The 121,896-nt window shown below is 39.0% G+C and overlaps 2 protein-coding genes across 5 annotated transcripts; one reads left to right on the top strand and one right to left on the bottom strand.

The window, feature by feature from the left end:
* The first annotated feature begins 8,140 nt into the window (after window positions 1–8,140).
* Window positions 8,141–20,866, top strand: IDNK (IDNK gluconokinase). Its single transcript, XM_036738668.1, has 5 exons — window positions 8,141–8,206; window positions 10,893–10,923; window positions 11,981–12,067; window positions 16,995–17,038; window positions 19,998–20,866. The coding sequence occupies exons 1-5, from the start codon at window positions 8,157–8,159 to the stop codon at window positions 20,344–20,346; spliced, it is 561 nt and encodes a 186-aa protein (XP_036594563.1). The 5' UTR covers window positions 8,141–8,156; the 3' UTR covers window positions 20,347–20,866.
* A 9,658-nt stretch (window positions 20,867–30,524) lies between these two features.
* On the bottom strand, window positions 30,525–87,491 carry UBQLN1 (ubiquilin 1). Of its 4 annotated transcripts, none has more exons than XM_036737810.1 (11): window positions 86,985–87,481; window positions 54,925–55,076; window positions 45,153–45,268; window positions 43,118–43,380; window positions 42,277–42,435; window positions 41,841–42,087; window positions 39,482–39,624; window positions 36,749–36,832; window positions 34,871–34,986; window positions 33,924–34,092; window positions 30,525–32,496 (listed from the first exon to the last, which is right to left on the bottom strand). In XM_036737810.1, exons 1-11 carry the CDS (start codon window positions 87,138–87,140, stop codon window positions 32,341–32,343), a joined length of 1,761 nt encoding a protein of 586 aa, XP_036593705.1. In that variant the 5' UTR covers window positions 87,141–87,481; the 3' UTR covers window positions 30,525–32,340. The 4 variants fall into 4 exon arrangements, with proteins under 4 accessions (XP_036593705.1, XP_036593707.1, XP_036593706.1 ...); XM_036737811.1 differs by having other exon boundaries at window positions 30,532–32,493; window positions 86,985–87,447; XM_036737812.1 differs by lacking the exon at window positions 36,749–36,832 and having other exon boundaries at window positions 86,985–87,491.
* Window positions 87,492–121,896: the final 34,405 nt, after the last annotated feature.

The raw sequence follows: 121,896 nt of genomic DNA, 5'->3' as shown, positions 1-121,896 counted from the left end.
TGTTTGTGAAGGGCTTTAAAAGCCAAACAGATCATTTGTTTTAGTCTGGAATAAGGATCCTTTGCATGATGAGTAGGGAATTGGCATGTTTGGTGACTTAGGAAGCTCACCCGCAGGAGCAGGATGGATTAGAGGAGAAACTTGGGGGCATTGTAATAACTCAGGCAAGGGGTTACTAATTATTCCTTTAGGGTAGTGGCTGAGTCCTAAAAGGAGGAAAGATGTGAGACATTGTCAAAGTAGAATTGAAAAGATTTGAGAAGTGATTAGATATACAGGGTGAGAGTGAGGTATCTAGAAAGACAGTATCACCTTTGAAAGAAACAAGGATGTTCAGAAGAAGGTTGCTTTGGGAGAAAAATAAGTTCTATTTTAGACACGTGTTTGAGACATCCAGGAGACAGCCAATTCAAAATGCCCAATAAGTAGTTGCTGACGTGGGACTGGAGCTCCAGAGAAAGACTGGAGCAGGATATATGATCAATCTGGGAGTCAGATACATAGAGTAAATGAAACTCATGGGAACTGGTGAGGCCATCAAGTAGTATTACACAGAGAAGTGGTCCCAATTACATTTGGAACCAATACAGTGAGAGAGTGGGTTATAGATGTGAAGGCAGAGAACAAGCCACAACAGGTAGAACTAGAAAAGGATAGTAACATGAAAACTCAGGAGAAAGTAGTCAAGAGTGACGAATGGTACCGTGAAGCCAAGAATAAGGATTAAGATCATGAAATTTGTCAAACGAGATTGCTAATTTTGAAGCAGCAGTTATAGCTGGATTGTCAATTTGGGGTTGAAAAGTGGGGGACAGAGAGAGGAAGCAGAGGAAAGTGTAGACCACTTTAATTTAGGAGTTTTAATTGAGTATGGAAGGAGAGATTTAGGACCATAGTTTGAAGGACTAGTGAAGGGTTTAGTGTTTGTTTCCATTTTTAAAGATGGGAAAGACTAGAGTGTAGGTAGGCAGAGACTGAAAAGTTGAGAGAGGTAGAAAGACTGGGGGAAATATGCTGGGAAAGATTGGGATGGGAGCAAGGACATGAAGAAGAATTGGCAATTAGCAAGGTTATTCATTAAGACTGAAGAAAAGAGGATGATGTCAAAAGGCATTGACAGAAAGATACTGGAAGAGGGAACTTCAGGTAAATGGTAGGAGGCAAGGTCTCCAGGTGAAACAATAAGAAATGTGAGAAGATATAAAATAGCCTGAGAGAGAGAGATTTTCAACTAGGGATAGGGGAAGATATGAAAAAACAAGGAATAGAGAGGATCATGGAAGATAGTTTTGATCATGTAAAATTGTTTTGTTTTGTTTTTCATAAACAAAACCCATGAAGGGAAAGCTTTGACTGGAAGGGGAAATCTTTGCACTGAGTTTCTCAAAGTTTTTGTTTCCAGGATCCATAAGAAACTGGTCCAAATTTATGAGATTCATTCCCCCAATAAATAAATGGTCAGGGTATACAAATAAACAGTTCTCAAAGAAATACCAGGTATCAACCAGCCATGTTAAAAAAAAAAAACTAAAGCAATTCTAAAGTTCATTTCCCCAAGATTGGCAAACATGATAAAAAGGAAAGCATGTCAAAGGAGCTGCAGAAAAACAGATGCCAGTGCATTGTTAGTCTTTCTGGAAAGCAATTTGGCACTATATATCTGAAATATTTTTGCCCCAGAGATACCAATAGGCCTAGAGTCCAAATGAATCAGAGGGAGGAAAAAAGTATATAGCAAAACAAAACCCCAAGCCCTGGAAACCAAGGGTTCCTTATTTCTTGGGAGGGAACAGCTGAGCAAATCCTGGTGTATGAATAGAACTGTACCATATAAAATCTTTTTAAAATGAGGAATATACATACGGCAAAGGCTAAAATTTATTCGTCCAACCTCAATACATATAATAAAGAATTCTAATTTTGTGCTTAATTTACATTAACAATAGGAGAAAAAAAGTAACAGTGAATGAAATGGGAGATTTTGAAGTACTGTGATAAGGCAACTGTAGAAAAATAAGGCTGTCCACAAGGGAAGGGAAGGAAAGTGTCTGAACAAGACACAGGTAAACTGTTACCCAGCATTTACAAACCAAAAGAAAAGCCCCCAAGCCTCTTCCCATGATTCATTTTTAATACTGCCTTTTCTGAGAAGGCTTATGTGACGTGAGTGGAAACAAAATAATGTATGCAATTTTAAAAAAAAATTGTAAAAACAAACCACTTTGAGGGCCTTTAGAACTCTGACCATTGAATGCAGAGGCCCCATGGTGAAGTCGGACGGTCAAGCAGCATTTATTAAGTGCCTACTATGAACATGCCAGGCACCTTGCTAACCACGTGCAATCCGAATGCAAAAAGACAGTTCCCTCCCTCAAGAAGCTTGCAGTCTAACAGGAAAAAGAAAATAAAAACAACTACATAGAAACAAGATAGAAAAGCTGGGGGTAGTCTCAGAAGGAAAACACCAGCAAGAATTCTTAGAGTAGGATTTTAGCTACAACTTGAAAGAAGCCAGGAAAGAGGATTCCAAGCATAAGGATGGGCCAGCTGGGGGTGGAAGCCTAGAGTCAGAGATGGAGTGTGACATTCAAGGAGCAACTAGGAAGCTGGTGTCCATGATCATGGAATACATGGAAAGAAGTAAAGTGTAAGAAGATTGGAAAGGTGGATGTTACGAAAGACTTCAAATGCCAAACAAAGGATTTTACATTTGACGTTGGATGTGATTGGGAGCCACTGAAGCTGGTTAAATGGAGGTGGAGGTGACACGGTCAGACCCGTGCTTTAGGAAAATCACCTTGTCATCTGAGGATGGCTTGGAGGAGAGACCCGAGTCAGGGAGATGGACCAGCAGGGTATTTCAATAGTCCGTGTGTGAGGTGATGGCCTCCTACACCAGGGTGGTAGCAGTATTGGAGAAGAGGAGGAGGATATATGAGAGAAGTGTTATGAAGTTGACAATTGGATGTGGAGAGTGAGAGAGAGGGGGAGAAGCAAAGAATGACACTTAGACTGTAAGACTGGGAAGATGGTGGCACCCTAGATAGCAATAGAGAAGTTTGGAAGGGGGGAGGTATTGGAAGGCAAAGATAGATCAATTCTGGACACATTTAAGCCATCTATGGATGTTTCAGTTCAAGCAGTGAAAGATTTGAGACTACCAATCAGCAGAAAGCAAACTTGCCCAGGGCATGAAGATAGGCTATAAGTTACATGTTAATTCACAGTCTAAGGAGAGCCCAGGCTTTTTGACTTGAGGCCCATCAAGTACAGAGGAAGGCTAAGTTAGGAATGGATCTATTTTAGGTAGATGAGCCAGAATGGATGGAGTCCCAGAGCCAGAGTGTGCACTCTTTAGGTGAGGGGTGCTTAAGACAAGAGCTTAAGGAAGAAAAAAACTAAAAGACTTCCTTTATGTTATTAGGAAGAGCCAGTTAATTTATAGAGTTAAAGGCTTTGTTCTGACTTTGAAGCTACCTCTCAGTGTGGATAATTCCATTAATAGCACATTTGGACCTCCGATGATGACTCCTGGGTACTGGTTATCCCATTAATATACGCTGAAGGGAAGAGATTGAATCATGACCAGTGCTGGTATTCTTGGGCCTGGTATTTAGTATTAGAAGTCTTTTAGCATTAGAAGGCCTTCACAACATGACCCAGTCCTACTTTTCCAGCCTTATTATACCTTATTACCTCTCAATACATACAGCAGTACAGACAGACTAGCCTTCTTCTTAATTGATCTCTCCTGTCTCTATGCCATTCCACTGGACCCAGCATTTCTTATGAAATCACTGATGAAAATCAGCAGAAACTGATAGACAGAAAAATGCTATTTGCTGTTTTGCTATTTGTTTCTCTTTTTTTGGCCAGAAACCTTAAGGGTCTTCCCCTCCCAGTTTGATTTTTTTTTTTGAGTTTTGATTAATCCCTTGATGAACTTCTTAAAAAGGCTTATTCATTGAATGGGCATTACCTCACTCAAAACGAGAATCTGAAAAGACCTTAGCCCAAAAGGTCCAGGTCTCCCAATGCATCCTGGGCCATCTCCAGTCGTCCTGGTGAATATCAGGTCCCTGGATCCAGACAACTCTGGAGGAGAAAGTGAGGCTGGTGACCTTGCACAGCCCTCCCTCACTCAAATCAAAGTCAACTGCAAGTCATGTCATTTCCCTGATGTCATGGTCCTCTTTGAGAACGAAGGACAGATACAACAACAACAACACAATTTGCTGTATATCTCGTTGAGGGTTTTTAAGGTTTGAGAGATGCCAAAATCCAGCATAAGGAAACACAGAGCACACAGTAAGCCTGTATAGCAAGCCTACTTAAAATACTGTAATGATAAAATGTATCAAATATTTGGGCATTACTATATCAAGACATACAAGAAATCCATACAAAACCAGTGGTCCCAAGATCTTGCAAGAGTTTGAGGACTTAGAAGGGGCTGCCCTTAGACCTGGCATACCCAGCTTCTCCAGGTTTACATCATTCCTTCTAGTTATTATATAAGACAGGTAGGATGCCCTCCATGCCAAAGCAGCTCAATGACATAGGTGAAGGCCCATGGTTTCTAATCAGTGAGTCAAGTCTTGCTCAGGTGTATCTGATTGATTTTCTATCCCAGTTGTCAAAAGCAGGAGGATGTTAGGTATTGACTGAGGAAGACTATTAGTTAAGTTGTACTAGTTAAGTCAAGCTGGAAATTCCCCCAAAAAAGGGCAAAGGAGGGGCTGTAATTGGCTAGACTAGAGGATGGGGCAGGTGTATAGCAAATGCAGCCTGCCATAAGTAAGTTCAAAGAGCTCCCCCCAAAATAGAAAAGTCTTTTAGACTGTAACAGATAACTTCACCATGATTTCAACAGAAATTAAGGAAGAAATAAACAAATGGATACATCACTTGCAATCAATGTGTGCATGGTTAGGCTAGCATATATAGTGTCACTATTTCCAAAAATTAATTTATAGATGTAATACAATTCAAAATACCAATAGGCTACTACATAGAATTAAAGTCATAACAAAGTGTATGTGGAAAAAAATCATTATAAGGATATTAAGAAAAACTATCAAAAAGCCTTCAGATAATGAGAGACTTATTCTACCATATTTAAGATGCATTTCAAAGCACTAATTTTAAAAATGTTCTGGTGCTGCAAAAATACAGAAATAGAAATAATATAATTTATAATATAATAATTTTTGTATATAATATAATTTTTAATATAACATAATATAGAATAATATAATACAGAAACAAAAAAATAGAAAATACAGTGAAATCAATTGATAGAACAATATAGAGAACTGAGAAATAGAACCTAAAGCATTTACATAGCACTTAATGGTTTTCAAAGTGGTATACATATGGGATCTCATTTGATCCCCACAACAACCCTATGAGGTAGGTGCTATTATCCCTGTTTTCAGATGAGAAAACTGAGGCACAAAGACATCAAGTGACCTGCTCAAGATTATACAGCTAGTAAGTATCTGGGGGAGGATTTGAATTCAGGTCTTTCTGATTCCAAGTCCAGTGATCTTGTCCACTGCACAGTATCTGATAATTTCCAAGTTTTAGTAACAGTTTGTCATTATATAATCAAAATGTTTGGGGAAAGTAAAATGCATAGTAAAAAGTGAGTTTGGACCTGTACATCATACCATATGATAAATTTTAGATAAGTCATCTAAATATGAAAACTGGAAGAAAATGTTTTTGTCTCAGTTGCGGAAAACTTTTTAACCGAACAAATGTTAGAAATTATTGGAAACAAAAATCCATGGGTTTGAGTATGCAAGTATAAAAAGACTTTGCAAAAAAAAAACCCAGTATTTCTAAAATTTAAAAAAATTGGGAAAAATAATTGTAATAAATTTATCAGATAATGATATGACATTGAATATGTAGGAATTGTCCTATATCTATAAGTTGTTGACATTCCCCAGTAGAAACCAAAAGACATGAGCAAAAAAAACTTTGAAAAAAAGGAAGTACAAGTTATTAACAACATGAACAGATGTTAATTTCACTAATAATCAGAGAAAAGCTAATCAAGAGAACCTTAAAATACCATCTTACATATCTTCTCAGCAATATATCTCTTAATGGTCCCTATAATATCTCCTGAGATCACTGTAGGGCAGCAGTTCTCAAACGTTTTGATCTCAGGACCAACATTATTAAAAATTATTGAAAGACAGCCCCCCCCAAGAGTTTATTTATGAGGGTTATGTCTATCAATATTATCATATTAGAAATTAACACTGATAAAATTTTTAAAATATCTATTCATTAAAAACCACCCATTACATGTTAACATAGATAACATTTTAAAGAAAAAAAATAACAAAACAAAAATTTAGTGAGTAGATTGGCATTGCTTCACATATTTTTGCAAATCTCTTTAATGTCTGCTTTAATAGACAACAAACTGATTCTCTTATCTGCCTATGTATTTACCCTAAATGCATGTGATTTTTTTTGTTTGACATGCATGAAGAAAATATGGTCTCAAACAGATACGTAGTTGGAAGAGGGAGGATCGTTATAGTAGGCAAATATTGTTATGAAAATAGTTTTAATTTCATGGACTCCCTTAAAGGATCTTAGGGACTCCAGGAATCCTTAGGACCCCTGCCCCCTTCAAGAACTGCTGCTCTAGGTTATTAATTTCTTATTTTGTCAATTTGGGGATTTTATGTTTTTTTGTAAATAACCCTCCATTTGCTGTACATTCTCAGATATACTTGCATATAATTGTATGCAATACCTGGATAGTTCAAAAGATCTATACTGTCATCCTTGTGGACACTCGTTTCACTCCAGTGCATTGCAGCCCATCCATGCCTTCTCTTCCCCTGACACTCAAGTCCAAATACTGTCATAAGTCTTAGAGAAAGGGGGAATTCGTGTTCTACCCCGGACCCTCCTCCAGTTCTCTTCTCATTGGGCTATCCATTTGTTATCCTTTGCTATCTATAGCGCATCTCCTTTTTTTTTTAACAATGTTTCATGCACATTTTTTTTAAGTCACTATTCCTTTCCATGGTTTCCTCCCATTGGTCTCAATTCTGCCCTACCCTTTGAACTGAATAAATTTTCATTGCTCTTCCACAGGACAACTTTTCCAATACTAGAAGGCAGTTGTCACTGGAAGAATCTGAAGGTAAATTCCTTGAGAACAGGATTTTTCTTTGCTGTTTTTGCAAACCCAAGCCCTAGCACTGAACGGTCAACATTCCTGGACAGTGTAGTCAGGAGATAGGAAGGGGTGGGGCTTTTTGTGACCTCATCAGTTTTGATAACTACCTTTGCCCTTCCCAGTCATCTTCCCTCCTTTCTGGAACATGCTGGAAATACCTTTCTGCAGCACCTGGGCCTCACTCTGGATCATCCTTCCTACCTACTATCTATCTATCTTCCTATATTCATACCTACTAGCCAGCCCGGTTCAGTTTCGGGGGGAGAAAGTGAGGCTGGTGACTTTGCACAGCCTTCCCTCACTTAAATCCAATTCACTTGCATGTCATAGCGTCACCTCCCTGATGTCATGGTCCTCTTCTAGAAGGAAGGACAAACAGCAGCAGCAATTGGGTAGGGCACTGAGAGGTGTCCGTAGTTACCAGCTAGCCATGCACGAAGCTGGTTCTCCTCTATTCCACTCTACCCGCCTGTTTCTGCCTTTCACACAGTAGGTGTTTAAATAAAAGCGTGTTGAATGGCACGAGGTCACATCTCTTTAGTAGTTCAAAGAAGGGATTCCTTTGGCCACCCAGCTTCCCTAAGAAGCCCTCGGTAAATGCTCTTGAATAGTGATGAAAAATAAGGAAGTCCCGGACCCAGCTCTCCACAGTCAAGAATATCTAAATACCAAGAGGTGGGGGGGAGAACCTAAACGTTCCCAACTATTTGGAGGCGAAGCCAGACTCTTGGGCTAGAACCCTGCGGGCTGAGCGAAGGCTTCGAGTGGAACCGCCACCTCCAAGGGTCCAAAAGCCGCCGTCCCTCCCAAGCGTCTTAAAGGAGGAGGGACTAGAGCGCAGGTGGCTTAGGACGCCAGCAAAAGCGGGCAGGGCTGAGCCGCTGCCCCAGGGCTGGGGAGGGAGAGCCGGGGGCGGAGCCACCCGAGGTCGGGAGTCAGAACCATGGAGCCTCCCCGGGTGGTGCTGGTGATGGGAGTGAGCGGCTCGGGAAAGTAGGTATTTGGGTTGGGGTCGCCCGCGTCCCCACGCAAGGGCGGGAGGAAGCAGGAGGTCGGGGATGAGCCTGCTTGGCCCAGGCGCTGAGCGGACACTGACAGCCAAGGAGGGGAGGACGGGCGGGACCGCGGGGCAGCTGCGGGGTCCACGGAGCCTGCTCTCCCCGGCTCACCTGCAGACTTCAGCCGCTGCATGAGCAAGCTGCAAGGGGCACTGGAGAACGGCTCGCCCCGCAAGCCCGGGGAAGCCGCGGGGCCCCGGAACCAGGTTCTGGCCCCGCCCAGGCCAAGGCCACGCACTCGCACGTCATGCGTGGCCGCCCCATTCATGCATCGGATTCGCCCACTGCACCGCGTGGGCACGCCTTGGACTGGGAAAGGGTCCAAAATGTTAAGAGCCACAATGTCCCCCTGTACCGGGACACCCCACCCACCCACTCATACACACCCCTCCAATCTAGAAACCTCACTGACAGGCAGTCCAAGACGACAGACATTAGTTATGGCACTCGAGACTGTGGTGCAGAGCAGCACCCACCCCCACCCTACCCCTTCCAGCGCCCCCACCCACGTGCTGAGTGAGCCACATTTTTAAACCAGACTTTAGCACCCCAAAGAGATGACTTGGCTCTAGCTTCTGCCAGTCTCCGCCCCCCACCCCCCCTTAGTTAATGTTTAACGATTCCAAGTCTGAGTTTTAAAAGTCTTAGAAGCTGGAAAGGATGGTCTGAGGGAGTGTAATTTAAGTACAATTTTAGGAGCAAACCGGTGCAGCTGGCGGCTGGCACACGGTAGGTGTTTAATGTATGCTTGCTGATAGATTTATAAAGTGACAGCGAAAAAGACATTTTACCTCAAAACTGAAACTTCCTTATCAACAAATAAATAGTACCACCCTCATTTTTAATTTTTTTATTAAAATATTTATTTAAACTGTTTTGACTTGAGATCAAGGGCTGTCTTTTGTCTTTGTAACACCAGCGCTTACCACCGGGCTTGACACATTGTACTTCTGACTTTGAATTGGTTCTTTATACGCTGTAATTAATCCCTCTGACAACTTCAAAGGCAGTTGGTAAAGAGCTGTCCTTTCAGTCAGGAAACCAAGGTTCCAATTTCTACTCTGACACTTGCTAGTTGTGTGACCCAGGGCAAGTCACTTAACATCTCTGACCCTCGATTTCCTCTTTATAAGGGGGCTAAAAGCACCTCAGGGGGCTCACATATGAAAACACTTTGACAACCTTAAAGCCAGGCAAGGCAGGTAGCATTTATTAAGCACTTGTGTGCCAGGCACATGAGGGGCAGTTGGGGGCGTGGGGTGTGAATACAATACTCAACACACAAAAAGGATCAGAAAAGGGAGAATGAGGGTACCCGGATTTAGGAAATGGTGTAGCTGCCTGGAAGGTCAAAAAAAGAGAGAGGGAAATGTATGAAGGATGAAGGCCCTGGAGGAACTAACCAATAAGAGAAGGGGGCTGGCAAAGGCCCTTCCCATTTTATGGTCTTTTGAAAGCTGCTCTGGCCAAAAAAAAAAAAATTCTCCCTTTAGCCAAAAAGTTGATGAGCCTTTCCTAACTTTGCTTTTCCAGGCCTCAGACAACAGCATTCGGTCCATTACGAGACCCAGGCACTCTCATCCCCCTTTTCAGCTCCCTTCCATATGTCTTTTTCTTCGATTAGAACTTGAGTGCAGGTACTGTCACTTCATTCCTTCTACTTCTATGCCTTTCTAGTTTGGTAGGTTCAAAAAAACTTCTAACTGTGTTGTGGATACATACTCTACTGAATCCCTCCCTCAATAAAATTCTGTCACCTTACTTTTTAAGAGGGGAAAACATTTTAATAAGAACCAAAGGAGGAAAAAAAGGAATACACTGAATTACAGGGTCACAAATTTAGAGCTTGAAAGGACCTTAGAAGTCAAATGACCCAACCCCCCTCATTTTACAGAAAAGGAGATTGGATCCCAGGGAGGTTAAGGGATTTTTGAAAGGTTGTACAACAGTGACTTGCCCAAAGTCAAACTGATAGTTAATGTGTAGGTAAATGTTTGTATCCTCAATATTATGGGGGAAAAAATGTTCACTCTGGAGTCAGAGGCTCTGGATTCAAATCCTTCCTTTAGTAATTAATGTCAGGTATAACTTCAAGCAAGCCTATTAATCTCCCTAGTCCTCTGTTTCCTCATCTGTAAAAGGAGAGGATTGGCCTAGCTGGCCTGAAATTCCTTCCAGCTCTAAACCTATGATCCTGTCATCTCATCTAGGATCCTTAGACTCTAACTCCAGCAGCCTTTCTAATATAAAGCTGTATTTTCCAATCTTGCAAGATTTGATCAGATAGCCCAATGGTCAGTGCTTCCCCCCCCCACCCCACCAAGCTCAAATTTATTCTGTACAGGGTTCCACTGTACATTAGACATTCTCTTTTACTCTTGCTTACACGGTAAGCTTTTAAAAAAAATTGGTAATTGCTACTCAATTCTTTGTTCAGTTTACTGAGGTCAGCTAAGGCCAAACTGTTGATAATCATTACTTCTGTTTATAATGTTTTTCACATTCTAATACCATCTATAGCAGCATTGAAAGCTATTTCTTGGGTCTTCACTCACCCCCTCTCAATGATAAGGAAGAATATGAAATACTAGTAATCTGAATAGCGATGTCTTCTTTTACAGGTCGACAGTGGGATCACTCCTGGCAATTGAGGTATTGTTCTGTTATGCGGCCTCATCGGTGTATGGGCCTGCTCAATTTTCTTTTTCTCTCGGGAACCTTCAATTCCCTCTATCTATTATTTTTTCACCAAACCTACCATTTCATTGGTGTTCATAACTCCTGGTGAGTAAATTACCTCTTACCAATAAAAACTGGTACCAACTTGGAGATTTCAGGGTTGCCTGGCCCACTCACTAGGAGACTGAATGACTTAATGTCTCAGAATTTCTCAGAGGTGAGACCTAAAACCCAGACCTCCCAGAGTCTGAGAATAGCATGGTATCCTCTTTGCTGCACTGCCCCCTCATCCCCTCGTTTCCCCTATATCAGGGGTTCTCAACTTGGAGTCTGTGAACTTGGTTTTTAAAATATATTTTGATGACTATGTTTCAATATAATTAGTTTCCTTTCCAATCCAATGTATTTTATTGTACATATTTAAAAATATTCTGAGAAGGGGGCCTTGGGCTTCACTGACAGAATCCATGACACAGAAAAGGTTAAGAACTCCTGCTGTTACTGTGCATAAAATGCAACTCCTTATTTATTCCGTTTTCTATCTTAGTGTTTAAAATAACTATACATGAAGAAATAAAATGGAAAACATCGTTTGAAATGAGTCTTTCCTCCTGCGCAGAATGCACAAGTTTTGGGGTGGGTTTATTGCTATGTGAGACAGAGGCAGTGAGGTGGCTCAATGAGTGTAGGACTGGGCATGTGAAAGACCCAAGTTCAATTCCCTTCAAAGTTCAAATCCTGCTTCAGACATTGACTAGCTTCATGAGTCTGGGCAAGTCACTTAACCTGTCTACCTCATTTTCCTCATGGGTAAAATGGGGGTAATATTAGCACCTACCTTGATGGATTGTGGTAAGGATCAAATGATATATAAAGTGCTTGTATATACCTTAAATGCTAACTATTATTGTAATGGGGGGAAAGTTCCCATCACTGTTTTTGACCAAACAGTGTTGATAACCATTTGATGACTATAATTTGGACTGTTCAACTTCCCATATGTGATATTTTGGGTTGGTTTTTTTTTAAGCTGGGGTGGAAATTCTATGATGCAGATGACTACCATCCTGAAGAAAATCGAAAAAAGATGGGGAAAGGAATACCACTGAATGACCAGGTAATTTAATGCTACAATGTGATATATAAAAAAGAACACTGGAGCTGAAGTTAGAGAGAGGACTTAAGTTTGGCTCCCTACCACTTAATTCCTAGGAGCTCAGTTTTGGAGGGAGAGAGAGAGAGAGAGAGAGAGAGAGAGAGAGAGAGAGAGAATGTTCAGGCCTATCATTCCAGTGGTGGAGGGAGCTCCTACACCACATACAACTTAGTCTTTTGAGATGTAATCCTTGGTCACATAGGCAAATATGTGTCAGAGGCAAGACTTGAACCCAGATTTTCCTGGTGTCAAGGGTCACCCTCTATGGAGTATGCTTCCTCTTCAATGGGAATAATACTTGAGGTACCTACCTCTCAGGGTTCTAGCGAAGACCAAATGAGTCTAAAGGCCTTCCTTCCGTTAGCATTGAGATCAGGAGGGTGTATCCTAGGATGGGTTAATATGCTTATCGTACCTCTGCCTGCCAATCATGAGAAGAGTCAGACTCCAGGACAGGGCAGATATCAAAGATCACTTGGAGGCCAGAAGGCTAGTGCAAGGGAACATTGGTGAAGTGTGTAAAAGGGACTGGAATCAAGCAGATACAGATCCAACTATTGTCACTTTCTTCCAGCTTGACCCACCCTCACCGTACCCCCAATCTGATTTCAAGCCAAGTTATTATATTTTCTTGGTTATTCTCCATTGCCAGTGTTTTTATTACATGTGGCCCTGAACCAACAGTATTAGGTCTGTCTGTTAGGTATTACAGGATAACTCTTAAGACTGTACTTTCTGTGCTGTAAGGAATCTAGCTAGGGGTGTGATGGTAAATGTTTAACAATCAGCTCTTGGGGGGGGGTGTATATCACATACTTTTAAGTTTAATTGCATTATTAACATTTTCTTCATTGCTTAAGTTTCAACAACAAACAGAACAACAAATCAAGTCCTGATTTGTAGTGCTTGCCGATTTCTGAGGTATAAATGCTCTCTGAAAATTTAATAATCAGCTTTCGCAGCCATTTCAAGCTGGCTTCCACACCCCCACAGATATAGTTTTCACCTTTCACAGTCTGCATCTTTGACATTCAAGACTGGATTCACAATATTTGAAATAAAGAAAGATAATTAGGATGAGGGATCTCCTCTTTAGATAGGAGTATGTGTCACAGAATCGCTACAAACAGGATATGAGTGATTGTGTTAATAATTTGAATGTACAGAAACAGAATCAAGGACTGCCCCTTTTAGCTCACTTAGAGCACAGTTCAGATGAGGCTAGAGTCTCAAGTAATCAGGCAGCCAACAAGCATTATTATCTACTATAGATGGACGGATTTAATGAATTCATTCCAGAACCACGGAACTATTCGGCCCCTGACATCAATGAGATGAGCATGGAGGAGTGAAAGAACACTGGTCTTAGGATCAGGAGACCCAGGCTCATGACCCACTTTTATTGCTTACTAGCCATGGGACCCTGGGCTAGTTACTTGGCATCCCTGAAACTCCAGATTACTCATCTGTATAATAGAAATATTTGCACTACAGGATTGTTGTGGGGAGGGGAAATATTTTATAAACTATACTGTGCTATCGACACATATTTTTTCCTTGGCACCAGTGATTTCATTGGCGTAGGAAGTTTCAGTGAGGAATTTCCTTTAACAGTGTATATTGGCATCTTTTCTGCAATTTAGAGAGTTGCCTAGAACACAGAGAGGTTAAGTGACTACCCAGTCACACAGCCAGTGGAAATTGAATCCACAGTCTTCCTGACTCTGAAGCCACCTTTCCATCCACCATGTTCCCCTGCCTCTCGTGCTATGATTATCTACTAGATTTTAGTATGATCCTTGAGAGTAGGGACCATATCTCAGTCATCTTTGAATCTCTCCCAGTACATCACACATGCTTTGCACATAGTAGATTGTTGATTGGTAGACTGATATCAAGGAGAATATGGTTGAATCAGCACAAATCCATCATAACTACTAGAAAGAACAACTCTAATCCCTGCTGATGACATATTAATAGTATTAGCACTCTAAGCAAAAGAGAGACTATTTGATTGGCTCTTTATAGTAGAATAGGATAGCTAAAGCAGGTACAGAAAACCAACTTACTAAATCATGTTCATATTTTTCCAGCCCACCCTTTCCCTAAACTTTCCAATCTACCCAACAGAATAAATTAGACCTTTACTGTGACATCTGCAGCAGCTAGGTTGAGCAGTGCCTAGACCACCAGGCCTAGAGTCAGGAAGACTCCTCTTCCTGAGCTCAAATCTGGCCTCAGACACTTACTAGCTGTGTGACCCTGGGCAAGTCACTTAACCCTGTTTGCCTCTGTTTCCTCATCTGTAAAATGAGCTGGAGAGGGAAATGGCAAACCACTGTGATATCTTTGCCAAGAAAACTCCAAAAGGGGTCATGAAGAGTCGCACACCATTGAAAAATGACTCAACAACAAATGAGACCCACCGTAGCTAGGTGTAAGCCTCACCTAACCCCAGAATGGAGTGAGGTGGCTTCGATGCTATTGCATTCAACAATTAAAAAAATATTTTGAATCAAGACATTGTGTTGGGATGCAAACATAAATAAGAAATAGTGTTTGGCCTCATCAGGCATACAATCTAGTGGTGACACAGTGGGTAGAGCATGTGATTTGGAGTCAAGGAGACCTGAGTTTGAACCTGCCTCAGACATTTACTAGGTAGGAAGACCTCCATGTTGGATGGAGGCATTATTTATAGAAAAACATGGCCAAGAGTTGTATAGGATGAGAAGGCATGGATGGGTAGTAATCTGTACTGTTGGAGTACCATCTGTACCAATGCCTACATTGATGATATCAGAGAGTCAAGGAAGATATAAATGGTCCCTTCTCGTTAAATTTACCATGTTAGATAGTTACTAAAATGTTTTTAGCCAAAGACCAATCATGATTCCAGAGGACCAATGATGAAGCATCCTACCCACCTTCTGACAGAGAGGGCTGGAATCATATTGCAGAAAGAGATATACAACTTTCAGGAGTGGCCCACATGGGAATTTATTTCACTTAACTTTGCATATTGGTTATAAGGATTTTTTTCCAGTTTTTCTTTTTTTTTTTTTTTGGAGGGAGAGGAGTAGGGATCAGGAGGAGATGGGAATAGCATTGCTGAAAAAAGAACAAGAAGAGTCATAAAAACACATGTTTGAAATTCATAGAAGAGAACAGAAGGAGGGCCAGAGGGATCACACCAGCAGGAAAGCTTTGAAAGTGAAATGTTGAATTTATTAAATACTTTAAAAGACAAGCAAGCTGTACATAAGAAATCCACAATTTCATGTACAGTCCTCTCTTTCTGTTCTGCTATATATGGAAGTGCCTACCACAGTCAATATTTGCTATATTCAGAATTTTTTTAAAGGAGAGGAAAAAAGCCCCAGTGTTGTCCATGTAGCAAAATAATTTTTAAAAAGTAAGAAATTTTTTGAAAGATAGAAAAGAAATTATCACCACGATGGCGCACTTGTCTAAAATTAAGCAACTTTTATGAAATGAGAGTTAATGACATTTAAAGCCAAGTACCTACATTCACATCCTGGATTGAAATGGGGTGTATGTGCAACGTTTATCAATTGGGCAACGGACGAATAAATTATCTTATATGAATGCAATGAAATACCACTGTGATATAACAAATGATGAAAAGTATGGTTTCAGAGAAACTTAAGAAGACTTACATGAAGTGATGCAGATTAAAGTGTATAGAGCCAGGAGGACAATCTATACAATAACAGTATTGTTAAGACAAACAACTTTGAAAAGCCTAAGACCTCTTATCAATGCAATAGTCAGCCATTAATCCAAAGGACTAATGATGAAACATGTTACCTCCTCACAAAGAGGTAGTACACTTAGGGTGCAAATCGAAACATATATTTTTCCAACATGTCCAATGTGCAAATTCATTTTGTTGGGCTATGCATACATAAGGATTTTGCTTTTGTGTTTTCAGTCAAGAGAGGTAGAAGGAAAAGAAAATAAATGCTTATTAATTTTAAAAAGTATCAGAAGTAGGGCTCAAACCTAGATCTTCCTTATTCTAAAGTCAGACCTCTAATAACAATAGCTAGCATTGATACGAGCCCTTTTAAGTTTGCAAGGTGATTTACAAATATCTCAACTTATCTTCACAACAGTCCTGGAGGTAGGCAGGGAGATAGACTCTATGGTTATCCCCATTTTACAGATGAGAAAATTGAGGCAGACAGTTTAAGTGACTTGCCCACATTTGAACTCAAGTCTTTCTGACTCCAGGTCCAAGGATCTACCTCCTTCTGGAGCTAATCTAATGTCTTATTAGCCATCCCCTGCTGCTTCTCTATTAGAATGTTATTATGTAACACTGAAAGCATCACTGTTTTTGTACCCTGCCACTTGCAGCTTCTTGTTCCTCTCCCTGCCCCACTGGCTCCAGGACCTTCTGGGTAATAGTCGCCAAAGGCTTCTCTCTTACTGACTTTCCTATGGGTATTCACAGACGCCAAATCAATTATAATCCATTAAATACTGATTTGATTATTATCTGTGTGATTCTTTGTCATTTCATAAATTTGCCTCCCCAAAAGGGTCATAGAATGTGCAATATTCACGTGAAGAAAATGTGTTGGATCTCAGGTGGTACGTGACCTACACAGGTAAACATAGGTATATGGCTTTTAAATGGTGCCACTTATAAGTGGGCCAATAGTCGTTCAAGTAAAATATTTTAATGACTAATTAGCTCTCTGATTTGGTTACTCACTTGTGTTCGTAGGCCCCCAGAATTGCAGGGGAGATCTGAGACATAATTAGGCTTTGTTAAGAGCTTTGAGATCATCTTATAAAATATACACTATGAAACCAAACTGTAATAAGAGACATTATTATCTGTTTGATTTGCTTTCAGGATAGGATTCCATGGCTTTGCAACTTACATGACATTTTATTGAGGTAAGAGAACAGTTGGCCAATGATTTATGCCCATTGTAAAGCACAGGTCTAAAAAAGACATTAAAAGGTAAACTAGTCAGTAACAAAATATCTCACTGATCAGCCATTCTCAAACACTTTGGTCTCAGGACCCCCTTACACTTTTAAAAGTTATTTAAGACACCAAAGAACTTTTGCTTATGGAGGTTACACAAATAACTTTGTATTATTATGAAAATAGTTTTGACCTCATAGATTCACAGAAAGGTCTCAGGTACCCCCAGGAGTCTGCAGACCACAATTTGAGAACCACTATTCACAGCCACCCTGAGAAAGAGATGCTAGGCCATGCCACCTCTTCTTTCTGCTTCCAACTTTGAAAAAATTAAAGGCTACCTTTCTTATTACCGTCCCTTAAAAAAAAAAGTCCAAGCGTATAGTTTGCCTCTAAAACTGCCAGGTGGCAAAGCATGTAGAGCTCTGGGCGAAGCACTACTTAGATCATCTCATTTGATCTTCACAAATACTCTATGAGGAAGTTGCTATTATGATCCCCATTTTCCAGAAGAGGTAACTGAGGCAGACAGAGTTTAAGTGACTTGCTCAGGATCACACATCTACTAGGTGGCTGAGGCTGGATTTGAACGCAGGTGTTCCTGACTCCTGACTGTAGTACTTATAGGAATCAACATCCTGTACACTAATGCTTTTTTCTGTTCCCAACTAAATTAAATTTTAAAAAATAATTAAATTAAAAATTTAATTTAAAAGAAATTATTTTTTAAAATTCAAAAAATTAAATTGAATTAAAAAAAACAACATACATGATAACAGATGTTTAGACATGATACATTATATAGCATGTAGAGGACACTTATCCATGTGAGGAGTGGTAGGAGGGACTAAGGATGTTGAGCCTGGAAAAAAGATCTGGGTGTATGGAATATGGGGATGCATGAGAAAAGCCTTCGAGTATCTGAAGGAGAATTGTATGAAAGAGGAATTAAATTTGTTTTTCATTTTCCTAGAGGACAGAACTAGGAACAAATGAGTAGAAATTGCCAAGAGGCAGGTTTTGGTCTGATAGAAAGCCAAATTTCCTAACAGCACTGTCCAGAAAGTGCCATGGACCACTTTGGAAGCTAATTGACCTCCCCCTATGGAAAGCCTTTAAGTGAAGGCTGGACAACCACTTGTTTATAGAAGGGGTTTTTGTTCAGGTGTTTCACTAGATGACTCTATAAATGTTGGTTAGGGTATGTAAGGAAGTACTTATTTTTATTAACATGAGTGGGATATTATATATGCCTAATTACCATGCAGTATGATAACCACTGTACTAATCTTTAAGTCTGTGCCAGATCAACTTTGTTGTTAAGTTTTATTCAGTTACAGCACAGAACAGCACCTACACACGGTTTTCTAACAGCCTGCTGGTCTTTAGGATCAATGATTTCAGTGGTGTAGGGAACTTCCTCTACTAATTCAGCTGAGTACCTCCTCTTCAACTTACATAATCTTGGAGAGTTGCCTTAAAGGCTATGATATGCCCAGGCTTTCAGTGTTATGCCACCTCTCCTTTCTACTTCCAACTTTGAAAAAATTAAAGGGTACATTGCATATTATCCTCCCTTAAGAAAAAAAGTCCAAGCATATCGTTTGCCTCTGAAACTGCTGGATGGCAAAACAGATAGGGCTCTGGGCCTGGAGTCAGGAAGACAGTACAAATCAGATACTTCAGACACTTAAGAGCTGTGGCTCTGGTAAGTTACTTAACCTGTCTGCCTCACCTACTTCACCTGCAAAACGAGGATGAGCTAAGTCAGCAACTATATTCCTCTGGTAAGGCAGAAGACCACCAGGCCTTGCCATTTGCCCTGCTAGCGCACCTTAAACTAAGGTTTCCCTCCCTGGCCCACCACGACCTCTAAACTCCCCTGACCCCTGGAGCTGCCTTCTAACCTAACGATGCAACCTTTTGGTCCCTGGGCATTGCACCCTTAGAATTGCCAGGTCTTTCCATCCGCCTGACAGCTGAACTTTGTTTTATATGTTGTTTCCTCCAACTAGAATGTGATATCCTTGAAAGCAGGATCTATATCACTTTTTTTGTTTGTTTGTAGTCCCGGTACTTTAGGCACAGAGTTAGGCACAGAGTAAACACTTATAAAGGCTTTTCCAGTCACATAAACCCGATTGCCTCAAAAAAATAAAAATTAAAAGTTAGTTGAAAGGTTAAGTAACTAGGTAACTCACCAGGACTAGAAATTACAGAGTAGGTACTAGTGTACGCCATCTACATCAGTCGAAGAAGTTCCCCAAACTGATGAAATCCAGGTCCAAACAATAACAATAATTCAGAGGTTAAGTCTCTTTCTCCGTCTTTCCGCTGGCCACCCCCGACCATTTCCTTGTTCTTTCCAGCATTACCACAAAGCAGGATAAGGAAGAGAGAAGCCGGGAGATTAAAATTAAGTAAATACTGCTGTTCGGGAGTGGTTTGGTCGCTGTAAAATCGATTAGGTTTTTGTATTCCCAGTGAACTCCATGAACAGAGACATTTGTTAAGAGGCTATACATAAATGCAGGGGTCTCAATTCCTTGGCATCTGGACATTATAATGGGCAGAGCACTGGACTTGGATTCAGGAAGACTCAAGTTCAAATTGCCTCATGTATTTGCTGTGTGACCCTGGGCAAGTCATTTAACCTATCTGTGCCTTAATTCTCTCATCTGTAAAATAGGGATCATAATAGCATCTTCATAGAGTTTTTGTAAAGATCAAATGAGATGATATATGCACAGTGCTTTGCAACTTAAAACTCTATATAAAGGTTAGCAATTATTATTAAAAATTATGTCTTTGGCTGTGGCTTCAATCCAGTGATAAGCAAACAAAATTAAAATATTCATGTTGCAGATCCTACTGACCTCTCCTGATGCCCCTTACCACACACCTTACTTTTATTTTTTTAAATAGAAATGTGTCTTCGGGTCAAAGTGTGGTCCTTGCCTGTTCTGCTTTGAAGAAAATGTACAGAAACATCTTAATGAGAGGAGAAGGTGCTGTAACTCAGAAGTATGAGCCAGGAGAGAAAGAAGGGTTCCCGAAGCTGAAGCTCCTTGTGGTCTATTTGAATGGGTCTTTTGAAGTGATCTCTGGGCGTTTAGCCAAAAGAAAAGGACATTTTATGCCACCAGAATTGCTCCAGTCTCAGTTTGACACTCTGGAACCCCCAACAGCACCAGAAAACTTTCTGTCACTTAATGTGAACAAAAGTGTCTCAGAAATGATTCCTTTTATTGTGGACAATATAAAAATTAAATGAGAACTCTTTTGGAGCAATCATCAGATCTGAATTAGACATTCCTACTTATAAAATATCTTAATTTTCTCCTCTGAATGTCAATTCTACAGTGTACTGGGAGTTGCTTATACCTTTCCAAAAATATCAGAATTGTTTCCCAACTTACTTTCCCTGACACCTGCTAATCGAATCTTCCCTTATAACAAAGTGGGTGAAACCCGGTCAACAAACTGAATGTATCTGATGATACAGACCTATAACATAATTGCAGACCCACAGCTCTCCACTTCTCTACCAGAAAGGGGAAGGCATTTTTCCTTCTTTCTTCTCTAGGATCAAAATGGGCTTTACTGAGTTTGGCAATAGTTTAGTGTTTATTTTTAATTGGCAATATTGTAGTCATTGCGTATTTCGTTTTCTGGTTCTATTCTCTTTACTCTGCATCAGTCCACACAAATCTTCCCAATGTTTCTCCAAATTCCTCCTATTCATTGTTTCTTATGGGGCAATAAATAAATTCCTTTAATAGTTTGTTCATCCATCTTCCAACTAATGGGTAACAACTTCATTTAAGTTTTCTTACTACTACAAAGAATATTGCTGTGAATATTTTGTTATACATGGATCTTTCTCATTGTCCCTGCTATCCTTCGAGTACAAAACTAGTAGACAGATGGCTGGGTCAAAGGGTATGAAGGGTTGAGTGATTTTTCTTTAATAATCTTGGAACAATCTACTGTCTTGGCATAGTTTAAGAGATGTCCTGTGATTTTTAGACCTGTCCTCTGATGTGCTGGTAATGTGTATGTGGGACCTGAAGATGGTTAAAATCAAAATTTTAATTGGGATTTTGATTCCATCCATGATAGCAAGTGATTAATGCAAATTTCATTAAACATATTGGAAAACACTACCTGAAATGGAACAGTGAGAGTTAAGATAGATCACTAAGGAAAAGAATAGAGAGAAAAGATTAAAGAACAGATTTTGGGGGGATGCCCACTTTTAGGGGACAGGAAACAGAGGTACCAAAGAGTGATCAAATAAGATGGAGAATCAATAGAGAGGATTATCATGGGAGCCAAAGGGAGAATGAATGAACGGATAAATGAATGAGAAAGCATTTATTTAGAGTTTACTATATGTCAAGCACTAGAGATACAAATACAAAAGCAAAAACAGCCTGTCCCCAGCTTACATTCTGTTAAGTCATTTTTCAGTTGTGTCCAACTCTCTGTGACCCTATTTGGGGTTTTCTTGGCAAAGATACTGGGGTTGTTGGCCATTTCCTTCTCTGGTTCATTTTACAGATGAGGAAATTGAGGGAAACAGGGTTAAGTGACTTGCCCAGGATCACACAGCTAGTGTCTGCAGCCAGATTCGAACTCAGGAAGATGAGTCATTCTGACTCCAGGCCTGGCACTCTATGTACTGTGCCACATAGTTGGCCCAAGCTTACGTTCTCCAAGGGTGAAATTACATACATTGGGGAAAGATGGTGAAAGAGGCCAAAGGGAAGACATCAACAGTGTTAAATACTGAAGAAAGGACAAAGAAGATGAAGACTGACAAAAGGCTATCAAATCCATCTATCATGAGGAAGCAGTTTAGGCAGAAGTTGGTAATTGATAGTGTCTTTAGCAAGTGGTTCAACTTTCAGAGAGGCGGTGTAACTCAGATAAAGTGCTACAACTAGAATAAGGAAGATCTGACTTCGAATCCTACTTTTCTGAGGCTTACTTAACAGCCTATCCCAAAGACAAAATGAAGACTCAATGTTTAGGGGGCAAAAAAGTACCAATATGACAGGGATCATAGGCTCCCATACATTTTTGATAAAGCTAATTTTTGATTCTCAGAACAAAAAGTCAGAAGGATACAGTGGGAAAAGGCAATAAACTTAGACTTGAGGACCTGGATTCAATTCCTACCTCTTTCACTTATCTATTTGTCTTGGACAAGTTACTTAATTCCTTTGGGACTCAGTTTCCTCATTTGTAAAATTAAAGAGTTGAACTAGCTGGTCTCTGAGGTCCCTCTTCCAGCTCTATCTAAATTATTGATACTATGATGATCAGGATGACAAGGGGAAATGTTTCTTTTGACTCAGAAAGGGGAAAAAACTCTAGGGAAAATGAAATTATAGATGGATAATAAAATTCCTCAAGGAAGGGCTGAAACAAAAAGTTTAGTAAGTCATTACTTACTAATTAATTAATTAGAGCTGATGCTTAATTTTGAGGGAGAAAAATAACACCCAAATCAACCAACAACCACCATCTGACCAGAAATGATAATTAGGAACTTGTCATTTGTAAGTTGTACCCAGAAGATGCTGTAGTGCTAACAGCGCACACCTCACTACACCACAGGGTGACAAGCAAGTGTTAACCAAAGGCAAATACTTTTACCAAAAGCAATTGTGTGACAACTTCAAACTGAGAGTGGTACAGCGGATAGAGCACTGAGTCTGAGGTCAGGAAGACCTGAACTCAAACATGGCCTCAGACACTTACTAGCTGTGTGCCCCTGAGCAAGTTACTCCACCTCCATTTCCTCAACTGCAAAATGGCGATTAATAAGAGCATCTGCTTCGCAGGGTTGTTGTGCGGATCACATGAGATATTTGTAAAGTACTTAGGAGAATATTTATTGCTTGCCTCCCCCCAAAAAATAGAGGCAGCCATGAAGTCAAGGAAAGAACATAGAGCTAGGCATCAAGGAACCTGGGTTCCAGTCTCAGCTTTGCCTCTGGTTTGTTTTCTGGATTTTTTTGGGGGGGGAAGGGTAGGGGAGGCAATTGGAATTAAGTGACTTACCCAGGGTCACACAGCTAATAAGTGTCCAAGGCTGAATCTGAACTTAGGTCTTCCTGGCTCCAAGACTGGTGCTCTTTCTACTGTACCACCTAAATGCCCCTCAGCTTTGTCTCTAACCAGCTTTGGTTATGTGTCTTTGGATAAGTCACTTCACCTAATATCTTTCATCTGTAAATGAAGAGTCTGGACTAGATTATCCCTAAGATCCTTTCACTTCTAATATTCTGTGATTTAGGTAGATAAGCTTTTTTTTTCTTTACAATTCCAAGATTTGGGGCATACTATTTCCTACTGGTCCCTCAAAGATGCAATGTGGTGTTGTCAAACCGGGGTCCTAAGTTACTGCTTAAAACTTGGAGTCTTTCTCTTTGGGTTAACAAAGCCTTGCTAATACCCCTTAGCTATTCCTGGTCCTTTTACAAGAGAATGGATATGAGCAGTGACCCCTACCTGCATCTGCATCCGGGCAGAGTCTGGCAGCCCCCCTAAAAAGGGTTGTTGACTTCTTTGTCACCTCCTCCCTTCCCCCAACCCCAAACCCATCAGCAGTAGCTCATTTTCAGCTCAGGAAACACAGGCACAAAAATACAATGGCTTAGGTAAGTCAGTTATTGTGTGCCTACTGTGAGCCACAGTGCTAAACACTGAGAATGCAATGAAAAGTAAAAGTCCCTGCTCTCAAGGAGTTTACCGTCTAAAGGGGGAGACAACATGCAAATAAATACGTACGATGGACGGACCGGCAGACGGACAGATAGACAGAATCAACAGAAGGAATATAAGCATTAAAGAGGATCAGGAAAGGCGGCAGTAATTCAATGTAAAGAAGGACTAGAATTTAGAGCCTTCTCATGTGGAGTCAGAATACATCTATCTCCCAAAGTCACAAAGCAAAAATCATTATCGCCATCAACAAATAACTAAAATCGCTCAGAAAGAGGATGAAATATAAGCAAACTCTGCCCTCTGGTGGCCTAAGGTTGTAGGTGATTTACATTAAAGATGTCTCCAATAAATCTATGTATCAAGATCTCATCCTCCGGTATCAGAACACAAGACAGGCCAGGCTCTCTTTCCCAAGAGTCACCCAGTCTTTACCAGAAGATGCCTAGTGCAGGGGAATCAACACCTCCCAGGGCATCCCAGTCCTCTTTTTGACAGAGCTCTTAATTGTTTCAAGGTTTTTCCTAAGCTCCAGCCAAAACTTGTCCCTATGTAACTTCCATCCAATGCACCTACTTCTGCTCAAACAAGTCTAATCTCCCTTCAAATGCTTCATGACTGCTTTCACGTACCCCTCTAGACCTCTTTTTTAACTATCCCTCAAAGTCACTAAAATGTGTGACTTCGTAGTTTGGTTTGGGCTTTTTTAGATATTCATACAGAGCTTGAGGTAGGTGCCCATCCACCCTTCCCACATTTTCTACCTGGTTTTGGAGTAGAAGATGGAAAACAGAAAAGCAGAAGGAACTAGATGAGAGGAACTTAAGTTTGGGGCAGAGAAGGGGAGAAATGAGAGAAATGTAAGGGTGAAGAAAAGATGTGGTGAGAGCACTCAAAAATGGGGGAGAATAGAAACTTCCAAAAGCCATCAACTCCCCATCAACTCGGGCAGAACAAGCCTACAAAGGCGAGCGCTGGGGCCCATACCACACATTAATGAAGATCGAAGGTACTGAGTGACCATCCTGGAAGTGGGGAAGATCAGTCCCACCATTCTGCCTTCATGATAGAGGGAGAATTTATAGGTGTACATCTCTAATAATACTAGCTGACATCTTGTTCCTCAGGTGCTCCATTGAGTCACCTGGTATGGTGCAGTATGAGTTAGGAGACCTGGGTATTAGTACCAATCCTGTCGTCCATGGACTTTGACCTTGTCTGTGGCATGTTTTAAGTTTTGTTGCCTCTTGTTTTAACAGTAGTCATTCCTCAATAAGGGTAACTAAGTGGCAGAAATGGATAGAGTGCCTGACGTCAGGAGGACCTCAGTTCAAATCTGGTCTTGGATATTTACCAGCTGTGTGACCCTGGGCAAGTCACTTAACCTTGTTTGCCTCGGTTCCTCCTCTGTAAAATGAGCTGCAGAAGGAAATGGCAAACCACTCCAAGAGGAGTCACGGAGAGTTAGACACCATTGGGAGGACTCAACATTTCCCAATATATTGCAGCCTCTCCATTGTAACAAAGGAACACAGATAAAACCAATCAAGACATTTTATGAAACACTCTATGTTGTTCAGTTGTTTTTCAGTCATGTCTGAGTTTTTGTGACCCCATCTGGTGTTTTCTTGGCAAGGATACTGGAGTGGTTTGCCATTTCCTTCTGCAGTTTGTTTTACAGAGGAGGAAACTAAGGCAAACAGGATTAAGTGACTTGCCCAGGAACACACAGCTAGTAAGTGTCTAAGGCCTGATTTGAACTCAAAAAGATGAGTGTTCCTGACTCCAGGCCCTGCACTCTATCCACTGTACCAACTAGCTGCCCAATATTTAATCATAAATAATCAAATAGTTGGAAAAGATAGTCTGAAGCCAAATTGTGAAGGGCTTTAAAATGCCAAATCAATCAACCAATAAGTATTCATTCTCTTACTATGTGCCAGGCCCTGTGCTAGGTGCTAAGGATATTGATAATAGTGAAATGCCCTCAAAGAGCTTACATTCTAGTGGGAGAGATTAGATGTATACTGAAAGACAGGAAGAGAGGAATGGAGGAAGGGGGAAAGGGGCGGGATACACATTTAACAAAACAAAGTGACCTTGGGTGGAAAGGTGCTAATAGTTGGACCATTCTCTAAAGGCCTCCAACAAAAGGTAGCATTTGAGCTGAGTTTTGAGAAAAACCAGGGATTCCCAAGAGGTAAAGATGAGGGAGGGCACTCTGGGCATTCTGGGAGACAACCAGTGTAAAAAGTATGAAAATGGAAGATAAGAGCACTGTGTATAAAGAACAGTAGGCAGGCGAGGATGATCAAACTGCAGGATGGGGGACAGGAAGGTAAATGGAGTCAGTTACAGAGTTTTCAATGCCAAAATTGATAATTGATCCTGGAGATAACAGTGCCATTGGAGTTATTTAGAGTAAAGTGACCTGGTCAAACTAGTACTTTACGTACTGAAGTAATGAGAGACTTGAGGGACATGAAATAGGTTATTGTAATTGTCTAGCTAAAAGGAATTTGTGCTCTATCCTAAGGACAATGGAAAGATTCTTGATTAGAGGCATAGCATGACCAGACTTGCACTTTAGAAATATTAATTTAAGCAAGTTTATGGAGAATGGAGTAGAGAGGTGAGAAGGCAATTATTAGGCAATTTATCTTGACCCCCAAAGCACACCCTCTCCTAATTTCCTTCAAATTCTTTTAGTCACCCAAATTTGCAACCTAGGCATCAACTTCTCAAACCTCCACTCTACACTCCACACTAATCACCCACATCCCTTTCTACTCACACCACAGCCACCTTAGTTTAGGCTCCTTATCTGCAAAGTTGCAGCTGCTTCCAAATTGTTTTCTTTGAAAGGGGAAATCAGAAGGCTGGGAACCAAGAAAAGGCCATTAAATTTCACAATAAAGAAATCATTAAAGACCTAGGAGAGAGCAGAAGGAAGATACTGCATACAGGGGTCAAGCTTTTTGAGAACATAAAAACAGACGACCAGCCAATTACAGCCTGCAGACATTTAATGTCTTTCAACCTACTTACCCTAGCTCCACCAGACCAGTATCTCTGTTCTAGATCTCTTCCACGGATTCCAAAATGACAACTTTTCAAAATCATTCCAAGGACTACCCTTCCAACAAACTATGAAATCAGTGACACTGGTCCCCTGGCTGTTCCACAAACAAGATGCCCCATCTCTCTTTGCCCTGGACGTGTTTTCTGGCTCCCAAGTCTACAGCACTCTCCCTCTCTTCAAGTGACTTTCCAAACTTTCTCTTTTAAGTTTCAACTAAAATCCCATCTTTTATGGGAAGCCTTTCCTAACCTCCACTTAATTCTAATGCCTTCCTTTTATTTCCTATTTATCCTGTGTACATGCATACATATACATTATATAGACATATATACATGTAGATATATTTAACTTGTCTCCCCCATTAGATTGTAGGCTCCTTTGAAGTCAGGGACTATCTACTGCTTCCTTTTCTCAGCACGGTGCCCGGCACATAGTGAGTGAGTAGTATTTATTGACTTTTTCCCAGAACGTTAATTCCAACTTAAATCCTTTTTGCCAATGTGAGGAGTCATCAATGAAACATGACGCTGTAATTCACACTGTGCATTATTAGTGACTTGGAACTCTGTCTATGGTTGCTGATAGTTTACAATTTTTTTTAAAAGTTACTTCTGTTCTTTCACCGTTTATGATGCCAATTGACTTTGGCAAGTCACTTGACTCCTCTAGTGTCCTCAGTCCTTCAACCAGACAGAGCTTTAGGAGAGCAGAAAGACTTGAACAAAGCAAAAGAAAATAGCAAGTTACAATGATTAGGCAAGTTTGGCTGGGACAGTTCATAAACAGAGGCAGGGGACAGGTGGACTGTAGAGCCTGGAAGATAGGCTGTTTGGACTTTGATCTGTACTCCATAAGGAGTGACTGAAGGTGGAAGGAATGTACCTTACACCAACTATTTTCTACTTGCCCTAAGCATTACCGCCTCTGTGGCTTGGCTCACTGCTCCCCAGGCCAGAATGTTCTCCCTCTTTCATCTGCTGAATTCCAAGCTGACCTTTTGACCCCTAACTCAAAATGACAGCTCATCCATGAAGTTATATAGACCCTGTAGATTAACTACTTTCCCGCCCTGACTGCACAGCATTGTTTCATAACTCTAATGCAATTCAATTTAGTTATATTTGACAAAAGTATTGAGCACCTATGCAAAAAGAGAAGAAATGTCAGACCCTGTCTTTAAAAAGTCATTATATTTTGTCTATGACATTTATAATGGATACAAGTATGGTAGGATGTTTCAGAAACAAAGGAGAAATCCAAAATACCCTGGGAAAATGTGAGAAGGGAAAAAATGTTTTTAGCTAGGGAAAGTATGAAGCAAATAAAGAACTTCAGAGACTGAACCTAAGGACTCTCCAGCTATGGATGATGGGCCATTTAAATACAGAGGAGTGGCACATTAAAGTGAGTAAATCGAAATATAGATGGGAAGGTGGGTTAAAGCTTCATCCAAGCCAAAGCAGCAAAACGTGGATGTCCCCCCAGGCTGTTCTGGGTGCCCTTCTTTGGTCCCTAGTCTATACTATTACATTTGATCTCATCAGCCCCAAAGACTCCATTATCTCTTGTTGATGGTTCACAGATCTATTCACCCAACTCTAACCTCTCCCAACTCTCATCTCTATATCCAGTGGTCTATGGGACATCTCAATCTGCATATCTTAGAGCCATACAACTTAAACTCAGTTATGTTCAAAAAACACTTTTTCCCCTCCAGAACTCCACTCTTCCTCTTCTAACTTCCCTGTTACCATAGAGGACACCACCATTCCCACAGCTACTCACACTTGAAGCTTAGCTATCATCCCCTCATACTTCATCTGCAATCTGTTCTTCATTCTTAACTCTTGACAATTTCTCTGACACTGCCACCACCCCAGTGCAGGCCCTTATCATCTCATGCCTGCATTATTTTAAAAGACTTGATTGGTCTTGCCTCTCCTCACTCCAGTCTATCCAACAAGGGATCTTCCTAAAGTTTTCAATAAACTTCAATGACTATTATCCCCAGGATCAAATATAAAGCACTACTTGGCTTTTTAAGCCCTTCATAACTTGGCCCCTTTCCTACGTTTTCAGTTTTCTTATACCTTAACCTCCCCCACACCCCCCACAAAACTTATACCCAACCATTCAGTGACTCTGGCCTCCTCCTTTTTCCTTTCACAAGATATTCCATCACCAACTCTGTGCATTTTCACATGTCTGGAATGCTCTCCCCTCCTCACTTCTGCCTTCTGTGCTCTCTAGCTACCCTCAAGTTCCAGCTAAAATCATACATCTTCTGCAAGAAGCCATTCCCATTCCTCCTTAATGTGTTTTCCCCCAGAGCGTATCTCCGATTTTTCCTGTCTTATTACATGGCTGTTTGAATGTTTTCTTCCCCCAGATTATGAGAGCTCCTTGATTGAAGGGATTGTTTTTGCTTTCTTGTATACCAAGCACTTAGCACAGTGCCTGGCCAATATTAGGTGTTTAACACTTGCTGGCTTAGGGCTGAATTGTGGAGAAATTCAAACACTAACCTAAAAATTATGGCTGTTATTTTGGCAGTTTTGAGACATCAAACATCCTACCTAAACCTGAATTCATGGCAGTGGCTTGGAAGAGGGCTTGTGGCTTTTCTTTCTCCAACCCTTCCTAGCCTCCTCTATGTGCTGAGCTGGGTTAATGGGGGGCGGGCTGCTATTTCAACTGTTTCAAACTGTGATTTTCATTATGTTGTAAGATGGTTAAAGGTAAGTACCACAGCTAGCCAACTAGGTGGCTCAGCAGATAGAGCGCTTGGTCTATAGTCAGGAAGACTATAATTTAAATCTGGCCTCAGACACTCAGTAGCTATGTGACCTGGGGCAATACTGTTTACTTAACCCAGAAAGAAATGACAAAACACTCCAGTATCTTTGCAAAAAATATCCCACAAGGGGTCACGAAGAGTTGGATGACTGAACAACAAACCACATCTGAAACCCTATTTCATATGTCACAGGCACTAAGCTGATGTTTGTTATTGACGTTTGGACGTATGCAGATTGAGAATGACGTACAAATTTAATGCGGGAATCCAAATCCTATAAATTGGGAAAGGAGGGTTCTTACCACTTGGTAAAGCTAAAGAACTAAATCATTTTAAATTGACCATTCTCAAGTTACACATTATGAACAACTGTAATTAATAACTCATTACAATGTAACAGCAACATAAAGGAGTTTCATTTTCCATGCTGAAGCTAACTTAAAACCTAATAGAAACAAATATAGAACGACTCAATTTTGGAAAGGTAATGGAAAAAAATCAACTAATCCAGACCCTTTAACAGAAGGCTAAACTGCAACCCCAAGGAGGCTGTGACTCATCCAAGGTCACAAAGTTGGTTAATGGCAGTTTGCCTAAAACAAAACCTAGGTCTCCTGATCCTATCCAGTGTTCTTTCTGTTACAATCCAATTTCAACCAATGTGTGTACTTCTGCATATGATTCAATTTATGGCCAGGGAGACTTTCAAAATTTTAAAAAGTACAGTGAAAATGGAGTTAAACTTTAAAATAAGTTCAACTGTCCTTGCTGCATTTTTAAAGGGGGAGCAGGGGGTCTTAAAGTCATCTTTTCTCACAAAATAAAGAAGCAAGACAAATGAAGTGTAAAAGCTAGAGATTTATTGTTATTTTGTGATTAATAAATTGTCAAATTGGCTATGACACTTTCCCACAAGTAAATTCCACCATTCACCAGTACAGAAGTTGGTACTTGACCAGATTGAGGAACAAGGCAGAAAGAGCAGATATGTGAATATCATTGGTAACTCAACTTACACTCTTCGTGCCTGTGCACTACACATTATTCTCACCAAGGAAAAGTGTCCGAACAGATTAGTGGGGCAATATGGCCTCCACAACCTTTTTTGTAGCAAGCAGTTACAGAAGTAATAGAATCGAACTTCAATATTTCCCTTGATTTTATTGGTCTGCACCCATGTTACTTGAACATATTTCAGTTTTTTAAAACTATACTCAAGGGAAAAAAACTGACCTAAGAGAATACTGAACCAGTCAGTCAAATATATGACTAACTTCTAGGTCATCTTTGAATTGGTCCTAAAGGAATGTACCACCCTAACAGTTTGAGAATTAGGCAAACAGGATTTCTCTGGAAGAAAGGCTGTATAAAGAAAAGTCAAACGTTCTTCCTATATAGTTAGAAGAGCTCTTGATCTTTCATCTGTAAATTATATTTCTATACTACCCAATATCCATTTCAATTCAAATAGATTCTTGGTTACCAGGTGTAATCCTGGTCCAATTTAGAGGCAGATTTCCTCAAAACGTCTCCTTTCTGAGCCTCTGAAAAGCATAATGTTCAACTATTCTTATAGGACTACCAAAACACTTCGGAAACAAGTGGCTCACAAATCATTTTTAATTCATTTATTACCTGTGCACAAGAGAAAGAGCGGATAAACCCAAAAGAAACAGTTTTATTTTTACATGGTGGTTAAAAGTAATTGAAATATCACAACACTTGCAGTGAAAGTAACATTTCTAATTACAAATCATAATGCATGTTAGAATTGCTATGGTAAAGCTGAAATTTCAAGCCTTAGGCAAAAGCACTTTCTGGGAATAATATAGTGCTTCTTCAGTCTGCACAAAGACTAAAAGGTAATTTACAGTTGATCTGTGAATGTCGAGACAATGTTACAAGTAGTTTTCTGTACAATTAAATGTATACTTAAAGAGCTAATCAGGATCAGCATTTTTACTATATTTTAAATGAAGTTGCCTAAACAGCACTTTTGCTGAGAGATGTTTATCAAAGTTGCTGTAAGATTCCACACAACTAGGGAAGTATCTGTTTTCATATTTAATTGTTCTTTTTTGGTTACAAGTGTCCTGCTCAGTTAATTCTATTGCAAAGGATGTTTCTCAAAATGCACAGTTTCAGATGTGCATACTGTATTTTATACAAATGAAGCAAAAATGTTCAGTGTTATAAATCTTACAGCACTTTGCTAGCAAAAATACATGCCTAAGTCACAATACGCAATATTGTACCACAAATTATAGCATCAAATAATTTGTTTCTTTTCAATACTTTTTATTCTACATAAATTACTACCATAGGCTAATGTTTAAAAAGCAAATAAATTGGACAGTTGCAGGACAAAATCTGTTCACCCAACTGTAAAAGCTGATATCTGTTTCCAAAAATCACAATAAATGCCAAAGAGAAGTGTTTGATGCATGCAACACCTTTGAGTGAAAAAGCATTGATTCCCACTGTTGGAAAAAAAAACAAAAAACCTACTGCACTCCACTTTAAAATGCATTGCATTGGTTTAGTTTTTAACAGGACAGAATTCCAAGAGTCAAAATGAAATAAAGCAGGTATTTTAAAGATTTAAGAGCCGTTATCAAAAATAAATTACATTTTTTCAAGATACAGAAATGTTGCTATGACGGCTGGGAGCCCAGTAGCCTTTCGATGGCAGCATTGATATCTCCTCCTGTTGCTATTAGAGCCTGTAAGTTTGCTTCACGGTTCAAGAAACCCATTGCGCTGAGCTGTTCCAGTTGCTGCTGAAATCTGACTTCTGGATTTTGTAACTGCTAGGGGAAAAAAGTTACCAATTTACCAAGAAAAAAAATTGTGACTTGATAACTATACTACTTAAAATTGTTAGCAAATAATATTTTGCTTTGTTCTTGTAATATTCCATATCAGTCCCCTAATAAAAGATGGCTTTTAAAAATGGCAATTGAACCAATTTCTTTTTAAGACTGAGTTTCAGGAATGGCTTACTATCGTTTAAAATAAAGACCTTCATTTGAGAGATTATTAGATATAACCTTCCAATATATGTTAGGCTTTTTAATTTAAGAAATCCTGAATTAAATTAGATGATAATTCAAAAAGAATGAATCACACAAAGTAGTTATTATACAGAAAAGAAACAGAAAAGAAAGGGCCATAATGGACCCCAATTATTGCTTGGTATTGAATTTGGGGAAGGATACATTCCCAAGAATTTGCAGGTGTAGGGGAAATAAGGAATACCTATACTTCCATCTAAGGAAAAGAACATAGCTTAATGAATGCTATTACAGGCATATAATAGACATTCAGCAAGTTATTAACTGAATGATTAGATGATTTCATTAAAACAATACTAATAAAGGCCCAAGGAGTTAAGTTCAAAACCCAAAATTGCTGCTATCTTACAAAAAAAATTCCATTTAATGATCACAGACCAAAAAGAACACCTAATAGTAGCCAACCATCTTGCACATCAGGGATGGAGAAGGAGACTAGAAATATTAAAAATATCACCAACATAAGTAAAACACCGATAGACTGAATTCCATATGATCCTTAAAACTCTAATGTTGTACTGACGTTTGAGCATATTAAATATCAATCAAATAAAATCAAGGACCATTTAGAAATCACCCATTATCCAGCAGGCACTGTGTTAGGAAATGGAGATTCAAGCATAAAGAATGAAACAATGCCTGCTCACATTTTAATAAGCAAGACAACTATGTATGTATGTATGTATGTATGTATGTATGTATGTATGTGGAAAAAATGCAAGAAATGCAAAAGATTATACCTTAAGTGAGCATTCAAAATGCTTTTATTACAAAGAACTTTTTTTAACAAATAATCTCTATATGACTATATCTTTTTAAAAATTAGATTACTAGGCATACATTCCCAGAAACTTTTCTTAAATTGAGGTTTGTAGTTGATTTGTGCTCTAAAATGTTTGTCAAAACCTGGTGCGTAATGTAAAAAAAAAAAAGATCAGCTGAAGACTAATCAACTTTAACAATGGTAATAACAAATCAGGATCTGGAGGTGTAAGATACAAACACAACTGAAAACGTTGTTGCTGTGTTAAGTCAATTATGCTTGAAATGTTGCCTTTCTTTGTAGAAAATCCTCAAAAGTATTATCTGAATTCCATTTTAAAGCTTTTGAAATTTGAAACTTAATATAATTGAGGTTCTGAAAAATAGGAGGGTATCATTACCTGAGGGTTTGCCCCAGCAAGAGCCTGCAACATTTGTTGAATAAACTGTTGGTGTCCAGGTTCTGTACTTCCTGATGACGAACTTGTGTTTTCACTAGGTGCCGAACTAGACACATTAGTTCCTGTAGAGCTTCCAGTGTTTCCCAATCCCCCCAGGCCAGGAGTAAACCTGAGCAAATTATATAAGAGTAAAAATCATATGGCCTAACAAAGATCTGTTGATTCACACCATATCTTTACACAGGAATACGGCAATACATGTTTTCTTAAAAGTATGATTAAAAGCAAGATTCAGTTTCACCAAAGACACACAGAATTTCAGAGCTGTAAGGGATCATCTAGTATAACATTCCCTTAAAGAGGAATTTCCTTTACAACAAAGCCTATAACGAACAGCCCACTTCACTTCTGGTTAGCTCTGCTAGTCAGTTTTTCCTTATACTAAAAACCTGCACTTCTGCAACTTCTACTATTCCTCCCCATTGTGTCCATTGGGGCACCAAGCAGAAGTATAATTCCACTTCCACATAGGACAATCATTCGAATTCTTAAAAACAGCTACCACATCCTCCCTGAAGTCTTCTCTCAGTTAGGTCTCCCCAAGTTCTTCAATAGGATCCTTACATGGAATGGTTTTCAGCTTGCTCAGAAGAAAACGATACAGTCCCTCCTTCGGGACATTATGCTTCCTTTAAATATAATCTACAAGGGTCTTTTCTTTACAAGTTACATCACCCTGTTGACTCAAATTGAGCTTTCAGGTTTCCAAAAGAAACTATACTTTGGGGTCCAGTCAACCAGTAATGAATGCACTAGCATCAAAGGATAACAGGACCGCTTTAAATGGCTTCCTTTCAGTCTGAAAAATAGCACTTTGATAATAAGTGAAGGATTCAGGAAGAAAGTCATTGAATATTTTCAAAATTATTCTTCCCTAACCATCTTACCCTGGTATGAGCCCTGGTGCTTCTGTGGCTAATGTCTGTAGACCCTGCTGAATCTGTAACAAGGCCTGCATCGCTCTAGGGTTGGACATTGCTGAGAGTGTGTCAGGATTCTGCATCTAAGAAAACAAGAGAAACAAACTCAGCGATAACAATGTGAATCAAAACAGGTAAAGATGGATTTCAGAGTCTTCTTTTTGCTTGATTCATGTGGAAAACCTATTCCTAAACTTTGAACTCATCTTTTTTTTTTAACCACACAATCTATCAGGCAGTAAAACTGCAACCGTGCTGATCAAATTATTACCAATCCAGTTCCCAATGTAACATTACAGAAGATAGAGTATTCTAGAAGCAAAAGATAGGTTGTGTTCCCCCTTTCAAAAGAAACAAATGCAGGACCACTGTGCAATGAATTAAATGACAATATAAAGTGACTTCAAAATTTCAACAATGTAATATTTTGTCAAATTTATTGCCTAACAAATATTTCTGAATTCAGGGCAAATGTCAGGACAGAAGTACTAGGATCATAAAAAACAAGAAGGAAACTTTCTCAGGTTATCTAGTTGAACCCTTTCATCGACCAGTGAGAATTACAGATGAGGAAACTGGGACCCAGAGTAGTTAAGTCACTTGTCTGAAATCATGCCACAAGTTGCTGAGCTGGGATTCCAACTCAAATCTCCAAGTCTCCAAATCCAGCGGTTCTTTCACTATCCTACATTTAGACCTGAATATGCCACATAAGCATATCATTCTTGGTCAACTGTGTAAGTTATGTGTTATTATCAAAAAATAGCCTTTATAATTCTATATTACCCCAGATACTTTTGTAGTTTTGCATTAAGGTTCCGTTCCTACCACCCCCCAAAATGCATTACTTCATAATACCTACATTCTATGGAAATATTAAATCAAAAATTCCCCTGAAATGCTAATTTTCAATGAAGATTAAACACAATAGCCAACAAGCTGCCATTATAATTTTTCTATTTGTCATTAAAAATTTTATGACAACCAGCTAAAAAATTTGCCACATTGGTCTAAATACAATCTGTCCCTTAATAGACTGCACCTCTAAAAAGAAATCTTTCAAAAGAGAAAAAAAGCATACAACCATACACAGGAAAATAACATTGATTATAGTCTGCATTATGGGTCTATGTTTCGAACTTGGAAAATGGCAGTCTAAGTTCAGAATAATACAGTAATTTAAAATATTGATCACCAACTCTATGAATTCCAAGGATGAATCACTGTAGTACTGTTCCCTCCATCAATACAAACTGCAATAGCTCTCTTTGCCTTAACCGGCATTCTTTGCAAGTTATTGTAACCAAAAAAGAGATTAAATCATCTGGTGAGGAGCTATGAACTACAAAGATAATTTTCATCCAATTAATTCTAAGTTTATGAGGAAATATACTCCTTTGTCACCTGGGCATTACATGTTAGATAAAATGACAAACCAATGAGAGAAAAGAATAGTTCTTTTCTATTACACCAGACAGCTGTTAATTACTTGGTTAATATCTTTAAAGTTAGAAAAGTATGCTGAAGGGTTAGGAAAGCAATAAAGTGAAAATGATTTTACGGTATTAGTGAAGCCTCCAGTATGCCAGGTACTCAAAAACAAAATGCCTCCATCTCTTCAGAACTTAAGATTTTAAGAAAATTGAGCAGAGACCTGTTTGCAGCAATAAGAAATGGTTCAAATTTACACTAAGCTAAATCATATGTGGGCTGACAGCAATGATCAAATCCCATATTGAATATTTTGCTATCTGCCAGACAAGAACAATAACCATAGTTGTAATGAACTTTTTCCAGAAAATCATTTTTGAGAGACAGGTATTGCAGACAGCTAAGCTTACTCACTTGTTGGAGGAAAGTTGGGAGCTGTTGTCTCATTTGTTCTTGAAGCTGAGGATTTCCAGCAAATAGGGGATTATTCAGCATCATCTATGGGGCAAGTGTGCAAACAATTTTAACTGGAAATATTTGAAAGCAGTAATGCACCTTGTTTAGTATAGTATACTCCCCAAAAGCCTGTGCTGGGGTTTAGAAAGAAGGTTGAATTTGTGTACTACAACAGCTTCCACAAATTCAATCTCTTAATCACTGTAGTGTTTTCTCTGAATTATAGCATTTTTTAAAAAAATGAAAATAGTATTTTGGATGACTATAGCAATGGCACGCAATGCCTTCAGGTAATTCCTTGAAACTTTCTTTGGGGCCAATATTTGTATTGGGTTGTTTAAAAAGGGCTACAATTAAATCTAGAAGATGACCCTAACAAAAGCCAAGAAGAAATCTAGCCACTAAGTTAAATCAAGCCACTGCTAGCAACAGGTCTCCAGGAGAAGGCTCAAATTTTTTTTTTTAAATTTGGAACAGGCCTTACTATCAGAGATGAGAAATATAATATTGCTATAATTTTCAGGCAACTAACATACATGGATATGCAACTAAGAACTAGTAGACATGTAAAGTTATGAGAAAGAGCACAAGCTTCTATCACTTCTTCAGTGGAAAAACGTCAAAATTGGTTTTAAAGCCAACCAATAAACATTTATTACCCCCTTGGGGAAAATAAGACACGATCCTTGCCAAAGAAGTAAAATTACAGATTTAAGGCTGAAAAGGACATTAAAAGTCATTTAGTCCAACCCCTTTGTTTCAGAGTCAGAGAGGTTAAGTGACTTGCCCAACTTCACTTGAACAACAATCCACAAAGACCAGGTTTGAATTCTAATCCTCTGTCTCCAAGTTCAGCAATCTTTCCAGTGACCCCGCAATAGTGCTTAAAACAATGTCTACAGCGACAACTCCTAAACAACTAATTCACTTGTCCTCTTCTAGTTCAGGAATTGAAGAAAGAAAAATCTCTCTCTCATCTTTGCGACCTTCAACATTGCTACCACAAAACTAAAGAAGGGAACATGCTACCTTATATATGCTCAGTGGAAGTGTTGTGAACATCTGTTATAAAGTATCTGACTAGGGATGTTTAGAATCAAAGCAAACAAAGCCTTACCAACCCTTTCCCACTCCCTTTATCAAAAAGAAAATTATAGCACCGACTGATCGTAGCACTTATTCACTAACCAATAGAAGTGCTTCACTTATGGTTACAGTTCTATTCTTTGACATCTGGAACTTATGCACTTACTGTTCAATTTTACTTAATATTATATTGTTGAGATTTTCTTCCCACTCACATTTCCGGATATGTATCATTTAAATTATGTCCAAGCTCAAAAAGTATTTTAGACTACTCAAAAGTACATCTGATTTTCTGTAATATTAACATTAAACAAAAAACTAACTTACTAGAAATCAAAACAATTAATAGACAAAAGAATCTCTCTTACTGGTTGAGAACATGTACAAAGAGAGAATACTGTCCATCACAATAGACTAAAAGTCACTAAATGACTTAAGATGAGAAGACTTATTTTCGTTTCATTTTCCTTGGCGCCACACTGGCTTCAGAAGGCAAATGCGTTTGGGCATGTATTAAATGTTAGGTCTTACATATTTCTAAAGTCCACGTTAAAATGCCACAATATTTGTCCAACACTTTAACTGGTATGATCTCAGAATCACAAAGATAGAAGTATTCTACATATTCTACAAGCATCTCCCATCTATAAAACTTCAACATTCTAGTTTAACTCCTTATCAAAAATGACTACAACCAAGGTTATGTGCGTGATTTCAGTCACTTTATTTGGCAACTTTTTCTCTAATGAAAAGATAACTTTTTAACATAAAGAAATGCCTGACATGTAAAGTTATCTTTTGGTCATTAAAACTGAACAAAGAAAAATGTGGATAAAACAGAAGATGCTAAATCAAGAGCACTGTCTCTCAGATTAAAAAAAAAATCTTAAAAAAAATTGGCTTGATACTATTGGTTGGCCCAGTACCACAACAGGTTTAAACACAAGCTGAGTCTTTAATTGGTACGGTCTTTGATTAAAGAAAAGGGAGGTTGGGGGGAAGGGGCATTTTTAGAGATAAGAATAAAAAGAAATGGATCAGGAAATCTTAAAGTATCCAAAGGGCTCTTTCTCACAGACTCACTACATACGTAAATTCCATATTTGAGTGTATGTAGCCTTTCTCTCATTGCTATTCCACTTTGTCTCTTTAGAAACCAAAACGAGTCACTAAAATTGGGTGAAACAGGTACCTATGGATAAAACCCTTAGGGTCAAATTTGTGAAGATTAGTAATTAAATGAAAGGACTCCTAGTAACTTTTTCTTTGCCAAGCTAAGACAAATTCAGGCTACATTTCTACTACTCTTAATCACCAATTTAGAGGATGACATATCTACCTTTAAATCTAAATGACTCAATATACAGAAGAATTTCAAATTCAATAACCTTGCATAATCACAAAATAAATTTCACCATTAGGTGTGTATTCCTTCCAAACGCAGCATACTGCTACTTTAAAACATTAGCAGAACCCACATGGTCTCATTTCAAGAAGGATTTTCCTGCTTTAATCATACATAAATTATTTGTTGGAAGGTAAAAGAACTGAAGACACATTTAACAATATGCCCAACTCACACAACATGGAATGTCTAGAACATACCTGTGCAGCAAGATCAGGATTCTGGCTTAGTGACTGCATCATGCTCCTCATGTAGGGTGCAGATAACATGTTCTGCATAAGCTGTGGATTTTCAGTTATCTGTTGCAATAAGCTCTGCATTCCTGGTGTGTTGAACATACCAGCTTAAAATAAAATAAAGAAATCATATACAGATTTTCCTAAGGGAAATCCACTAAATTCTAAAACAATTAGAATTGTCTAAATACGTAAATGTTTAACTGTTACACAACAAAACACTTTCCATATTTAACATGTAAATACATAAATGTATAATGTAGACACTGAAAAAATATACAGCAATCATCATGAAGGAGAAATTATGAAGGGTCATGAAATGGCGGGGGAGGGTGTGGAGAGACTATTGACTGGAGAATCAGAGGACTTGGGTTCAAATCTTGCCTTTGCCACCCACTTGATTTTGGTCAAGTCACTTAATCACTTAGCCTTAGTTTGCTCATTTGTGATACAAGGTCAGACTCAAAAGCCTCAAAAGAGACACCAGCTCTAAATATATGATCCTATGACTATTTCTTTAAATAGCAACCATCTCATTATATAAAATTCAGGGGCACTATGTCATTAAAGCACTTTAATGTCATTAAAAAGAGGGGAATGGCAAAGAAATAATTCCTCTACAAAAAGGTGCAATATGTCAGACAGTATCTCAAATACTAAGACTATATTTTGAAATACATGATACTGTCAAATGGTTCAACATCATAAACTGTTATGATTTCATCCGTGGAAATAACAATAGAAAGGGAGCATTAACATCTGCTTTGTCACTACATAAGACCCGTACATTTGGCCTACATAGCTAAAAGCCTACTATGTTTTGTCTTCCCCGCTAGAACACACACTCTCTGAGAGCAGAGACAGTCTTGTTTTTCTATTTGTATCACCCTGCTTAGCATAGTGCTTTGTACTCAGTAAGTGCTTAATCAATGCTTTATTTGTTCAGTCATTTATACAGACAAAATTCTATAAAGTGAAGGCAGCGAACCTTTAAAGTACTTAATTATCACATTTGATCTCAAACTGCAGTTACTTATGCCTGTGCCTCATCCTCCCTTTAAGCTCCTTTAGAGCATGGACCATGTCTCATTTACCTTTGTATCTTAGATATCAAATACAACTCGGTCCCTGACACAGCGCGTTATACATAACAGCGTGTTTTTGTTTGCTTTCAGTCCACAACGTGGCTTCCCTGGTATAGGGAATTCCCAATGAGGACACTTCTACCAATGCCATCAACTGTTCCACAAGTTGATGAGTTTGGGAACTGCCTGGAATACTAAGAAATTAAATGACTTCCCCAAAGTCACATAGCCATAGTTCCAGGGTTTCAATTTTCTCATTTGTCAAATGAGTGGATTAGTATATGGATTCAAAGGTCCTTCCCTCACTCTGGCTGTATGATCTTATATTTCAGTGGTGGGACTTGAAATCAGGTCTTCCTTCCTACAAGGCCAAATCCCTATCCAATTAGGACACCATTCTCTCTCTCTGTCTCTCTCTCTCTCTCTGTCTCTCTCTCTCCAAAGCAGACTCTTATAAATGTCTGTCAACTCAATGATCTGGGGCCAAACAGCCAGCACCAACTTAAAACAACCAAAATTTTCAGGACTGCGTTTTTTTATACCTTCTCCTTCATTTCCTTCCTTCCTGGGAAACATCTCACATAAACATTTGAGGACATGCTGTCCTTCAGAATTTAAACCCTCCATTCACAAACAATTGAATCTACAAAGGCATACCTCCCCCTTCTGCACACCTCCCATGGTAAATTCTAGACACTAAACTAAAGTTAGTATAACTTATAAACCTGCATAATATAAAACACTCAATAAAACTAAACCACCTTCCTATTTAGCTGAGTGGCATTTAAAAATTTCTAGGAAAATGCAAAAAATTATCTCATCATCTACAGGAAGCGGAAGTCTAAAATGATTAAACTGACAAGTTCAGAAGCTAAGGGTATTAACAATTTTACCATAAATTCTGTTGCTTCTTTCATCTTCAGGCTCTCCACACAGAACTGAATACAGCATGTTTTCCCTTACATCACAGTAATAAGAGGATGTGATAATGTGAAAATGCAACTCAAATTTCTGTGTTCTTTGGATTGCACCATTGTGACAATGAAAGAACTAAACCACAACTCTGTGTACTTAGATAATTATCATTTGGTTTTACAACCTGAGCTTTCAAAATGAAGAAATTTAAAATGATGCTAAATACAAGGGAAATAGTATAAAGGAAAAAAATAGAAAAATCTTTGTACCACTTGGATGATTAAAGTTGAAAGATAAAATACACAAGCTCATGTTGAACTTACCTCCCACTCCAGGTCCCAAATTTGGCATAGTACTACTCTGTCCAGTAGAGCTAGTAGTGCTACTGCTAACATTGCTACCAGTGCCACCAACATTGCTGGTGGTGTTACTGCTGGTTGTTGAACTCTGGGTACCAGACTGTGGAGCCCATGGGTTAGGTAAAGGATCTCTATTCTCTGTACGGGAAGGCTGACTTCCTTCACCAGAGGGCGAATTGCTCACCAATGAAGCAAATGGGTTACCACCAAACTGTAGCAGGAACAAGGGGGAAAAAAATACAAGGATCATTAAGTTTAAGTCAATTGCTAAACCTCTGCTTTAACTGCTATCTCAAGTTCTCACATACAACAACCTAATTATGAAATACTCCTCAGCCATACAATATATGAAATCACAGGTAGTACCTAAGTTTATGAAATTTGGGAATCTGTTTCTCACCTGTTCTTGTGCTGCATTCAACATTGGTTCCTGAATATCAGTGTACATACGCCTCAAAGCATTGTATCCGCCTGGTATACTTTCAAGATTACTCAAGGCTCTGTCTTGATTTCTCATCATTTCCTGCATCATTGCTGGATTTCTTGCAAGTTCTAGGGTCTTCAAGAAAAAGAATGTTCCATCTCATTAAAAACTCCACTCAGGGCACACATAAACTACTTTATTTCTATCAATTTTCATGGGTTATTTAACAGGCTTTTCAGTCCACTGTGGTTGAAAAAAATCTCATTTTTTTTCATTAGTGTCTTACTCTAAAGAATTCACATTAAGTCCACACTTGAAAAAGTAAATGGTCTTATATCAATGACAAATGCATTACTTTATGGTGCTATTCTAATAACTAATGACAACTTGGAGTATCAAATGGAAACAAATTATAATATATGACTATATCGTGCACAGATCAAGTTTAAAAAGTCAGACTTTAGTGTTAGATACACAAGACCTCACATACAATGTGACACTTGGGTGTCATAATGGTTAAATTTTGTATAACCACAGCCTAGACACTTAACCTTTTAGTATACCCTAGCAACTGAGACTTTAAGTTACAGACAAGTTATAGATCTACATTGGTAGAGGGAATTTCCAGAAAAAAGGATAATGCATGCTGATGAAATTACAGATTCAGAACAAAACTCACCTGCCAACACTATCTATCTGTAAATAAATAAGAAATCTCTAGATATATAGATGTACACATGTACCTACATACATATACACACTTATAGGTATATATTATGAATGGCATTAACTGTACCAAAAAGAATTTTCAACATACTTGTCTCATTATATCTGGATTATTAATCATGTGACTAATCTCTGGATTTCGTTGTATTAACTGCTGCATTTGAGGATTGGCCATAATTAACTGTCTCATCAGATCGGGATTTGAAAGCATGCTCTGAACAAAGGGATTTTCCATAATCTGGACCATCATTTCCGGGTTGGACATGAGCTGCCGCTGCATTTGACTTTGTAGTTCAGAGAAGTTGGATGTATTCAAGCCCAAGCTACTCAGACCTGCAAGACCTCCAAGGCCACCTAAAAGCAAAGGGAGGAAAACATAAATACAAAAGCAGCTTGATTTTAAAAGCTATATCATTTTCATATTTAAATTTTTCTTCTGGTCTCCAAACACTAAAATCCAATGTACTTTATGAGCCCTCTAAAGAAAATTTGTTTTCTTCATTGGTTTGCTATGTAGTACTGGTTTGGCCCAAACTACGGAATAAATTCTATAAAAGATGTTGAATTATTTTCTGTACTTAACCCAAAATGTGAGATGTGTAACAGAGCCATCCTCAGAAATACTAAATTTGCAAAGTTGATTTCAAAACCATTACCTGACAGTTACTTAAGTCTATAATTCTGCATTCTGCTTTACACAATCAAAAATAATTCCTTCTACAAAGCAAAGGAGAAAGAAATTTTTATCTTTTAAGTTTGTGTGACTTTTATCAAATAATGAATTCATCTAATATTTAAGTATACATAGTGAAGACAGCCAGAAAACTGAGTATTTATTCTACAAAGCCTAGTCCAAACAAGAAAGGAAGCATAAACATGAAAAACAAATACACTATAACTGCCATCTACTATACAATAGGGATTTGCTACAGATTCAAAATAAGTAAGCTAATAAACTCTGCCTAAAACAAATCAAACTGTTGTTCATCAGGTATCAAGAAGAGGGCAGAATTATTAGGCAATTAATTTTCCTAAGAAGTTACCAGAACATATGGAATCCATTACATTCCCAAGGGCTGGTGAGTAGAATAGTGTCATCTACAAAAGGCCTTTTTTTTTTTAATGTTCAAAAATTCTCAAATAGTTCAAACAAAATTAAGCAGATGGTACAGGGCTTTTCTATGTGAAACTAAGGTTTAGAATACATACTGTTCTAAGATTAACCTGAGAAGTTTATGATTTAGGATACTACTATACTGAATCTCATCTTGGCAGAATATAACAAAGAAATAAACCAAAGGAGACCCATGATCTTGACTGACTTAATTCTAATCACTCAAGAGATCAATCAGCTAAGTATTTATTGAGTACCTACTACCACTACCTGCCAGATAATGTGCAGAGAGGCACCGGACACAAATACCAAAAAGCAATACACAATGACTTTCTATTAAAACAGTATAGATAAGCAAGATAATCAATTGACTATATACTCAGAACCTAAATCTATTCAAAACGTATCTCTTATACTGTAATTCTTTCAGTGACCCAAGAAAAAGTGATAAATGGAGTTTCCAAGTCATTTTTGAATTGAAAAGTCTTGGGAGATCACCTACTCAACCCTCTTATTTCGTAGAAATTGGTAGGAGTTTTCAGAAAAATAAACAAGGCATGCTGATAAAATCATAGATTCAGAATAAAACTCACCTGCCAACTCTCTCTCTCAGAAATCTCTGGATCTATAGATATGCACATGTATCCATATACACACTTTTATATGTGCATACATAAATACAAATTATGAATGGTTGAACCAAAAAGAATTTAACAAGATTTAAACTTCCATGGATAAATTATGTAGGCCAAGATAGAAGGCATTCTATATCTCTTTTAATTCTGTAACTCTGATAAAGAAAGCTTATTCTAAAGGTATTCATTTGTCCTTGCCCCTTTCAAGACTAATATCACAGCAGAGGTCTTCCATATTTTAATACATTTACCCCCTTCCATAACATCTAATTATAGATGTAACTATTTTTGGAATAAAAACACCTAGAAATTTGCCAATAATTTTTTTCCCTTTCCCCTACTAAAGCTTACTTGAAAACTTAAAAAAAAAATCTTACCTAAACCAAAAGGGTTACTATTTGTAGAAACTGGTGTGGAGTTACTATTGGGAGATGCTGATGTGGTAGAATTACTTCCAGTGGTGTTTGTTTGCTGAACTGGATGATCCTGAGGTCTAGGGAAAAAAATTTAAACCACAACATAATCACTATTTTTAAAAGTTTCAGAAATCCATGTTAAAGGGCCAATTTGGGGGTATATTTTTATTTGTTGTGTTAAACATTTCCCAATTATATATATTTTTAATTCATTTCCCTCTAGGCCCCCCCACACCCACTGGGAAGACAAGCAATATGCTACCTATTAGACATGAAGTCACGTAAAACGTATTTCCATATTAGCCATGTTGCACAAAAGGTATTAAAAAAAGCTTTAATCTGCACTCAGGGTTATTAATCAGTTCTTTTTCTGAATATGGATAGCATTTTTCATCATGAATTCCCTGGAATTTAGGGAATAATGGTATTGAATAGAGTGGCTAAGTCTTTCATAGTTGATCATTACCATGCTGCTGTTAACTGTGTGCAATGTTCTCATTCTGCTCATTTAACTTTGCATCAGGTTTTTCTGAAACCACCCTCTTCAGTATTTCTTATATCAAACAATATTCCATCACAATCACACACCACAATTTGTTCAGCCATTCCCCAATTCATAGGCACCTCCTCAATTTCCAATTCTTTATGATCACAAAAAAAGCTTCTATAAATATTTTTGTACATCTGTGTCCTTGTCTTTTGTTCTTTATTGGCTACAGAATTTATTAGTAGTATTGCTGGGTAAGATTTTATAGCCCTTTGGCATAGCTCTAAATTGTTCTCCAGAATGATCAGACCAACAATATATCAGTTTCCCAGTTTCCTACTTTCTAAGGTGTCAATTTTCAAACCAATTCAAAATGATCAAAGAAACAAGCAACTAGCATCAAACGTAAATCACATTGCTCAAGGGACAATGGAGCAATTATCTTAAGTCATGAAAACATTAGAGAAACTAGCTCCACCCACCCCCAAATTAGCCAATGTCATTGGGAATAAGTATAACACCAAAAAAAAATTTAGTTTATAGTAATATAAAATCTTTAAAAACTTTTCCCCTATCACACGTAATAACAATTTTTAACTTTAACTTTTATTGCATTACAAATTCTCTCTCCTTCCCCTCCCTGAGAAGGAAAGCAAATATTGACAGATTATACATGTGGAGTCATGCAAAACTTATTTCCATATTAGTCATGTTGTAAAAGAAAAAGTACAGACCAAAAAAATAAAATGAAAATAAAGTTCTTTTTTTTTTTTAAGTATCCTTTGATCTGCATTCAGACTTCATCAGTTCTTTCTCAGGAGCTGGACAGCATTTTTCATAAGTCCTTCAGAATTCTCTTGAATGGTGTTGGACAGTATTGCTGAAAATAGCTTAGTCATTCACAGCTGATCATCATACAATATTGCTGTTACTGTATACAATGTTCTCCTGCTTCTGCTCATTTCTGTTTGTATCAGTTCATTTACATCTTCCCAGGTTTTTCTGAAACCATTCTGTTCATCATCTCTTACAGCATATGTATAGTTTTCCATCACAATCATATACCAACTTGTCAGACATTCCGCAATTTATATGCATCCCATCAATTTCCAACTCTTTCTCACCACAAAAAAGAGCTGCTATAAATATTCTTTATATAGGTCCTATTCTCTTTTTTTAAAAACCTCTTTGGAGTACAAACCTAGTAGTGAGTCTATACTGGGTCATTGGGCACGAACACTTTCATAGTCCTTTGAGCATAGTTTTAAATTGCTCCCCAGAATGGTTGGATCAGTTCACAACTCCACCAAAAGGGCATGAAGTGTCCCAATTTTTTCCATATTCCCAACATTTTTTCCTTTCAGTCACATCAGCTATTCTGAGAGTGTGAAGTAGTACCTCAGAATTGTTTCAATTTGCATTTCTATTGCTATTTAGAATTTTTTCATATGAATACAGAGAACTTTGGTTTCTTCTCCTGAATATATACCTCTGCATATCCTGTGACCAATTTATCAATTGGGGAATGACTTGTATTCTTAGAAATCTGACTCAGTTATCTATATATTTGAGAAATGAGACCTTTATGTGTATGTTTGTGAGGACTTTAAGTCCCACTCAATCTTCTTCAGAGGTCTATCATATCTAACTTTCCTAAAATTCTACATATATCCTTAACTTTTTTGTTTACTTTATGGTTAAACTTACCTTGCTCTAAAAGGGGAACACTGAGGTCCTCCACTAATATAGTTTTCTTTTCTATTTCCTCCTGCAACTCATTTAACTTCTTTAAGAATTTGGATGCTACACATTAGGTGCATATGTATTTAGTGCTGACTGATATTACTTCATTTTCTATGGTACCATTCAATAAAATTAAGTTTTCTAGTTTCTCTCTTAATCAGATCTATTTTTGCTTTTACTTTCTCTAAGATAATTGCTACTCCTGCTCCAACCCCTTATGTTTATTGTATCTCTCTGCTTCATTTTGTATCTCTTCTTTGTGTTTCTTCTAAACAACAAAATATTGTGATTCTGGTTTTTAATCCATCCTATTACCTGCTTCCATTTTATGGGCAAGTTCTTTCCATTCACATTCACAGTTATGATTACTGTGTATTTCCCTCCATCCCATTTTTCCCTCATTTATCCTTTTCCCTCTCTCCTTTCACCCGATCCCTCCTGAAAAGTCTGTTTTGCTTCTCAGCACCTCCCTCAATCTGCCCTCCCTTCTATCAGCACTGCCCTCCTCACCTCCCACTTCTTATTCCCCTTCTCTCCTACTGCCCATGTGTCTTCCCTCTTTGAGCCAATTCTGATGAGAGTAAGGTTCAACCATGGGCCACCACCACTCCATCATCCACTGCAACTGTAAAAGCTCTTTTTTTTGAGTCTTTTTTATGTGAAATAACTTACCCCATTCTCCTGTCCCCCTTTTCCCAATGCATCCCTCTCTCACCCCTTCATTTTATTTTTTTTATCATCCCATAGTCAACTCATACTGATGCCCTCTATGTATATTGCTTTTAACTGTCCTAATATAATAATACCCTTCTCAGGAATTACAAGTATCATCTTCCCATGTAGCGATGTTAACAGTTTAATCTTATTAAATCCCTTATGATTTCTCTTTCGTATTTACCTTGTCATATTCTCTTGAGTCTTGTATTTGAAAGTCAAATTCCCTATTCAGTTCTGGTCTTTTCATCAGGAATGCTTGAAAGTCCTGTATTTCATTAAATGTCAATTTTTTCTCCTGAAGGATTAAACTCAATTTTGCTGGAGAGGTGATTCTTAGGTTGTAATCCTAGTTCCTTTGCCCTCCAGAATATCAAATTACAAGCCCTGTGAACCTTTAACATAAAAGCTGCTACATCTTATGTGATCCTGGCCAAGGCTCTACAATACCTGAATAGTTTCTTTCTGGCTATTTGCAATGTTTTCTCTTTGACCTGGGAGCTTTGAAATTTAGCTACAATATTACTGGTAATTTTCATTTTGGGATCTCTTTCAGGAGGTGATCAGAGAATTTTTTCCTTTCCTATTTTACGCTCTGGCTCTAGGATATCAAGGCAGTTTTCCTTCATAATTTCTTGAAACCTGATGGCAGTGCTCTTTTTTTGATCATGGCTTTCATGTAAACCAGTAATTCCTAAGTTATCTCTCTTTGATGTATTTTCCAGGTCAGTTGCTTTTCCAGTAAGATATTTCGTTTTGTTTTTTCCCCTTTGGATTTGATTTTATTGTTTCTTGGTGTCTCGTGGCATTAATAGCTTCTACTTACCTGGTTCTAATTTTTAAAAAATTATTTTGTTCAGCAAGCTTTTGTAGCTCCTTTTCCGTTTGGCCAATTCTGCTTTTTTAAGGAGTTCTTTCTTTTATTATTACTTTTTTCTTTATTTCTTTATTTTAATATTTTTTAGTTTTCAACATTGATTTCCACAAGATTTTTAGTTACAAAATTTCTCCCCATTTCTAACCTCCCCCCACCCAAAGATGGCATATATTCTGACTGCCTTTTTCCCCAGTCTGCCCTCCCTTCCGTCACCCCACTCCTCCCCACTTATCCCCTTTCCCCTTATTTTCTTGTAGGACAAGATAGATTTCCATACCCCACTGCTTGTATATCTCATTTCCCAGTTGCAGTAAAAAAAAACAACTTTTTTTTGAGCAGTTGTTTTTAGAACTTTGAGTTCCAAATTTTCTCCCTTCTTCCCTCCCCACCTACCCTCCTTGAGAAGGCAAGCAATTCAACATAGGTCACACATGTATCATTATGCAAAACACTTCCATAATAGTCACGTTGTGAAAATTTCCCTCCATCCTATCCTGTCCCCCTTTATTCAATTTTTTCCCTTGACCCTGTCCCTTTTGAAGTGTTTGGTTTTGATTACCCCTTCCCCTACTTGGCCTGCCCTTTTATCATCCCCTCTCTTTTATCTCTTTCCCCCCTACTTTTCTGTAGGGTAAGATACCCAATTGAGTGTGTACGTTATTTCCTCCTTAAGTCAAGTCTTATGAGAGCAAGATTTACTCATTCCCTTTCACCTGCCCCCTCTTCCCTTCCAATAGAACTGCTCTTTCTTGCCACTTTTATGTGAGATAATTTACCCTATTCTATCTCTCCCTTTCTCCTTCTCCCAATATATTTCTCTCACCCCTTAATTGCATTTATTTTTAGATATCATCCCTTCATATTCAACTCACCGTGTGTGTGTATTTGCTTCAACTACCCTTATACTTAGAAAGGTTTCATGAGTTATATATATCATCTTTCCATGTAGGAATGTAAACAAAATAACTCAACTTTAGTAAGTCCCTTATGATTTCTCTTTCCTGTTTACTTTCATGCTTCTCTTAATTCTTGTATTTGAAAGTCATATTTTCTATTCAGCTCTGGTCTTTTCACTGAGAAAGCTTGAAAGTCCTCTATATTATTGAAAATCCATATTTTGATGATACTCAGTTTTGCTGGGTAGGTGATTCTTAGTTTTAATCCTAGCTCCTTTGGCCTCCAGAATGTCATATTCCAAGCCCTTCGATCCCTTAATGTAAAAGCTGCAAGATCTTGTATTATCCTGATTGTGTTTCCACAATACTCAAATTGCTTCTTTCTGGTGGCTTGCAGTATTTTCTCCTTGACCTGGGAACTCTGCGATTTGGCTATAATATTCCTAGGAGTTTTCTTTTTGGGAACTTTTTTAAGAGGCAATCAGTGGATTCTTTCAATTTCTATTTTACCCTCTGGTTCTAGAATATCAGGGCAGTTTTCCTTAATTTCTTGAAAGATGATGTCTAGGCTCTTTTTTTGATCATGGCTTTCAGGTAGTCCAATAATTTTTAAATTAGCTCTCCTCGATCTATTCTCCAGGTCAGTGGTTTTTCCAATGAGATACTTCACATCGTCTTCCATTTTTCATTCCTTTGGTTCTGTTTTATAATGTCTTGATTTCTTATAAAGTCACTAGCTTCCACTTGCTCCATTCTAATTTTTAAGGTAGTATTTCCTTCAGTGGCCTTTTGAACCTCCTTTTCCATTTGCCTAATTCTTCCTTTTAAGGCATTCTTCTCCTCATTGGCTTTTTGGAGCTCTTTTGCCATTTGGGTTAGTCTATTTTTTAAGGTTTTATTTTCTTCAGTATTTTTTTGGGTCTCCTTCAGCAAATCATTGACTTCTTTTTCATGATTTTCTTCCATCAGTCTAATTTCTCTTCCTAATTTTTCCTTTACTTCTCTTACTTGCTTTTCCAAATCCCTTTTGATCTCTTCCATGGCCTGAGACCAATTCATATTTTTCTTGGAGGCTTTTATGTGGGCTCTTTGACTTTGATGACTTCTTTTGGCTGTATGTTTTGATCTTCTTTGTCACCAAAAAAGATTCAATAGTCTGAGTCTTTTGCTGTCTGGCCATGTTCCCAGCCAACTACTTGACCCTTGAGGTATGACTGCCTTCAAAATGAGTGCTTTGTCCCAAGCTTCAGGGGCATTGCGTTGCTGTTTCCAGAGCTACTTCTACACGGCAGGGTCTGCCACACTAGCGTTCCTCCTCCCCCAAGAACTGCCAACCAGGTTAGTGACCCAGATCCAAGCAAGGCAAAGCAAGAGAACCCTGCTTCTGTGCCAGCAAAGTGCTCCCTGCACTCCCACTCAGATCTACTGCTTGACTCCTCCCACTGGGTGGGCCTGGGATGGGAAGCAACCACAGCTGGAGCTCTGGAAGCAGCTTCTTGCTGCTGCAGCAGCTGAACAGCACCACCTCCACACCAGAGGAATATGGAACTCCTTCTACCAATGTAGGCTGGTACCCGTTTTTGCAAACTATAATTCTAAAAAGTTATCTGGGACACTTGAAAGTTAAGCGACTTGCCCAGGGCCATATAGCCTGTCAAAGGCAGGGGAAAACTCTCCAGTCACTTGTCAGAGACAGGTCTTCTTCGGAGGCCAACTCTATTCACAATGCTTCTGTTAAAGGTATTTACCACCTCAATAAGAACTGACTAACCATTTAGCTTTTCTTCTTTTCTCTGACAGGAGGGGCAGAACAGCAGGAGGGACAAGAGAGAACACTTATGTTTTCCTAAGACAATGCCCTGTTTACACAAGCAAAACATGGACACTTATCCATTAATGTGAGTCACTAGGAATTGACTATACTGAGAACTTAAATCTCTTCATACTCATCCCTTCTACAGTAGTTCTAGGTCAGTGACCCAAGAAAAGTGATAAATGGCACCTCCAACTCAACCAAACCACAACTTATTGTGGTACTTGTTGGCATCTGGTTTTCTCTTTATCTATGACATCCTTAAAATCCTCAGTGACCCACGTTGTACCAAAAATCAGTCATCAATCAACAAACATTCATTAAGAACTTAGTACATGCCAGGTACTGTGCTAAGTGCTGAGGACACAAAGAAAATGCAAAAAGTCTTTATATTCAAGAAGCTGACATTCTAACGGGGGAGAGACCATGAACCTACATATGTATATAAACAAGAAACACAAAGTAGATATAAGGAAACTTCACAGAAGGCAGCACTAGCAGTCGGGGGACCAAGAAAGTACTACAGAAGGAAAATCAGCTTAATTTTGAAGGAATCTGGTAGAAAGGTAAAGGGACAAGAAGTGGAACAATATATGAGAGGAATAGCGAGCAAGTCAGTTTATGTCTGAAGTGTATAGTACGAAGATGGGAATAAAGTATAAGACTGGAAAGACAGGAGGGGGGCAAGTTATGAAGAACTTTAAACACAAAATATTAGGACTTATATTTGATCCTATGGGTTATAGGGAGCCCATTAGAGTTTCCAGGGGTGGGTTGCATAATCAGATCTGTATTTAAAAAAAAAAAAAAAACACCACTTTGGCAGCAAATGAGGAGAAACTTAAGACAGGGAGACCCAATTCAGAGGCTAATGAAACAATGTAAGCAAGAGAAGATGAGGGCCTGCCTGAACTATGTGAAGAGAAGGGCTCATATTTATGAGAAGCTGTGGAGTAAGAAATGAAAAGATGTGCACAATGATCAGACATGTGGGGCCACACTAAGGAGCTGAGAGTAACAGCAAAGTTGCAAAACTAGATGACTAGAAAGATGGAAGCTCACTCAACAGGAATACAGAAGTTTGGAAGAAAGGTGGGTCTGGGAGAAAAGATAACGAAGTAGGTTTGCAGGATGGTGAGTTTGAGTTGTCAACTAGACAATCTGTTCAAAACATTCAATAGTCAATGACACAGTGTTAGAACTCAGGAGACAGACTACAGCTAGTTAGACGTGACCCTCATAAACAGAAATGAATCCATGGGAGTTGATGCAATCACCAAGTAAATAGGAGAAGGCTTAGGAGAGATACTCAGCGAGTGGATATGACATGGATCAAGATCCAGCAAAGAAACTAACAAGAAGCTGTCAGAACGGCAGGAGAAGAACCAAGGAAAAATAGCGACATGAAAACCCAGAGAGGAAAAAATATTCATTCAGGACTAAGAAAAGATCATTAGAATGGGCAATTAATTAAGAAATCACTGGCAAATTTTGAAAGAACATTTTTACTTGAATTAGGAGAGATTAGAAAACCAGAATGCAGAGAGTAGAAGAATAGGGGGTGCAGGGTAGAAGCATTGAGTATATAAGGGCTTTTTTCAAGGCATTTAGCTAAAATGAGGAGGAAACATACAAGATGATGGCTAATGGGGATAGTAAACGTTTTTTTTTTAATTGTTTTAAAAGGATAAGGGAGATATGTTTACACCAGCAGGGGAAAGAACTAAAGAGACAGAAAAGTGAGAACAGGAATAATACTGAGTCAATCTACTGGAGAATATAGGTAAGGACAGGATCAAAGACACATGCAGAGGGATTGGCCTTGTCAAGGAGTAAGTTCAGCTCTTCATCAGTGAAGGAGGAGATAGCAAGGCATGAAGTCTGGGGTGTGAATGACAAGAAAAGGAGAAATGAGAGCTCAAAAAAATGGGCTTAATTTATTTATTTTTCTGCCCAGGTGTGAGATACAATCCTCAGGAAGGGGTACTGATGTAGAAGACTTAGTAAGGGACTGGAACAACCACTATTTGGGGAGTGGTAGGAGATAGAAAAACAGAAGCATTTATTAAAAATGTGCTAGTCACTGTGTTAAGCACTTTTAAATTTTATCTTATTTGAGATTACGGATTTAAGAGAGACTGTCTTGCTACTATTAAGGTTAGATAACAAATTTGTAGTGGACTAAATATGGTTCAATTTTCCTCCACCTTTATTCGGCAGTATATAAGTAGGAACAAAGGAGGTAAATGACAGGAATAATCAAGGGTTGGGGTTTGCCAAGGAGTGAATGGTAAAAAGACAAGAGAGAAAGGGCTCTAGCGAAGATGGAGAGAACACTACTGAGATAAATCAGTTATCAATTTCGGTAGGAAAACATAGTCTAACCACAAGGAATTGCTAATGCGTCTGAAGGAAAGCAGTAAGTCAATCTATTAAAAATAAGTCTATTTGATATCAAGGTTTATGTTATGTATGATGTTGAGAATTAAAGTTAATACAACTCCATAGTTCCAAAGAACAGTAGCTATCCTCATCAGAGAATTCTAAATTCTAAAAAGAATTCTAAATAACCCAAAGCTATAGATCAGATTAATTACAGCCCTACCCCAATAAACTAAGACTTTTGTTTCAAATACACTTGTCCTGGTTGCTAACATTCAGAAGAATTAAGCAAAATTCTCTTAAAGACTAATATTTATTAGTATATTTAGTAACCTTTCCTCTACAGTTGGCAGAAAACTAAACGAACTGTTGGAAACTGCAAAATTTATGCTGTCACAGACTTCGAGAAGATTGGTTAGGTTCCATTTACATTTCTGCCACCAACTGATTTCAAAATGATAGAATTGCAGTCTGAATTTATTGTTTCAGTTTGCTTAAAATAACATTGTTTCTATAATTCAAAGTTCGGACATATAAACATTAATGAGTTTCAATATCACATTAAAAATCAGTGTGGCAAAGCACTAGGAGATCCAAAAAAAAAAAAAAAAACCTAAGTTATTAACCCTTTAATCACCAGTTAGCTACTAGTAAACATAATTTCATCCAACAACTTTGGTCTTATAACACAGTAATTACAGTCAACAGCAGTAAAAGAGAAACTGAATTTCTCAGAGAGTGTATACAGGGAAATAGCAGATTATCAGGAATAGGGAGATACTGACAGAAAAATATTCCTATATTGTTTATTCAAAGCTTACCTGTTTTGTGTTTTTATGACAAGGTGAACAGTAAGTCCATCATGTATTCCATGCTGGCTCAAAGTATCTTGATCTTTTAAAATTTTTCCAGCAAATATCAACACAAGTTGATCAGGATGGGACTTGAATCGTTTGGAGATTTTTTCCTTAAACTAAATAAAATAAAGAGTGAAATTAATATGCATTACAAGATTTAATGTGACTTTAAACAAAGTAGTAGAAAAAATGTACGATCTCCCTATGAGTTAGAGTTAGGATCGATGCAATGACCAATCATGACTCCTGAAGAGTGAGGGGCATTTTCAGACATGGCCAATGAGTGCATGTGTTTTACTTAACTATACTTATTTATTATAAAGGAAAGTGTTGGGTTTGTTTTTTGATGGAGGACAGAAATAAGGGAGGAATGAAGAAGGGAAAGAAAAAATGCATAGAGCAGAAGGGAACTCAAGTAAGCAAAGCAGTGTTGGAACAACCAGGTTAAATTTAATATATACTTTAAAAATGAGACAGATTTATGGTGTCATACAATCTTCTTTCTATAAATACATATTCATGTTTGTTGATGTTTGTAAAGTTGGAAATGATAAAAAAAAAAGCTTTAAGGAATTGGAAAATGCTAAACATTTTTCTAATCTCTCAAGCAAGGAACTTTTATATAATTCCTCAATTACAACAATTACAACCTTTACATTCTGTTTTCTATTAATTAATTCTATGTAATCTATTACCAATAACATGTTTGGGTTCTGGTTACCATGTTTTAGGAAAGATTTTCATAAGCTAGACAATATCCTGATAATGATAACCAGGATGGTAAGGGTGAGTTCTTACCATGTAAGCATTGATTGAAGGAATTGAGAATGTTTAATAATACCATAACATTATTTAAATTTAAGATTTGCAAAACATTTTATTTCATTTGAGCCATACAACAACCCTGTAAGGTAGCCTATTATCCTTATTTTACAGATAAGGAAATTAAGTGTCAGAAACAATTTGAACCCAGATCTCCGTGACTACTAACTCCTGCACTCCACTCCATCCACTCACTAAACATGTTAGTCATCCTTAAGTATCTGAAAGGCTGTCACAGAACAGAGGGAATGTTGTAGTTGTCCCCAGGAGAGAAAAAGAAACAAAAGATAGTTACAGAAAGGCAGCCTTCTGAGTTTAACAGAAACTTCCTAATAATCAGACCTAGTCAAAAGTTGGGATGACTCATCAGGAGGTAGCACCCTCACCTATCTCACCTCAGCTCTAACTCTTAAAGCAAAGAATATATCATCACTTGCTCAAGTATTCTGTAGAGAGGTTTCTTTTTCAGGTATGAGTTTGGACTACATGGCAACTGAAGTCCCTTCAACTCTGAAATCACATCACTTCTTCAAATACGTTAACTTTCTTATTTTAGTTTTGATCCCCATAGATGCAGTCCAAGATTCTGATCTCATATGCTAAAACTACTTTTACTTCCTCCCTCTTCCCCATTTCCTACCCACAGCACTGTCCCCCTCTAACTTACATGCTACCAAAAATCAACATCTTTGAATGTTGAATCAGTAGGACAACTCCCTCCTGGTCCCAAAATAGCTTTTTACTCAGTTCTAACATCCTCATCTCTTTTTCTAAGCACATCCTTCACCTGGTTACCAAGCCTCATTTTTCTTTCCACATCTATTTCACTCCTCTCAAATAACCCTTTGTCTAATCAATCGTGACCAGGCCAGCCTCTTGGCCTTTTTCCAGATAATTCCTTAACATTAAAATGCGCTGTCTTCCAAATTTACCTCACATTTATACTTATCTGGGCATCCTCCAAACAGCTACTTAAACCCTGCATCTTTCATTTAAACCTTCCCAAGACACTAAGTTTTCCCCTACACACCCTTTTATTCAATGACCCCATAAATTTCCCGACCATCTATTAAGGGGGAAAAAAAATCAATCTATATGTGGGTGGGTAGGAGAAGAGAGATAATTATTCATCAATCTCAGTAATGAAGGTCTTAGATGATAAAATCATTACTGTTTTGATTTACTTTATATAGCTTCCAAGTAGTGTTCCTATAACGTGATTTTTTTGTCAGGGGAAGAATCCCAATGACCTTTATACACTGTAAGGCCATGAATACTAGTACAATGGAAAGATAATCACTGGCTCTAGAATCAGGGACCTGGGTTCAAATCCCACCTCTGAGCAAGTCACTCTCTGGACTTGTGTCCTCATTTGTAAAATAAGGAGGTCAGACGGATGGCCTTTCAAGTCCCTTCTAGGTCTAGAGCTATGTTATTAATGATGACTATGAAGAAAGACCTACACAAATTAGTGCAAAGTAAAATAAATAGAACTAGGAAAATAATATCCACAAAAACAACAAAAAACTCAGAAATCAACACTATAATTATAATGACCAAATTGGAACCCAAATAAGTGATGAAGAAACATGCCTCCCTTCCTTATTTGCGAAGGCACAGACCATGGGTGTGAAATAATGAAGATGTAGCCAGATTCCGTTGGTATGAGAAAACTGGCTTTACTTTCTCTTTTATCTCTGTCGCTTACAAGTGACGGCTCCTTGAGTAGGAGCGAGATGGGTTACCTTCCACAACTAATAATTCTACTGCGGTTCTAGGCATACACAGAAATGAGTAAAGATAGGAACCTGAGTTTAGTCCTTTCCAAATGCCTCCCTCCTCAACTTCATTTGAACATCTGAGGAGATGATTCTTCTAAGGTAAGACCTTCAAAGGAGCCGTTAAAAATGGAGAAATCAGTATTTATGTCATCAAGGAAGTGCCTGATCTCTGGGATTGTTTGAACTATGGTATCAGAACACTGCTTATATGGGGATACACTTAAACTCCTTTGAGTGAAGATATTGTCCCTCAGGAACTCAACATTAATCCTGCCAAATTCAAATTTCACCCTTTGGCAGATATCATAGCTCATGTAAGATAGGTGAGGACCCTATGAACTAGGTTGTAATACTATACTCAATACTGGGAAAAAATAAAAAACATGACTTAACTCTCAAAAATATTTTCATTAAGCTTGAAAAACCTAGTCAGACAATGTCACAGACCAAAGGGAAAAGATATATATTCAGAGTGGCCCACCAAACACAAAAGCAACTTTGTGTTTGGTTGGCCACTCAGAGACATCAAAGTTCAGAAGGAACCCCATTAAAAGCTGCTTCACAAACTCCTGAAAGGGCTTGTGTTTCTGGCTCAGATAAAATATAGACTGGTCCTTCATAATCTGGGCCTCATGGTCTGGGTCAATGGTGAAATCACAAGGGAAAGGGGGAGGCTGAGAACAAGGAGAACACAAAGGGCTTCCACTTTTGTGCTACACTAAAGGTTAACTGAACACTAGATTGCCACCATTCACATATCAGATTTCATCAGGATAATTTCAAGAAATGTTGATTACAGCACTACCTTAAAGGCTCGGACTATTATTTTTTTGTAGGACCTGGTCGAGAGAGAGAGAACACATTTGTATATATACACATGTGTTTATATACATATACACATATGTCTATGTATGTACATAAAATATTACCATTCAGTGTTCACATCCACAAATTCTTTTAAAAACCTAGCAATCTAACCTCAAGGGGCAGCTAGGTGGTGCAGTGGATAGAACCCCCGGCCCTGGAGTGAGGAGGACCTAAGCTCAAATCTAGTCTCAGAGTGACCCTGGGCAACTCTTAGCCCCAACTGCCTCAAAAAAAAGGCAACTCAATGACGTCATCTAAATGCTTTCTTACTATCCCATCTTAGGGCTTTATTCCCTAATAATCTTTTTCAATTTATTGTTCCCTGTCCAAACAATCACTTTGGTAATTGGGTAGTTCTTCCTTTTCTCTGTCAGGTTAGGACTGTCCCATCCAACTTCAAGGTCATTCTTTGATCTTCCATAAACCTTCAAGTATTCATTACCAGCTAATACAGATCTTGAACTTTTAGCTCTCCAGACACTAATCTTACAATGTCATAATTTTTGCATTCGTCCATAATTACCTGTCCCTGTTGACATATTCCACGCATTTTTAAAAATATATAGTAAAGGACAACTTTCTCATTTATTCAACTTTACTGTTTTTTGATCATGCTCCTCTTTATTTCGCATAGAAATAATTTCTATTTGTGCCATGAAAAATCTGTTCTCAAAAACCTACCCTACACCTTGAGTTGGTTAAGCTCTATAAAATCTTGGGTTGTGTCCTTTCTTTGGTGAACTCTAAGGTGTCATTTCCGTCCAAGGCTTCTACCTGAGTATCAAGCTTTTCCTTGTGGATCAGTATCAAGTCCAGAAGAGCAATTACTGTCGTTGACCTCCCTCTCTACCTTTCTGAACAATGAATTGCCAACAAGTAAAAACAAAAAAACAAACAAAAAATGCTCCAATTTAATCGTTAAGAACAGTCTAGAAATGTCCAAATATTGGAATTTTCACCACTATTTTATACTGTTTTGACAAATTTAAGGACTGCTTCTAGAACTTAGCTATTTTAAATTGCTGGGTCAGTGGTACGTGTTGTACTGACACCGCAATGTTTCTGTTTCTCTAATTTATCTCTGTTCAAATACTCTCACAGCCTTGGCCCGCACTGCCTTCCCCTAATTTTTACTTTATTTCCTCCTAGAAATATCGTTTTCATGTACCATTCTACTTAATAAGAGCTAACGTTGCTACAAGATTTTAAAGTTTGTAAAATACTTTACAGGCATTACCTCATTTGATATTCACAACAACCCTGTAGTTGTTGCAGCAATCCGCATTTTAAAAATGAGAAAATTGAGGCTCGGAGTATAAGTGATGTGAGTTACACAGCAAGGCCAAATCTGAATACGGTTCCTAATCTAACAGGCTCCTCTACCCCAGACCGGCACAAAAGGTACATTACATTTGAATTAAACTTCTGGAAATTCACTGAAACTCTCTGGGCCTCAGTCTTCATAAGTAAAACAAGAGGATCACACAATGTATTCCACAGACCTAGAGGGTCAACGGTCTTCCTTCCCCTTCTCCTCTACATTATAGGCTTTTACCCTCAACCTCCTAATACAGGTTTTGACTCCTCTTTGCTTCTTCAGATCTTTCTGCCCGTTTTCATTTTAAAACACTTTTCCTATTCTTCCAGGGAACACTTTATTTTCTTTGTTAAGCTAGATAGATAGGTTCCCAAAATGGGCTATATCGCGCCCCTGGAGGGTGCTGGAACTATCTAAGGGGTTGTAGTAGCCTCGGGTGCAATTGAGGGACATTGAATAAAAATAAGGGGGTGGGGGGGGTGGAGCCAAGATGGCAGCTGGAAAGCAGGGACTAGCATGAGCTCCCCACCGAGTCCCTCCAAAAACCTATAGAAAATGGCTCTGAACCAATTCTAGAACTGCAGAACCCACAAAACAGCAGAGGGAAGGAGGGCTCCAGCCCAGGACAGCCTGGATGGTCTCTGGGCGAGGTCTATCCCACACGGAGCTGCAAGTGGAGCTGAGCGCAGCAGAGCCCAGCATGAGCAGCATGGACCAACCAGACCAGGAGCCAGGTGGAGCATGCCTTAGCACCCTGAATCAGTGAGCTGCGGTGGTTACCAGACTTCTCAACCCACAAACACCAAAGACAACAGAGAAGGTCAGTGGGAAAAGCTGAGGGAGTGGCAGGAGTTCCCGGTTCGGCCACCACCCCCAGGGCAGTGGAGGTGGGAAAGCTACAGAAGTTCAGTTGCTTCTGGCCCCAGGCCCACCTGGTGGGAGGAATTAAGTGGCGGATCAGAGCAGGAGTGAAGAACCTGCTGAAGATCTAAGTCCAGTCCGGGTTGGGGGTTCTTGAGGAAGGAGTAGTGCTGGTGTGACAGAGCTGGCGCATCCCCCCAGGCGAGTTTAGTTCTCTAAACTCTACAAGCAGTCATACTCTACTGAAAAACTCAAGGGTCAAGTTAGTTGGCTGGGAATACGGCCAAGCAGCAAAAACGCACCCAGATTCAGTCTCAGACTTTGGATTCTTTCTTTGGTGACAAAGAAGACCAAAACATACAGACAGAAGAAGTTAACAAAGTCAAAGAGCCTACAACAAAAGCCTCCAAGAAAAACATGAACTGGTCCCAGGCCATGGAAGAGCTCAAAAAAGATTTGGAAAAGCAAGTTAGAGAAGTAGAGGAAAAATTGGGAAGAGAAATGAGAAGGATGCGAGAAAACCATGAAAAACAAGTCAATGACTTGCTAAAGGAGACCCAAAAAAATACTGAAAAATATACTGAAGAAAACAACACCTTAAAAAACAGACTAACTCAAATGACAAAAGAGCTCCAAAAAGCCAATGAGGAGACGAATGCCTTGAAAGGCAGAATTACCCAAATGGAAAAGGAGGTCCAAAAGACCACTGAAGAAAATACTACCTTAAAAATTAGATTGGAGCAAGTGGAAGCTAGTGACTTTATGAGAAATCAAGATATTATAAAACAGAACCAAAGGAATGAAAAAATGGAATGTCAAATATCTCATTGGAAAAACCACTGACCCGGAAAATAGATCCAGGAGAGACAATTTAAAAATTATTGGACTACCTGAAAGCCATGATCAAAAAAAGAGCCTAGATATCATCTTTCAAGAAATTATCAAGGACAACTGCCCTGATATCCTAGAGCCACAGGGCAAAGTAGAAATTGAAAGAATCCATCGAGTGCCTCCTCAAATAGATCCCAAAAAGAAATCTCCTAGGAATATTGTCGCCAAATTCCAGAGCTTCCAGGTCAAGGAGAAAATACTACAAGCAGCCAGAAAGAAACAATTTGAGTATTGTGGAAACACAATCAGAATAACACAAGAACTGGCAGGTTCTACATTAAGACATCGAAGGGCTTGGAATATGATATTCCAGAGATCAATGGAGCTAGGATTAAAACCAAGAATCACCTACCCAGCAAAAGTGAGTATCATGCTCCAAGGCAAAATACGGACTTTCAATAAGATAGAGGACTTTCAAGCTTTCTCAGTGAAAAGACCAGAGCTGAATAGAAAATCTGATTTTCAAACACAAGAATCAAGAGAAGCATGAAAAGGTAATCAAGAAAAAGAACAAGAGAAAGAAATTGCAAGGGACTTACTAAAGTTCAACTGTTTTGTTTACATTCCTACATGGAAAGATGACGTGTATGATTCATGAGATCTCAGTATTAGAGTAGCTGAAGGGAATATGCATATATATATATATATATATATATATATATATATATATATATATATATATATATATATATATTATATATGTGTGTGTGTGTTTATTATATATATACATATATATGTGAATGGGTATGTGTGTATATATGTATGTGTGTGTGTATATATATATATATATATAAAGAGAGAGAGAGCGGACACAGGGTGAGTTGAAGATGAAGGGAAGATATCTAAAAGAAATAAAATCAAATTAAGGGATGAGAGAGGAATATATAGAGGGAGATAGGGAGAGATAGAATGGGATGGATTATCTCGCATAAAGGTGGCAAGAGGAAACAGTTCTGTGGGAGGAGGTGTGTGGGATACAAGATTGTGAAAGCTTCCCATGAATAAATCAGGCAAGGTAATATTCAAATAGTACAAATTTAGTTAGGATGTAGACCCCACTAGGCCTAAGTTTCGTTTTCCTGTAAATCATATGATTTCGGGGAAATCAGGTGGTCTCCCCCTCTCCCCTAGCCTACTCCCATGCCGTCATCTTAACATTGAAATTTCCCTGTAAGGTTATTCTGTAGTTTCTATGCTAGTATTGGGTAAACTTATTCTGGGATAGATTGTGAGGCCACCTGTCCCAGCAAATAGGGACAGGGGTCCAGCCTCTAGGGGTGGAATTTCTTAGAATTGTTTGTACAAGGTTATATATCCCCTTGCTTGCCTTCTCCCCCTTGCCTCTCTGCACTACCATCTCCACCCTGGTAGTGGGAGATGCCCAATTCTCGCGAGACTTGATCAAATAAAACTTCTGTTTTGTTTCTACCTTGAGAAAACCGAGACACCTGTTTTTTTAATTTGAGCCGGTGGTCTGTTGTCCCACACAGAGGGGAGAGGACAGGTGAGGGGGAAATGAGTGAACCTTGCTCTCATCAGATTTGGCCTGAGGAGGGAATACCATACATACCCAATTGGGTATCTTACCCCACAGGAAAGAAGAGGGAGGAAGATAAAAAAAAAAAGGAGGGGGGGAATGATGGAGGGGAGGGCAAATGGGGGTGGAGGTAATCAAAAACAAACACTTTGGAAAGGGGACAGGGTCAAGGGAGAAAATTCAATAAAGGGGGATGGGTTGGGAAGGAGCAAAATATACTTAGTCTTTCACAACATGAGTATTGTGGAAGAGTTATACATAATAATACCCATGTAGCCTATGTTGAATTGCTTCACTTCTTAGGGAGGGTGGGTGGGGAGGGAAGAGGGGAGAGAATTTGGAACTCAAAGTTTTAAAAGCAGATATTAAAAAAAAAGTTGTTTTTGCATGCAAGTGGGAAATAAGATATACAGGCAATGGGGCACAGAAATCTATCTTGCCCTACAAGAAAGTAAGGGAAAAGAGGATGGGGGTGAAGTGGGGTGACAGAAGGGAGGGCTGACTGGGGAACAGGGCAACCAGAATATACGCCATCTTGGAGTGGGGGGGAGGGTAGAAATGGGGAGAAAATTTGTAATTCAAACTCTTGTGAAAATCAATGCTGAAAACTAAATATATTAAATAAATTTTAAATAAAGAAAAAAAGGGGTGGTGGAAATATATGGAAAAAAAATAAGAAAATTTTGAAAATTTTACATGTTTCATCTGTCATACAAGAGTTAAAGTCGTAGTGATTACATTATTTTCCAAATAAACACACAAAATACAAGTTATAACCAATCAATGGTCAAGGCCCTGATTAGGTCTTAACAAACAAGCATTGGCAGGCAAGCGTGTATGTAGCGTCTCCTGCATTATCAGGAAATCCAGCATGCATCGGCAGGAATATGTGCCTGTAATGACTTGTTTACAATATGATACTATGGTTACATGATGTAATATTGCATCATCAAAATTTCAATGCGGGGAAAAATCCCACAAATTTACAATAAAATTTTTTTTTTAATTTTAAAAATTTTGGTATTTTTTTTAAATGATACAAATTTTAAAAATAAATAAAACTGTTAAAGGGTTAAAGAAAGTAGATTTCCTGGAGAGGGTGCTGAGTAAATTTTTTTTAAGGGGCTGGTAGTCCAAGGAAGTTTGGGAACCTCTGAGCTAGAATAAAGAGCACTCTTCAACCTTTTCACCCTTCAAGTAGGGAGGACGATACATACTTTGTACACAGTTACCACTGTAAGAAATAACTGAACTTTTGCTTCCAAAGAAATCATGTGATACACAATTTGTGAAACCTAGGAGGGCTAATGCAGGAAATAAACTGGTTGTAAAGGGAATAGCTGGAGAAGTTGAGAGAAGACATTCCCTTTGTTCTCTGAGAATGCCTTTTTTCTGCAAGGCCAGGTGAAGCTCCGTTAAGTATGAGGCTCATAAACTCAAGACACAGTCTTGAATAATGGGACTTTTCTTAGGTTAATAGTAGGGGAAACAGACATGCACAGACATCCAGAGTTGAGGGATTGTCCAGAAAGGTATTTAAGGCTTGAAATGTGGGGAATGGAAAATGTAAACAGGGGTGGAGACCCACGTGGGGGATGTGGGATTAGGCTGTAAACTCTGCAGTACCCAACCATGGGGAGCCAGGGGAGCGATTTGCGTTTGGGTAGGGAATAAAAGATTTTGTTTTTGCACATGAGTGTGCTAGCTAGTCACCCTTTCTCTTGCAAAAAAGTTCTTCCTGAATTCACTAATTGTCATTTAGAGCTCTTGGTAAGGCATTTGTTTCTTACACCACTTGTCTTTCTCAAAAGAACATACCATAATGAAATGGTTCAAGTCAAAAAAACATTCCTCTGGAGGTCAGCTATAGCAGTTAATGCCTCTTTTTATTGGTTCCCAAGAATGTTAATATCTTGCCCAGGGGATGGCAAACTACAGCCTAAGGACCAGATCCAGTCAACCTCCAGTTTTTTACTTCCCACCCACAGGTGAGAATGACTTTTACATTTTTAAATATAATAAAACTTATTTTAGAAACCATTTTTAGCACAGCCTTACAAAAAAAAAAAATAGTTTGCCCACACCTGGTTGAGCTAAAGACCAGGGCCCTAGAGCCAGAAAGCTTGCAACAAAATAAGGATTCTGGCAGCAGACAGTGAAGGGCAGCGGCTGCGGTGGGTCCTACGGTCGGGATTTCAATTATGGCAGATCTGACAGTCAGTATCAGTTCACAGGTTTTAAGAAATACTTCGATTCATACACCCTTAATGGCAGAAAGAATTATGTACTGGCCACTTATGGAGGAATCGCTTTGCTCATACTTTACTTCAAGGCAAGGTCTAAAAAAACTCCAGCTGTGAAAGAAACATAAATGGAGCCCAGTATATTTGTGTGTGTGTGTGTGTATACTTTGTCCATCATCAAGTTCCCTGGCTAAAGGACCTGCTGTCAACTTAGTATGTAATCTATAGCTCTTGAAATAAAACATGAACTCAGAAAAAAAAAATAAGGATTCTTATGTCCTGAACTGGCAGCCCCCCCACACCCCCATCTAGTGAAGCCTATATACCGGGACAGGGGTGCTGAACCTGTGACCTCAAGGTCACATGTGACCTTTTAGGTACTTGGGTCTAGCTTTTTGGCTGAGTTTACAGAACAAATCCTTTTATTAAGGAGATCTGTTCTGTGAAGGGCCGCAATTGAGGACCTAGATGGCCATGTGGCCTCAAAGCCACAAGTTCCCCACCTGACACAGAATGTTTAAATTCATAAAATTATAGGATTAAAGTAAAGTAATTATACCGAAATATAGTTATCAAAATATTTTGAAAATCCCCAATTGCCCTGCCCTCCCCCTCAAAAACAAACAAAATATTTTGAAAATCAATTCAGGGGCCCCAGGTTAAGAACCTTCTACAATAAATAAGCTTCCTTTAAGAAGATTTCACTTCTACCCCTGCCCTCAGGTAAACACTGACTACCTTCAGCTGTTTTTTATGAGGTCTCAGGAAGAAATTAAATGCTAGACAGTTCTTGAATCTCCAGTTCCACTCAATTTCTACTTGCCTTTTCTATTTTTGTTACATTATCCATCTGGCTTTGTTATCCTTTTGTTAATCTTTGTTACCATCCAGCTTTTTCAATTATTTTAATATGTGTCTCAATCTTCTATACAAAACTTCCCATGGTAATATTCAGGATGATCACTTTAAGATCATGAACCACATAATTTCTCAACTTCAACAATTTCCTTCTCCATTCCACTCTAACTACACACCAGCATTGGTCATCCCAGGCACATCACCTTGAAGATCTTAAACATTGACATTTCTCTCTCTCTCCACCACAAACATCTAACCACCATGTTCTGTTCTCTTTCTTACTTTCTTTACCCTCACTATAGCCTCCAGTTCCTTAACCCTTCCTTATTCTCCCCATGCTAAGGCTTCACTCATTTCCACACCCAGGCAACACCAGAGTCTGCTACTTTTAACACTCTCCCACAAACCGTCCAACCTTTTGACTTTACCCTAATTCTCCCACTGGCTAACCCTCAAACCTGGGTTACTCCAATCTTCATTTTCCAATCCAGCTACTAGGTTGACAAATTAAACAGGATAGAGGAAGTCATGAAAAATCAAATTAATTTCACCCATCAACTTATGATGTATAATAAGCCCACCTGGTCTTTCACTATTGCCCAAGTAATCCCTTCTATTCTCTTTACGGACTTCCTCTCATTCCACTGTACTATTCTAAACCTTTCCCATTCCTGAAGCTCCTGACTACATGTCCAACAGTGCTCGCACTTATGTTACACAAGAGGAGTGCCCAACACTTCAATGAGGTGATTAAGGCTAAATGCCATTAATCCTCAGCAACCATTCCTTAATCACTGAAGATCTATGTTCACCATCCTCATATCCCCTACCCCAACTCACCCCTGAGTACTCAGGCTGATGGTGACCTTTAACCTTATCTTTCAAGAGACAGGCTTCCCTTCCACTTCCTAGCCATCTCCGCATGCTCTCTTTCCAACTACCCTTCATGGTGTTATCTTTTATTAGAATGCATGGAAGGCAACATACAGTAACCATTTATCAAAATGCTTTATGTATCTGTAACTCTGCTCTTTCCTCCTATATGAGGAAATATTTCCAAGTCAGTGAATGATAGAAAAATAAGGAAGTGAGTCCTTGCCCTCTATGAGCTTTCATTTGGGGCGAGGACAACCCACAAAGGGGAGGTGAACTGTAAGCTCACCTAGGAGAGCCTATATTACGACTAATTTATCTGCAGATGGTTTTTTATTTACTCAGCAATTTAAGGGAATAACCTAACCTGTTACCTCCACTATTTCCAACTGCCACACCCTAGGTTCCACTTTACTTCTTAAAATTTTGTAATTATGGTTTCTGTCCCCATCACTAGAGGAATATGGCTTTCTCAAAAGGTTACCAATGACTTTCTTAATACACAAATCCAGTGGCCTTTAGCACCTGACAGGAACAATCCCCTTTTTGGAAACTCTCCTGTTTACAGACATACCACACCTTCCTGGTGGCTCTCTTCCATGTCACTAACTACTCTCTCCTTATTCTCTTTCCATTCACTTGAGGTAGCTGTTTGCTTGACCTGCTCTCTAGTCTCTATACTCTCTCTCTCTCCCTTAGCATCTATAGCATAAGTGGAGAAAAATGAAATGTACTCCTTTATTTTCCAGCTATGCTACAGGGTGCCATAGCGATCTGACACCTGGGATTTGTGGAGCTCTGCAGTTGGTATTCAATAAATATCTGCTGACTGGCAGAGGAGAAGGTGTGCACACTGTTAATTAACTTATTCCTGTTAAAAAATATTTTTCAAAGAACCATGAGTTTTTAATAGGAAGACAGGTGTCCTGCTCTCAATTTATTTTAAAAACCTACATATTCACGTAAGAAAGACTGTCAGTTAAATATGTTTGAATTACCTGTCTGGAATGTTCTCCTTTGAGGAGGGTCACACAAATGGGAAAATTGACTAGATTAGACACTGGATTCCTCGGTGTGGCATAGTGGAAAAAACAAAGGATTTGAAGATAGGAGACTTAAGTGGGAATGCCAAATCTATAAACTATCCATGTGAACTTAAGAAAATAATTTTCTCTTTCTAGGCCCCAGTTTCTTTCATTTGTAAAAATAAGGTCTTTAACAGAGGACCTATGAAGGCCTTCCCCTATCTCTAAGTACCATGATGTTGTGCACTAGGGCTAGTCTACCCTTGCCTGGGAAAGAAATAATCAAGTAATATGATGAAAAAAATACAAAGTTACCAAGGAAATGTTTAAACTACTCTTGGACAAACTGCCATTTACATATAACTATTTAAATATAAATAATGTATATACCAATCATGTTATCCCAATGTATTTGTCAGAGTAATACCCCTAAAGACCACTTATTTATAAACAAACACCTAGTTTGCTCAGTTCTGGGTACTGTTTTGTTCCTGAAAGAATTCATTTCTTTAAAAACATTCTCTAAGAATAAGGAAAACAATACATACAATAACAGAAAATGAGAACAAAAAACACTAGAAACTCAACACTACAATTATAATGACCTAGCTTGGCCCCAAAGGTGAGAAAATAGGCCTTTCTCCCCTCATTGGAAGGGTGAAGGATTCTGCAAGAGGAATACAGCATATACTGTCATACTCAGCTGATAGGATGGTTACTTCTACTGAACTGCTATTTTTTTCTTCTCTTTTTCTTTTAAAGTATGGCTAGTTGGGTAGAGAGGAGAGGAAGGTAAATTCAGAAATGAATGATATGAAAACAAAACAAAAATCTTGTCCAAATCACAATTTTCCCCTAAACTCAAGGGATGTGGAAGTCTTAGAATTGAATTCCTATTCTGTAACTTGACAATTTGTGTGACCTCAGATAAACTTTCCCCAATAAGCAATCCAAATTAGTACTCCAAAGCAGAATCCAAATGGAAAAGGATTTCCTTTATCAGGAGTGAAATTTTCAATAGTCTCTGGTTATAGGTAACATTGTGCTGATTTCATTAAACCCTAGAATACCGAAGGGCCACTTCAATGAAATCCAAAGACATACTGGAAATATAAAATAGATAAGCTATACTACACTCAGGTTATAACATATAGTTGAACAAGTTGGCTACTGAATCAGTAATAAGTTGAAGACAAAGACCTGGATTAAAATTATGGCTCTCTCCCTTACTTGGACATTGTGACCTTGGAAAAGTTATTTACTGTTATATTATATATTATAGTTATTTCCTGGGCCTCAGTTTGCTCAACTATAAAATGACAGGATTAAAGATTCCTTTCCATCCCTAAATCTATCTTCTGGCTATCTTTAGTGCTTGCGCACTAAGTCCGATGGCCTTTTTTCAATCCTCATCCCTCAGCCTTTCTGCAGCCTTTGACATGGTCAAATCACCCTCAATCTCTCAGTTACCCTCCTATGTACCCTATAGCATCTCCTTTGCTGGTTCTTCCAGATCATATCCACTAATCTTTGGAATCTCACAGGGCTCTGTCCTAGGCCTTCTTTTGAGTCTCTTTCTATATTTCGCTTGGTGATGTCCTCAGCTCCCATGGATTCAATTGTCATCTCCATGTTGACGATTCTCAAATGATCATAAAACAATGTCCCATATATATCTTACACTCAACATGTCCAAAACTGAACTCATCACTTTTACCCCTAAATCCTTCCCACTTCCAAACTTCCCTATTACTGTTGAGTGTAGCACCGTCCTTCCCCACATGTATAACCTAGGTGTCATCCTTGACTGCTCACTATTTCTCATCCACCATGTACAATCTGTTGCCAAGGTCTGTCCATTTCACTTCTGCACCATCTCTTAAATACCCCACCTTCTTTCCTCTAACAATGCTACCACCCTGGCATAGGCCCTCATCTCCTCATGCCTGGATTAATGCAATAGCCTTCTGGCTGACCTACCTGCCACAAGTCTCTCCCCACTCCAGTCCATCCTCTGATCATGTTACACACACGCACTCAACTAACTCTAGTGGCTCCCTATCACCTCCAAGATCACAGTGGACAGAATAGAGTGCTGGGCATGAAGTCAGGAAGAATCAGCTTCTTGAGTTCAAATCTGGCCTCAAGGCACTTACTACCTGCTAACCTTGAGCAAGTCATTTAACCCTGTTTGCCTCAGTTCCTCATCTGTAAAATGGGCTGGAGAAGGAAATGGCAAATCACTCCAGTATCTTTGCCAAGAAAATCCCAAAATAGTGTCACAGAGAATCAGACACAACTGAAATGACTGAACAAGAAGTACTGAAAGTTCTTTATAACTTAGCCTTCACCTCTACCTCTGTCTCTGTCTCCACCTACCTTTCCAGTATTCTTAAACCTTACAGCCCCAACCCTCCCTCCCAGTATTCTTCAAACCCATGACACTGGCCTTCTTGCTGTTCCTCAAATAAGACACCCCATCTACCAACTCTCCATTTTCATCACTGCTTTCTGGCTTCCTTTAAGTCCCAAAAACCCCAATCCCTCTTAATTCTAGTACCTTCCCTCTACTTAGTATTTCCTATATATTCTGTATACAGTATAGCTTGTTTGCACACAGCTGTTTGTATGTTTTGTCTCTGTCATTAATATTCTAAGTTCCTTGAAGGCAGGGACTGTCTTGTGCCTTATATCCTTAGGGCTTAGCACAGTGCCTGGCACAAACATGCTTAAAATATCTGAAAAACGAATCCCCTCTACAACATTCCTGACAAAGTGTCATTCAGCCTTTGAATGACAATTTCTAATACAGAGAAACCCAGTAGCATTCCACTTTTTGATCTCTAACAGTGACAAAGTTTCTTCTTACATCAAGAGTAAATGTGACTCTGGGACTTCCACCCATCGCTCCTAATTCCTCCATCTGGGAACCTAAGGGTCTGTTTGGACCAAGCATAACTAGTCTTGCACAATCCTTCAAATATACAAAGATAACTATCATGTCCTCTGTTCCCAGGCATGGTCGCTGGGCTTTCTGCCCCAGAAGAGAAGCCCCAGCACCCAGCAAGGCTCAATGAAGTACGCTGAGTCACTCAAAGAAAACAAAGGCCATTCTGGCCACAAATGCTAACTGCAAATGGTAAAGCATATATACCTGGGTTACCTCACTGGTACCCTTCTTCCAAAATAACATCAAATTATTAAAGACTACTCTTTAGATCTGACAGGTTTACTTTTGGTAAACTATAAAACTTTCAATTATCCCAAGCTGCTTATTGCCATAAGAGTCAATCTTTTAAACAATAATTTCTTTCCAGTAATTCCAACAAGGCTGCAAATCCTAGAACACAAGAATTTCATGATTATACTTGCAGGCAACTCAAAAATCAATGGAAACACATTAGACACAAGTAGGATAAAAAAAAAAGTATCACCAACAATGACCAATGAATGAGAAGCAGGGGGGAAAATACCAATGACAGGTACAACCAAAAAGGAGATGAGCTTATCAGGTAAGGAGGGTGAGGGATAAAATAATAGATAAATAACCTGAATGCTATACTGTTGTCCACAGAATATTAAAAGAACCAGTGGAATCAATGTGTTGTGGAGAACATTAAGAGGAGTTCTGAAAAAGTAAGTACCATCTACCTTCTGGCAGATGACAAATGACAGACTCATGATATAGAATAAGACATCTCTTTTTTGTACATGGCCAATGCAGGAATGTTTTGCTGGACTATGCATAGTAGTTACAGGGGTTTTGTTAGGCTGGTTTTTTCTCAATGGGGAAGAAGAGTTGGAGGGAGAAGAGACAGATTTTCGATAAATGAAAATAATAAACTTGGGGGGGAGAAAAGACATGTGCAAGAATTATATAAGGTAAACACACACAAAAGTTGTAATCTGAACCAACAGATGAGTAACTGCACATATTACTGAGTCCACTGCTGTAGTGTAAAATGGATAAGCTGATACATAGTCCTAATGGTCAATTTTTTATAAATTCTATTTTGCTTTAAATGAATTCTTCATGACCACCACAGCTGATATATATTCCCAATAACATTAAAAGTAGTTTACATTCCAAAAAGCCATAAATTGTAAGTTCCACTTGAACCAGCAATACTGCCACTAGGTCTACACTGCAAAGAGATCAAAGAGGAAAAGGATCCATATGTATAAAAATATTTATAGCTGCTGTTTTTGTGATGGCAAAGAATTGGAAACCGAGGAGGGTGCCCATCAATTGGAAAAGGGTTGAAAAAAATTTTGGTATATGGATGTAACAGTGCATTATTGTGCTTTAAGAAATGTGAAATGATTTCAGAGAAACCTGGAAAAACGTGTACAAACTGATAAAGTCAAGTAAGTGGAAACAGGAAAACAATTTACATAATAACAATATTATAACGACAGACAACTCTGAAAAACTTAGGAACTCTGAGCAACACAATGACTAACCAGAGATCCAGAGGACTCATGAGAAAACACGCTATACACCTCCAGATAGAAAGGTGATAGATTCAATGCAGAGTGAAGTGTATTTTTTTACATGACCAATACAGAAATTTGTTTTTCTTCGCTATGCATGCTTGCCATGGATTTTATTTTTCTTGCTTTCTCAATTGGAGATGGAGAGTGGGGTAGAGAGAGTGTGAACTTGAAAATAAAAGTGAATGAAAAAACTGAATGAAATATGACAAAAATAAGTCTGAATATGCAATGAATATTTTGACTGAATAATCCACCCAAATTAAAAGTTCATTCTCAAACTGGTATTGCTCTTTTAGTCCTCAAAGTCTATAAAGTAGTCTAATAAATGGGTGCTTATTTTTTGAGTTTCGAAGACCAGTTCAGTTCTCTATGGCAGTGTTTTCAGCACACCTCTTACGCAAGGAGATGCTGGGCTGGAATCTAATAGCAAAAGACAAAGTGGAGGCAAACTTAGGAACACACACAAAGGAATTCTGTTACTCCTAAAACAAATGAAAAGGTTTAACAGGTTGTCAAATATTTAAAAGTTTACAGGCCAGAATCCACTTTCATTATTTATCAAGACCAGAGGAGAGGTCCCAAAATAGTATAAGATCCTGGAAGATAGCAACTGGTTTGTTGTTGGGAGAAAGGGAGACTTGTCCTTTGTATTCCCAGAGCCTATACTTGTTGAGTTTCCTAGAAGAGCCCAGAGAAAAATCCCTAAAATGAGTTTGCTAATCCTGATGTACACCTTGAAAAAAAGACAAAAATTTGATTATCAGATACATTACCAATGAAATTGAAGAATGAGATAACAAGTAATTTTACTCTTATATAGAAGGGATTTTTTTGGTTTTTTTAAACATTTATTTATAGTTTTCACCATCCACTTTTATAAAATTCTGAATTTAAAATTTTCTCCCACTCCTTCCCCTCTCCCCTCCCCAAAAGGGTGTACAATCTGATATAGGCCATACATGTACAATCATATTAAACATATTTCCATATTACTCATGTCATATAGAATTAGAACCAAAGGAAAAAATCACAAGAAAGAAGAAACCAAAAGAAAAAAAGGAGAGAAAATCATGTGCTTCAATCCTTCAATAGAGCGCATTCACACTCCATAGTTCTTTTTCTGGATGTAGGTAGCATTTTCCATCGTGAGTCTTTTGGAATTGTCTTGCTGAGAAGAGCTAAGTCTACCAAAATTGGTCATCACACAAGGTTACCACTGCTGTGTACAATATTCTCCTGGTTCTGGTCACTTCACTTAGCATCAGTTTATTCAAGTCTTGCCAGGTTTTTCTGAAATCCACCTGCTCATCATTTCTTATAGAACAATAATATTCCATTACATTCATATACCACAACTTGTTCAGCCAATCCCCAATTGATGGGCATCCCCTCAATTTCCAATTCTTGGTCACAACAAAAAGCTGCTATAAACATTTTTGTACACAGGGGTCCTTTTCCCTTTTTATGACCTTTGAAATATAGACCTAGAAGTGGTATTGCTGGATCAAAGGGTATGCCTTTTGGGCACAGCTCCAAATTGCTCTCCAGAATGGTTGTATCAATTCACAACTGCACTAACAATGCATTAATGTTCTAATTTTCCCACATCGTCTCCAACATTTTTCATTTTCCTGTTTTGTCATGTTGGCCAATCTGATAAGTATGACGTGGTACCTCAGAGTTGTTTTAATTTGCATTTCTCTCATCAATAGTAATTCAGAGCATTTTTTCACATGACTATAGATAGCTTTAATTTCTTCATGTGAAAACTGCCTAATCATATCCTTTGACCACTACCAATTGGGGAATGACTTGCATTCTTATAAATTTGACTCAATTCTCTACATATTTTGGAAATAAGGCCCTGATCAAAGACACTGGCTGTAAAAATTGTTTCCCAGCTTTCTGCTTCCCTTCTAATCCTGATGCACTGGATTTGTTTGTGCAAAAACTTTTTTAATTTAATGTAATCAAAATCATCCATTTTGCATTTCATAATGTTCTCTTATCTCTTGTTTGGTCATAAATTCTTCTGTTCTCCATAGATCTGACAGGTAAACTATTCCTTGCTCTCCTAATCTCTTTCCAGTATCATCCTTTATATCTAAATCATACCCATTTTAACTTTATCTTGGTACACAGTACAAGATGTCCATCTATGCCTATTTTCTGCCATACTATTTTCCAATTTTCCCAGCAGTTTTATCCCACTCCCTAATACTTTTGCAATCTGGTGACACAGACTTCCTTGTTGTTCCCCAAACAAGACACTCCATCTACCAATCCCTGTGTATTTTCACTGGCTCTCCGCCAGGCCTAGAATGCTCTCCCCATCTCTTCTTCCTGACCTCCCTGGCTCCTTTAAGTCCCTTTCTTTAAGAGAAAACATTTATCCAGAAAAAAGTAACTTCCTTTATTTTACCAAAATAGTGTGTCATGAACTTAGAACCTCCTGATTTATTTGAGGTGTATGTATGTATAGATACATAGAAAGAGAGAAAGAGAAAAAGAGAGAGAGAGAGAGAGAGAGAGAGAGATGGATCGATTGATCAATCAAGGATGCAGGAATCTAATTGATCAAATGTCAAATGCCCTTTGTCACCCCACTTAAACTATAAAGGGGCACTGAATAACCTGGATAAATGTTTTCTCTTATAGTAATAATGTATATGCAAAGATGTTTCATCTTAGATGAGTGATGTAGTAGATAGTAAGGTACCTTATCTTATGCAAATGTGGACGTTATCCTGGGCAAACACCTCATTAGAGATTCAAAGATTCTTTATTAGAATGTGGTCCACTATGCTTTTTTTTTTTTAATCAATTATCTCTTTACTTCTTCAATCTTTCTCTGCTGAGTCCTTTCCCCCAGCCTAAAAAGTCAGGTCTCCCCATCTTAAACAATAAACACCTCTGTAGGTCATCCTATCCCCTAAGTTGTTCTAAATTGGATGACAAAGCATCTGGCTCTGAATTCTAGAGTCCCTGATACATATAAGTCATTCACAATTCAAGTCCCCTTCACCACAGAAGCTTCTGGAAAGAACAGTCTATAGAATGGCCATCTACACCTCCTCACCACCCACCCACTCCTTTTAAGTAAGAGTAATACTAATTCCATCCTTATATACTCTACTGAAACTGCTCTCTGAGAGCCACCAATGACTCTGTTGTTAGACCTGGCATCAAAGGACCTGGATTTGAATACTGGCTTTATTACCTGTGTGATCTTGGGCAAGTTACAATCTTCTGTAGTCTCCTCACCTGTAAAATGAGGGGGTTGACCTAGATAACCTTTGTGGCTCTAAATCTATATTATGATCCTTGGGTGATCTCTCAGATTTCCATGTTTTATACTACTGCTTCTCTGCATATGATTTCCAAATTGGTATCTCTAAGCCTTAAGTCTCTTACCAGGTCCAGATTTATATTTCTAAATGGTTTGATGTTTTATTTCTTTTGAGGGATCAAAGGGTCTTTATATCTCCAGAACCTAGGAAGGAGAAGAGAAATAGACATACATTTTCTCTGGATATCTTGTGAGTATGACAGGTATCCAAAATGGGGATGGGAGAATATAAGAAATCTTGTTCCCCATGCCTTCAAAATTCACAGGAAATGTTATGCCACTAGCCTATTACTTAGTATTCTTCTCATATTTTAAAATATATCTGAAGACTTAGTACTCAAAAAGCTAACTTTGACAATAAGACAAAAGAGATATACAGAAATAATCATTTACATTTCTGTTTACATGATGGTGATAAGAAAATTCTGGCTTTTCAGGAAACAGAAATGTTTGATACATTAAACAAAGTAGGATACACAATCAACAAACACTTAGTAAGCACCTACTATGTGCTGTGGAGTGAGACAGACATGGGAGACAGTGTTACAAAAAATTAAACAATCCCTATCTCCAGGGTGCTTACATTATATCAAGATAGACATGTACACATATAAATAAATACAAAATACTTAGAGAATATTCATAGAATACAAGATAATTTAGACAAGGCTCCATTGTAGAAGGTGGTGCTTTAAGCTGTGTCCAGAAGGAAGAAAGAAGTTCTATGAGACAGAGGTGAAGAAATATATACAAAAGAACAGACAGTAGGAGTGCCATGTGTGAGCAAGAGAGGGAATGGCTAGCTAGACTATAATGTAGGAGATAGGAAGTATAAAGGTAGAAAGATAGGTTGGAGCTAAACAGAAGTTTTTATTTTAGCCTAGGGAGAGTAAGAAGTCAGTCACTAAAGTGTACTGATTAGGGAATGAAATGGTCAGATCCATGCTTAAGAAAAAAACATTTTGGCAACTATGTGAATGGAGTGGGAACAACGTGGAGAAATGTAAACTAATTAGGAAACCACTACAGTTGTCTGTGGATAAGAAGTGATGAGGGCCTGAACTAAAAAACTGATTGTATGAGAAGGGAAAATGGAGCCAAGACAGGAGAAATGTTCTGGAGGTAGAAACAGTGAGGTTTGGCAGCAGACTAAATCTCTGTGGTGAAAAAAAGTAAGGATTTGTTAAGATAACGTTGAGGTTATGAACCTAGCAGAGTAGAAAACTAATGGTGCCTTTGGCAGAAATAGAGAAGTTAAGGAGGAAAAATATTTAGTTCTGTTTTGGACATGTCAAGTTTAAGATGCCTTTGAAACAGTTTAAAATATCTAATAGGCAGTTAGTGAAGCAGCAATGAAGCTCAGAGGAGAGAATGAACTGAAAATATACAAGTAGAGTCATCTACAGAGATGATAGCTAGATCCATAAGAGATGAATGAACTTACTAAGAGATAATGTGAAGAGGGAGCCCAGAACAGCACCTTGGGGAACCCCTAAGGCTGGGGATGAGCCAGCAAAAGATACTAAGGAATGGTCTAACAGGTAAGAGATGACCCAGGAGAGATCAGAGCCATAAAAACCCAGAGAGCTAAGGGTATCCAGTAGGTAAGGGTGGTCAACAATGTTAAATGCAGCAGAGAGGTCAAAAAAGATAAGAACTTAGACCTAGAGAGTAATTGGAACTACACCTGTGATTTCATTGGAACAGGAAACTCCCAGATCTCCCACTAAGAAAAAAGGGAATTTTGATCAAGGAAATGGAATACTCTTGGGTAACGGTCAGATACAGGGTGTGACAGTCCTTCTGTGTGGGTGTCTGGAGTGAAGGTTTTGAAGAGACAAAGGAATTGGGAGGTTAGAGAATATATCAACACGAATGATGTAATCCCCTTGAAGAGATCTGAGTAATTGGGAGGCTAGGGAACATCAATATGAATGTATAAATCACCTGGAATAAGGACAGGGGTTGAAGAGAAGATAGTTGCTGTTACCTGAGGTCTACTACACGTCATCCACCCAGGTCTGTACAAGGTGAAAGTTTTTTAAAGAAATCCAACAAAATCATCAGAATTTCTATAAAGTACTAACAAAAACCAGGGATAAAGGATAGAAAGAAATCCCACTATAATAACTACAAAAGGAATGTAATATCTGAGGGCTAACTTACCAAGCTATATGCAGGTGTTTACAATGTTTACTGGTCGAGGCTGGGCCATGGCAATAATAAAAATGGCATTAGAGGTTCAACACCACGCCAAACTAACTCTATTTTAGACATCCGGATGGAATAATTTTTAAACTCGTTTGAGGAAACAGTCAAGAATTTCAAAGGAATTAAAGACTTGGAATGAAGGAAGCAGAACCACATTATCAGATCTCCAACTTTACTGTGAATGTTGAAATCTCCTTAAGGAGAATGAGGAACTAGGAGGTTAAGGATTATGGATCTGAATGTTTAAATCACCTAGACTCAGAAGAGAAGTATTTGGTACTCAAAGTACTTGGTAATAATTAAAAAACACAGGAAAGCGAACTGAGTAAGCAAGACTACAAAGACCTACAGGCAAACAAACTACTCCACAATTTGATAAACCCTAGCACACAAACCGCTGGGGGAAAGACTTGCTATTAAACAAAAACTGCTGGGAAAAGGAGAAAGGAATCCACAAGACATACTTAGGCTACTATCTTATACAATATTACACACATTACAATATTACAATAAGCTCCAAAAGCGTAAGTGATCTAAATATAAAGGGTCAGAACAGTAAAATAATAAAATTTAGAAAGGCAAACTAAAATATATGAAAAATACCCCTAAATCATAACAGAAATGAAAATTTAAAATATTGTAAGGTTTTTATCTCCCACCTAGCACATTAACAAAAATAAAAGAGAATGGTGGAGAAGCTATGGGAAGACAGGTAAAGTAATATGCTGTCAGTCTGCAAACAGGTCCAATCACTCTGAAAAACAAACTCAAATTGTGCAAGAAGTTATTAAACTTTAGTTCATACTTTGTGGCCTGATGATCATACTCCTGGTAACACCACAAGAAGGTCAGAAAGTCCCACATATAACAAGACATTCTGAAAGCAACACTATTAGTCATAGCAAAAACTGGAAATGAAACACAGTGGGATTAAAGAATGGCTGAATAAATTCCCATTTACTAATGTAACATTGCTGCATAATTGGAATGATGAATATAAATAAGAACTCGGAAACAAGAGCACAATCATATGAAAAAAAATTGGGAAAATATATACAAGTACTACAAAATAATTGAAAACAACAGAATTGAGACTAAATGCAATGACCAAAGTAGACACATCCATTCACTTAGTAAAGTTTTGGAGAGTTTGTTACATATTCTGTTAGTAGAGGTCGATGTTTTAAACAGCTTTATCTGCTTTGTCTTTTTTTGTTTGTTTGTTTTATAAATTAAAGAGGGCCCTATGCAGAAGAGGGCAGGGAGAGGGGTTGTAGGGTATTAGAATGGGATTACAATGAAAGATACAAAACGCATCAGAAAAATGTTAAAAAGTAAAATAAAATATACCTGTGTCCCATTTGGTTCTCTTTGCACCCTGAAATTGAAGATATTGCACTTTTGACATGGTCAAACTTATCTCTGTCCACCCAAAAAGAGTTTTGTCCACACTTCTCAATTCCTTGCTAACAAAAATCAAAAGGTGCCAGAGAATACAAATCAACTCAGCCACATTAAGTGCCTAAGTAAAAGGCAATCTGCTGAGTATCCAATCCAACAAGCTGGATCAGAAAAGACTTTCAAAAGATGGTACCAAAGCTGAACTTCACAGGTAACTTAAGGACTCAGAATGGAAGAGATGAGAATGCAGGCATGGGGAAATAACTAAGATTAAAGCATAGAGGCAGAGGATGGAATGAGCTGTCTGAGCTTCAGTTTCTTCATCTGGAAAACAGGGATATTACCCCTAGAATTTACCTTACAGTTTTGTTTCTAAGGGTCAATTTAGATAATGTTTATATGACTTTTTGTAAAGCTTAAGGCCTAAATAAAGGTCAATTATAATAACTGTTCACTTTTTGTAATACCATTCATGATGTTTTTCCATTTTTCTCCTAGCAGTGTCTGGCACATAGTAGACAGGCAACAAATATTTACTGACTGACTGGTCTTCTCTATCTTAAAGAAAGTTTCTTGAGTACCTTCAATCTGTGTAATATCTCAGATATCTTCTGTGTACTTGGTCAGGTCCAGCAACTCTTCCTTTTTTTTTTTTTTAAATCTTGCCACTTCCACCTTTGCTACCTCTCTCCTGACAATGCCACCGCTCTGGTGAGGCCCTAGCCACCTCACAGCTGGAGCTGGTGAGTTTAACTGTCTCAGGTCTCTCCTCATTCCAATCCATCCTCCATTCTGCTACAAGTGATTTTCCTAAAGTGCAGGTCCAACCACATAACACTCCTACTTAATAAACTCCAGTGGCTCCTTATTGCCTCCAAGACAAATACAAAATCTTCTGGCATTCAAAGTCCCTCATAACTTGGTCCTCTCTCCCTCTCCAGTTTTCTTACATCTTTCTTAACCCCTCTTCAATCCAGTAACTCTGATCTCCTGGCAGTTCTGTGAACAAGATAAAGATACTCCATTCTCTTGGCTCCAGGCTCACTGTCTCCCATGCCTAAAATTCGCTACCTCCTCATCTCCATACTCCTTGGCTTCCCTGATTTCCTTCAAGTCCCAACTAAAATCCCTCCTACATAAAATCTTTCCCAATCCCTCTTAGTCCTTGTGTTTTCTTTGGTATTTCCGATTATCCTGCATATTGCTTGTTTATACGTATTTGTTTGATTGTAAGTCTCTTCCACTCAATTTTGAGCCTCCATGAGGCAGTGACTGCCTTTGCCTCTTTTTGTATCCCCAACTCTAGCCTAGTTCCTGGCATATATTAGGTCCTTAATAAATCCTTGCTGATATCAGATGCTTAAAATCCAAATGTGACAGTTCTACATTCATTAATGCTTTGAATAATACTATGAAAATACTAGTAAACCAGTTCTACTTTGCCTCTTCTATTATTTCCTTAGGTCATCTATAATTGCTCTTGGGAAGATCTGGCTTAGGTCTCTGTCAAAGAAGTTTTCTGCACATGTTTTCTCCACAGTTTTTTATTGCTTTTGTGAAGCAAAAAAGTTCATAACCTTCCACCATTAGCTTAAAACTGCATTGCCCTTGGCTCTCCACTTAGTAAGAAGGTCAAGTAAAGTATAAGTTATTTTTTAAAATCTGCCATTTTAAGTTATAGTAGTTTGCTATTTAGTTAAGAGCTAAGTATCCATCTCAAAAAGTCCTTTTTCTTCTAAAATAATATTCAATACACCATAAACAATTCATATGCACAAGATATTCTCCCCACCCTCCCCACCATCCCAGCTAAGAGTACCACGGGTTCTCTCAATCACCGGAAATTCCTGACAGTCAACAAGCATTTAAGTGTCCCAAATGTGCTGGGCGCTATGCTAGTAGATACCTAGATATTGAGAGTAAGTAATGAGGATGGGGAGGTTGCTGGATATGGGGTGAGGTCAGAAAAGATCGCACCATCTGAGCTGGACTTTAAAGGGAGCTACGGACTCTAAGAGGTGGTGATGCTGAGGCTGAGTATTCTAGCCAGAGGACAGTCTAAGGAAAAGCAAAAAGCAGAGAGAAGGGATTTTGGGGGGAAGTAATGTGTAATAAGCCTGAAATGGTACACTGGAGATAGGCTGCGAAAGGCCAAATGCCACACCAAGAAGTCTGAAATTTTATCCTGGAGTAGGGGTTCTTTAACCAGGTGTCTGGAACTTTTAAAAAAAATATTTTGATGAATATATTTCAATGTAATTGGTTTCCTTTTGGATCCTATGTATTTTACCTTACGTATTTAAAAACATTTGCAGATGTTTATAGACTTCACCAGACTGCCAAAGGGGCTGGGGAAAATAAGTTCCACTGTTTAGAGACATGTTGAGTTTGAGATGCCTATGACATATTCAGGTAGAGATGGATAGCAGGCAGTCTGTGAAGGAACCATCCAGTCAGTCAAAATGTATCAATTCACCTTTACAAGGTACAATTCAACCTTTATCAAATACAAGAAAAAACTAGAAGAAACATAAAATTCATTTGGGAACTGGTCTTTTAAACCTGACTGACCTCTCCACTATTTTGGCACAACATATTTGTAAACATATTTGCATACTAAGAAACAAACAATAGTGTGCGAGTATTTCTGGTTACCAGGACTAACTTTTAAACATCTATACAGTGCTTACAAAGCATTTTTCATCACACATTCTAGGGTACTCTTTGTACTTCAGTTGAAAAATGATTCAAACAAAGCCACATTTCAATGTATTTGAGTTTCTAACCAAAATGCCAAAATATTTTTCCCTCACAAAATATTCTTAGAAGCTAGAGATATGCAGAAATAATGCCAAACATCTATAAAAAGTACTTTAAATTATATCATTTTAATCAAAACAAATTCTATATCTCATTTGTTTCTTAAACTTTTTTTAAATCTGTATTTGTAATTTCATACATATGGCAAACTCTTAGTATGAAAGCTCTTTTCAATAATATAGATCAGCAATTCATTTATAACTTGCAGTATGAGAGAGCTTCCCTAGGGTACAGAGAGATTTAAATGACTTGCCCATGGTCAGAAAGTCTTTTCAAGATGAGCCAGTCTATCCACTATTCCCAGCTGGTTTTCTCCTATGTACAGGGTGTCCCAAAAGTCAGTACAAAAATCTTAAGACTTTTCAGAACACTCTAAATACTTCAAAATCAAAATAAGACCACAAATATTAAATAATTAACATCTAAACTCACTTGATAAAGTGTTTTTTAACCCTGAAAAAACTAAGTTTAGCTATCTGTATTTTGGGATTTTTCTGCAAAAGTTCGAAACCATGAACTAAAATAATTCAATTTTAGCAACTATGGATACTATCCAACTAAGAAATAAAGCTTTTATTCACCACTATAATGACTTTAATTTGTTACAACAGTTTTTGCAAAACATATTCCAGTTAGCTTGTTTTAAAACAGTTCATCTTAGTGGATTTTTTTTTTAATTGAAAGCTGCTAGCTTTGAAAAAACTGAAATATAGGCATGACTTCAATAAGACCAAAAATAGTATTCTTTCAAAGAAAGCACATTTAATGGTAAAATATTCCCAAGCACACACAAAACTATTTTCCAATGACATGCAAAGATTTAAAAAATTAAAACTTGGTGGAAGGCATTTCAAAGATGATATGGTTATTAACAATTCTCAACTAATAAAAGGTCCTCTAAAAGAACATTTTTTAAAATTTAAGGCACAAGTTTGAATTCTAGGTCATAAACATTTCATAGCAAAATCAATCATTTATTCCGCACTCCAATTTTGAGTCAGGGAAATGAAAGGGAAAAAAATATGACCTTCCAGGGTCAAATCAAGTTTATGGGTATGCCCCTAGAGTTGATTAGGGATTCAACCTAATCTTTTTATCTACAGCACAAGGCAGAGCAGTATAAAGAACACAGGAAAGGAGTGGAGAAATTTGAGTTCAGAGAGGTCCCAGTCAGCATGTGGTCATTTACTAGGCATTTAATGATAGTCAATCTGTCACTCAGCTTCTCAGAGCCTCGGTTGCCTCATTTGCAAAATGGGGATAACTTTCGTTCCCCACAACCTCAGAGTGTGGTTGTGAATCAAGTACTATATAAACTGCAAAATGCCACATAAATGTCAACTATTATTGTAAACAACTGAAAAGAGCATTGGCTTTAGAGTCAAAGGACAAGTCTGAATTCCAACTAGGAAACTTACTATCTGTGAACGACCTTGGGCAAGTCACTTAACCTCCCTAAGCTTCAGTTTCCTCACCTGTAAAACGAGGAAATGGTCTTTTAAGCCCCTTCCAGTTCTAGACCCTATAACTTGAAGTGTATTATCTATTTTTACTAAAGCAAGAAAACTTAATCAACATACTTTTTGCAAGATACTTTCTACAGCAAATATTTATCAAACACCTACCATGTGCGATGCACTGTACTAGGAATCAGGACGAAAGATTTTTCTGAAACTACTTTATCTCCCAAGCATTCCAGTTAATGGTTAGTCATACTTAAAAAACAGATTAGATTTATCTTATTAAATTTATCTTTGCAAAGCACTCAAAATATCCTAAAGTTTGTTGAATTTAAACATTAACTATTGTTTATTGAGAATTGACATTCAAAAACCTAACCATTTCAGTTTCTGCAAGACTCACAGAAAAATAAATTTGGCACAAATTAACATCCACCTTAATTACGTAGACAAAAAGTAAATGCCATGATCAAAAAAGCAGCATTAAGTATTCTCTCTATCCAATAGAAAGCATCATCTAGAAAGTTAAATAGCTTCTGCCCTTTGCTCACTTTTAAATAAAGGAAAAGGGCAGACTTGGACACGACACTTTTACAAATACAAAATAAATTACTAAACAAATTAAAGACTATTATGTAGAACCATTAATGTCAAGCAATTTTTAAGTTATATATAGTCTTATTTACTTAATAAAATGTGAAAGCTCTAAAGGTCCCTTCTCTGGGGGCTTTTTCTCACCCCAAGACAAGAAAATTTCCGAATAAAAACTGAGCTATAGGAGACAACACCCAAAATATCATACCTAACCTAGAAACTTTAAGGCATTGTCTCTCTCCTTTCTTGAATGTATAATTGCACTTTTTGTCCCTCTCTCATGAACGTATCACATGATAATTTGTATCATAATTATTTGTGTCCCTGTCTTACCTTTCCTACTAGATGTAAGCTCCTTGAAGGAAAAAGAAGTGTCTTATTTGTCTTTGAATCCCCAGATGCCTTGTAAATTTGTAGTTGGTTAATAAATATTTGCTGAATTGCAATGATCCTAACTTCTTTCTTAATCTCATTTTTGGAATGTCTCCCTAATGTCAAAAACAAGCAAAAAAAAAACGGTAGAAAAACCTGTGGCAAATAGCCATTTCCACTTTGGTGCAATTTTCATACTAATGGTTTGAGGTATGCCAAACAATGCTTCTGATAATATTTATTTTACTCCAATAATTAAACTGCCTAATACATATGGGCATCACCTGAAAAACATTCCAGGTAATCATGCATATTTTTAGGACTGAATGAGAACTGGAACCCAGGTCTTTTGATTCCAAATGCAATACTCCTTAAACTACACAACACTGCCTCCTAGAGTACAATTGATAAAAAGGAATTTTTATAAAAACATTAGGTTGAATTTGTATCAACCCGAGGAACATATTTCTTTAATAATTAAGTGTAAAATCTCCAAGATTAAGAAGTATTTTATTTCAAGATGGTATGAGAACACTTTCTTCTAATGAATAGCTGCGAATTTTTCTCTTATGTACCTTTAATAAAAAAGATCTGTTCTGCAATTTAAGAACATTAAAAATCGACTTGTACAGTGTTTTCACCTTCAAAAGAATTCTACTGTCTTTAAAATTCTTAAGTCTTAAAAGGAATGTTATCTGTAGTCTTGACAACTATCAAAGATCAGTGGATTTTCATCTATGCTAACACTGGTTCTACAGTACAAAAAAAAAAAGGTTCACAATTTTAAAATTTTAATTTCATGTATGCCCTACCACTGAAAATAGGAAAGATCCTCATATTCTCAAGGTCAAAAGCGTCATGTATATATATGTGTGTATATATATGGATTTTCCAGCTTATGTAATTTTAGCTGTAAAGTTACACTGTAGTTAAAAGACTTCCTTTTTGATTACCTGCAGCAGAGTGCTGAAAGGAATCATCAAACTTAGTGAAGTGAGACTTGAGTACTGGAAAGAAAATCCTGGGGCTTCAAACAGTAATTTGGAGATTCAATAGGTGGCACACTCTGCATTAAGTTGATACCGATTCTGTCTGGTCCAGAGTAAAGAACACAGCAGGGAGATGTAAATTGATAGAGAACCTTAACCAGAGGTTTGTGAGCTAACACCTTATGGTATATACTAGGCAGTTTCAGAAGCAGTCCACTAATTCCTTTCATCGGTCAGCGAATGGCCTCTAGCTCTTTGGAGCTATATACCAAAATTAAAGTTAAGGTTTGGCGGTGGTTGTTGTTTTAGTTTTATTAAACAGTGATCAAGGAACCAAATTGGTGAGGCCCAAACAACTTAGGTGAGTCGCAGCCCCGAGATACAGCGGAAATCAGATTTTAAATTGCTTATCCAATCCTCATCAGTCTATTCCGAATTCCTACCTCTAAATACTAAATAATAAAAACCCGTCATCCCTCGGATCAGCACCTAAGCTCATATAAATGTTTTTAAAAAATAAAACACCGGTGAAAGAAAATTATTCCCCTTTCTCTAACAGCCTGGTAGTACTTATTCCTCAAATTTGACCAGGTGGCGATTTCTACGTCATCGAACCAAAAAAAAATGTGAAGAGGGGTAGAAGCGATTTCAGCAGTCAAAAGGCATTAGTGCACACGTGTTCCTCACCCCAAAGCCTACCTGAACCCCGCAGGCTCAACAGTCATCCCTAACAATGAAACTTTTCTGCGAGGCAGCTACCCCGGGGAGTCGGAGCCAGGCACACCTCCGCCCCCGCCTCGCCTTTCCCCACCCCCGCCTGGCCGGGTGAGGAGCCCAAAGCCAGTCCGGCCGATTCCTTTGTGAAGAGGAGGGCCGGGGAGTGGGGGGAGAAAGGGACCGGCCGCGACCCCCTCCTGCTCTTTCTCTCCCCCTGCAGCCTCCAGAGGGAGACCCAAGCCGGTCTATACAACCCGAGGACGGGGAAGGCCCGCGGGCGGGCGCTCCGGGGCCATCCCTCCACCCGGCCCCGAGGCTCGGCCGCGGGCCTGGAGATCGAGGCCGCCGCCGCCGCCGCCCCCCTCGCCGTCCCCATCACGCCCAGACCGGGACACCACTCCCCCACCCCAAGCCCGCCTGACTCGGGCTTCCTCCAGTGTAAAGTACGGGCCTTGGACGAGCCGCCCCGGCTCCCCCGCCGGCGTCCGTATCGGCGGGCCGGGAGGCGGAGGTTACAGGCCTGGGGAGGGGGCCTCACCTGCTGGACAGAGCTGGTCTCGGGCACCGCAAACTCCTCCTTCTCCTTCGGGGTCTTCACAGTGACTTTGATGATCTTGGGGTCGCCGGGGGGTGTCGCGGGACCATCTACTGCAGCAGAGCCCGAGGGGCCGCTGCTCTCGCCGCTCTCTGCCATGGCGGCGGTGACTCAGGCGAGGAGCGAGGCCTCGCTGCGGCGGCCGCGGCTGCCGGGCCCGGAGGCTGAGGGGGGTGGGGGGAGGGGACGGACGACGACGAGGGGGGGAGGGGGGAGCGGTAGGGGCCCCCCCCCGCGGGGTGAGGCGCTGTAGGGGCGCTGGCGCAGGCCCAGCCCTCGGCGGCGGCTGCTGCTGCTGCCGCGGCCACTGCTCGGTGCTCCGACCCCGCTTATACACTCACTAGCTGCGCGACACCCGCCGCCGTCGCCGCCGCTTCCTCATCCCCCGCCCCCTCCCTCCCCTTCTTCCCCCCTCCCCTCTGCCCTCGGCGGCGCCGCGCGAGGGACGCTGGGAAACGAAGCCGGCGTCGCCGAGTCACTGTGGGCCGTCACGGACCTTTAGTTTCCATCCTCTCGCTGGCCTGTTTCCTTTCCCCCCCTCCCCCCGGGTACCAGACACATAAACCCTCCACCACCGGAGCTGAGAGCTTTCTAGTAACTTTCCCGGGCATGGAGTGGGATTTGGAGTTTGTTTTTGCGCGTGTCTGTGGGATTTTTTTCTTTAGATAAGCAATCGTAAAAAGCGAAAATTCTAGCCGCCGTAGCGTCGCACGGAGATGACATCACAAGCCGGGGAACTTACTAGAAAAGGGACTCGTCCAGGCGGCGGGGTGGACAGTCACGCGCCTGCGCGAGTGTTTTCCCAGCGGTCTTCCCCGCCAGCGTCCCCAGCCTCTCACAGCTCCGCCTTAAGTCTACTCCTGTCCCTCCCTGTCCATCTCCTTAAGCCACCGAAAGGTGGACTACCCGTCCCAACGCTTGTTCACCTATTCCCAATTGAAGAAGCGAACGGTGGTTTGTGTGTTCCTGTCTGCTTAGGACGTCACAAGAAGGGCGCTGCTACGGGTGTCCGGGGCGGTGTGCAAACTCGCTTTAAAGTGCCTGACACCCCCCACCCCGACGTCAGAGAGAGCGGAAAGGTTCCTAGGCGATCGCGAAAGACGATGCCATAAACGCCTGCGGTCCAATGTTACGCCACCTCCCTGTCTTTCTCCACCGATAGGACTTTTCTTATCCCTACACTCCGGTTGGTCCAGCAGATCGGACCACTTGTGTTGAAAGAGTGCCCTCTGCTCGCCCCAGTTCGCCAGCCTTAGTTTGCTTCTTTATTCTTGCTGCTTCCACCGGTCATGCTTGTCTTCGAGATTAGTTTGGGATAGGAGCGGGAGCGGAATGACCTAGCTTTGGCCACCCACGTGGATAAATTTCAGGCCACTGCAGTTTTCATTCTCTGGTTCCGTGGCAAGAAGGTTGCTGCTGCTGTATTTAGCTTATCTGTGTGGCTAAAAATAGGGTTAATGTCCAAATGATCATTTTCACGGCAGATTTCAGGATCGGTATTAAAATAGTTGAGTAAACATGATGGAATTTTTTTTTTTACTGAAAAATCATAATTGGCCGTTTAATAGCTTGACAAAAATTTTTTTTACTATTTGCAAACCGGAAACAACTCCTCAATTTTAGAAGTTGTCCATATGAAAATGCCGTTCTAAAAACTTTCTGTAAACAAAATAGGAAAAAATACCCAAGCCTGCTCCGTGTACTCACCTTTCCATCCGTGCTGAAGGCGGTGGAGAGTTATTGCGCCTTGCCGTGAGAATGCTGCTAGAGTAATTCACCAAAAATGCTGCAGAGCTCCTTTGCCCTCTGCTAAGGCTAACCAATAGTGAAAGGAGAGGGCAGCAGCAATGCGTTCAGAAGATAGGAATTGCAATTTAGTCTCATCGATTTTCAACTAAGTTTCTGCTTTCTAGTATTATGAGGATATCAATTGATCCATAATGTGTCTTTCTACTTGCAAGGCATTGAATCGTGTCTTATTCATCTTTATATCTCAGTTCCATTCAACTGAACACTTCAATAAACATTAAGGTCCATAATGCGCATGTTGCTGTTCAAAGAGCTAGGAGCAAAAAGACAAAATTTAAACAGTCCATACCTTTAGTCCATATCCTTCCTTACATGGGATGCAAAATGTATACAGGTAAGTAACTGAAAGAGAATTTGAGAAGAAAGAAAGAACCCTGACAACTAGAGCCATGAGGAAAGGCTTTCTTTAGAAGGTGGTACCTGAGCTGAAACTTATGAGAAAGTAATAGACAGAGGTGTGGAAGGGGTGTGCATTCCGGGCATGTAGGACAGTCTGAAAGCACAGAGACAGAATTACTGGGAACATTTAGTAGGCTAGTTTGGCTGGCACTTTGTGCAAAGGAAAATATGAAATGCCTGGAAAGATAGTATAACCCTAGGCTGGTCCAGGCATGCCAGGTTCACATAACATGGAGATGACCTGAATGACTCCCGGAGCATCTGGATTGCCTACTGTGGAGTACTTTGGGTCCCATACCACGTGGGGACCCACCTTTGGGTCTCCTTTGATTGGCTGCCTGCTTCTTTAAACTTGGTCAACTGAGCCATTGGCCTCTTTGTCTGCTCTTTTCTGCTACCCTTTTGGCAACTCTTGTCTGCTGCTCACAGCCCATGAACTGACCTGGTGAGAGAAGGACTCTCTCACTTCTCCCTCTCTTTTATCCTTACTCAGAGAAAGGGGATGGGAGGAGAGGGAGATGTTCCTATTCTGTATTGTCCCTGGTTTTGTGTGCCAAGGGGTAATCTCCATATCGCCCACAAAGAGTTCAAACCATGATGACCTTGGAACCCCCATTGCAACCAGATGGTGCAGTTCAAGATGCTATTAGAACATCCAGGTGGAGATGGACTCTACTTTCTATCTGCAACTGTACTTGATTTCAGTTTCGTGGAAAGATACCCCCCCGCCTTGTGTCTCACATGCACACTCCAGAGAGCACACACACAGACACACACACCAACACACATATACCCCTTCCAGCTTCCTTTTTTGTATATTGTCTTCCTCCATTGGACTGTCAGGTCTTTGAGGCCAGGCAATTGCCTTTCTTTTTCTCATTTGTATCCCCATAGATTAGCATAGTGCCTGGCACATAGTAGGCACTTAAGAAACATTTAGTGAATTGAATTGACTAACCAACAAGCACAAGAAAAGAAGTTCAATGAGAAAAAAAATCTTTTCATCTATTATCTCTGTGTCTGATATTCAATGTTACAGGTAACCAATTGAAATATATAAGACCAAAAGCCATTTCACAATTCATATATGGTTAAAAGATAAGAACACACTTCTTAAAAGAGTAACTTAAGACTATTTACAACTATATGAAAGATTGCTCCAAATGCAAATTAAAACAACCTTGAGATTTCAGCTCATCCAGCAAATTGTAAAATGTAAGGATGGGATGATTTATTGACCGAATCCCACCCTATTTAAACTGAATGACAAAGCCCAATCAATCAAGTTCAGTCATAGGCCTTAACCTAAGCCTGAAAAGGCCTCTAAACTGGAATGAGGTTGCACAAGAATTGTTATTTGGATAGGCTGAGGAATCTTGGCCACACCCCATATATATTATCAAGCTAGGTGAGAAACAATAAGTTCTGAAGCTTAAAGCAAACATGACATTTAGTTAAAACCCATGGAAAAGAACCTCTTGTAGAGAAAGGGGAAGAATGGAAGAAGTCTTGGCTCTAGCATTAGCTTGAGAATCCCCCCAGAATTTGTCCAGAGGAGGACCTTGTGAGCTGCAAAAGGGTCAGAGGATTTTGGACTTCTCATCTTCCCATAGGTGTCCTAACTGTGTCTGCATTAGAAACCTAAGACAGATATTTGAGGATTCACCATGCTTAAGGGGAACTTCTTGAGTACCCCAGAAAAGGGGAGAAAGAACTTGTGGCAATCAAATACTGAGTTGTTCTTTGGTACATATGCTTTCTGAGACTGACCTCACTTTATTCTGGACTCTGTATTTGTGGGAGAGTGTGTCACATACTTTTGGGGAGATGCTTGTACAAACTATTTTTGGTGTATCACCTTAATAAATTTAGTAAATCTTGCTTTTCTAAAAGCTACTTACGTCTGGCTAACTAAATAATTCTCAACTAGTAATCATGGGGGAAGCACACCAGTCAGGGGCTAGATATTAGAGAATAATTCTTGATTCCCCAGATGTAAAGACCCTTCAGGTAGAGTTGAAGACTTGCTTTGGGACTTGAGACTTATCTGTGAAAGTGAGTGTTGGGATGAGGATCCATAGATGTAATAGTAATTAAGGTGAGACTTTTTGCTGTTCTTCTCTTAAGTGCCGTTAATGATTCTGGCCTTTGTTTGAATGGGGCAGATAAAGTGGGATCTTTTTGTCTTGGAGAATTTCTCAGCATAATTGGGAATCATTGATTTGTATATGATGTGATACTGGGGATGGGGAACTTTCCCACATCCAACTTGGGTGAGGTCAGAGCCCTCAGGGCTCTGAACAGGATATAATTGAGGAGAGTTTGGTGTTTGACTTTTGGGGGCACACTCATGGAAAAAGTGTTGAGACTCTGGGCAAGCTGCTAACTGCACCCCCAGCTTTGCAACTCAGATATTGGTGTTTCTCTGGTAGCTATGAATTGTGATTTGAATCAGACAAGGTCTGTCTGTTTATGTTTGTAATTTCTGTTTATATTTGCCTTGTTAACCCCTTAAAGTTACTTTCCTTAGTAAAGCAGATCAAAGAACCTGTGTTGGCAGTTTTCTGTGTGCTGGTTGTTGGTGGGTCTTACACCCCTACAGCAGCTGCTAGTAGATCGTTACTACAATAGAGTATAGATGAAAAAAGATGGGAACAGTCAAAGGTGGAGCTATGGGAAGACAAGCACACTTTGGTGGAGCTGTGAATTTGTCCAATCATTCATGGAAATGATTTGAAATTACATAAAAGAAGATTACTTACAGGCAATGAATATGGTATTGTGGGTAGAATGCTAGACTTGGAATCAGGAAGACCTGAGTTTAAATCCCACTTCAAACCCTTAGTAGTCATGTGACCATGGATAAATCCTTTCACCTGTCTGGATCTCAATTCCCTCAGATATAAAACAAGAAGGCTGAACTCTAAGGTCCCTTCCAGTTTTAAATTTTTGATGATGAAATCCTATTGCTCCGTAAGAAACAATGAATATGTGAGGCATAGAAGATTTATTTGAATTAACATAAAATAAGTTGAACCAGGAAAACAATATACATAATGACTACAACATTGTAAATGGAAAGAAAACCAACAAAAATTAAAACTATACTGTATTTTTATAATAACAAGCGTGGCACCAAAGAAGAGATGTAAGAATGCATCTTCCTCCCTTTTGTTTTTAACAGAGGTGAGGACTATGAGCAATTCATATACTATCACACTTAATTGATGTATTGATTAGTACTGCTAAACTATTTTTTTTTCTGTTCTCTTTATCAATACTGGAAAGGGTGGCCATGAAATGGTGTCTTTCAGAGAGAGCTCAATTTTTAATGAATTCAGGAGAATGGAAAGAGGGTGAAAGAAAATATTCTAAGATGAAGGATGAGGGGCAATTACTTAATGATAGAATTGGGATTGCAGAGTATATAATGGAGAAGGAGGGGAGGAGAGAGATGGATAGAGACTAGAGTTGGGAGAGAGCTAAATCTAGATGAGGATGAGGATGAGAGAGGAGAATGGTTGCAGGGGAAGGGTCAACAGATTGTTACTCAGATTCACTGGGTGGTGGCATTTTGCTGTTCATAGGGCAAGTTTCCCTAATTGATTGGAGCTCCCACCCTCTAAGCTCCCTTTATAACAGCGTGGTACCAGATTATTTTCTAGCTAAACACCAATGAGCAGGGAATTGAGGCAGGGAGACGACAAGATCAATCAACCAGACATTATAAATAACTGATAATCAAGTCCTCAGGGAACTAACCATTCATATTGAGCCTTATTCCAAGACGGGAGAAGATAATACATATGCAGAAGATACCCTGAACATAGACCCATATGTGTACTATGTGCCCTTTGGACCTGTTATCTTGGTGTCTTGGTATCTGAGTATTTAATGGTTTCAGAAGGTGTTTTTCTCAGGCAGTCCAGTGAAGGAAGAGTAAATACTATTTCCACACGTGGCAGTATGGCAGTAGGTTTCAGGGTATGGAGGCTTTCAAATTTAGTCTCCGATCAGGGTTGGCCTTACTCTCTTGGGTCCAGAGATGGTGAAGGAAGGAGAAGGTTTTGGGAGGGGAGGAGAGGGGGTATCCTTGTTGTCAGCAGCAGGCCTTGCCTAGCCTGGTCCTTGGTAGGGGAAAAAAGCAACAACTATGTTTTCTTAGACTGTACTGGGAGTCAGGACACATGTTGCAATCTGCTACCATCTACCTGGCCCTCATCCTCTCCTGGGGATTGTCTAGTCCAGTCTCCTCATGTGAAGACATCTAGGTGTTGCAGTGGACAGAGTCCTGGGCTTGGGGTCAAGAAGATACCTTCATGAGTTCAAATCTGGCCTCAGACACTACCTTTGTGACCTTGGGCCTGTCACTTGACCCTGTTTACCTCAGTTGCCTCATCTGTAAAATGAGCTGGAGAAGGAAATGGCAAGCCACTCCAGTATCTTTGCCAAGAAAACCCCAAATGGTGTCACAAAGAGTCAGACTCAACTGAAATGACTAAACAGCAATCATGAGAAAACTGAGTGGAAAAACTCCATAGTAACACAGGCTTAGGTTAAGGTGATGGTATGTTGAAAAGTGGTTTGGTTATACTGAACAATAAAAGTATAGCCTCTATTTATGACAATAGGTTCTGAGTTAAGACCCTTAAATTCAGTCCCTGAGAGGGAGCTTTCCCAGGCTCGCTCATATGTTCAATTTGTGTGTCAATTTGCCTTTAGTATGTTTGACAAAAAATTTTTAATATAATTTATAAAGAATAACTAACCAATTCCAAAATAAAGACAGACACTCCATATATAACCCCAAGCATAGAGTACATATTTCTACTCCTAAGCTATCCATGCCTACTGAAGGCAGCTGGTTACTATGTCCTGAAGACATGATCACTATAGCAATATCATAAAAGTACTGCAGAGCCCCTTTGGAGTATGAGAGTAAATAATAGGGACGCATGAAAGAATGATAGCAATGTGTTGGAAAGAACGGAGTGTGATTTGCTCTCCTTTTGATTTAAGCTGTTTCTGCCTCATCAGAGGTAGCCCTATGATGAAATCAATAGATCGATATTTATTGAATGCCCTTCTACATTTAAGGCACTAAATCATGTTTATCGATCTTGGTGTGTCTCTTAGCACCAGGCATAGTGCTTTGCACATACTAGGTACTCAATAAATGTTTGTTGAATCGAATTGTAATAAAACTGGAAAGCTACAGGAAGAAGGTTGGGATTTCTGCAAATCCAGATTGACAAATCTTCAACATTAATATGGAAAATATTTTGGCTAAATCATCTTATAGCATCCCTTACTAACTACAGCATCCCTCATTCTAACTGAGCATTCCTCACTAACCATAGATAATATCAATGATCTAGACTCTGAATCAAACAAAAGGCCCAGACTAGGGACTGATCCCTTCTCGATAGTCTACCACTTGTCTAATTGACTTTAAATCAAAACAAAATATAGAATCAGAATATGGTGATGGTGGCAGCCATGTTTATTACCATTGTTATATTTCTAGAGTTTCCAACCTATCGTAGAAGCACAAAGCTGAGGGAACCTTAAAAATTCTCTATTCCTACTCTGCAGGTGTGGAAATTAAAGTCCAAGGATGTTAAATTATTTGCCCAAAGTCATACATATTTGTCACAAAACTAAACTAGAACCTAGGTCTTCTAAATATTTGAATGCCAGTCCAAAGGTTTTTCTACAATACTACTTCCTTTTACTAAGCATTTTGGATGGAGTAGAAATTCTGTACCATTGCCAACTCATCATAGAGTGGCAACAAAGGCAGTAACAATTCAGAGTTAATCTCAGTATTCTTTTTTCTTACAGTTGTTTTCCGTATTATTCTCTTTAAAAATGCATTACATTTAATTTTCATCTATTTATCTCTTTCTGATTTTTAATAAAAAATAAATTTCAGTAGCCTAGCTTCCAAGGGTTTTGTGAGGTTAGAAATATTGCCTGAAGGGTCTTAAAGAAAAATATGCTATTGCATATACATATCCAAAACAAGGCCATTTTAATTCAGTTCAGCAAGCATTCATTATTCATCTACCATGCTACATGCAAGGCACCTTGTGCACTGACAAGAAGCTGTGCTATCTCTTCAAAGGCCATCTACTTTATTGTTCTACCATTCATCTTTCCAAAGGACAATTCCCTTAATAATCCCCTACAAATGAGGGTCTATACTGTATTGATATATTGATTTTGTTACTACACAAATTATACATATTTGGGGATTTTATAGAAATAAATATAACCATATCCAATTTCATGAAACCCAATATGGAAAAATCCAGCCTACCAAGACAAATTAATCAAGAAATGAACAAATCACAAAAGAATTAAATCAGTCAACAAGTATTTATTGAGCAAGGCCAATTTATTGTAGGGGGATATAGTAAAGTACAGAATATAGTCTTTTCCTTACATGGTCTGATGCTGTGAGGGGAGCAGAACTAGGAGAACATTATTCACAATTACAGTCACATGGTATCTGTGGTGACTAACTTTGAGAGACTTGGCTCTTCTCAGCAATGCAAAGTTCAAAGACAGCTTAAAAGACTCATGATGGAAAAAGCTATGCACATCCAGAGAAAGAATTATGGAGTCTGAATGCAGATGGAGGCAAATTATTTGCTCTTTCTTTTTTTTCTTTTTTGGTTTTGTTTCTTCTTTCTCATGGTTCTTTCCATTGGTTACAGTTCTTCTTTACAACTGGACTATTACAAAAATAAGTTTAATGTAAAGGTATATGTAGAACCTATATCAGATTACCTGCTGCCTTGCGCGGAAGGGGGCGGAGGGGGAGGGGGAAAATTTGGAACTCAAAAACTTGTAGAACTGAGTGTTGTAAGCTAAAAATAAAAAACAAATTAAAAAAATAGTACTTTAAAAAAAAGAATAAAGTCTTTTCTCTTGGACCTTACCATCCATCTAGACTGCATACACAGGCTATTATAATATATGGTAACATATTGACATGTTGCTAAGTGTCATGGGATGAACAAATATTTTTCGCTTTATTTATGTCACCTGCCTCCTCAAAAATTTCCAGCTGCTTCCCACTTAGGGGGGTTGTCCTTTTTTAGCTGTTCTTAACATCTCTTAAAATATACTAGTAATTATTTATACAATAAATTGTTTTAAAGCTAGCTTGAGGATAGGTAATTACCTAATTGGCATTTCCTTTAGTAGATATAGATACTTATGTAAGTGTTAGAATCACTTTTGCCAATCCTTTCCCTTAAGATATTTTTTGCTTTAAGATTTCATTATTCCATTCATTTCTTGAACATCCCTTAGTTAGTGTTTTGCTCAAGCCACCTTTAACCGAGGTGTCTGCATCTGGAATCTTTAATTAAAAAAAATTAGGAAATGAATTCTATTTTCATCCTTAGGTTTTTTTGGTACAAATAATTATACATCACATAAATCAATAATACATCCCTAATATATTTATTCCAAGGCCATACACTATAACCAGATTAGAAATAGGATAAGGCAAACTATTCCCACTTCAGGACTTTTAGGAGCACTACTACTCTTATCAGTTTGGACACAGATTTTTTCCATCTTCACTGCAGCTGACTCTCCCACTTCTGCTGTCTTCCCTAATTAGAGTGTGAGCTCCCTGTGAACCAGGGATCTTTTCTGTCTGTATCCCAGCCTTTAGCATGGTGCTTAGCACATAGGAAGCACATAACACTCTCTTCATTCATTCATTCATTCATTCATTCATACATATACAAATGCTTAAGGTGTTTTGTGAAAAGAAAAGCACTGGTCTGACCATTTCACTGACCTATTTGATCAACTCCAGTGACTCCCTATTCACCTCCAGGATCAATTATAAAATCCTCTGTTTGGGATTCAAAGCCCTTCATCACCTGCCACCACCACCACCACCACCCCCATCTTCCTAGTCTTCTTACATCTTACTCTTTTCCCAGTACCTTGAGATCTAGTGTGTGGGATGAAAGACCCTCACCAATTAAAAGTTAATAAGGAGCCATCTCAGAGTGGGAACAGAAATAAATTTTATTCAATTCTCAAGAATTGGGTGTCCTCTGCTAGCACAGAGCAGAACCAGCAATGGAGGCGCTTGACAAGGGGCAAAGCACCAATAATTATACCTAACGCAAGAGAATTCCCGCCCACCTCTGACCCTTCTCACCATTGGCCGGGAGGTGGGCTTACAACCTGAACACGAAAGCTAGACAAAGAACTGGGAAATCGAGGCACAGAAACTCCAATTCCCATTCCCTTAGTTAATGATTACAACTGAGGTGACATCTATAAATCTAAAGAAGGAGAATAGGATAAGGGGAGGGGGAGACCCTCTCCATTCTTCTATAGTACTTTTACAGTAAAGGAAAACAGGTCACAGTGACCCTATTCTTACTGAGCAAATCTTTAAACCAGAACCAGAAGAAAGAATAAAAAGTTTCAGGATAAACTTACCCAGAGGCTGAGCCATCAGACTGTCATGGCCTCAGAATTTTTTTTTTCACTTCCCTATTTCCCTATATCTTAATGTGTGTGTGTGTGTGTGTGTGTGTGTGTGTGTGTGTGTACATACATATATACACATACTTATACATATCTTCTCTATGAAGTCTTCACATTTTATTTACCTCACACACTAGTGACAAAGACCTTTTTGCTGTTTGCCATTTTGTTTTACATTAAATGAAACTTTTTTACTTAACACTACCTGGAGTTAGGTTCCTCAACTTTTCCTTCTTAAAATTCTGCTAAATCCTTGATTTCATCTATAATTTAATCTAGGATAAGGAATGACGTTATTTCTAACAATTGTCCTTTAGGGGTTGGCAATACATTATTGTGTGACTCGGAACTGAGTGTACCATTTAAAAAAAAAAGCAGTGTCAAGTCCTTCCCTATATAGTAGAAGTGGACTGGCCTGTCCTTAGAGTATTCATAGCTATGCCCTGCCTAGTTCCAATCCAGGCTACCATGTGGAAACTTATAATGAACCCACTTCTTGCCCATGATGAATCAGGCATTTTTTACTGTGTGATGACTGAACAATTTCCCATTTGACAGCTAAACCAGAACTCAATGTGCATACAAAAAGGGGTAACATACCCATCTCTCCCGCTTGCCCTCTTTTTACTTTAAATTGAAGGGGAAGAGATGCTTTGAGCTGCCTCCCAAAGAACCAAGTGAAGTGAGGGAGGGGAGGAAGAAGGAAAAAGAAGTCATCCTCTTACCTACCTGGCCTTCATAACTGTGAGCACATAGCTATCTCTGTCTCTTTGTGTTTGTGTTTTCTTATCTTAGGCAAGTATGTATTCTGGGATGGAAGTGTTCAAGTAGGCTTGTGAGTTCAGGAGATCCAGATGCTTTATCACGAACTGGAACTAAGTATTAGCAACAGCTGTGTTTATCAACTGGCAGTAGCTGAAGATAGGAGAAGCATATACAGTGGAGTGGAGAGTCACACTGAGAACAAATAGATGCAGAGCAACAGTCACCTGAGGAGAGGAAGCTTCATGGAGTATGACCTTTGTGGCAGAGAAAAGTATTGGCCATGGACTATAGAAAGACGCCGACCCTTGGAGCCCAACAGAGTTATATCATCCAATGCCCACTCTTCCAACCCTTTCATCCATGTCTGAATAGTCTTATCACACACCAAACCAAAGTTTAAGAAGCCACTAGCAAGTGAAAGTCAATCAGAAAAAACAATAACAGCTGACTTTTCTATAGTTCTTTATGGTATAGAAAGGGCCTTAATTTTATTATTTTACTCTCACAAAATCCTATGAAATAGTCAGTGAAAGTATTACTGTCCCCATTCTACAAAACAAGAAATTTTCAGGTCATGTGACCAATAAGATGCAGACTAGACATTTCCTCTAAACCTCACAAACTCTCCAAAATTACATGCAAGAGATAAAGCAATTTCATCTGTCTCCATGACCTAGGACAACAAAAACCCTAATAAGATAACAATTCAATGAATGAACAGCAAAGAAGGCTAATCCCTAATTCCTAACATGTTCATTCAGTACCCTCTCCCCTACTGCCCACCAGGTTCCAGCAAGACTTCATAATCTGCCCACACACTTGCAACAAAACTCAACCCTGCTCTCAGTGCCAAGAAAAACCAAACCAAAAGACAGGAGCTTGTCCTGGAGTGCAAAGGAGCTTAGCCAGAGAACTGTGGCTTTATGGTACTCCACTAAGCCTAAAAGGGAAAAAACCAGTTCTGTCCCCCAAAAATCACTAAAGCAGAGAGTGAGGCTAATGAAACTTGAATTGCCTAGTATGGGAGGAGGTTGACATAGATTTGAGGTCTAGCCCCCAGGGAAACCACCATTGAAGGAAAAGAGTCAAAAAGTGAGCAACAGGGGAATATAAGGAAAAAAGAAAACTTACAAAAACTCTCAGGAGGAAGAAAACTCAGTTGAAGACTTTGAACATAAGCAGAAACTTAAAATAAGCAAAAACCTGGTGACAAAAACCTGGAACAAGAACAAAGTATTCAAAAATAGAAAATAGCATATAGTTGGATTGGTCAGGGCAGTGAAAGGAGGAAGATAAGGTAAGGTTAGTGGAGATACCACTGAGAGGACAGGGTTAGAAGAATGTGAAGTCATAGTGAAAGAGTAAAAGTATGTATGAAAGAGTATAGGAGAAGAAGAGAAGAGGAACCAGGACAGAATCCTGTGGGATACCCATGATTAGAAGGTATGAGCTGGATTTTTCCTTAAAATGATAAGACGCAACTACCTAAAAGCATCAGCAAGTATTATCTATAATAGGAATAAGCTGGGCACCTTTCCAAGAAGATTAAGAAGGAAAGAAGGTTGCTCATTATTGCAACTATTATTAATATTGTATTAGAAATGCTAGCTATAGCAGTAAGAGAAGAAAATTAAAATGAAGGAATCCGAATGTGCAATGAGGTAATGAACCTATCTCTTTTTGCAGACAGTATAATGATATATTTGGAAAATCCTAGGGAGTCATCTAAAAAGCTAGTTGAAACAATTAATTATTCTAGCAAAGTAGCAGGATATAAAATAAACCCACATGAATATCAGCATTTCTATATTTCACCAACAAAGGCCCAAAAGAAGAGAAAGCAAGAGATAGTTCATATAAAATAACTGTAGACAATATGAAACACCTGGGAATATATTTGCCAAGACAAACCCAGGAACCATATGAACATAATTATAAATACTTTTTATACAAATAAAGTCAGATTTAAATAATTGGAGAAATATCAATTGTTCGTGGGTAGGCCAAGCCAACATAATAAAAATGACAATTCTACCTAAATTAATCTACTTATTCAGTGCCATACCAATTAAATTACAAAAAAAAATTTATTGAGCTAAAAAAAATAACAAAATTTGTTTGGAAGAAAAAAGGTCAAGAATATCAAAGGAATTAATGAAAAAAATATAAAAGAAGGAAGTCTAGCAGCACCAGATCTTAACTGTTTTATAAAGCAGTAATTATCAAAACTGTCTGGTATTGACTAAGAAATAGAACGGTGGATCATTGTGGCTATTGCGAATGCTACAGCTTTTTGGAATCACAGGTGAGAGTTGAGCAGCAGTGGACACCAAAGGTGGATGAGCTGCCCTGAAAAAGACTTGACAAGTCCTCACACCAGAGATGATTGTCCTCCCTGAACACCCTGTACACCCCTAGTTCTATCTGCATATTTGGGGAAAATATCCAGAAAGAAGGACAATGTGGCTGATACTGTATGTGAGCTGTCTGAAACTTTCAAGCCTTCTGAGATCCCCATAAAACTGCCAGATGATCTAAGACTTATTTATTTGGCAGAACCATTTACTTATTGCCAAGATATAACAATCTTCTCCAAATTCAACAACCATTTCACTTGTTGTAACATTTATCAACTAGGTTTTCTTTGCTTTGATTTTTTTCTCCCACTAATGTCATGAAATCAGTTGCATATAAAGGACATCCTTGTGACCTTGAAAGCTCATGTTAGTTGAAAGGTGTCTACAAAGTAGTTCTGTGGCTATGGAATTCCCAGGAAAAAGCATTTGTCAGAGACTCACAGGTACTTGAGATTTAGTTAAGTTCCTGAATTTTAGGCAAGGCTGCAAACAAACAGTAAAAAACAGTATTCTTACAAGTTGATCAAAATGCAGGTAGGAAATATTCAAAATTTTGAAAAATTTCCCTTTTTCTATGTGGGGGTTTTGATTTTAATGGTATTAAATTGTCTGGGTCCTTTTCTCCTCTTTGGCACCCAAAGCTATGAGAGTCTTTAGCCACATGAAAAAAAAATTACTTTGGTACTAAGGCTTACAAATATAAAAAGTAGAGCATTCCTATCAATCTATACTTAAATTCAAAGAAAATCTTCAATTGTTAAAAAGAAAATCCAAGTCTAGGAATTTATATATAAATTGATCTGCATTATGAGGCAAAGGCCCAGGTGATCATTACTTTCTCTCAGCATCTCCTTACGATATCTCAACAGGCTTCCTTCAAGAGCTGCATTCTAGAAGTTTTTCTTTTGAAGCAATTAATATAATAATAACAACGGCTAACATTTATAATGCACTTTGAGATCAACAAAACACTTTCAAAAAAAATAATAATAATGCCTACCTTGGAAGGTTGTTGTTGTAAAGATCAAATAAGGTAGCATTTATAAGACCATTTAGCACAGTATCTGAAATATAGTAGATAAAATATAAATGTTTATTCCTTTCTTTCTTCCCCTTTCAAATGCTTTCAAATGCTATTATTCCCTGTCTGTGTTCCCTTCTCCAAGCTAATGCTAGGCTACCTTTTTTTTTCTGCAGCTCTTTTGTTTTTAATTTTATTTTAGACTCAAATGCCAGGACACAAATGCAGAATCAAGAAAAGAAACAAAAACCTATCATAAACTTAAATATTGGAACTTAAATACAAAGTAAGAAAGAAAAAAATCATGTCTTATGCATAGCAGAACATAAGAGAGGATTCAAAATATGTAACAATAAATTTTCATTTCAAGAAAGCCTGTATGATAAATAATGCACTTTGTGTTGAGAACTGTCCATCTTTTCTTTGCTGCCTTCCAAGTTTTTTTGTTGTTGTTGTTCTCTGCTGTGCACTTTTTTACTTTGTTCTTTTTTCCCCTCCCCCTTCCAGGCTACAACTAAGTTTGTATATGTTTCTCTATATCTATAGATATATACATACATATATAGACACATACTTTCCCAAATTCTACTCCCGATCTTCGTTTTTATGTTTGTGCACATCTCTTGTTTCCTATCCCTCCTGCCTATGGCTCTGGAGGAGAAAGTGAGGCTGGTGACCATTCACAACCCTCCCTGACCGAAATCAAAGTCAACTGTGCAAGTCACGTCAGCATTTCCCTGATGTCACGACCCTCTTCAAGAATGAAGGACAAACACAACCTGTGAGTAGCCTCTGCCTCTGCCCCTGCCCCTGCCCCTGCCCCTGCCCCTGCCCCTGCCCCTGCCCCTGCCCCTGCCTCTGCCTCTGCCTCTGCCTCTGCCTCTGCCTCTGCCTCTGCCTCCTTAACTTTGGGTTTACTGGTTAGATTTCTTTCTCAAAAACCAAGCCTTAAACCCAATTCACTCTGGAGCTCATAGATTGGACAATACCTCCCTGCCCTCCTAGCACAGAGTGAATGTAAATACCAAATAGTCACTGTTTCTCTTTGGGTCAAGAACCCTGAGGGTCTTCCCCTCCCAGTATGATTTTTTTTTTTTGAGTTTTTGATTAAAGGGGCCAAGCCTTGACTCACTTCTTAAAGAGGCCTATTCACTGAATGGGCATCACCTCACTCAAAGTGAGAACCTGAAAAGACCTTAGCCTGAAAGGGCCAGGGTCTCCCATTGCATCCTGGGCCATCTCCAATAGTCCTGGTGAATATCAGACCACTGGACCCAGATGGCCCTGGAGGAGAAAGTGAGGCTGGTAACCTTACACAGCCCTCTCTCACTCAAATCAAAGTCAACTGCAAGTCATCATTTCCCTGATGTCATGGAACTCTTCGAGAACGAAAGACAAATATAACAACAATCCTTCCTGCCTTTTTACTTTACTTCTACCTGATACTTTGTCCTCCTATTACTTGCCTACCCCCCTCCAAGGATCCCCTCCCCTATCCTCCCATTCCCATAAATCTAAACACCCTTCTATACCCTCCTTTTACCTATTCCTTCACCCTCCCTTCTAAAGATCCCTCCCTTGTCCTCTCCTCCCTCCCTATACCCCTACCATTTTGTTTCTTCTGAATTTAGAAGACTTTTATACTCTTCTAAATATATATGTATTGTTGGCTCTTAAACCCATTCCCAATGAAAGTAGATTACCAGAACTACCAGCCCTCCTTCCCCATCTAATTCCTCTGTATCACTTCTTCCTCTTGCACCTCATTTGTATAAAATAATTACTCTTTTTAGCTGTTCCTAAATGGTTTTACTTTTTAAATATATATCATACTCAGGTTTTCCCCAATCTTTCTTATGAGCTACCCAGTTGCTAATAAGAATCTTAGATATACATTTTCCATTTTCCATACATAAACAGTCTGTCCTTATTGAATCCCTTATATCTGTCTTTGGTATGTATCCTTATATTTCTGTTGGCTCTTGTATGTCAAATAATCTATTGAGTTCAGGTTTGTTTTTTTTTTTAACACAGTCTGAAAAATTGATCAAATATCCATTTTTTTTCCTTCAGGATTATGCTTAACTTAGCTGGGTATAATATTTTTGGCTAGAGCTCCAGTTCTTTTGCTCTTCAATATATAGTGTTCCAAGACCTGCGGTCCTTTAATGTCTCTGCTGCTAGGTCTTGTGATTCTAATTGTGGCATCATCATATTTAAATTGTTTTGTTCTTGTTGCTTTTAATAGTTTGTCCTTGAGCTGAGGGTTTCGAAACTTGACTATGATATTCCTATGAGTTTTCCTCATAGGATCTCTTTTAAGTGGTAATCGATGGATTTTCTCTATTTCACTTTCCCCCCTTGTTCTAACGCTTCAGGACAATTTTCTTTAATTATTTCTTGTATTATTGTATCAAGATTCTTTTTTTGATCAAAATTTTCAGTTAGTCCAATTATTTTCGTGTTTTCTCTTCTTGATCTATTCCCCAAATCTCTTGTTTTTCTTATAGGATGTTTTGCTTCCTCTTCTATTTTTTCATTATTTATATTTTGTTTAATTATTTCTTGATCGCTTATAATTTCACTGACTTCACCTTGCCTAATTCTAATTGTCAAGGTGTCATTTTCTTCCTTAAGATTCTGTATCTCCTTTTCTAATTGGTTGACTTTCCTTTCATAATCTGCTTGTTTTTCTTGAATTATTCTTTTTTTTTTTTTAGTTTTTCCTCCATCTCTGTCATTTGATTTTTAAAGTCTTTTTTAAGATCTTCTATGAATTCTTTTTGGGCAGGTGACCTTTTCACATTACTCTTTGGGGGTTTCTTTACTTCAATATCTTCCTCTGAAGATGAACCCCAGTCTTCTCTATTATCATAATAGCTTTCTATGATTGGATTCTTTCTCCTTTGCCTGTGCATTTTTAGTGGCAATGGCTTAATTTTTGTAATTACCTCTAGCCCTGGGGCATGGGGGATGGTGCCGCTTGCCTCAGATCTTCAGTTCTGCCCTCTAGCCTGGAACCAAAGCCAAACCTACAACCACCTGTAAGTGCCCACGGTCTTTCTGCCCCACTGCTTCTGCACTTACCTGGCATGTGCTGGTTCCTTCTATTATTATCCCCATATTACAAATGAGGACACTGAGGAGGGTAGGGGTGGATTGGCTCAAGGTCAGCCATCCAGGAAATATCTTTGAGAACAGATTTGAACTCAGGTCTATCCTGGTTCCAGACCTAGCACTCTATCCACCTTACCACCTAGCTGCCTCTTAATTGAATCATCTATATGCCTTTGAGTCAGGAAGACCTGAGTTCAAATCTGGCTTCAGATACTTCCTAGCTGTATGACTCTGGGCAAGTCCCTTAACTCTGTTCGCCTCAGTTTCCTCATCTGCAAAATGATCTGGAGAAGGAAATGGCAAACCACTCCAGCATCTTTGCCAAGAAAACCCCAAATGGAGTCATGAAGAGTCTGACATGACTGAACAACATATATCTACATTAAATCCTTTCTTACTTTGCATCACAATTTCTTTTGGATGTCTTTACAGACTATTTGAGGTTTGCAGGCCTCTTGTATGACAGCAGTTTCTCTGGGGATGATAACATACTTGAAGCAGATTCCAAACAAAATAGTTTTGTATTCTGTTTTATCGGTTTAAAGGATCCATGAAGATTGTATTTGCAGGAACGTAATCTTCTGAGATTAAAATTGAGCTAGACTCAGACTAGGAAAATATTTCCTCACAAGGTACTTATGATCCCAGCAAAGTTAGGTTATACTATTTCTACAATAAATGCAAGACTTGCCCTCAGGCCTGTGTTATCTGGCACTAATCATACCAGTACCTAACCTAGTTAACTGAGAAGCCAAGGGAGAGCAAGTGTGAGAACACACAAGAAGGTAATAAGACTTGAGAAGAAAATCTTTAATGGCTTAACAATTGTAATCTTACGTGCAATACTCTTATATGCAAGTTTTCCAAGACAATGAGTATCATCAGTTCCAGTTTGAATCATTCTGATTATTTCAGTTGATAATCATTCAGTTAAAACGCATTTTGCATTTTTCCCCCAAAGCAGAATCTATACTGCCTAAAAAAAAATATGATAAAGAAGATATCTCATTGTGGCAACATCTGTGCTGCCCTTGCTCCAGTTTCCTAATCTTATCAATCAATCAATAATCAAAACCTACTCTGTTCCAGGCATTGTGCTAGACTCTGGAGGAACAAAGATGAAAATGAAATAGTCCTTTCTTTCAGGTAGCTTACATTCTATCAGGAGACATAACATGTAGTTATATAAAAACAATGTGAATTTGCTTTAGCCCTGATGGAGGTGCTTGGGTGCTTGTGCTTGGACCCTAATTCTAACATGACATTTCTCCTTAGCCTCTGCTTGGGTTCCTGTGCCTGGACCCCTATTCCAAAACCACATCCAGTTCTAAAATCACATCTCTCCCTAGCCTCAAAATACTGTCTCAGGTAGTTCCTCTCCAGGTCAAGGGCAGCATGCCCTAGCAAAATACTTATCTCTCCTCCTGACAGAGTAGCCAGATGCACCTACCTATAGAATTCTTTGGTCCAATTCCCTGTGTACATGCTAAATTGGCTGTGCACTGGGCCATAACGATATTTACTACTTACTGACCTTACTGATATGTATCCTAGATGTAGTCAAATATATACTCCCTTACATTCATCTTGTCTAACAAGACATTGATGGGAGCAACCTGGATATTTCCAGTCAGCTCTGACCATTAGTTGACTTAGTGACATTTCAGACCTGAAACCACACCTCCATGTAGCCCCACCCTTGGGCTATTTCCCAGTGAACTCTGGGTAAAACACCTTCAAAGTAGATACTAATTGTACATGTTCCTTTAAGAACTAATCACTCCTTAACCACTCCCTAATCCCACCCCAAAACAACTAATTAACACACTTGGCACATGTTTCACCCCATAATGTCCTATATAAGATACACTTGTATCTCCTTTTAGATTGCAGGTTCCCTAAGAACTCTTGCCCACTGGAAAGGGTAATAAATATTTGCCACCTTGACTTGAAGAATGCTTGAGTCTGTGAATTCATTCCCGATAGCCCCAACCCTCTCCAGTACTCGGGTTCTTGAGGGGTACTCCCCCTCAACTACCCTGTCTGGGAACTCCAGTCTTGGGGTTCCTGGACTTTGTCCCTCAACCCTCAACAGCCCCACTGCCTGAGAACTAGGTCTGTTATATCCTTCTCCCTCTCTTAAGGCCCCCAAGGTTTTCTGGTACCCTAAGGGAGTTTGGGGTAGTCATTGGCTTGAGATACCATTGATTGTCTTCTGCCCATTTAGGGGTCCAGTGATTAGCACCCCAGTCCCTTTTAACAACTATCAGATAAACTTTTACAAAGGAATATTTGCTTCAAAAATATAGCAAGAACAAACATTCAAGCATTTCACCTTCCCAAGGGGAATGAGGGAGAGAAGGAAATAATTCCTCCTCATTCTATCTCTGTATTTGAGGAGGACAGGGATATTAGGTTCATTGCTTAGCTCTGTTCCTACATAGCATTAGTCCTGGCAAGTTCAAATCCAAAACCTTTTTGAGCCAGTGTTTTGGGACCCTAGTTTCTGAGGACTTCCCTGCTAGGCTGCCTGCAACATCAGCCTGGGATCCAGGGCTCAAGATCCCTATATCTCAGGAACTTAAGGTCAGGACTCTCCTCCTTATACCTAGAACAAGGGCAAAGAAACAAGTGCAAAACCCCAAGCCTATTTCTCAGGGCCAAATGGCCTAAGGGAAAGGTGGAGTACGGGTAGGCCCTCCTCCCTCTTTGAATGAGGTCAGCTATTATGAGTAAAGGAGTCCTTCACTCCCTAGGCAGAAATACATGACCAATAGAGATTGCTCAGTTAGGGAGGTGTTGTTGCTGTTTTTTCTTCCAGTCATGTTTTGAAAACCATGCTGGCTACATAGCCAAAGGGAAAAAATTCTGCTTCCAACCACATGGTAATCCAATGCAGAATGTCCATGCAAACACCAGTTCTCTTCTTCCCAGGAGCAGGTATCAAGCATCTCCACATAAGCAAGGTCATTTTTAGGTGGTCTAGACAGGTACCAAACCCTGTTACTTAAGTATATTATGGAATAAATACAAGGTCAATACAAGGCAGTTTAGGGAAGAATAGTATCAGGCATCAGGAAAGCCTTCAGGGTGGTTCTTGATCTGGTTCTTGAAGGAACAGAGAGACTCTATGAGGTGAAGTGAGGAGGGAATACATTTCTACAATGGGATCCTGCCAGGGGAAAGGCACAAAAATGGGAAATGGAGTATATTATGTGAAGAGCCACAAGAAGGCCAATTTGACCAGATGGTAGGTATGAGAAGAAAAAGAAAGTATAATGAGGCTGGGAAAGAATCTTTTACAAGTCCCTTGAAATGTAATATATTATGATATATTGCTTGCCATCTCAATGGGTGGGAGACAGGCTGGAAGGAGGAAGAGAATTTGGAACTCAAAAAAGAAAATAAATGCTTAAAAAAAAAGTAAAATTAAAGAATTTTTTAAAATACTGTTTAATAAAGCATCCAAATCAATGAGATCATTACATTTGCATCTTTACATTTATACTTTACATATATAGACTCCATTTCATAGTGTTGTTCTGAGGACCAAATGAGATTATATATATATATATATATATATATATATATATATATATTATTTATATATATTTTTTTCTTTTACAAATTAATTTATTTTTAGTTTCAACATTCACTTTCATAAATATGTGTGTGATGTCTTGTTGTGTGTGTGATGTCATGTATGTGATGTCTTGATTAGATAAAGCCTGTCTGTTAAATTGTGTTATTTGATGCGTTGACATTTTCTGTTTGTAATTTCTATTTATACTTCCTCTGGAGTTCAGGTTGCTGGCTTTTCCCCCTGAACCAAGTGAACGATATATGTATGTTTGATTAAAGTGAGATTGTTAACCCCTTAAAGTTGCTTTCCTTAGAAAAGCAGATCAAAGAACCTGTGCTGGCAGCTCTTGCTGCTGGTGTTGTTGGGTCTTACACCCCTACAGCAGCTGTTAGCCACATTGTTGTTACAGCCATCTAAGTGGTTGTCAGTCAGGAAGACTGCCCAGGCCTGGAATGGGAACCTCATTTGGGGTAAATGATCTGATCTGAGGTTTCTCCAGATCTGACTCTTCAGAAGTTGCCCCTGTGGTCTCTGGAACCCACCTTGAACTTCAGAAGTGATCCAGCGTAAAGACTTGCAGCCTTATAACAAGCTGGTATCTATTCCATAAGGGTGCCAAGGTCATGGATCCTGTAACACAAAGATGAATTCGATCCCAACCACCTATTTACTGGTACCATCAGCCACAACCAAACATGAAATATCATTTTCTTTGGAAAATTCTGTTCCCCTTAAAATGGTATATCACGGGTCTGATCTGATTTTTCTGAAGGTACAGTTTTGCATCTAAAGAATCTCTTTCCAACTACAACATTATCAACAAGCATCAAGAAGTCTTATCTTCCTATGGTACTTTGAATAAATTAGGATAGTTACCCATAGAGGTCACTGAAAAGCTAAGCCCTCTCCGTTCTCTGTAATCATTCAGGGTCAAAAGGGGAAAGGAAAACCTTCCCTTTCATTCCTTTCTGATGTTCACTGAAGAGATTCCAAGGCAGGATTCAACCCTCCGTTTGGATGAAATTGACAACTCCTGTGTCAGAGCATCAGAAGGCTTTAAAGGCCTCTTTCTTTTATTCTTGGTTCTAACTGCCCCTCAAACAGAAAGAGACTTATGCAGTCTAGTGAAATGTTTAGAATAGACAGAAGCTGAGAGTGGATAATATGGATGTACCTACATCAGCAAAATGCACGAAAAATGTAGCTGGAAATTAGGTGCCCTCTGGGACTGTTTATCTTGTTTTTAACCAATGAGCCACTCCTCAACAAAATTGTGCTTCTGGAAAGGGCAGGTCAGTTGACTGCCTATTAACCATCCTTGTGTCTTTCCAGAGTCAAACACACTACCCTTCCCTTCTCTCTCAGTTTTCTTAAAGTCTTTCCTCCTTGAGGGAAGGAATAGTTTTAGTTCTGTATTTGCATCCTCGATACTTTGCATATCCCAAGTACTTAACAATCTACATTTATCCTAAGAGTTTTGCTTTTCTGTATAGTTTTCTGTTTCCATGGTGTCCCCCTCTTCTCATATATACACATTCCTAACACCATATGTCTTTCTGTTCTCCTCTTCCCTCCCCTCATTGAAACTTTGTCTATGGAATGAGTATCTTATTTCAGTGACTAATACTTCAGTGTTAGTTTAATTCAATGTATGAGTTAATTTAATGCTACCTCGTCTGACAATATTTACATTAAAAGCCTTATTTCTAATCGTGGAATGAAAGACTGTTTCCTGTGAAAGAAATTTCAGGTATCAGTGAACAGGGGCTATTTCGGAGGGTTCAAGGAGGCTTTTTCCTGAAGTCAGACCACATAGGTGATTGTTTTTTCTACCTATCCTCGGGTCAACTCATCTAATAAGAAGACAATCAAAAGCCTGTTATGCTCAAGAGTCAAATCAAATCAATTCAACAAGCATTTATTAAGAAATGAGCTAAAGGGGCAGCTAGGTGGCCCAGTGGACAGAGCACCACCCTTGGAGTCAGGAGGACTTGAGTTCAATTTGTCCTTAGGCACTTACTAGCTGTGTGAACCTGGGCAAGTCCTGATTGCCTCTCCTACTCTACCCCCTCAAAAAATGAAATAAGCTGAAAACATTTCCAAGTTTAGAGGTTCAACAATGAACATACATAGAGAATATCTCTCTGAAACTTTTTCTATTCTTTTTTAAGCTTTATCAGAAATATTTAGTGAGATGCTCTGGTAAGAACAAGTGATACAACCCCTCCCTACCCCCCCCCAAAAAAAAACTAGCCTTGGGTACACCCTCCCTTAAATCTACACGGGTCCATGGAAACAGTAAGCTCCAACTTAGAGTACAGCGGTAGTGGGGCATATGCATAGGACTCATACATGGTAAAGGTAATTCCAGCTCCTGATACTTCATGGCCTGGAAGTCCTTTCTTGGGTCCACAGCTTCTCTGGTACAATGTATCATGCTCTTTGATGCTGTCTCCCTCTTTGGGTGACTGTTTTTCTTCTCTGAAACCTTTTCTTCACAGCAGAGATATTTCACTGCATCGAATTCTTACCATAAAACTGTGGTTAACTCCTTAGACAAAACAATCGGAAATTCCCAGGAATTTTCACTGCAAGCGTGTATCAGGTTTGATTGAGCGTGAATACTTCAGGAAGCGAAAGAAAGCACCCTCAGAAGGTTTTAGAAGACCCGGAAATTTGATTTACCATCCACACTTCAATTTGCAATTAATGTAAATCTGGAAAAAATCTAGTAGAAACATACATGGGAAAATAATTGTTTGTCATGTGGTCTCAAGTTCAATGTAGGAAGCCTTGATACAAAGAACAAAACTAAGGCTTTCTGGGTAATGTTTATCAGTTGTCAAGACTGTTGTGAGGTAGTCACGTGGTAAGTATAAGAGATGGTAGCCAGAGGATAACCCTGCTATCCTTATGATATCAAGGGAAACTGAGGGGCAGCTAGGTGGTACAGTGAGTGGATAGAGCGCTGGCCCTGGAGCCAAGAGAACCTGAGTTCAAATTTGGCCTCAGACACTTACTGTGTGACCCTGTAACCCTGATTGCTTCTTTAAGAAAAACTGCAAGGGAAATTGAAAAGGGCTTTCAGTATGTTGAATGGAGAATGGGCCCCCTGTGGCTAAATTATGGGTGGACCTAGACAATATCATAGGATCGTAGAATCCAGAGCTATAAGGGACTTTAGAGGCCATTGAGTATAATCCCCTCGTTAAACATGAGAGGAAACCCAGGTACAGAGAAGTTAAGGGCATTGCCCATGGTCACATAGGTAGGAATTTGATCCCAGGCCTTCCTGTCTCCAAGTCCAGTGACCTATCAACCATGCTAAACCACCCCATGGGTCACACAGGATGGACAGGCACAGATGGGTTGCAATCTATATCTGGTGGAGGGAACACCAAATAAATGAGATTATAAAGCCATTTGAGTGGTTAAAGTAAAGGTATTAGTATGACTATCACGTGATGCCACTCTGCAGGCACAGATGCTTTAGTACAGATCGGAGAGTTCTCGAGAACAATAAAATAGGACGTTCTGTATTGGGTGCCTGAGAAAACAGCTCGTTAAACCCTGATGAATTAGCTGGTTATCACTTCTGTCAATCTTAGAATAGAGCATAGAACTGAGTCCTGGAAAACAGGGGTGGGGAATCCTTTTTCCTAACTTTGCAAGGTCTCTTGATTCTGATAGATTGTAGAACTGCAAATTTCTTATAAATTTACTAATTTGGGGCAGCTAGGTGGCACAGTGGATAGAGTACTGGCCCTGGAGTCAGTAGGATCTGAGTTCAAATGCAACCTCAGATACTTACTACCTGTGTGATGCTGGGCAAGTCACTTAACCTCAATTGCCTCCATAAATAAATAAATAAAATTAGTAATTTAAGTTCTATATAACTGCTAATGATGTGATCTATTAAACCTAAACTAATATCGTCCCCATTCACCCATTTTCCATAGTGTCTTTTCTCCCTGCTAGGTGGCTGGTGGGTAGAGTGCTGGATTTGGAGGCAGGAAGATCTGATTCTATATAGCCCTCAAATTACAGTTCATACAATTGGCTCCAGTCATACGACTACTTGAAAATACCATCAATTATTCAACTGGCATATTTCATTTCTAAACTGTTATAAGCTGTCTTTGTTTCAGATCTCCTTGAAAAATGTCAGATGTTGTCCTGTTGAGTAGGTTTATATATAACAGTATCATTATGCATATGTGTATAAACTGAAAGGGGCATGCAGTATCTGTGTGTGTGTGTGTGTGTGTGTGTGTGTGTGTGTGTGTGTGTAGTGTAGTGTATGTAGATCGGCAAGTAGGTGGCATAGAGCACTTGACCTGAAGTCAAGAACCAAGTTCAAATCTTGCCTCAAACACTCACTAGTTATGTGATCCTGGGCAGCCTGTATTTGCTTCAGCTTCCTCTTCTGTAATATGAGGTTAATAATAACACCTGCTTTCTAGGATCGTTGTAAGAATCAAATGAGATAGAGCATTTTGCAAACCTTAAAGTTATATACAAGTGCTATTACAGCTACTGCTACTACTACTACCACCACCACCCCACCACCACTACCACTACTACAACTACAGTACTTTCACTTTGCCTACTTCCCCAGGAGAGCAAATGACATTCCAGAGAATCAAGTAGTCATAGGACTAGAAATGACCTTAACAATCTAGTTCTTTCATTCCCCAGCCTTCATGCAAAACTACAGTCAATCAATCCACAAAGTACCTGTAACAACAATGTTACGAGCAGCTGCTGCTGAGGAGTAAGACCAACAAGACCAGCAATAAGAGCTGCCAGCTCAGGTTCTTTGATCTGCTTTACTAAGGAAAGGAACTACAGGGGGTTACCAATCTCACTTTAATCTAACATACATATATCATTCACTTAGTTCAGGGGGAAAAGCCAGCACCCTGAACTTCAGCGCAAATACAGACAGAAATTACCAACAGAAAATATCAACAGATGAAATAACACAATTCAACATACAGGCTTTGTCTGATCAAGACATCATATACGTAGTTACCAAAAAGAGAAGCACCAGTATCTGGGTTTTCTTCAAAGCTGGGGGGATCCAGCGGCTACCCAGAGTCCCAAACAAAATGCTAACCTCTGAGTTTATATACCCTGTTCAGGGTCAAAGGGCATCTCAACCATGCCACTCAAACCCATGTAAACTAGGCTTTCCCTTGAGGCAAGCAGGCCATCAAAGACTCCCAATTTAATCAAAGAAACAAAGGCCAGACTCATCAAAGGCACTTGATTACATAAGTGCTCCAAAAGAGAAAACAACAACAACAAAAAAAGTCCCACCCTGCTTAACCTTACAGTACCTTAATACTACATTTTAGTGCCTCATAACTTTTAAAACACTTTAAGCACCTCAAAAAATGATGCAATGCACATACAAGGTACTAAAACCATATGCATTGTCACAGGGAGAGAAGTTGGACTTGTGCAAAATAATTGCATCTTCTTTCAAATTTTTTGGGTTCTTTTACTTCTTTTTAAAATTTTAAATGTTTTTATTGCTATTTTCTATTTCTTACATTACCATAGTATCTCATATATACATCTCCCTCCTTGTCCCAGAGAGCCATCTCATATGACAAATAGTATTTTCTGGAGAGGAAATAAGTCAGCGTAATTGATTGCTACATTACAAAAGTCTGAAAATATGTGCATTGTGCAACATCTGTGGACCTGCCACCTCCACACAGGTGTAGGTTCTTATATCTCATCTCTCTTCATTTGAGTCCCACTTAGTCTTTATAATTCTGTTACATTTGCTTTTGATTTTTCTGATGGGTAGTTGTTTGTTTCATTCACATTATTGTAGTTACTGTATATATTGTTTTCTTGGCTCTGTTTACTTCACTCTGCATCAGTTCATATACATTTTTCCATGCTTCTCTGTATTCATTACACACACATTATTTTTTTTTACAGCCCAGTTACCTTCATGTACCACAATTTGTTTAGGCATTTTCCAACTTAATGGGCATCTACTTTGCTTCTAATTCTTAGATACCTGATTTTTTTTCTTACCTATGACTTCCTTGGGATATTAGCTCAGCTGAGTGTCTGATTCAAAGGGTATGGACATTTTTATCAATTTATTTGCATTATTCTTAATTGATTTCCAAAATAGTTGTATATTTCACATCAGCAACAATGTACTAGTGCCTATTTTTCCACAACTCCTCCAATATTGACTGTTGCCATTTTGGGGAGGTCATTTTTGCAAATTTGCAGGGTGTGAGGTGACACCTCAGGGCTCTTTTGATTTGCATTTCTCTTATTATTAATGACTTAGAGCAATTATTTCACATGGTTGTGAATACTTTGTAGTTTTCATGAGAGTTATTTGTTCATATCTTTTGGACATTTATTTATTATTGAATGGCTATTAATATGTGTGTGTGTGTGTGTGTGTGTGTGTGTGTGTGTGTGTGTGTGTAGTTTATGTATTTTGATATCAAACCCTTATCAGAGAAATTTGATACAAAGACTTTTTCCTATTTAATTCCCTTCTTATCCCAGATGCATTAAGTTGACTTTGAATAAGCTTTTCAGTTTCAAGTTCCCTCTTCTGCTGTAAACACAGTATTATGTTTCTTCAGTTATTTCAGTTCAAAAAAATTTTTAAGGTGGCCCTCCTCCTACTGGCTCTCTTCTCCTCATCCTTGTTCCCTTCTTATCTGAAGTCCCTTTTCTTTCAGGGTTATGTTTATTTCTTTTTCTTTCCTTCTTTCATCTGGTAACATATTTCTTCTCCCCCTTTCTCCCTCTGTCAAGTCAAATGCTATTACTACTACCACTACCACTAACACTACCAATCTGGCTCTTTTCTCTTTATTCTTCATGAAATCAAAACTCCTAAGGCATCCATTCTAGACTCTTCTCTTTAGGCAATTTCTGTCACTGCCTTCTCTTCACAGCTTGCCCCATGGATTCCCCTCTTCCATTGTGCCTCATTTTCAAAACAATGACAATTAGGGAAGACAGTGAAGTAGTTCCACAAAAGAAAGCACTGGTTTCCCTGTAGGCAGGGTGTTGCCAGGTTCTGTCCTAGTACCCCTTGTCCATCTCCTCACTGTTACTTCTATCAGATTTCTGCCTTCACCCTATCTCCTTATGTTCATTTAGAAAGAAGTCTCTTATTCTTCCCTGTGTTGTCACTCTGTTGCTGTTTCTGTCCTTGCCTATATATTCACTCCAGCATATCTGTTGTTTGGGGTGTTCTAAAGGCAAATACTCTCTTTACTTTTGGTTTTCTGCATCTTCTTTTTAAGATTAAGCCTCTATTACAGAAATCCCTTTCCATGAAGGAGATAGTAGGAGTACTTATTCTTGAAGGGAGCTCTTCTTAATGTTACTGAAAACCTAATCTCATTTCTTTCTTTAAAAAAAAATAGGATTACCAGACTGGTATAGTAAAAGAATGGTGGCCACAAAAAATCAGAATTGGAAGGGATCTGAACCAACCACTTAGGTGAAATAGGATAATCCCTTTAACAATAACCTCAGTAAGTAGTCATCTCACCTCCCTGCTGGAACATTCCTAAAAATGGAGATGTAGTGCCTTATCTAGAGGCATCTAGGCAGTGTAGATCTTGGTCAAATAAATATTAGGAGCTTATCCTGAACTGTGCTTGGAATCTTCTACTTTTCTTTTTATTTCCTGAATGACTGGCTTTTGGATTTTTTTTTTAAGGTTGATTTCCTACTCTTTAGCTCTTATACGACCCACCATCTAATGTCGGGCTACTGTCACTGCGGATTCATCTCTGGGTCAGCTATGTCAGTGATGCAGTGGTCTACATCCACACCCTCATGAAGGAAAGCTTCTTTCAGGACTCTGCCTACCATAATGTGGCAGCATGATGGACAGTTGGGGCTGCTAGGTGGCACAGCAAATAGTGTACCAGACCTGGAGTCATTAAGATCTGAGTTCAAATTAGGCTTCAGCTGCTAGCTCTGTCCCAGGGCAAGTCATTTAATCCTGTTTGCCTCAGTTCCTCATCTATAAAGAGCTGGAGAAGTAAATGGCAAACCACTGCAGTATCCTTTCTGAGAAAATGCCTAATAGTCATAAAAAGTCAGACATGACTGAGAAATAACTGAACGGAACTGAACTGAAAGAGAGAGAGTTCAGGTTGCTCTGGGGAAGGATGGAGAAGCTAAACTGAACCTCTTCCCAAGTGAAAAGCAAGCAGCTCTAGTCTTAGCAAATTGAGTAGACCTAGCCACAGGACTAGTGAAAGAAACATTAGTGAAGTCAATAATCCCATATCATTGATCCTAGGCCTGAGCTATTTGGATTAGAATATTGACAAGGTCAGGAACAGCTGTAGTGATAGGTATGATGACTTTGTTCAGTTCCCTAATTAGCGGCCAGATGCTATGTGCCTTTCTCATAGGAAAAATGGAGTGTTGTAAAGGGAGATGGTATAATGAAGTACTCTAACTTCCTTCACTTCTGTAACTAGAGAAGAAATGTCTTTCACACCTCCCCCCTACCTGGGGACCAGATATTGTGTGATGTTAACTACATAGGATGATTTGGGTAATTATCAGGGTTTTTACTTGGCTCTACCCACAGTAATAAATATAGAGGTCACTGGAAGAGCCTGTACACATAACTCTCAAGATCCATTTCATGATACCCCTGTCCTCCATGGTATGTCCTCTTTAGTGTCCCCTGAATGACCCAAATAAGGCAGGGGCATTAGAGGATTCCCCAGACTTGGGTGAGACTGAAGGTCCCTACTGCTCTGATGCTCAAGTTCTCTACAGTTTTACTAGTCCTCCCATGGACTGGCTATCAGTTTCTTTCTTATGAGCTCCAAGTTTCAGAAGCCCTACTCAACTATTCCTAAGGGAAAGGGTATTATTACTCTCTGCCCACCTAGAACGACTGGGGGCTCTGTAACCTTCCCTTGTTCCTTACCAGAGTATTTATTCATATTGATAGCACTATTTACCCAAGCCACAACTGTCCCAACCCCTGCTCAAATTTCACCAATTGATTAGACCAAAACAGTATAGTTATGGTGGGGGAGACCTATAATTAAAGTCTAAAATCATTCTGACATGACTCCACCCAGAAGGCAGGATCTAAATTCCATTGAGGCAGGCTGACCATAGGTAGGTTGTGGAGTTGGGTGAATAAATTCAATCTGCAAACACATTTCTCCTCATTTCCTTTAGGAACTTCACCCCTTATCTTCCACCCCTTACCACGGGGAGCCTCCTAGGAATTCATCTTTATTGGGCCAGGTATGAATAACTCCCCATCTCAGTCACCTAAAAAGGAACAAAGACCACTCCCCATCTGGAGGCTCTAATAGATGCAGCTGACTCTGTAAAAGTAAGTCCTCAGAGAGCTCCACCAGCCTATGAAGTCAGAAGATGAGAGGTTCTCAACATCAGCTCCATTAGACCATAACATCAGTAGCCATTGCTCCAGTGACTCCTTGGGTTTCTGTTAGAACTTCTCCAGAATCACACCACCCCACCCCCCCTTGGCAGAGAAAGCCACCCACCCACCACCTGCTCCCTCTGGGCAAGGTAGCACTCTTCTTCTAGGAACAGTAATACGCTAATTCCAGGACTTTCTCAACATTCTTCCTCATTTTCACTCTCACTCCCCTGTCACATTGCTGTGATCTCAATGGAAACCAGAAGCTCTGGGTCAGAGACCATGTGGTGGTTTCCTGGATTTGGCCTGTGAGTCCCCACCCACATCAGAAACAGTCCCTTCACTTGTGTGGCCACTAGTTCCATTAGCTGCTCCTCTGCCCTCATTCTATGGTGTCTAAGAGCCAAAAGCTCTGTCTCTACCTTCTAGATTTGTTGAGACAGTTCACTTTCAGTCTCATTCTCCTGGCAGTCAAACTTTGGCAGGAAGGTCAGCAACAACAACCAGGAAATGCTGGACTTGGCACCTTCTTGACCCTCCCAGGCAGTCTTCTCCAACACTCACTGCGATAACTGGTTCCTCTTCCTTTGAGAAGACTACCTATCCATGATCAGAAGGGATTTTATGATTCAGTATCATGCCCTATTCCACAATCCAATCTCCCCACCCTCCATATTTGCAGTGCCTTTTCCCCAACTCAACCATGCAATGGAGTCATGAGGCTATCTCATCTCATCCCAATTACTGAGTATATCAAATGTTGGGGAACACCTAACTCCAGCACCCCGTTAGCTGAGGTTTGTTCTGGGAGGAAATGAATCACTCACAAGTCATTGAATAGTTAAGAAAAAGAGGTTTACTTTGCCTTAACACAATGTGGATAGCTTCTTTATAGATTCAGCCCCTCTCATCCCCATATGGAAATGTCTGGTCAGCAAGAAATGGTATGATGACTCAAGTGGTCTTCAGACATTTACCAGCTTGGAAGGGCCCCAGTTTCATGTGAATGGGACCTTTTAAGTCCTTAGGTGACTAGGAAGATGAATCAAGATAGGCAGGAGCCAGTGAGAGGGAGAGGGACAGAGAAGAAGAGGAAGAAAGGAAAATCGGAGGAAAGGAAGAGAGGAGAAGAATAGGAGAGGAGGAGAGAGAGAAGAGGGAAAAGGGGATGGGGTGAGGGAAGGGGAGAGAGAACCTTTTAGGGAAAACTAATCCCTATTTCAGGGAAATAGAGACAACTTGGTCCTACCACACAGGTGCAGCCCAGATGAAGATCCAGCAAGGGAGTCTGAAAAGGAGTGCTCATATAGGCAAGAGGAGATGGAAGAGAAAGCCGTGAAATGGAAACCTAGAGAGAAGAGAGTATCCAAAAGAGGGAGAGTGACAATGTCAAAGGGTCTTGTCATTGTATAAATTGTTCTCCTAGTTCTGTTTACTTTAAACTCTGCACTAATTCATAGGGGTCTGCAATAGTAATTAAGGTGGGACTTTTTGCTGTTGACCTTTAATGATTCTGGCCTTTGTTTGAATGGGGCAGATAAAGTGGGATGTTTTTGTATTTCTCAGCACTGAGACAATTGGGAGCCATTGATTTGTATCTGATGTGATATTGGGGGTGGGGAACTTCTCCACACCCAGCCTGGGTGAGATCAGGGCCCTGAGGGCCCTGAACAGGATACATAAGCACAAAGGAGTGGTGTGTGACTCTGGGCCAGCCGTTCTAATGAGCTCCCTGGCTGTACACCCAGATGTTGAAAACTACGAATTGCATTTGGTCTGTAATTCAGGGTGCTGGCTTTTCCCCCAAAACTAGGTGGATGTTATTTGTATGCTGGATTAAAGTAAGATTGTTAATCCCTTAACATTGCTTTCCTTAAGTAAAGCAGATGAAAAGGATCTGTGTTGCCAGCTTTCTGGGTGCTGGTTGTTGGTGGATCTTACACCCCCGCAGAAGCTGCTAGCTGGATTGTTGAAACAGGGTCTTCCCAATTTCTGCTGAAACTATTCATTTCATCATTTCTTATGATACAATAATATTCCATTACATTTATATACCACTTTATTTAGCTATTCCCCAATAGCAAGACACTTTTAGTTTCTAGTTTTTGACTACTATGAAAAGAGGGGCCATAAATATTTTTGTGCATCTCTTTGGGTCATAGGCCTAGTAGTTGTATAGTTGGGTTGCAGAGCATATGCAATTTAGTAACTATGGGGGGCATATTTCCAAATAACTTTCCAGGATGGTTGGACTAATTCACAATTCCATCTCCATTGTACTAGTGTGCCTATTTTCCCACAGCCTCTCCAACATTTGCAATTTTCCTCCTTTGTCATCCTTGGCAGTCTGATGGATGAGAGGTAGAACTTCAAGGTTGCTTTCATTTCTCTAATAATTAGTGAGGGCAACTAGATGGCACAGGATAGAGTGCTGGGCCTGGAATCAAGAAGGCCTAAGTTCAATTGAGGCCTCAGACACTTACTAGCTGTGTGACCCTGGGCAAGTCACTTAACCATGTTTATTTCAGTTTCCTCATTTATAAAATAAGCTGGAGGAGGAAATGACAAATCACTCCAGTATCTTTGCAAAGAAAATCCCAAATAGGGTCATGAGGAGTCAGGCATAATTGAAACAATTGAATAACAAAATAGTGATGGAGCACTTTTTCATTTAGTTCTTGATAGCTTAGACTTTTCTTCCTTTGAAAACTGCTTATTCACATCCTTTAACCATTTTTCCATTGGGGAAGGATAACCAGCTAATTTCAAGGAGTTCTCTGAATACCATGAACAACTGTTAGAGCAAGGACCATGGACAGTGTCAATGGGATGCTAAGAAGTTGTTAACCAACTAGGTAGGATCCTAGGCAATACATACTGAGGAAAGAAGCCAGTAAGTTATGGTTGGGGAGAAGGACTGTGACTAGCTGGAATGAGTATGAGAGGAGAAGGAAGGCATAATCATTTATTAAACACCTACTATATACCAGGCTCCTGAGATTTGGGAAGAAAAGATTTCAAAGGGATTAAAGAAAGAACAGGTAGAATTCCAGAGACTACAATTCTACAGGGTCAGGCAGCCTAGCAGAAATGGCTAACTCTCAACAATGAAATTCTGAAGTTGCAAGAGAAATAATTCTGATGAAGAAGAAAAAGCTCCAGTTCAGCTCTCAACATTAATGTATAAATAAATAAAGTTTCATTGGGTTTTTTTTAAAGTGTGGCCTAGTCTCCTCTAACAGAAGAGGAGCCCCAAAATGCAGAATAACCTGAGGTTAGTGAGGAAAGCTAAGGGTTTGGTGTTTTTTGGGGGGTGCTTCTCTATTGGGGAAGAGAATAAAAGTGATAGGACCACTGTTTTCATCTACTTTGTATATAGCTTATCTGTACCTGTCTATTTATATGTTGTCTCTCTTGTTAAGATGTATACTGCTTCAAAGAATGGATTGTTTTCTGCTTTTCTTCATATCTCTAGTGCTTACTATAGTGCCTGGCACAGTAAATACTTACATGCTTGTTGACTGACTGACTAACTGACCACTTGAGTGGATGGAGTAGATTAAGTAGAGCTTAAGTCTAATTTTATTTCTGTTTTCTCTGGCAAAGAGAATGGCCTTTGGGCGGCAGAGGATAAAACAAAAATCACCAACGGGGAGTTACCCTCAAGATAAGTAGAAAGGTAAGAGCACTTACTTCCATTGGTGAATTCAAGCCAGGCCCAGATGATCTGGGAAATGAAAAAAAAAATGATGGGTGTGACTGCTGAGCCTTTGATGATGATATTGCAAGATTACTAAGCAAGGAAGAGGAATGTTAAACTAGGGAAGGGTAAGTGTGGACCC

The sequence above is a fragment of the Trichosurus vulpecula genome, chromosome 9, assembly GCF_011100635.1.
Source record: "Trichosurus vulpecula isolate mTriVul1 chromosome 9, mTriVul1.pri, whole genome shotgun sequence".
NCBI classification, from domain to species: domain Eukaryota; kingdom Metazoa; phylum Chordata; class Mammalia; order Diprotodontia; family Phalangeridae; genus Trichosurus; species Trichosurus vulpecula.
This window is presented reverse-complemented; position numbering and strand designations above follow the sequence as displayed.

Coding starts and splice junctions, on each gene's coding strand:
- IDNK (XM_036738668.1), top strand. CDS start 8,157: ATGGAGCCTCCCCGGGTGGTGCTGGTGATGGGAGTGAGCGGCTCGGGA. Junction 10,924..11,980: donor GATCACTCCTGGCAATTGAG/GTATTGTTCTGT, acceptor TTTTTTTTTAAG/CTGGGGTGGAAATTCTATGA. Junction 12,068..16,994: donor GAATACCACTGAATGACCAG/GTAATTTAATGC, acceptor ATTTGCTTTCAG/GATAGGATTCCATGGCTTTG.
- UBQLN1 (XM_036737810.1), bottom strand. CDS start 87,140: ATGGCAGAGAGCGGCGAGAGCAGCGGCCCCTCGGGCTCTGCTGCAGTA. Junction 39,625..41,840: donor TTTGGGACCTGGAGTGGGAG/GTAAGTTCAACA, acceptor TTTTATTTTAAG/CTGGTATGTTCAACACACCA. Junction 34,093..34,870: donor GCACCAGGGCTCATACCAGG/GTAAGATGGTTA, acceptor TAATTTGCTCAG/GTTTACTCCTGGCCTGGGGG.